The sequence below is a fragment of the Eulemur rufifrons genome, chromosome 7, assembly GCF_041146395.1.
Source record: "Eulemur rufifrons isolate Redbay chromosome 7, OSU_ERuf_1, whole genome shotgun sequence".
In the NCBI taxonomy this organism is placed as follows: domain Eukaryota; kingdom Metazoa; phylum Chordata; class Mammalia; order Primates; family Lemuridae; genus Eulemur; species Eulemur rufifrons.
The window spans coordinates 285,237,575-285,364,821 of NC_090989.1; the positions used below are offsets into that span (position 1 = coordinate 285,237,575).

The window sequence follows — 127,247 nt, forward strand, 5'->3', positions numbered from 1 at the left end:
TGTTTCCTGGGGACAGAGAGGCGGGCGGGAAGGTGGGCAAGCTGTGGGCGCACGGTGGCGATGGCTGCACTGTGTGAATGTCCTTCATGCCACGGAGCCTCGCGCTCAGGACTGGGCGCGCCGGGTGGTGCTCGGTTGTGGGTGTCGACTTGGCTTGGCCACGGGATGCCCAGATATTTGTTTAAACACTTCCGGGCGTGTCTGTGATGGAGTTTCTGGGAGACAGGGGCATCTGAGCTGGATGGGGGTGGTTTCCGGCCTCCACCCCCGCGGCCCCCCGAGGCTCTGAAGAGGAAGGAAGGGTTGCCACACATGCTGCCATCCCCACTGCTCAGGGGCTTGGACCCCGTGGGTGCCCGGGAGGAGCTGTGGGGCAGGTGCATGAGGGTCCTGCGTGCAAACGCCCAGAGCCGTCCTGGCATCGCCTTCCCGGGCTGGCAGGCCCCGCGCAGCCACTGCCCAGCGCCCTGCACTCTGAGGGGCTCAGGGGATGCTCGCAGTGTGGCAGGGTGGCAGCCGCCAGGCTCACCACTCGCCAGGCGCTGGCCTGAAGTACAGGGGGCTGCAGGGGTCAAACTTTCAGAAAATAACCCACAGATGGACCCCCCATGCCCCACCCTCTCCCCACCCAGAAGACCCCACGTCGGAGCATGTGTCACTCTTCCAGGACTCCCCCTCTCCACCCCCAGCCAGAGACACCAACAGAGAAGCTACTGTGCAGCAGGGCTCCTTTCCCGCTGGGGGACCCCCGTGGTTGAGGGCAGGAAGTTGGGGGGAGGGGGAGGGGCGGGAGAGGGGAGGCAGGGGCTGGGGGAGGGGAATATAGGGTTGGGGACAAGCCTCGCCCACCCTCACCCGTGGGAGGAAAAAGCTTTTCCTCTTTGGCTGTCTCCACCCCCCGGAATTCAGGAGCTCACGCGATAGAAGTGTTTGGCACTTGAATTCCGCAGAAAATTAAATCAATTACTGAGTCTAATAAAGAACTCCAGGTTTTTAATTAAACTAAGCTTAATTAAATGGCGAGCGCATGGCTCTGTCGATGCTCTGATCGGGCCCCGGGGGCTGGGAGCATCTGAGTGGCCCACACTGGCCGCCAGCCACTGGCAGGGGTGGAGGATCAATCGGCCGCTGTGGGGCCAGGCCGTGGGGGGGATGACAGGCCACCAGCGTCCCAGCTGGCACATGGCACCAGAATCTGCAGAGAATCAGTGATTCCCACTGGAGCCCCCGGAGACCCTCCAGGCCTTTGGCAGAGGGGCTGGCCCCAGGCCCCCAGCCGGGCCTCAGGCGGTGCATCCCCAGGGTCCCAGGGCCTCGTTCGGGGCTCTGCCCTGTGGCTCCCTGAAGGGCCCCGGGCCGGCTCCCCACCCAGCTCCTCGCCAGGTGCCCCCGACTCCACTCACCCTGCCCTGCCCTTCTGGGTTCCTCGTGCTTCCCTGGCCCCGAGCCCAGGGTCACCAGTGGACGGAGGAAGCAAAGGCCTGGCCCCGCCACAGGCTGCTGGCGTTTCCATAGACACCATCGGTGCCGGGACTGTGACCCTCGGGCAGGAGAGGCGTGGGGAGAAACGTCTTCTGGAACATCTGCTCCAAGCTAAGCTCGGCTATGGCCCCACAGAGCCTCACTGCCCACTGCCCAGCCGCAGGTGCTGACTGCCGTGGAGGGGACAGGTGGCCATGCAGGATGGGGCCACCGGCCCTGCCCGGTCTGCAGTGAGCAAGCGGGAACAGAGGTGGGGATGCTTTCCAGGGGTGCATGGGGGGCTTGGCCGCAGAGCTGGGCAGCAAGGGGGCCTGGGTTCCCATACTGGTGGCCGTGAATGGAGCCCGTGTGACCTCATGTCTGCACTCTGCAGCCGTGGGTGGGCACAGCCCTGCCTCACGGGGCCGAGGGGGATTCAGGGCCACCTGGGCATGTGAAGTGCTTAGCGAGTCCCCAAAAGATACAAAGTGAAGGCCAGGTTGACCGAAAGAGATAGCAGGTCCCCCTCCCCCACCTCCAGGCCCTCCCAGCCCAGCTGAACACCCTCGGACATCAGGGACCGTGACAGGGCTTGCTGCCTCTAATGAGGTGTCGCCTTCTGCTCAGGCAGCTCCAGGGCCAGCAGAGCAGCCCCCACCCAGGCACCCTGGGCTGGGCAGGGCCACATGGTCCCACCCACAGCTGGGGGCCATCCCAACCCTTGGGTGCCCTGCAATTCCAGCTAAACTGTCCCCAGGGAAATGGCCTCCCTCTTCCCTGGCGCTGCAGGAATTCCTCCAGGGGCTGCTGACACCCTGGGGCATTTAAGCCTCATCCTCCCCTCACCCCCACTCTCAGGCGGGGTGCACGAGCGCTTCCCTGCCGCCGGCCGTCCCACACCTGGAGGCTGATGATGTGTGGATGAGAAGCTGTGTGCTGGGAGCTTCCCTCCCCGGGCACCAAGAACCAAATGCATAATAAAAAAATAGAACCTTCACTGCGATTGTCTGATCTATATTTATTTCATAACGTGCAGAATTAATAAGATACCAGGTTTAAGGCTACCATGGCAACCGAATACAGAAAGGCTTGTCCCAGGAAATAGATGAATTCATAAATAACCCCAAAGTGCTGATATCAACAGTCACTGGTCCCTGCTGCCAAGCTAATCCCCCACCCGTGCCCCCTGCAGCCTGTGTCCAGGGCGTCCAAGGTGAGAGCCACTGAGGCTTGCCCCATGCCACGGGTGTCACTCCAGAGATACCAGCGAATGTCACCAGGAGCCTGACACTCGATGGGTGAGCCTTCTGAGGCTAGTCACACTGGAGCCCTGGCCTAGCCCTCTCCCCAGTGGCTGGATCTGCAGATAAATGGCCCCTGGGAGGTGGGAGGGTGGACACAGGTAGACCACCGTACCGCCCTACAGCCCTGACGGCCAGGCACTGGGCCTCCAGTGCTGCCTTTGTGGGCAGCAGGGCAGCTCCTGTGAGAAGGCATCTGCTCACCCCGAGATCGTGCACTCGTCTGACCAGCGTCTCGTGGCCACCAAGCCTGGGGCTCAGCAGCAGGCAGTGCTGGCTGGGCAGGGGAGCACTGGACACCCAGGCAGGGAACCCAACCTCGCCTGCCAGTGGTGTGAAGTGCTGGGGCCACCTCGGAGCTGCCCACGCAGGCCTGAGTGACAGTCCCCTGGGGCTGCTCCCTGAGCACTGGATGGAGCTGGCCAGATGCCATGCCAGCCCCGTGGCCTGCTGTATTTGCCGCCGTGGCTCTTCATGACCTGAGTGTTTGACAACAAAACAACTCAGTGTGGCAGGGATTCTGCCCACGGGTGTGAGCAGCCCACCCAGAGGCCACCACAGCTGCCTGCAGGACAAGGCTGAGCCAGGCCTCTCAGGTGCGTGTCCCCTGCATGGAGTCTGCAGTGCTGTTTGGCGGCTGTGTGTCAAGGCCACCGGTCAGTCCTTGTCCTGGCTGGCCTGTGCTGAGGCCCCTGCAGCCTGTGTCTCCTGCCTGAACAGTGTCAACCTTCGCCCCTGCCTGGCCAGAATCCCAGGAGAAAACCCAGCAAGTGAAAGCTGGGCGGGGGCGGGGAGAGGAGGTGCGCACAGGGGGTTTAGGGCAGTGAGACTGCTCTGTAGGACGCTGTGCTGGTGGCACTATGCATTGTCCAAACCCACAGAATGTACAACACCAAGAAGGACCCCAGTGCCAACTGTGGACTTCGGGTGATGACGACTTTGCTGTGAACCTAAAACTGCTCTAAAAAATACAGTCTCTCTATATGTTTAAAGGGTGTAACCCTATCGACATGACTCCAATGCTTGTACTGGACCGTCTCCTTTTAAGAGGCCTTCTGAACTCACCCTCTGGCTCCCAGACCGAATGGAACATCTTTCCAGAAACCCCACAACATCTGTGTCTGGAAGAGCCATTGCCTGGAGGATGTCTGCCTTCTACCAGAGTGCTGACTTGGACAGCAGGGGACACGGTGGACAGGGCGGGGGCTTCCTGGGGGAAGATGACCCAGGCTGTGTCCAAGACGCAGCCCAAATGCCCCGGGACGAGGACATGCACTGGTCCCTGGGGCCGTGGGACTCCTGCCCACAACTGCCCCAGCAGCCCCGACCACCCGGGGGGAGACGCTGGCACCGCAGAGACGTGGGGCTCCCCTAAGAAGCCGTGTCTGTTACGTGACCACGGACTGTCCCAGCAGGAAGGAGCCTGTTGACCCTCCTGGTGGAACTGTGACCCCACCCTGCTCCCATGGCAGGTGTCCGGATGCCGCCTTGCTAATTGGAGCCCTTGGGCACAGTGGGGTGCCCCTACATGTTCTTACTGGGAAGTGGGTCTCCATATCTCTGTCTCTGTCACCTGTCTCTGTCTCTCCATCTCTGTCTCTGTCCCTCTCTCGCTGCTGACTGAGGAGGGGCCCGCAGGAGTGGGGGCTGAGCGCACACTGGCCTTTGGCAGGGGTCTTCCCCGCTGTGCCCCTTCCGGAGAACCCGCAACTCAGGGAAGCGGCAGGACGGCCCTCCTGGCAGCCCCACCCCCGGGGGTCCTGCCCTCCCCGTCGTCCCCCACACTCCCTGTCATCCCCCGCTCCCCATCGTCCCTTCCCCTCCCCGTCGTCCCCCCTCTTCCCATCGTCCCTTCCCCACCCCGTCGTCCCCCCCCCAGTGCCGCCCTCCCCGCAGCCCCACCCCCCGGGGTCCCGCCCTCCCCCCCCCAGTGCCGCCCTCCCCCCCCAGTGCCGCCCTCCCCCCCCAGTGCCGCCCTCCACGCAGCCCCACCCCCCAGGGTCCCGCCCTCCCCCACCGTCCCCCCCCCAGTGCCGCCCTCCCCGCAGCCCCACCCCCCGGGGTCCCGCCCTCCCCCCCCAGTGCCGCCCTCCCCCCCTAGTGCCGCCCTCCACCCCCAGTGCCGCCCTCCCCGCAGCCCCACCCCCGGGGGTCCCGCCCACCCAGCTGCCGCGGACCTCCGGGAGCGGCAGGAAGAGCAAGGTCGCCCCCTGGCGCCCGCCGGGAGCTCGGCTCACCTAGGCCTGAGCCCGAGGGGTAGGGGGCCCCCACGTGGTGCCGCCCACGGCCCCCCACGTGCGTCCCACCCATCCCGCCAGGGACCCCGGGCGCAGGGTGCAGACCCCGGGGCGGGTGCCCCAGGGAAGCCCGGGCTGCGGCTCCGCCCGGGGCGCTGGCACCTACCAAGGGCGCTTTCCCGCCCAGCTGACCCCAGGAGTAAACTGAGGCACAAAGAGCCGGGGTGCGCCGGGGAGCAGGAGCTGCCCTAGTCTGCACAGTCTCGGGGGGACGCAGCCGTCCCCCAGTGGCGCTGCGGATGCGGACCTCAGTGTGGACAGGTGCTGTCGGGCCGGGGCGCCCCCTGCCGGCCGACGGCGCCCCAGCCTGCCCGGGCCTCGGGCCTTCCCGGGCAGGTGTCCCGGGGGCGGGTGTCCCCCGGGCGGGTGTCCTGGGCCAGTGCCGTGGGCGGTTCCCCCACCCCCTGCCGCGGGCCGCACACCTGCCTGTCCCCAGGCGGCCGCCGGACTGGCTGCAGTGGGAGTTTTCTCCACCAGGGCGGAATCTTCAGCTGGGAGGTGGGCGGCCCCTGCCGTGATGACCAGCTGCCCGGTGCTGCTGGTCGGGTTGTGTCCGCCAGTGCCACTCAGGGACACTGTGACCCAGTGGGAGGCGAGGCACCAGCAGCAGCCCCAGGACAGGGGATGCCCTGCTCTGACGGGTCCCTGCGTCGCGAGGTTGGTCGCCCAGGCCTCCCTCTGCCCTCCTGTGCCCAGCCTGGTTACTGCGCCCACCCCTGTCCACCCCATTCCCTGCACTCCCAGAGACGGGCCGGCCTCACTTTGGGTTCTAGGAGTCCTTCTAGGGCAGAGGACCGAAGGGTCAGTGAGCAGGGTCCTGATGCCTGGGACCCCGGAGACAGGTGCGGGGTGAAGAGCTATGTTTCACAGACTCCTGGGGACTGACTGTGGCTCCTTCCAACCAGGCAGTCCTGGGACAAATGTCCCCGCCAGACCCAGGCCTGCCCCGAAAGAGCCACCCTGCAGGTGGCAGGTGGGCAGTCCCCCCACCCGTAGGTTCTGGGACAGGTACCAGGCTGGGTCCAGTCCAGGGGTCAGGAAGGTCCTGAAAGAGGAGGCCTTGAGCTGCATTTTGCAGGGTAAGAAAGGAAGTTTGCCAGGGATGAAAGCGCAGGGCAGGAAGGGCCCAGGAAGAGGAGGGCCCAGTGGGCAGACGCTCGGAGGCATCTGGAGGTGCCCAGAGGCGTGGCACACACTGGCAGCCATAGGCAGCTGGGCTTCCTGGGGACAAGGTGGCCTGAGGGGTGACTGGGCCAACCTATAGGCTCAGAAAGGAGCTTGGACTCCCACGCGTGGGTCAGGTTTGTCTTTGAGAAGATCCCCCTCGTGGAAGTCGGATACAGGAGGACCCGTTGGAAGCACCTGGAAGGACGGGACCAGGGTGGGGGGCATGGTGGAGGGAGGGGACACATCACAATTGGAGGGGTGTTCACACTGCAGGCACCTGAGCACAGTGTACCGGGACAGCCGTACAAGGATGTGTACCCGTAGGAGCCGACAGTGTCCGTCAGCAGGGCCGCCCGGCCGCCCCCCATCTGCCCCCCAGGGAGGGCCCTGCCCTGTGCAGACGGGTGAGGGTGTCCCTGCTCTGACTAGGGCGGGGCAGGGTTCCGGCACGTGGGGCGCTTCCCGGCCTGAGTGTGGGGGCGGATGGATAAGGATGGATAAGAACGAACCCCACGGGACGCGCGGACAGGAGGTCCCAGAGCAGATCACAGGGCCGGCGAGTGAGTGCTTCGTGGGGACAGTGTCAGTTTGGGAAGATGGAGCAGCTCTGTGGGGTGTGGTGACGACAGCTGCACAACACTGTGACCGTGCCTAGTGCCACCGGGCTGTGCACGAGGAAACGTTAAGATGGTAAACTTTACGTTCTGTGTGTTTTACCACAATACAAGAAGAAAGTGGGGAATCAAAGCACACAGCCCTAATCTGGGCCAGGATGGCATTTGATCTGCAATCGTGGAAATGCCACGTCTGCTGAAAAATTAAATTTAAAAATGTCAATGACAGCAAGGGTGGCCGTCAGGAGTGAGGAGGGAGGCGAGTTTAGGACACCCCCCGCCCATGGCCTGGGGCGAGTAGACACAGGAACCCCCCAGGGGGCCTTGGGTGGCTGAGGGTTGGGGGACAGCAGAACAGGGGCCACAGGGAAGGGGCGTTTCCAAGCACTGTGGCGTCAGCAGCCCTGGGGACGGGGACGGCAGTGGGAACGCTGGCAGCTTAGCAGCCTGTCAGTGGTGGCTGTGCTTGGTCTGCTCTGAGTGGCCCAGCCTGGACCCAGACACCCTGGTGGCCCTGGGGGACTATGGGCAGGTGTGAGGACGCCCTTCGTGATGCTGCCCCAGGCCTCCCTGGGTCCCAGGGCTTGTCCCTTGCAGAACTGCTCTCCCAGCCAAGCTCTTACTCCATTTGCTTCGACAGAGCCGGCCCAGAGAGGCTGGAAACAGGGAGTCTGGACACCCCGCTGCTGGAGCGCCGGCTCTTGCTAGGACCCTCCCGCCCGCCTCCATCTGCCCGCCACGGCCCTCCCCACCCTCTGCCCGGGGCTCCCTGTCTGTCCTCTTCCATATCCTTTAGTTTTCTTTTCTTTTTACTGTGGCAAAATACACACAACATAGAATTTACTGTCCCAGCCATTTCCGAATGCACTTTCAAAACCGGCCTTGGAGACCTTCACATTGTGTGGCCATCACCGTCTACCACAGAACTTGTCCATCGTCAGATGGGGTCCTGACGCTCTGTCCCCAGGAAACACTGACTCCCCATCCCCAGCCCCGACACCCACCTTTCTACTTCCTGTCTCTATGGACTTGACGAGTCTGGGGACCTCGCCGGAGAGGGACCACACAGGATCTGTGTGTTGTGACGCTTCTTTCACTCTGCCTGATGTTCTCAAGCCTGGCCCATCTTTTATTTCATTTTCATGAACTCTGCGCCTCTATGGGCCGACACTCGAGGCAGCAGGCTGTGCTTCTGCCCGGTGGCTTCCCTGCCACTGCACCTGCTGCTGGGGCGACCCCGGCCCAGCTGAGGTGCTCCAAGCTAGCACCCCTGAAGCATGCCACTGTCTCCCTTCCGGGATGGCACCCTCCCGGCTTCCAGGAAGGTCAGGGCTCAGCAGCTCCCTGGGGGCTTCAGGCCCTCCCTCCTAGAGACGCTCCCCCAGTGGAAGTCCCCGCCCAGCGATGACATGGTGACTGCCCTCAGCATGGGTGCTCTCTGCTGCGTGCATTGGAAATGGCTGATGTGAGGTTCCCTTGGCAGGAAACAGCCTGGCTGGTTCTCAGGAGACGGCGTCTGTCCCCAGTGAGGGCGAGCGAGAGGGGGACTTCAGGCAGGGAGCCCCCAGCCCGGCCGGGCAGCGGCAGTGTGCTCGGACACGTGTCAGGAACTGAAGGGAGGTCAGCCCCAGCGGCAAACCCTTCCAGAGAGAGTCATTTGAAATGTGTCTGCACACAGATTTATGCACACGGATGTTCCTCACAGCATTATTTATAACAGCAACAAATTGGCACCGACTCACACGTCCAATCGGGGAATGATGAGGTGAACCACGGTACATCTGGGTGCCGGGTTCCCCGTGGCCTTGAGACATTGGATTTAGGAGGAGCATTCACAGACATGGAAACATGTTCTCATATACGGTCAAGTGGTGGTTGGCCGTGGGGGGTGGGGGGTGGCAAATGCAAGCCCAGGTGTGCCCTGTCAGCCCCGTTTTGATAATTGCAGAAAGCACTGGCCAGGTGGAGAGCATCGCAACCTTCTAGGGTGGGGTGGCCCCGTGGGACGAGGCGGACCCCCACGGCAGCTGATAAAACCTGCAGCCCAGCATCGGATGGCCGAGGGCATGCTGGCGTGTTTGGCTGTGTCCCGATGCAGGCACCACCTCCAGGCCATGGCCACCCTCCACAGGACACGATCCCGGCTTAATCGGGAATCTCAGGTAGGAACAGGCAGGCTCCGAAGGGGAGACATGTGTGAAACGGAGCCACTCTGAGTATATCTCGTTCTCACTGTTCTGAAAAAGACTGGGGTGGGGGCGGGGGAGATCCGGGCCGTGGCTGGAGGATCCGAGCAAAGCAGGTGGAGTTTGTTCCCGGAGGTCCGCCCAGGTCAGCAGCACACGTGGGGTTAAGTCCTGTGCCTCATGGCAGCAGAAACAGGTTGCAGGTGGAAAGAGAGCCTGTTCCCTGCCCCACCTCCCTGCCTCACCCCACAGGCCTGCTGCCCGGCTGGGGTGCCCTGCCCGCCCCCGGGGTGCAGTTCGCAGGAATTCATCAGTTCCTGGCCTTCAGGTTGCTCCGGGGTGATTAAATTAGCGAATGCAATCACAATCTGAAGCAAGTTAATTGAGAGAATTTATTTGGGCCTGACAGTTTTATGCATGTTTGATTAAGTATTATAAGGTTTGTTTTTGATTTTGCATAATTTAACTTTAAATCCTGCACTGGGGGGCCATCAACCATTAACGACCAAAATAAACCTCTTTTAAGATGCATCTATTTATGATTTATTTCTGAATGCAATATCTTCCAGATTTTTTTGGTGCTGTTGCCAAACTGACAAATATGTTTAAAGTAACATTTTGAGCCACCCCATTCACCCTATAAATCTTCCAGAATGTATACAATTCATTAAAAGTTTTGAAAGAAGTACAAGTTAGCATTTATACTGCAACAAGTGACATATAAATGTGTATGTTTGTCTTCTGAGCCTGCCATAAAATATATCTGCCTCGGAGCCGTGCAAATCGCCCACGCGCTGGGGTGATGATAAACTCGGTCACAAATCTTCAGTGATGTCAACACAAAACTGTTCAATCAACAGGAATATGAGTTGTGTCTTTCGTGAAATTAGCACAGCAGAAAACGCACCCCAGGTCTGGGTCGGGGGAGGTGGGCGGCCCCGGCCAGAGCGCTGACCTCGAACTGGAGCCTCTCCAGCCCCCTTTATGGTCTGGGTGTGAGGACACACCCATCGGGTGGCCAAGGGCCAGATGCCCCGGAGAAGACCACGCCCACCAAGAAGAAGGTGAGTGGCCCCTCCCTCCTGCGCTGAAATCCTGGGGTCCACGAGCTAAGCCCACGGCCTGCATTCAGTGGGCGTTCCCCACTTCCCAATGGCAGCATTTATCGAGCACCTACTTGCCCGGCTTTGGCTAAGGACCTTGCATCACGAAATCCTCATCCGCAGCCGCGAGGATGAGCTGCCCAGCTCACAGACGAAGACGTGTACTCAGGAAGGCTGAGGAGTTCACCCAACTGTGGACTCCCCCCTGCAGCTCGGGGAGGCGAGGAGCGGATGCTTCTGAAATCACGGCAAATCTGACAGTCTCCGACACCACCCACAAGGCCCACATCTGTGGGCCCGCGCCCCCTCCCGGGTGTCCAGCGCTGGGGCAGACAGCGGCACGAACAGACTGCCAGGTGCAGGGAGCCGGGGCTGCCCCTGGGCCATGCCAGGCTGAGGCCTGCGGCCCTCTGAAGCCCCCAGGCTCCACGTTCAATGCTCAGCACAAGCCGGCAACCAGCCAGCGAGCAAACACCCGACGCCTGCGGGCGCCGCAGGGCCCCACTGTGCGCTGTGCGCAGGAACAAGGCAGAACATAGATGCGGCCACTGCCCTACAGAGCTGAGGCAGGACGGACGGTAAGACAGCACGTAAAGCAACAAGGACGCCCTGACGGCAGAGGCGCTGCAGTGGGCTAGGAGAGACCTGGGCAGGGCCAGCCGGCACAGCGGGCGGCGAGGAGGCCAGGAGGAAGGACTCGGGGCCACACACCTCTCCCGGGCCTGGTCTTTGCTGGTGAGTGGAACTGGGCCCCCTCGTGTTCCTGCAGAGATAGCCGTGGGGACAGCTGTTGCTTTTGTTCAGGCCAGCAAGGCTGAGCCGTGGCCCCAGTCCCGGCCGCCCGCCTGAACACCCAAGTGACCCCGAGCAAGTGACTGCGCCCTGAGCCCCTGAGAATGGGGCCGTAGCACTACCCCTTTGCCAGGTCATGTGACTGACGCCCTCAGGAGGCTGCCTGCGCTCTCTGTGCCCATGTAACCGTTATCCCCAAACACGATGGCTTAAAGCAACGACAAACGCTTGCGAAGTGTTGCTACGGCGCCATAACCGAGCACCACACGCTGGGCGGCTTAGACAGCAGGAACTTTCCCTCATGGGGCTGGAGGCTCCAGGATCAAGGCGTGGGCCGGGCTCGTTGCTCCCTCGGCCTCTCGTTGGCTTGCAGATGGCTCCTCTCTGCGTCCTCCCACGGTCATCCCTGTGTGTGTGTGTCCTCATCTCTTCTTACAAGGACACCTGTCAGATGGCACTAGGGTCCACCTTCGTGACCTCATTTCACCCCAATGGCCTCTTTAAAGGCCCTGTCTCCAAACACAGTCACATTCTGAGGTCCCAGGGCTCAGAGCTTCAACATATGATTTTGAGGGAACACGATTCAACCCCTAAAACACTTTGTATCTCTCCCGGTTCTGTAGGCCGGGAGCTAAGGCAAGGCCATGTGGACGGGTCTGGCTGGGGGTGTCTCACGCGGCTGCAGAAAGGATGTGCCCGGTGAGGGCCAGGCGGGAGCTGCAGTCTGTTTCCGAGCTGGCACTGGCCGCTGGCGGGGCCTCCCCGGGCTGCTTGAGCACACGCATGACAGGGCGGCTTCTCCCGAGTGTCCGAGACGGGAAGACGGAGGCTGCGATGTCTTTTATGACCCAGCCTCAGGAGTCACACCAGCCACCCTGCCCAGGTAGGAGGGGGTCACTGTGGGCCACTCGGGGGTTGGCTGCACAGCAATGAGCAGTAGCTGAACGCTGTTCTGTGGGCTTCACCTGGGCCAGCAAAGCCGGTCCCACAACCCTGGGAGGTCTGTGTCATCGTCCCCACTGTACAGAAGAGGAAACCAAGGTCCCGAGAGGCTGCGACTTTGCCCGTTGCTAGGAAGAGGTGGAGCCAGGAGCCAAACTGGGCAGGCTGGGTCTGGAGTACCCACTCTCGGCCACTCCTCCGCTCAGCCCTCCATAAATACCATCTGTCATTTCTGTGACCACCTCTGGGCGCCACCTGACCGTCCCCAAGGAAAAGAGCATCCTGTCCAGGTTCACAGGGGTAGAGGAGCAATCAGGGCAGAGGGGGAGATGCTGTGGTCCTTTGGCAGGGCACACTGCCACCCACGTGGGCTGGGACCCTGTAGCCAGGGACCGGTGGAGAAGTGGCCCCCGTACGACAGCCAGGCACCGTGCCCCAGGTGTCAGAGCAGCAGGTGGTACCTGTGCAGAGTGCTGGGTGGTTTTAAGGATGTCAAACTGCACATTGTTCCACTCAAGCCATTTGGGCACATAACGGACCACCCCAAACTCGGTGGCATAAAACAGCAGCCATCTCGTTGTGCCCAGAGATGGGGAAGGCCAGACGGGGCTTCTCTGCCCCACGCTGTCTGGGGCTCAGCTGGGAGAGTGGGGTGTAGGGTGGCAGGCTGCAGGTCACACAGCTGGAGCTACTGTTGGGCCTGGGGTGACCAGACACTGGCTGGGGGGACGTCTGACCAAGGTTTGGGACCATCAGCTGTAGACAAGGTGCCAGGGCGGTAGAAGGACCTCCCCAGGCTGGACCGTGCAGGCAATTCAGGAAGCAGAACCCACAGGTCCTGTCCTACTACCACGTGACCTAAGGACTGGCCAGTGAGCGTCACAGCTTTCTTGGAGAGATTCTCTTCCATCCACTCCAGCTGACTTACACCTCTTTCTATTTTTCCAAAATAGCTTTTTTGTCATATTGAAAACAATATCGGACAATACAGAAATGTATTAAAAAGCAAGTGGGAATCAGCTGTAATCCCACCACACACAAATGGCCTCTGCAAACACTCATCTGCCTCCGGGACCCTGCCCAGAAGCCACCGCTTTAAGAACACATCTGTGCTGACAATGGGTCATACTGTACCTGATTTTGTGACCTGCTTCTGACTCAGCGAGGGGGGCCGTCTTCCTGGCGCAGGGGGTTCACCTGACTCTAAAGCAGTGTCAGCTTCAGGGCCTCTCCCAAATTTTGTATTTGTAATTTTGTTCTCTTTTCATAAGGATGGTCTCGCAAGCTGTAGAAGTTTGAGGCCCCGCAAAACCTGCATGACATTCTAGGGCCTGGATGCAACCAGCAGCCAGTGACAGCCACGGTCAGAACCTTTCCCATGACAGCCACACTCCCCAAATAATCTCCTCTGCTTTCGGCCTCGGGTTATGCTGATCCACCCGGGAGCATTCTCTGGCCAGCAGTCCTGGGACCTCAGCCTGTCTGAAGCCCACATGTATGGCATAGCACCTGCCACCCTATCCTGTCATTTGCTCCTCAGCTTGTCCCTGTCACAAGGTGGCAGGCACCTCGAGTGAGGACTCTGCTCTGTTTATCTGTGCCCTTGGTACCCAGACCAGAGTAGCGGTGCGGGTGGGTGCCTGATTCTCAAGTGAGTGCCTACGCAGCACACAGCAGGCTGCAGGCGGCATAAACTCCAGCTGAAGCCAAGGCTGGGGGCCCACAGGGACGGCTCGGAAACCCACAGTGAGGGGGGCTGCTGGCTCTGCTCCTCCAACGGCATCAGCCACCTGGGGGACCAGGTGTGAAGCCGTGACACGTGGACACGACAGCCCTCACCAGCATGCAAGAAGCCCTGAGTGACAGGCGACCACCTGGCTTACCCGCCGCCCTCATCCTGGCCATGGGTACCATCTCCAAGTGCTGGCACCTCGGCAGGTGCCGCACAAGAGGAAAGACCCCTCTTGGGTTGGTTTGGCTCTAGTGGCTCTGAGGACAGACAAAAGACAAAGCCAGCCAGCAAGATGCTTTTATTATCTCAATGTTCAAATGTGTGGATCTCACAGCTTGGGAGGTGGACAGGCGACCCACGCTGGATACCAAGGATGGAAGGACACTTGCTTTTCTCAGGAGACTTGCTGCTGGCCACCAAAAAAGAAAAAGGCTCTTGGTGCTGTACCACTTACTGATGGACTTTGCTGGTCCAGATTTTCTTTGGATTCTAGCTCAGGCCAGGACAGAGGCGGCTCTGGTCCTGTGGGTGGGGTCTCATCACCAATGCAACCAAGGCCGTCAGGTGTGCCAGCCCCCCACCCCATGATGCTGGGAGTGCCACACACCCACCAGCCCTGGTCCAACAGCCAGTGTGCGGAGTCCAGAGCAGCCTGTATCCAATGACTGGGCCTGGTGGGCAGGGGGTCCAGCCCCTTGGTTCCAGTTCCCGACAAGTCTGAATGGCCACCCACTTTCTGAACCCCCGGGTGCAGGGCGGCCTGATCCCACCTTCCCCTCCCACCCACCAGCCACCCCAGTAAACTCCGTGCTGGAAACCCCACCTGTTGCCTTTGCCAGCGGACAGGGACCAGGCAGGATCATATGCAGAGCGGGTTCCTCGACAGTGAGTGCCCAGCCCCACTCTTCCTTCGCTGGGGGCTTCCTGGGACCCCTCGGAGTTGCTGTCATGCCCTGCTCCGGGGCTGTCCCCTGTACTTCGGCCCACGGGTGACACCCCGATAAACCCATCACCTCCCCGCCCTGTCGGCACCGAGGCCTGGGGTCGGTGAGCCCCGCCCCGACTCCCCACGCCGGGGGACTGCCCCCACCTGCCGCGCTGCCCATCCCAGCTCTGCTAACGTCGGAGGTCGCCCCCATTTTCGCCACCGCCCTCTCCCCCCCGTCCCGGGCGCGGGGCGAGCAGAGCCTTCGCATGTGGCCTCGAGGGAACCAGACCTGCGCCCGGCGCCCGCCCGGAAGGCGGCTCGCCCTGCGCTCCCGCCGCAGCGCCCCTGCTCGCAGGCACCCGGCGTGGTAGGCAGCGGGGCGCGGGTCTAGGCTCGAGGCTCCACCTCCGGAGACACAGGAAGACTCCGCCCCGGGCCCCGCCCACGGGGCGCGCCTGGGCACTGCACACTGCCTGCCGCGCGTGCGCGGAGGAGACCCCGGGCGACAAGCGCGTACGACCACTATCTGCGCCTGCGCAGGGCCAGCTGCGACGCCGACGGCGTACACGGGGCGGAGGCGTTGCGGGCCGCTAGCAGCCCACGTACGCGCGCGCGCACGCACGCCCTCGGGAAGCGCCGATTCCGGGACGCTGGGCGAGAGCCCCCGGAGGAGGAGGAGGAGGAGGAGGGAGGCGCTCGCGGTGCCGGGCGCGGGCGGAGGGGGCGGGGAGCCCGTCCTACGGTGGCTGCCGAGGGACAGCGTACGGCGCCCACGCTGGGCCAAACCCCGTCGGCAGCCGCGCCCGCGCGCCCCTTCCCGGCCCGGGTGGCCCCAGCCGGGGGCGCGTGAGGCCGGGTCCGCAGCCGCGCCGCCGGCGCCCTGCCGGGGCCTCGGCACCATGCGGCCGCCCTGCGACCGGAGCGCCGACAGACAGAGGAGCCCGCGGGCCCGGCGCCCGGCTCTGCCGGGCTGCTCCACGGTGCGGGCAGCCCGCGCCGCCGCGGAGAGGGCAGCGGGTGAGTGGCGGGCGGGGCCGTCTCCACGGCGACGCGGGCGCGGGACCCGGAAGTGGCGCCCGGCGGGGCGGGGCGGGGCGGGCTCCAGGCGGCTGGGAGGCCCAGCCGCGCGGGTCTGCGGAGGGCCAGGGCGGACAGCGAGTCTGTCGCCGCCGAGTCTGCGGAGGCCGCTGGACCGGGCGCTGTCTGCGCCGGCGGGAACGGGCGGGGCCGGGAGGCGCAGGCCCCTGTCCTGTCACCAACTTTCCCGCGCCGGTTTTGTTAATATGCGCTGCGGACTTTGAGTTCATTCCCACCCACGGTTACCTGGGCCGGCTGTAAATCGCCTTAGTAGGTGAAACTAGGGGACCTCTTGCCGGTTCTCTCTTCGCTGCCGCCCGGTCTGTAGGGCTTGCCACCCCTGGGCGCCCCTGCGCAGCACGGTCTGCACGGCTCCCCGCTCGATGGAGGGAGCAGTCTTGGGGTTTGGTAGCCTACCCAAGGTCATTCCCGGCGAATGACAGCGCCAGAGTTCAGGGCCCGCATGTGAGGTCCAGAGACCCCCGCCCTGCCATCTGGTCCCTCTGGCACTTGGCTTGTCAAGTTGCGGAAGTCACCTGTTCCACCTGGCACCTTCTGAGTTCACCTGTGGGCACCCCAGTCCGGCATCCCGATCCTCTTGTGGCTCCTTGCTTGTGCCATTGAAGGGCTTTGATGATCCCTGGGTAAAGCGGCCACAGAGGCTGGGCAGTGATGCCTGCTGAAGGAGAGAGGGTCGGCCAGTGGGTGAGGGCTGTGGGAAGGAGCTGTCAGCCAGGTCTCTCGAGCTCTTCAGGGTGGGCTTGGACGTGGACCCCTCCAGGCAGGTCCCCCGCCCCACTGCTGTGGATAGAACTGGCACTTTGGGTTTTCACTGCTTGTGGGTCTCTTGGAAGTATCCTTGGGAGGGTTTGTAAAGCGCAAGCCCCAGGTGCCCACAGATCCCAGTTCTGGACTCTGTTCCTGTACCCCAGGGCTGGCGTTTGTGCCCATCGATGCTGGCTGATTTCCTGCGGAGGGACGCCTCCTCTGAGTGATCAGGATGACCCAGCCTTTGTCCTCTCTCTGCAGGCCGACAGCACCCACAGGGCTCAGCTCTGGGCTCCCAGGCCTAGGCGCCCATGACCCCTAAGCTGCCCACGCCTGGACACTGCCACCACAAGCTAGCGCCACCGCCGGGACCAATGCCGGTCATGCCCATCCCCCGGCGGGTGCGTTCTTTCCACGGCCCGCACACCACCTGCCTCCACGCCGCCTGCGGGCCCGTGCGCACCTCCCACCTGGCCCGCACCAAGTACAACAACTTCGACGTCTACGTTAAGACGCGCTGGCTGTACGGCTTCATCCGCTTCCTGCTCTACTTCAGCTGCAGCCTCTTCACGGCTGCCCTCTGGGGCGCGCTGGCCGCCCTCTTCTGCCTGCAGTACCTGGGCGTGCGTGTCCTGCTGCGCTTCCAGCTGAAGCTGTCGGTGCTGCTGCTGCTGCTGGGCCGCCGGCGGGTGGACTTCCGCCTGATGAACGAGCTGCTCATCTACGGCATCCACGTGACCATGCTGCTGGTCGGGGGCCTGGGCTGGTGCTTCATGGTCTTCGTGGACATGTGAGGGCGCCGCGTGGCCCTGCCCCCACGCTCTACTTACTGAGCCGGCCTGCGGCCCGTTCTGTCCTGGGTGGGGTGGTCAGGGCCCTTTTCCTCTCTGCCCTGCCAGGCCCCCAGGCGAGGTCTGCAGCACAGGAGTGAGGCCGTGCTGCCCCAGCTCCCATGCAGGGGAAAAGGGCTGAGACTCTTCTGTAATGGGGACATTGGCACCTTCCTCGGGCTGGCTTTTTGCGCTGACCCTCCCTGTGTGCACGTTTGGGGCGGTGTCCCCTGTGGCCGCCTGCCAGTGGCTGCTGCTTGCACTTTTTCAGGTTGCACTGGAGGGTGGCCAGTCTGTCCCGTCTGCCTCCATGTGGCCCCCCTGCCCCTGTCCTCCCTACGGGACCATGTCTGGTGGTGACTTCAGGCGTCACCAGCGGCTTGGGAGACCCATGGATACAGTGGGGTCTGCTGCTCAGAAACAAATCTGGAGGGGGACCCTCCTGGCCACACAGCCCCCTTCCTTCGCACCTCTGGTCCCGGCCTCAGCCTAAGGAACGCGGGGGCTTCACTAGCTGCTACACCACACTGCCACTAAGCTGTTCACTCTGCCCTGGGCTGCCTGAGTCCTGGCAGAGCCCAAAGACCACCCTCCTCTCTCACCCTGAGGTGGGTCCCGAGTCACCTTGTTTGCTTAGATGCAGTTTAGCAGGGAGCCACAGAGGGGCTCAGTCTCGAGGGGACCTCAGCAGGTCCCTAGCTTGGGGGCCGGCTCGAGAGCAGACAGCGGCAAACCTGTGTTCATCCTGGGCAGGGCTGTTGAGAACGTTTAGCGGATGCTGTAAATCCCTTCAAATGTGGATTTCTAGGCAGGCAATTCCATTCCTTTCTGGCTTCTGGGGGAGGGGTTGGCCTCTGTTCAAGAGAACACCCGGAATGGAGACGCTTGTCTCCAGCGTCTGGATCCGACGGCAGAGGCCTCCCCGAGGCTCAGCGCGGCCCTGGGTGAGCACCGTGGTTTCGGGGGGCAGATGCGCTGGGCTCCTGGCTGCGTGTCCAGTGCTGGTGAAGGGCACAGCTGCCCCTCTGCTCTCGTGGCGGTCAAGGCATCTGGGATGTAAAAAGCCAAAATGACCGTGTGGCAGGGGCTAGTGGGCCGGGGAGGGGCACAGGGACGGAGTTCAGGGTGGGCTTCGACCTTAAGAAGGACACACCTGGAACCCAGGGGCTCACCAGCCCCCTGGCTCTGACCCTGTCTGTCGGGGGCTGGCAGTCGCTGCAGGCAGAGACAGGCTGCAGGGGAGCCGGACACGTAGGCCGACACTTGATTTGCCCAAAATTGTTGCTCCCCCCCTCAGCATGGGTGGTGGCCCCTTTGACCCTGCCTTGCCAGGCAGACCAGTGGCCTGGGGGCGGTTAGGACAGTGTGTGCCACTGGAAGAGACACTTAGAAAAACCCAAATCAGGTAGAGAAAGCAAAAAATACTTGGCTGCAAATCATGCTGTGTAGTTTGTAGCCAGCTTGTGTTCGCTGATCTTCCAACTCGAGGTCAGCGGATGGCCCGGTGGGGCAGCTGCCTGGCTCCCCTCGCGCGGGCGAGGGGCTTACCCGAGTGGATCCCTTCTTGCTGCAGAGAATCGTTTGCACTAAATCACGCTGTTTCCTCAAAGAAGCTTTTCGTTGATTAACTCGTTTCTCAGAACCACCGCATCCCACGCTGAGGGTGCAGGTGGGCGCGTGTCTGCGGGGTGGGGTGACGGGGCTCTGGCTGTGCCGCCTGGACCGCGAGCGCACAGCGCAGGGAGTCGCGGCCCCTCGTTCCACGCTGCTTTGTGTCCCGGTGCCTGTGAAATTCTTACTGAGGTGAACCACCTGCATTAAACCTATTTTCTTAACGTGGTGATGGAGTGACTGTTTAAAGCTTAAAATTTTTATTCCTTTTTTTCAAGGCTATAATAACCAAAAGCACCATAGAAACCATATTCTCGTATAAAAGCGAGAGAGTTTGTGAAAGCATTCATTTCTGATGTTGGGAAGGAACCGCTGTTCTGCTGGGGAAGCTGTCCTGGGGAGGGGCCCTGCTGAAGTGAGAGTTTGTCAGTGGGGAGGGTCACCTGTCACCGCGGTGCAGGCTGCATTCAGCGGATCAGGTGGTGTAGAGTCATTAAATAAAGATGGGGACGTGTTTCTGACACACTGTGGGAGGAAAGTAGGATTTGGGACGGTAAACAGAGGTGCTCTCAGTTTCAGGGGAGAAAGCACAGCATAGAAAAAAGTCGGAAGAAAAAGGAAACCAAAGCTGCAGGTGTTTTGTTTTTGTTTGTTTTGTTTTGTTTTGAGACAGAGTCTCACTCTGTCACCGAGGCTAGAGTGCCAGGGCATCGTCATAGCTCACTGCAGCCTCCAACTCTTGGGCTCAAGTGGTTCTCCTGCCTCAGCCTCCCGAGTAGCTGGGACTACTGGTGCACACTACCACATTTGGATAATTTTTGTATTTTTTTGTAGAGTTGGGGTCTCGCTCTTGCTCAGGCTGGTCCCAAACTCCTGACCTCAAGTGATCCTCCCGCCTCGGCCTCCCAGGGTGTTGGGGTGACAGGTGTGAGCCACTGGGACCAGCCCCAAAGCTCCAGTTCTTGTTTAGCCAAAAAGCAGTTTGAAAAAGGAGTGACTGTATTATCTAGAATCTTTATTTTGTGAAGGCGTCCTTGGCCGGGCGCGGTGGCTCACGCCTGTAATCCTAGCACTCTGGGAGGCCGAGGCGGGTGGATTGCTCAAGGTCAGGAGTTCGAGACCAGCCTGAGCGAGACCCCGTCTCTACTAAAAATAGAAAGACATTATATGGACAACTAAAAATCTATATAGAAAAAAAAAATTAGCCGGGCATAGTGGCGCATGCCTGTAGTCCCAGCTACTCGGGAGGCTGAGGCAGGAGGATCGCTTAAGCCGAGGAGTCTGAGGTTGCTGTGAGCTAAGCTGACGCCACGGCACTCACTCTAGCCTGGGCAACAAAGTGAGACTCTGTCTCAACAACAACAACAAAAAAGGCGTCCTTAGCTTCTATGAAGCAAAAATTCGTGTTTCTCATTGTTTTACTTGCAAAGAATTCTTCCAACATGATGAGGATGGTGACGACTTGCCCCCAGGCAGCCGTTAATGGCCAGGAAAACTGTAGGTTCAGCCACACAGCAACCCATCCATTGTTTGTGGGATCTTGTGAAACTAGATGTTTCACAAAACTAAACTTGTGGCGTTTAGCTTTTGATGGCAGGGAGTTTGTGAAATCCTTCCAAAAGCCTTTGCCCCTGAGAGCAGCATGGGCGGTAGGTGGGTGAAGTTTGTCTCACCAAAGCTGAGGCTGAGGCTTGGTGTGGAGCGTTGCTTCCCAGCTGGGGCTTCCGAGCTGAGGGTCCGGGGTGGGCCTGGGGCTCTTCTCGTGGCACAAGTGATGCCAGCCCCGGCTGAGCACCGAGGTGGGCACAGGGCCTGGGAGGGCTGCGCCAGGTGTGCCGCACGGCATTGCCTGTGAACCCAAAGCTGGGCCAGTGAGCAAAGAGCACAGTGACAGCACTTCGCTTTGCCGGGTGGGGGTGGGGGTGGGGGTGGCTGTGCCTGTGACAGTGGCCACGGTAGGCCACTCACCATGCCACAGGGTGCAGGTGCCCGGGCTGCATGTGGGGCCACCTGCCTTCCCGGGGAGCCTCCCTGGGCCTCCTCACCCAGCTTCACCCCTGCTTTGGGGATTTGGGGTGTCTTCAGTTTTCACTTGTTCCTTGTCCACCAGACAGGACTCCCCGCAGTTGGTGGAAGCGCTCAACTTGTGCTGTCCAGCATGGGAGCCACCAGCCCTGTGTGGCCCCTGAGCACAGGGAGCGACGCTGCTGTGACTAAACTCCGGAATATTTAATCAGACCCAAGGTGACGGTTCCCACGTAGAGAGCCACACGTGGCTGGATCATATCAGTGGTGCATTGTGGGCTCCAGTAGCCAAGGGGCTTCCCAGGGGCTACAATGTGGCTTTGGGGGTTCCAGCTGAGCCAGTTCTTCCTGGGGATTTGAGGGGCTTCGCTCCCCAGTGGGCCTGCCGTTCTCAGCTGCATGAACCGGATGTTCTCCATGGGACAGGCACCATTTTCAAAGTTGTTCCCCGTGGAGGCCCCAGACGAGAGCTGCCTGGGGGTCGCCCAGCCCCGCCGTCCGCAGCGGTGAACACGCAGACCAGGCCGAGATGCGAATACTGGCTAGGACCCCACCCAGGGAGAGCTCTCTCGGACCCCTGATGGCTCTGCCTGCCAGGGGCTGTCTGTGGGGGCAGCTCAGGGACCCAGCAGCGGCTGTGCCTCCGCCGATGGGCAAATGCAAGGGCCACTCGCTGGGGATCGGGTGCTCTGCTGGGACGTGTCAGTGAGAGCAGATCTATCTGCTCATCACAGGCTGCACACGTCGTGACAAAATGGGAATGACCCGCGTGCCGGAGGCTTCCCAGCGGCGAGGAGCCAAGGACGGGAAGGTGCTGAGAAAACCGGGCCGAGCACGCGGCCGCTGGTAACTGCGCAGGGCCGGGAGCAGGTGTTGGAGACAGGATTAGTCCCCGCCAGGTCCCGTCCAGTCGCCTGCTCCCGTCCTGCCCCAAAGGTGGCCCAGGATGCTTGCCAGGTAGGAAAGGGGCAATTCCAGGGGCTCAGCCCGAGGCCAGACCTGAGGGGAGGGCAGGCACAGAGGGCCGGGGAGAGTGGGTGGTGAGGGTCCCTGAAGACCAGCCTGGAGCCAGGCACCTGCTGGGAAGGTTCTGGAATCAGAGCTGCCCAGCATGGGCAGATGAGAGGACCCCAGTGACGGCACCTGGGAGGTGGTGGCAGTGGGGCCACTGACGTGGGAGTCGAGCTGGGCACGGAAGCTCCGTCTTTGGCCTGGAGGAGGCTGGGCGGCCCTGGACCAAACCCTGAGCATTGACGCGGGGACACAGACCCGCTGCCGCAGGGGTGGGCGGAGCAGAGGCCCTGGCAGGGAGGGGGGCAGAGGTGAGAGGCGGCCCCTCTGGCCTCTGAGGACGAGCGGAAGAGCCAGGCCGGCAGAGCACAGCTGGGCGTGGGTGCAGAGCAAGCAGCCAGGATTGGTGTCCAGCCCGTCCCCGCGCCAGGGCATTGTGCCCAGTAGCTCCGAGAGCCCAGCTGTTCTCCACCGTCCTGGGACGTCAGCTTGGAGGATTTGGGGTCTCTGTTGGTGATGAGGGGAACCCAGAGCCAGGGAGGGGCTTGTGCCAGGGAGTCCCTAGAAAGACGGCGCTTGCTCGGGTGGGCTGGGTGCTGCCCCGTCCCGGCACAGGGTGCGTGCGGTGCCGTCTCGGGTGTCTCTCTTGGTCCCCCGTACCGTGCAGCTGCCTCTGGCGGCCCCCGGCAGAGACCCCACCCGCAGCTTCCACAGGCAAAGCACAAAACATGCACACACACTGAGATGGCTGTGGCCCCTGGAGGTGGCAGGACAGGACAGACAGCTGAGGCTGGGCCCAGACACAGCCCCAGTGGGAAGCCGGGCAGGTGGGTGCTCTGGACTAGGGCGCAGCCCCAGGGCTGGGCAGCTCTGTGCTCGTGCTGGTACTGATGTTCCGTGACCTTGGGAGCCGTCACTCCCCGCGCTGGAGAGGGAGGGAGCGTGGCAGTGCCTCCCAGTGCTGATTCAGCATTTCCGGGGCAGGGAACGTGCTCCAGGCTTGGTCTGCAGAGGCCCATGCGCTGCTCTCTTCCCTGGGCCCATTTGGAAAGGGTCCCCCTCAGCCCTCCTCCCCCAGGAGCTGAGGCCACCTTGGCCCCAGCTGCAGGAAGCAGCACCTCGCAGGCAGGGCTGCAGAGGCCACTTTGCGGGAAACCCCCAGCAGCCTGGCAGCCCCCTGCCAGTTGCCAGGAGGCAGCGCCACCGCCCAGCAGCATCCTTGCCCAGCGGACAGTCCCCAGCAGCTGATTCAGCGGCTACAGGGCAGGCGCCCCTCCCCCAGCCCAGCTGGGCAGGGTGCCCAGGCTTGCTGGCAGCTGTCACACGGGGCTCTGGCAGGCCTGCTGTGGCTCGAGGTGTGTGGCCCGCACTGCGCTTGGGGGCGGGGTGGCAGACTGCTGCGGCAGTGGCTGCCAGGCACCCCCCTTCCGGCGGCTCCCCCACGGAGCCTTGTGCAGCCTCCTGCAGAGGAGAGGCCTCTGGGAGGGTGCCGGGGGAGTGTCGGCCCCCGGGAAGTGACCGCCTCCTAATCCAACAGCTGGCGGGTGCACCGACCCCTCCATATCCAGTCTCCCAGAAGCCCAGGCCAGGGCAGGGGCAGGCGGGCAGGGCTGCTCCCAGACGCCTGTGGGAGCAACCTGGGCAGAGGGGAGGGCAGGGAGCCTCGCCTGGCCCACGGGTTTGGGTTTGCTTCTAGCCGTGGGTGCCGGTGGCAGGCCGAGGGACGGTGGGTGCCACTGTCCTGGCCCAGGGCATGGGGCAGCCCTGTGTGGGAAGAGGGCTCCGTGAATGGGCTGGCCACGGGTTTGGGGCAGACTCCGCAGTGTAGGGTGGGGAGAGGGGACGGGCCGAGCAGGAGCCCGGGGGCAGTGGGGGAGGGCCAGTGGGGACAGTGGGGTGAGAGGGCCCTGGCTGGGTCAGGACCAGAGCAGTCAGCAGGCCCCAGGACAGGCCGGGGTCTGTGGCCAGAGGACAGGTGCGGCCTGGAGACGGCCGTCTTCTCCCCACCTTCCCCAGCCGCGAAGAGTCGACAGCCACATCCGCCGTTCACTAACCGAGGACAGTGTCATTTTGCTTCCTCAGGACATGCGTGACTGGCCACGTGAACAGTCCACACAGAGATCAATCAAGTCCAGGCTGGCGGGCAGCACCAGCTGCGGTGGGCAGTGGCCAGCACTGAGTGGGCACACCTTGGCGGGTGGCTGTAAATCCAGCTGGTTCCAGCGGGTCCTGCGGGGCAGGCCTGGGCGGGCCGTGTGGCCAAGCTGGGCGAGGCTGGACGGTGACACCAGCACTCTGGGGCTGCCCCCAGCCTGGGATCCAGCAGCCGGTCAGCCCTGTGCCTGGCCAGTGCGTGAGGCGCCCGTGTATGTGTGTGCGGCGTCCGTGTGCTGGCGTGTTTTCTGCTGGCCCCAGTCTTGCATCCTGGCCCTGCCGCCCTGTGTCTGAGGTCCTCTGGGCTCCCTCAGGCCCCTTGAGGACCAGGAAAGGCCCCGGTGGCCACTGCAGCCTATTCCCTGTCCTGCTGAGAAGACCAAGTTGGCTTTTAAAGCTGGCAGGAATGCTCCCTCGGTGCTGCCCGCCCCACAGGACGTGCTGAATCCCTGGCTGCCTGCACGGGGCTCGGCAGCGCTGGCCCCCCAGGACCAGCCCTCCCTGCGAGATAAGCGGGTGGAAACCCATGGAGGCCGGAGCCACAGCCGGCATGGGCACGCCCGCTGGGCTGGCTCTTCCCTGACCAGGCCCAGCCCAGGCGCTGCCCAAGGCCAGTGTCTCCTCCCTGGCGGGAGCTGCAAAACACACATAGCATATGCAGGGGGACCGAAGCCGAGGCCTGAGCCCTCCAGGTCCCCTGAGCTACGTCCCACGGGGGCCTGGGCAGAGCTACAGGATCGCAGTAGCGCTAGACGCTGGTGCTCTGTGCCCTACGCCAAGACTCGGTGGCCCCCTTCTCAGGGGAAGGTGCCTGGGGCAGAGCTGGTGGCCCTGAGACAGGGCAGCCAGGCCCTCAGTGGCCCAAACCCTTTCCTGGGTCTTGTTCTCGGGAGGCGTCCTGGTGGCGGCATCCCCAGGGCCAGTCTGTGGGACGCCAGACCTTTTCCGGAGCACCGAGCCTGCAGTCAGCCGTCAGTTGTTGAGAGAATGAACGAGCGGCCGAGTGGGGCTATTGTCCCCTGTGGCCCCAGGGCCTGGCTCATGGCAGCCTTCGAGGCTCCTTTTCGGAACAACGGTGTCGAGGGTCTCCTGAGGCCTTCGCAAGCTGGTTGCACAGGCAGACGTCACACGGGAACAGGTGCTTGCCGTTTGCACTACGCTGTCTGGGACCCGAGCCCCGGAAGGCCTCCCCTTGTCTCACCGGGGGTCTCTAGACGGTGTGGACGTCTCTCCCGAGTCCTGTTTGGACTCCTCTCGGGGGGGTGTGTCCAGCTCTCACCTGCACCCTGCGAAGGGCAGGCTGTCCCCGAGCCTGCACCCCAGCACGACGCGGCGGAGGCTCTGCAGCCCCTCCCGGGAGCAGGGAACCTGCAGCCAGCCGACCCCCAGCCTTCTCCAGAGGAGGAGGCAGCAGCTGCTTAACAGCTGCACACAATGTTAGAGGGAAATTTAGGACAAAAGAGGAGAAGATTTGAGCATCCAATTTGAACCGAGGGGAGGCACACGAAACCAAAACGGCACTGCCCTAATTCGGGAGCAGAGGGAGTCACGGGTTCTGCAGCCACTGATGAGACACCAAAATACTCACCCAGTTTTCTTCTGCGAAAGAGATCCAAACGCGCCAGATGTCCCCCGCCCCTCGGGAGCCAGCCTCATCCCGCAGGGTGACGGGCGCCCATCAGCTGGCCCGGGGCACACAGGTCTCCTGGGTCCCCATCCTTCCAGGGACCTGGGCGGGGGCCTGGAACCTTCTGTTCGCCAGAGTTGAGGCCGAGGAGGTGTCAGGGAAGGAACCAGACCTGACCATGCAGGTGGCTCCCCCAGGCCAGCTCTGGCCCAGTCCAAGGCCAGGCAGGGCCTGCACGGGGGGTGGGGGGGGGCTGACCCCAGCCTTCCTGGGCCCGGGTCACAGAGCTCCTGCTCTCGGGCCAGCATCTGCAGCCGTGCCTTCCTGGGGGGTGCTGGGTGCGGCCCCCTTGGCTCTGCGGTGTTCCTGGGACTCTCGGTGGAGAAGATGCTCCCCACGGAGAAGGGTTTTCGGGAGGAGCCTGGGCCTGAGTGAGCAAGCCCAGTGTCCAGACCAGCCCTCAGCAACGTCCAGCTGCTAAGCTGGGACCGCCCCTGCCCCGTTTAACCATAGGATCACAGAGATGGGGGAGAAGCTGGACAAGGGAGGCCAGTGGCTTGGGGACCCGGACCCTCTGCTCTTGGGGAGTAGCCGGGCCCCGCAGGGGCTGGGCTGTGATCCCATGGGTGGGCGGTGGGTGGGCCTCTGGCTCCTGCTGCCCACCGCACACCCCACCCTGAGCTGCCAGGGTCCTTCAGGCTCCTGCAGCACAGGTGCTGGCCGGATCCATGGCCCCGGGCCCTGCTGAGCGAGCTGAGACCCCCTCAGGGGGGCGGAGCTGCAGGCCACCCAGCCGCCACCTTCTCAAGAGAGTTTCGGACTCTCCCGTTTGCCGAAGCAAATTTGTGCCTCAGTTATGGACCAGTGCTTGGTCCTTACAAGAGAATTAACGCCATCAAAATGAACATGCCCTGCACAGGGTTTGGAGGAGAGGTGGCTTATGTGCTCAGCACTATGGAAACCAGCTCATACGTACACAGCACCTGAAACACCCTCCCCACTGGAGACTGGAGGGGCGGTGCTGCCACGGGGCAGCCGTCTCCAGGTTGCCAGGCACCTGCACACCTGCTCCCACCTGCCGGAGCCAGGCCAGCCCCCTGCTCCCTGCAGCCCCAGGGCGGCGGGGGGAGCAAGGAGGGCAGGTTCCTTTACTCTGGGGGCCTCCCCTGCGTGCCTTTGTGGCATTGTCACTCTCCCCTGAGAACCCATTCCTGGGGGCCAGGCGCGTCTGCACTTGCTGGAGCTCTGGGGCTGTCCCGGCAGCCCCACCCTGGCACCCATGAAGGCGTTTAGTGGGGGTGTGTCCTGACCGCCGTCCCTGATGCACCGTCCCTCGTCCAGCCGTTGCACAAAGGCACCTCCTTTGCAAGATGCTCTGGGTTGTTCTGGGGGACACGGCCTGAAGCCCGCCGCCTCCTCTGCCCTTTCAGGTCCCTGAACCCCAGCACTGGCAGGAGGCCAGGAGTGCAGACGGAATGCCCGGGGGCACCTCCTCCTCTGGACTTTTTTTTTCTTGAGAGAGGGTCTCATGCTGTCACCCCAGCTAGAGTGCCATGGTGTCATCACAGCTCACTGCAACCTCCAACTCCTGCCCTCAAACAATCCTCCTGCCTCAGCCTCCCAAGTAGCTGGGTCTACGGGCACCACCACAATGTCCAGCTGGTTTTTCTATTTTTAGTAGAGACAGGGTCTCGCTCTTGCTCAGGCGGGTCTTGAACTCCTGACTTCAAGCGATCCTCCCGCCTCGGCCTCCCAGAGTGTTGGGATTACAGGCGTGAGCCACCGCGCCCGGCCACCTCCTCCTCTGGGCTGTCTCCAACATCTGGGGTGTGGAAGGTGGCGTGCAGCCTGCTGGGTACAGCAAGGTGAACAGGCAGAGTGTGGCCTGACTGTGGGCGCCTGCTGGGACCCCCGCACCAGGTCACTCCTCTCGCCATGTGGAGCCTCCCGGGGCCTCTGGCTGCTGCTCTCCCTCCTCCTCCTCACCCCACAGCACCTTCAAACAACCAAGGACCTTATTTTCCTCCTGGCACCTGATCTGGGTCCCAGGGGCACCAGCGGGTCTCAGGAAGGAGCCCATCGGCCTGCACCTGGCGGGAGCCCAGGCTGGGGTCAGGGCAGCCCCAACGGGTCCCAGCACGGACCAGCCTGTGTCCTGGACTTCGCTGTGCACCTGGTCACCCTGAGGTCCTGCCGAATGCAGGTTCTGACTCAGCTGGTCTGGGGGCCGGGCTCTCGTCACTGCCACTCTGTGCCCTGGGGGTCTCAAGGGTCGAGGGAGGGCAGGTGGGGGGCAGCCACCAGACAGTGACGTGCCTCAGGGCCACTGAAGGTTCTTGCAGGGGGAGGGTGGGGCAGCTGTGCGGCCAGATGCCAAGAAGTCGAGACAAGACCAGCGACTGGCCGGAGGAGCTGGGGCAGCCCTTAAAGACCATCCTGTGTCCTTGACCCTGGCCAGGTCTGGTGCTGACCCTCCGGACACTTGATGAGTGGGTGGCCACGGGCTGCTGGCTGTTCCTGCCTGGGGCTAACGTGGCCCCTCCATTGGAGGCCACTGGCAGCCACAGTCCGAGGCTCCCACCCCCTTCCCCTGGGCCCCCTGGGGTCCCTCTGGCTTCATCGTGAGGGGCTGCGGGACAGGGACGGACTGTTAGTGTTGCCAGAGGAGGTGGCAGCCTCAGTGTGAACCTCCAGCTGGAGGGGGGCAGGCAGAACCCCACTGGTGAGACAGGCTGGCTCTGCCAGTTTGGGGATCGGGCCTGGGGGACTGGGGAGGGCAGGGCCGCCCTGAGAGTCCGGGGCGAGGCGGGGGCCCAGCTCAAGCCCCCGACCTTGAGGGACAGACCAGGCTGCTTGCCGCCCCCCCACCATCTGGTGGGCACAGAGCAGGGTCCTAAGAAAGGGGAGGTTTGGGGACAGCCATGGTATATCTAGTGGGGGACAGGAACACATCCGGCACCCCAACATGTAACTGGATTATGATGAAGGAAAGGAATGTGTGCAAGTTTAGACAAAAAGGGGCGCCTGACTAAGGTTGGGGGGAGAAAGGGGAGCTGACGGCAACCTGTGAGTGCTGGGGGGCGGGGAGTTCCCAGCAAAGGAAGGGACCCTGCAGAGGCTGGGGGGGCGGGCGGACGGAAAAGCCCCGCCCGGGAGCCAGACAGAGCTGATGGGTGCACGGGGAGCACACGAAATGCTGCAGCCCCTTCACTCGAAAATGGTTCGTTACGTGAATCTCACCTCAATTATTAATAAAAAAAGAAAGCCCACCCAGGTCAGTCTCAGCCTTTCCGGTCCAGGGCCAACCCCCAGGGCCCCAGCACACTGTACAGCACATCGTCACCTGTCACCTCCGCGGCCTTGCACGGAGGTGTGGGTGGGGGCCCCAGTGGGTGGCTCCTGTCACAGCCCCGCCCCATGCGGCCCCTCATTTCCTCCTGGGCACCCCCCCCCCCCCGGAGCCGGAGCCGCTTCCTCAGCTTTCTCACTGAGCACAGGTGCTTCTCCCGGGCATTTACCATCCTCCGACATGCGCCCGACGCCAGCGGCCTGGCCACCCTTCTCCTGACAGGTCCCACCCCGGGGTTGGGGTCTCTGCTGGGAACTTGGAGACTCCCAAGGCGAGCAGGAAACCCCTCCCCAGGCCCTCCCCGTGGAGCGGGGGCTGGGACCCCTGGTGAGCGGCTCCTCTGCCGACGCTGGAGCGGAGCTGCCGAGAGACAGAAACACCAGCTTTCCACGAGGGGCTTTTCTGTGTCCTGTCTTCTGTCCTGCCAGTTGAGACGAAAGCAAGAGAAGGGCAGGGAAACCCTCTGCGCCTGGGTGAAGGGGCTCTGACCGGCAGGAGCTCTCCCGACAGGACTCGCCAGGGACGTGTGCGGGTGGTGGGGCAGCTGTGTGCCGTGGGTCCATCCTCGGCCCAGCAGCCCTGGCCACAGTCTGATCCTGGGGTCCCCGCCTGCCGCTTCCCTTTCTGCTGACCGAGCAGCCCTGGCCACTCTGAGGACAGGGAAGAGGGCGAGAACTTGGGCGGGTTGGGGGCTCGGCCCCTGCCAGAGAGGGCCAGCAGCCCCCAGCAGCCTCGGAACACGGGGCGGGAACGGACAGAGCCTTAGGCTCCGACACTGGGAGTCTGGGGGGGCCCTGCTCTGTGCCAGGAGCCCCATGGGGCCAGGGATAGGGCTGGGATCAGGAGTGCCGGCTGGCTTTTCTATAGGGGAAGGTTGGAGAAGGCCTCATGAGCCAGGGACATCTGGGCAGAGACCCCAAGGAAGTGACAGAGCAAGCCTTGAAAACTGTGGGGAAGAAGGCACAGCTTGCAGGATAGCAGGTGCAAAGGCCCTGGGACAGAAGGTACCGGTGTTGGAGACGGGCAGAGGGGGTGAGGTGTGGGGTGGGGGCCGGGCCCCGGCCACTCAAACACCTGGGCTTGTGTCTGAGTGACAAGTGGGATGGGGAGCCACTGAGGGCTCTGTGGGGCTCTGACAGGTTCAGGAGCGTCCCTGTGCTGCTGTGCCAGTGACAGACTGGGCGGGACAAGAGAGGAGGTGGGGACTAGTTAGGGGCAGTCGCCTGCAGGAAAATGGGTGTGGGCCAGGAGGTGACTTGAGATTTTAAGGCAGAGCTGTCAGCCTGGAGGACAGATTGGATGTGGGGTGTGAGACTAGGGTGGGTGTCATTACCTGCACAGCCATGGCAGCAGCACCTGGCAGGCCACCAGAGGCTTCTGCCGTCCAGGGAGGACAGCCAGGTGGCCAGGCCACCAGTTCGGTTCTCTTTGCCTAGCTCCTGAGTGCATCCCCGAGATGCCACCTCTGTGGCTCAACGATTTGTTTGCAGACGTCTCCTGTGACTTCCCCTTTCCCCCCAGCCTGATGCTGTTGCTTCCTGGATGGGAGCTCAGGACCAGCTGGGGGGGGGGGTCCCCTGAGCTGGAAGCCACTCAGAGGTGCTGCTGTGCTACTCAGATCCCTTAGGTGGGACTGTTGCTGCCAAGCCCACACGTCAGCCAACAGCAGGCCGACTATTTGCGACTTAGGAAACATAATGAGCAAAGGAAGGAAAGGAGCTGCAGAGGTTGACACCCCGACACTCCGGGTTCAAGTCTCCCTTCGAGAGCCCCACCTGGGAACCCTGAGAAAGTGAGCCCAAGCCAAGCTGTAAAACAGGAGGGAAAGGAGCTGACCTCACAGGAGGGGTGCGACAATTAAGTCTGGTAATGTGCGCACTCTTGGGACGCGTAGCACGGGCCTGGAATGCAGTAAGCGTTGGGTGTTTGCATTTAAAATGTGCAGGTGTATATTGGTGAACCCCCACACAGAAGGAGAATGCAGCGAGCTCGGCACCCTCGGGAAATAGGGTTCTGGGCATCTGCCGTCTTGTCTTCTAAACACTTTCCAATGTTTTCCATGCGTCCTTCATTAAAGAAATTCTTTAATATTTAGAAAGTGAAAGTGGCGAAAACAATCAGCCCTGGTCCCTGGAGGAGCAGGGGGCCTGCCGGTCTCAGGGACCCTCAGCCCCAGGCCCTGGGGGAGGTGTGCAGGCAGAGGGACCATCAGGAGCCCCCAGGAACCCTGCAGCTCCCCCGGGGGCTTCCGCTAGCTCAGAGCCCTCCTCCCCCCTTGAGCCCAGAGCCTTCTGCTTACACCTGTGCCGAGCAGGTGGCACTACCGCGTCACTGCTGGCTGTCCAGGTGTCCCTCTCGCCCTGCCCTCATGGCCCAGGGCCACATGTCCACATGACCACATGCCAAGCCACGTGTGACCTAGTGTCTCCAGCCTGTAGCGTCCTCCCTCCTTGCCTGAACACATCAGGCAGCCCCGCAGGCCTAGAGGAGGCAGTGGCTAGGGTGGGGGGTGTGGGACCTGGGGTGGGTTAGGTCTCAGTGGGGCTCTGGGGTGAGCCCAGAGTTCCTGTGGGGCTCCACACTCATCCCCACAGGGCAAGCCAGGGAGGGAGCTGGTGAGTGTGGGGTGGTGTTTTTTGGTAGCAGAGCTCAGCTGTACAGAACCTAAAGTTGGGGTCAAGGGTCAGTCTATGACCAAGGTCAAGGACCTACCTTGAGGTTGGGGTGATGTGTGCTTGGCCAAGTTCCTGGTCCTTTGTCCTGGGGATGACCTTGGCTTACCGTGCCAGGAGGGCTTCAGCCCCAGGCCTGCTCCCCAGGGGTGCTCTGGGAGGGTGGTGGGGCAGCTTGCTCTTCACTGAACCCCTCCTCCCGGTGACCCTGCTCAGGATCACTGCAGTGCTGACACCCCCATTTTACCGCAAGGAAGCTTGTGCAGGGGGGGAGTCAGGCTGGCTGTAGCCCGAGTACCCACTGTGCCTGTCTCCACCGCAGGCCCCAGGTGCGGTGGGCAGGGGATGCTGAGGAGTGTCTGGGTCCTTTGGGGTGTGCGGCTGGTTTTATTTCCATGCACTTGTTTTAAAACCGCACTTCTGTGCACGGGAGGGGCACTGGCGCGCCAGCGCGCTCCGATCGCACCAGGCCTGAATGCAGCCCCCGGGCGCGTCCAGGCAGATCGCGGCCACAGGCAAGAGGCGCCGGCACCCCGCGGTGGCCGGTCCAGGGCGCTCCCGCACCGCGTCTTTCACGGCGGCTGCGGGGATGCCGCGCCTGCCGGCCCGCAGTCGCGTCCCTCAGCTGCACGTGCGAGCGCGGCCGCCGCGGGAGGGGCGCTCGGGGCCGGTTGGGGGGCTCTCTCCGGCTGAGTGCGCCCAGCCCCTCCCCTGCCCGGGCGCCAGCCCGGCCCTCTGTGCGGCCGCGCCCGGTGCCGCCGGTGCCCGGCGCGGGGTCGGACGCCCGGGACTCCCGGAGGCCGACGCGGGGGCGAGGAACGGCCGCCTCCCCGTCCCGCCCGAGCCCCCGGCCCGGCCCCGGCGCCCACCTGCGGCGAGGGAGCGCGCGGCCGGCGCGCTGTCCCTTTAAACGGCCCGCGGGCGCCTCCCCCGCCGCCGCCCCGCCCCCGCCGCGGTGCGGCCGCCGGTGCTGGGCGAGGTCGGAGAAAGTCCATGGGCGCCGGAGCGCGGGGACGCCGGAGCACTTCCTGCCGCAGGCGGCGCGCCGCAGCTGCCAGGCCGGACCGGGCCGGGCGCCCGCAGGTACGGCCGATGGGCGCGCGCCTGTGCTCGGCGCCGGGCGGGGTCGTCCCGCGGCCCGGCCGCACTTCCCGCAAACTCCGCGGCCGCGGCCGCCCAACTTGGCGCGGGCCGCCCTGCCGCAGCGCTGCCGGCCGCCGCGGGGCGGGGTGCGGCCGAGTTCGGCGCGGGCCGTGGCGTGCGCGCAGCAGCGGGCGCGGCGCACGGAGGCGGCCGGGCGGCGCCGGGTGTCCTGGAGGGGCGACCCCGGGCCGGGACTCCGGGCCGGGACCCCGGGCGGCGCGTCCTGGGGAGACCCTGGCCCTCGTCCTGCGGGTCTTCCCCGCCCCGCTGGGCGTCTCGAGTCCCACGGCGTCCCCGGGACCGAGACCGGACCGACCGAACCCAGCCTTCCGGCCGGCGGGGCTGGCCCCGGGCCAGGCGGGGGGCGACCCAGCGCTCCCGGCGGGGTCGGAGCCGCCGCGCGTCTGCGCAGCAGCCTGGGCACGCCGGGCCTGCGCCCTCCTTCCCGGTCCAGCCGGGCCCCCTTTCTGGGTCGCCTCTGCCTCCTGTCGGACCCCAGCTCGGGGAGAAGCTGGGGTGCGGCGGCAGTGGGCGGGGTCCCGCCTCCGCCGTTACTGTCTGCGGCTCAGGTCTCTGCCAAGCCCCCTCTCCGGGAACTCAGGCGCTGCTCACCCAGCGGAGGGGACCTGAGGCCTCCCACTGAGTTTTCTCTCCTGCTGGGGCAGTGTGGGGGTCAGAGGTCAGAGGTCACCGCTGGCCCTGTGCCAGCCTCTGTGGGAAGTTTGGTCTTGGACTCTCGTTGCGGTGCAGTTTAAACCTGTGGGTTTGTCAGTTGTCAGGTCTTGTCCCCTGCAGCTGGCCTCCCAGGCCACTCCCACTGCCTCCGGCCGCCTCCTCCCTCTTGGGGCCTCGGATTGGAGATGTTTTGCCCACGTGGTGGTTGGGCCCCATCTTTCTAATGGCATTTCTTGGGACCCGTTGGGCACCCCGCAGTGCTCTCTGGCTGCGGTCTGGCTGAGCCTGTCCTGGGCAGCGGCGGTGCTGGGCTGGGGAAGGCCCCAGGCCGCAGTTCTTCCTGCCCTGGCTGCGCCCACCGCCCTGCAAAGCTGCCCTCGCTGGGGCCCCTGTGGGCACAGCAGGGTCCTCCCCTAAGTGTGGCTGCCATGGCCCTGCTCCTCTCCAGTCCCCCCCCCCCCACTCTCCAGTTTGGCCAGATGCCAGTGACGGAAGCCCCTTGTCAGTGTTTAACCCTCACAGTGTCCCCAGGAGGGGTAGCTGCCACCAACCAACTGTTTGCTCAGTTTCATAACCGAGGAGAAAAGGAGTTAGGTGCAGGGTCAGCCAGCTGCCACCCCTGACCCACCTCTCCAGTCTTCCCTCTTCCCACACTGTCCCCTTGGTCCTCTGTGGTGCCTTCACTGCCTGCCCCTTCCAGGAGGCCCTCTGGCATTTCCCTTGGGTCACTGTCGGGCAGCACCTCAGCTGGAGCCAAGCAGAGGAAATAAAAGGAGGCACGACCCAAGGTGGTGGCCCCGTCCTCTCGGCGAGCTGGCTGGGATGAACACGGGAGTAGAACAAGATATCACTTGTCACCTCTCTGCGGTCACACCCAGGCGGGATGGCACTGGCCATGGGCCTGCGCGAGGGCGGACCGTGGTGGTGGCCAGTGCTGATTCCGCCAGCCGTGCAGCCGCTTAGCATCTCCCGCAGAATGTTCGACGAGGTGCTGGTGCTGTGTTATGGGCGTGCCAGGCTGCCCCTGGGCCGTGGCGGGATCTCTGTTCCTGCCGCTGGCTGCTGGGAGCATGTGCAGGGATGCGCAGGGGCCTTCCAGGAGCTGGGGGTTGTGTGGGCTTCTTACAAAACTCTTCACACCTCCCCACGTGTCCCGACTAGACGGAGCCAGCCTCATTTCCATAAGGATATGGTGGTTTCACGGCTGAGCAGGCGTCTGGGGCTCATCTTGACTTTTGCCTGGTCTGCGTCCTGGGCTGGGGGTGGGCAGTGTGACCTTCAGGGCCTTCCCTGTCACACTGAGGGGGCTGGTACTTGTGGGACAGAACTTAAGACCCCTGGTGTTGTCCTTTCCAGGAGGTTCTGCTTCCAGGGCTCCCCCCACCCCCGTGACCCTTCCTCCGAGGTCTGTGCCTTTGACCTGCCTCCCTGGAACGCACCAGACACCCAGTGCCTGCCTGTTTCCTCCTCTGTCCTGTCCATGCGGCCTCTCTGCATCTCACAGCCCCTGGGGGTCACCCCATCCCCTCTCTTGCTCTGCACCCCCAGCCTGGTCCCTTCCTGGAAGTTCTCCAAGTTGGGCCCTGCAGTGGGTTCGGAGGGGTGGGCTGTAGGGTGGGACGAACCCGCCCAGGCTTCAGAAGCCCCGGGGGCGACAGATGGCTCCCCTCAGCCTGGGATACTCCAGCATGTTTGTCCGGAGAACCAGGGCCTCCTGTAGACCCCGGTGTAACAGGTACAGTCAGGAACTTGACCACGGCAGGGGCCCACTGAGTGCCTGTGCGGTGGCAGCTGATGTGTGCCCGTCTGGTGGTCCTGGCTTGCTGGCCGCCTGCTGTGCCTGGGGTCTCAGGACAAGATAGGCCACCTTCCAGTCCAGGGTGGTGTTAGCTGTCCAGTGTCCCCATGGGGCGTCCTAGGCTGGGGAAACCTGGTCTTTTGAAGGGGGAGGCAAAGCCCTGCGGTGTGACAACATGGGGGAGGGGCTCCCCAAGGCAAGGGAGAGGTGCCACCAGCCCCTGTCTGGAGGCTGCACCCTGAGCTGTGTCTGGTGAGTGTGGGCCGCCTGGAACCAGCCCCACTTTGGAAGTTTGTAGAGTGTGGTTGGGGCCGGGGGTGTCAGGACCTGTTTAGGGTTGGCTCACCGGGCCTCTCACCCTGCTCCTGCCAGGCTTGCCTCACTTGGGTGTCTGCAGAGACCACCCCGATAGCCCAGGGTCCAGCCCCCCCCCCCGCACTTCCCTCTGCTGCAGGCTTTGCTGGGCACCCCCTTGGTGCTCCCCGAGGTGGGCAGGTGGGGGAGCTTGGCCAGTCTTTCTCCACCTGTCCCTCCACTGTGCGCCGCCAGAGATGTGCGGCCCCCGCCCCAGGTGTGTGGCTGGGCGTGTGTGTCCTCTTGGGGCCTGGGCTCAGGCCCGGGTGCTGCTCCCGCCTTCCTCATGCTCTCCTAGGCCTGGGGAGATGAGATCATTTGCAAAATATGCTCCGGGCTGGCCAGGGCTTCCTCATTGTGTCACCTGCAGCTGCTTGTTTGCTGGGAGCCCAGGCGCTTCCTCAGCTGTGGCCTTCTTGCCTTTATTGTTTAAAGTCTGGGCTCTGGAAGCGCAAGCCCTGTGTGTAGGTTCTCGTCAGGCCGCAGGTGGGCGGACAGGGAACATCGGGTCCCTGTCGTCTGGGGGCACGAACACTGGAGCCAGCACTCGCCCGTGCCCAGACAGGGGTGGGCCTGGGAGCCAGTCTGAGCGGGGGAGGAATGGGCCTGGCTGGGCTGCTGGGCCTGGTGCCACACTGGAGCCCTGGGGTGGGCCTCCTGAGGTCACTCCCAGCGCGAAGCTTTGTGACCTTGAGGGAGTACCCCCCCTCCCTGAGTCCGGCCTGCTAGGGGCAGCTTCCTCGCGGTGCCAGCAGGCTGAATGGGAGCGGCCTGGCCTGGGGGCCGCTGGGCGATGGAGCTGCCCGTCCGGTGACGGCTCATGGCCCTTTAAGGGGAGCGGCGGCTCTGTCTCCAGGGGGTTGGGAGGCAGCCTTTTCTCGGAGGCCTTGTGTGCAGGTCCCAGGGGAGGAGAGGCTGGCTCTGGGTCTCTCCAAAGGAATCTCCCCTCCCCCTTGGTGCTGGGCCCTGGCACCCAGGAGGGCACATGGCACGCACAGGCTGCGAGCTCCTGGGCCCGCCTAGCGCCTGCCCCTGTGCCTAGGAAGCAGGCAGGGCTGGGGGCGGGGAACAGAGGGGCCTGAAAGTGCCCATATATAGTCACTGGGGTGAGCAGCGAGCTGGCGCTGCAGGGATGTCTCCCAGGCCCCAGTCTGGCTGGCCCCAGGCCCTGCCACTGGTCCCTGAGGGTGGTCTGGCCCTGGGGCCGGGTGGGGGTGGCAGTCAGTGAGGGGGGCTGGATTGGGGCAAGGGGTCGGGCACAGCAGAGCCAGCCTTCAAAGTGTTTGTTGATTGAAAATAAAAATCTCCTGGGTCCTCCATAGTCAGGGTCAAGTGTGCTTCAGGGACCACCATCTTTGAAAGGTGGAGGCTGTCTGTGGCCGTGCCGTCAGCCAGAGCCGCCTGGGGTCCCGCACTGAGGGCATCAGGGACTGGGAGGCTGCTGGGTGAGGCCGTCAGCACCCAGCCCTCGCCCCACAAGATGCTAGCGCCTCTCATGACAGCGACACCACATGGGGCTCTGCCTGCTGGCTGGTGTGTCCTAGAAGAGCACCTTCCCCTTCCGTCTAGGGGCCATTGCCCGCAGTCGTAGTTGGGGGACAGCAGGCCTTCCCCGAGCTGCGGGGGCCGCCTGTGGAGGAGCCTGCCTGGCCTTGCCTTTAGCTCAGAGCAGAAGGAAGTCCAACATTCTCTCCTCCTGCTGCCCCCACGCCCGGCACCCTCGCCAGGAGCCCCCCAGGGCCCTGGCATCTGCCCTGGGGGCCCTGACGTGGCCTCCCCTCCCCAGCTCCACCCAGTCCCTGTCTGTGCGGAGAAGGGAGAAGTGACCATCTTCGCTGCACTCCCGACTTTTGGGCTGTTAAAAAATCACAATGTTAACATAGTTTTGCTCCTTTAATTTAGTTTCCATTGCACTGCTAAGCGCCTTTGTTAAATTTTGTATATTGATACTTTTTGTTGTTGTCAGCAGTTTTTTCTTCCTTTTCTTTGAATATAGAGCCATTAGGGTGAGAGAAGATTAAAAAGATACATTACAATTAAAATGTTAATGAAATCCGCATCATACAACTTTTGAAACCCTTTAGGCATTAATCTCGCTTGTGTCATGTCCATTAACTCCGGCTGTTCTTATTCCACACTGACCCCTGCTGAGAGATTTGTGCTATAATTGGATTTTTTTTTAATAAAAAAGAAAAAAAGCTTTTAAGAAAATAGAGGTTGAGTGGTCGGCGTGGCTCCTAAATGAAGAGAAAGGAGAGTAGAGGAGTGTGACTTCCTCTGCAGGGCTTGGGCCACCGGAGTCCCCCTGCCCCCCCGTGCTGTGGATTAGCAGAGGCGGGTGTCCTGGGGGAGGTAGGAGAGGGGGTGCCAGGAGCCCCCCACCCAGGCTCGGAGACACATGGAGGCTCCTGGGGAGTTGATCCCCAAGGGTTCTGAGTTCTCAGAAGTCTGAGCCGCCTGGAAGTCGGGCAGGTACGGGGCGGTGGGGGGTGGGGGGGATTCCAGTGTGAGGGCTGGGGGGCGTGGGGAGGGGAGGCCCCTTCTCACCTTCCTAGGAGGTAACTCCGGGATGTCAGGCGGGAGTGGGCAGTAGGTGCTCCTCGAGGCCCCGACCCTGGCCGGAGTGATCTGTGTCCCTTGCTGGGCAGTGTCCTCGGGCAGGTGGGGGGAGCCTCTGGGCTGGGGGGCTTGGGGTCCCCCCGCTGGCCCTCTTGGGCCGCAGAGCTGCAGACATGACCATCGCGCTGGGGAGGCTGGTCAGGTGGTTGGCAGCAGGGCTGCGACAGACAGATTTCATGTCTCCGTGTTTTTGCAACACCTTTCTATAAAGGGAAACATAATTTAAAATATGATTACTTAGTGTTGTAACAGCCGCCTCAGCGCTCGGCGAGATGCAGATCATTATCAGAGGCTGATATTAACTTGCAAAGAATATTATGCAAATTGCCGGCTGTCTCCACCGGGAACCTTCTCCCAGGGCTCAGGCTGGCTGGCTCCCCTGGGGCTCTGCGGTCCCTCCGCGGTGACACTGGGCCTGGGTCTGCCTCCTCTTTGCCCACTCTCATCTGAGGCTGGGGAACCCCAGGAGCAGCAGGGCAAGGCCTGTCCCCAAGGCCCATCCACGATACTTCCAGGCAGGCTGGCGGGGACCCTGCCTGAGGTCTCGGTGCTGGTGGATGCCGGCTGTGGCAGTAACTGGACCTGGTTCCTCGTGAGCCCCAAGTGTTTGGTGGCCCCTGGGGAAGGGACCCGGTCACCTGGACCTGTCCCGGGCACAGCAGCTCGCCTTGCCTGCTGACCGTGTGGCTCTGCTGCTCCAGGGGCTCGGGCAGCTGTGGGGCTCGCTCGTGGCGTGACCACACACTCACACCGCACCTTTGGGGAGCAAGGCAGGGCGGGGCTGAGGATGGTGCCCCCCGCCCCCGTCAGCCCCTCCAGCCAGTCCTGATGTGGGGGTGTCACAGTCTTCCAGCTTGGAGATTCTTCCCGAATGCTCTGTCCTACTGTCACGAGGCCGACAGGGCAAGTTTAGAGCAGACGTGCCCCGACCCTGCAAAGCCAGAGAACCTGTGTGTGGTTCTCAGGAACAGCGTCTGCCTGGTGACCATAAAACCTCGCAGTTCTCCAAGGGCTGCTCTCCTCCAGTGTGGTGAAGCTGGTACCCCGGCCACAGGGCTCCTCCAGCTGTCGAGGCCAAGAGCAGAGACCTGCCCGGGGGTGCTGCCCGCCTGCCCCTGGGCTTGCTGTCCCTCGGGGCAGCTCGGACGAGGGAGGACAGGGTTTCGGGCCCCCAGAGGGATCTTGCGGTGCCATCCAGAGCGGTCCTCAACCGAGCAGCCACTGCCAGGTTTTGAGTAAGTGTCGTCTTGGGGTTTGAGCTGTTTTCCGCCATACTGCTGCGGGAACCTGGGGGCTGTCCCTGCCCTGTCCTGGAGGGTAGGTGGCCAGACACACACAGCTGCCGCCGGGACAGACACCGGACAGGGCGTGAAGGTCCGGCGCAGGCTGGGAAGTGGGGAAGGAGCTTGGTTTTCAGGAGCAAAGCTGGGTGGGGGGTCGTGGGACAGAAATGGGGCCATTGGTGGAGGAGGAGGAGGAGGAGGAGGAGGGTTTTCCTAGGAGTTGGTGTCGTCTGCGGTTATGTAAATTTGGGGACAGGAGAGGCAGGATTTGTGTTAATTATTGTAACCCAGTTTAGGCGGTGAGTCCATGTCACATGAAGTGGCCTGGAAAGACGGCGTGTGGGTCACAGTGGAGCCTGGGGGTGTGGCTGGTGCTGGGTCTGGCACGTTAGTGAAGACTCCAGCCGCAGCTGCCGGGCAGCTGGCTGTAGGGCACGCGGGGCAATGGGATGCCCCTGGGGGCCAAACCAACCCTGGAAGCCCAGCTGTAGCTGGGACCACAGGCACCAGGCCTGGGCGCCGTCGGGACTGGGCATGGGGGCACACGCCTGTAGTCCCAGCAGTCTGGGAGGCCGAGCCAGGAGGATCGCTTGAGCCCAGGAGTTTGAGGCTGCCGTGAGCTGTGATACCACTGCACTCCAGCCTGAGCAGCAGAGCGAGACTCTGTCTTTAAAAAAAAGACCAGCAGGCAGCCTTACCTGGCTGGAGAGTGCAGCGTCAGCGGGGTGGGCCCTTTCTCCACCCCTGGGGGGAAGTGGCAGGGGTTGGCCTCTCCTGGTGGGCGAGCAGGGTCCTGTGTTTCTCTTCCTCCTGCCCCATCCCAGCTGCCCAGGCCAAGTGGGCCAACACTGTGTAGATGGCCTGCCCAGCGGGAGGACGAAAGCCCGTGGCTGCCCAGGTGGTGGGGGCTGCCTGACTCCTAGTAATGAAGGAAAATGCAGAGCGCCCCCACCCCTCGGCACCCTGGGCATTGCCCAGCTGTCTGCACGGAGGCCTTGGGGTGTTTGGAGGGGCTGCTCATCTCGTCCCCGCTGCGTGGCCTGGGGTTTCTCTCGAGGGAGGCGGGCACCACGCTTGCTGCACAGAAGGCCCCTCGGGGGCTCCTGGCCACGTGCAGGGAACCATTTCCGCAGGTTTTTAGAAATCTGACCAGGGATTCCCCAGGAGTGGCCCCTTCTCCAGGAGTCAGACAGGGGGTCTTGGTTTTCTCCAGCCGAGGCGGACAGTCCCGGCTGGTGCCCTGTCTTCAGCAGGGCCGTGGCCTCGGCTTCTTGGCTCTGGTGACCCTTGTCCCAGGCCTTGTGCCCACAGCAAGTTCGGGGTTAAGGAGGCCCCGGCCCAGCCCACCCCACCTGGGTGCTCAGCATTGGCAGGTGGGGCCTTTGGTTCCGGTGGATAAGAAAAAAGTAAAAGATTAGAATCATTAAACTTACAGAGAAATAGCACATTCCATATGAGGAACATTTTCCCAAGCAATCCGAGAGTAAATTTTCTGTGTGGTTCAGCGTGTCTCATTCAAGTGAGGGCTGCCTGCCACGCCCGTCCCGTACCCGGCGGTCACTGACGGCCCCACCGAGCACACCTGGCCGCCGGCAGCTTCTCCCCGGGCCTTCATAGCGAGGTCGCCTTGTAGGGCCCATGGTCCAGTTACTTCCTGGCTCTCTATTTCAAATTTAAAACTTCAAAAACTTTCTGATTAATTGTACATAAAATTTACCGTTTTAAGTATTTTTGTGTCATTATGTACATTCACATTGTAGCCATCACCGCTATCCACCTCCATAGTTCTTTTCATCTTCCTAAACGGAAACTCTGTCCCCACTAAACACTAACTCCCCATCCCCCCCCCTCAGCCCCGGCAACCTCCCTTCTTGTGTCGGTCTCTGTGGATTTAATGACTCTAGGGACCTCGTGTTAGGCGGATCATGTAGGATCTGTCTTTTTGTGACTGGTTTATTTCATTCCATAGAATGTCCTTAGGGTTCATCCAGGTTGGTCTCGCTCTGTCCCCCAGGCTGGAGAGCAGTGGTGCAGTCACAGCCCACTGCCGCCTCCAACTCCTGGTCCCAGGCAGTCCTCCTGCCTCAGCCTCCCGAGTAGCTGGGACTACAGACACAAGCCAGACCAATTTTTAAATTTATCTAGAGATGGGGTCTTGCAGTGTTGCCCAGGCTGGTCTCAAACTCCTGGCCTCAAGCAATCCTCCTGCCTTAGCCCCCTAAAGTGTTGGGATTGCAGGTGCGAGCCACCGCGCCCAGCCCGTTACTTCTTAAGGCTGGATGACATTCCACTGTCCATATTAGTGTTTACACCCGTTTGTTTATCTGTTCGTCCATCGACAGACACTGGGCTGCCTCCAGCCCATGGCTGCTGTGCAGCTGCTGTGAACGTGTGTCTGTTGGAGTCTTGTGTCTTCAGACTCCTTCATCTGGAATGTTCTGTGGTCTTTCCTCGGCTTTCATGACCCTGACTCTGGGGTCCAGGCCAGTTTGACAGGATGCCCCCTGATTTGGGTGTGGCTGTGTGTATCACTTGTGATACACACAGTCTTGCATCTTGGGTGGGGACACCACAGATGGGTTGCTGCGTCCTTGGGCATTGTTCCCATCACCCGGAGATGGGACGTTGCAAATTTTGCTTCCAGTCACTTGGGGGAAATGTCTGTCTGATGCATGAGTTTCCAAGGCAACCCTCGAGTAATTGGGCTTTGGGTTAAGGCATGGGGCGTGTGCGGGGCAGGGCTGGACATGGGGGTGGGGGGGTGTGCATGAAGGACTTGGGTCTTGGGCGGGGAACAGGGTCATGGCAGAATCAGCTGCTCCTGGAAGGCAGGTCTTGTCCTGGCTGGAAGGGGCTGGGTCCCTCAGGTGTCCCTGGAGCCACAGTGAGTGAGTGACGCTCCCTCGGCGAGAAGCCATGAGCTGTGCCGGGCTGGTGGTGCTGCCTGTGCAGGTACAGGAGTTGGGGGTGCACCTAAGCCTGTGGCCCCCAACTCCCAGGGAGGAGGAAGGAGACTGCCTGGGGCAGTGTCCCTGAGACCCCTCAGAGCTGTGGTCAAGCTTGGTGTCGGCCAGGACAGGGCGGTGTGTCCTGGGCTGGAGGTTAACACAGCGGGAAGTTACTCTCGCACCTTTCTGGAGGCTGGAAATTCGAGGAAAAGTCACGAGGTTTCCATGGAAGTGCTGGGAAGACCCTCTGCTCTTGTGAAGTTCCCGTCTCGATGGGAGAATTTCCTGGCAGCTCGCGTGTCCGGGGAGGTGGGGGGAGGTGATTGCAGCCGCGAGACACAGCGGGTCCCTCTTGCTCTGGAATCTGACGGACTGAGACAGGTCCTGGTCACCAGGGACCCTCCAGGGCGGTGAAATGGACAAAGGTACCATCCGCAGCTCACGGACACCGGTGTCTGTCTGTCCCGTGGAGAGAGAGGCGGCCGACTCCCAGTGGGCGAAGTCGCCCAGGCGAGAGGGGAGGGCCGAGGTGCTGGTGGCCTGAAGGGGCCCCTGTGGGGGTCCGCAGGACGGGGTCAATGCCGGCAGGGGAGCCTAGTCAGTCGGTGGCCGTGGGGCAAAGGGTCTCCGCTGGCCCAGTGGCACCTGCTGCGATGCGCTGGCTCCTTTCGTGTTGCGGGGGGGGGGGGGGGGGGACCCTGTCCGGTGCGTTGCGGACGCCACCGCCACCCTCTGAGGCGAGTTCACAGTCGGCCGAGCCCTGTGCCTGCCTGCATGGGCCCCTCGCAGGCATGGGGTGGGGGAGGTGAACCGGGGCAGCCCACGGGCCAGGCCACCGAGCAGGTAGGGGCAGAGCTGGACTTGCACTTGGGTGGCCTGGCCCCTAGGCTGTGCTGGATCTGAGGCCTCCCCTCCACTGGGCCCCTGGTGCACGACCACACCCGCTGGCCCTGGGAGAGGCCAGAGGCAGGTGGAGCGGGGCCTCTCCTCCTCCTCGGGGTCCTGCTCCAGTGATGAGCTGGCCCAGAGCCTCTGGTGAGTCACGTCAGGGCCGAGGGTCTTTGGAGAGTGTCTCATACCCCCGGCCCCCCATATTGTGGAAGAGGAAACAAAGGCCGGGAGGGGTCAGTGGACCCCACGCTCAGAGCAGAGCGGTCTTTGTAGCAGAGCTGGGTGTCGCGACAGCTCCACCCGTGATGTCTTCCTGGTTCTGCCAGTGTCTGGAGTCCGAGGGAGCTGCCCTGGGGGGCCGTGCAAAGGCAGCGGGAGCCCGCAGCCAGTGGGGTGGGGCCGGCTACCAGCCTGCCCTCGCCCTGGTATCGCCCAGTTACCTGGGCCAGGTGCCGTCCAGGTGGGGGAGCTTGGCTGGGGCCAGGTGCTGCCACGGCGGGGTTGGGACGGCTCCTCCAGGGACCAGCAAGAGGAGGCCGTGTGTCCCTAGGGCCGGGGCCACCCCGCTCGGGCTCTCGGGTCTTCCTCGAGGCTGTGGTCTTCCTCACTGTCACTGCACTTTCGTCGTAATTACAGCCGGAGGAGCAGCTGAGAGGGCCTTTCAGAGCTTTGGCAGCTGTGATTACAGACACTGATTCCCCAGAAACGTCCGGGGGGAATTCTGTTGCAGCCCGAGGTGGAAGCAGACGCCGGGCACTGCCTCCCAGGCACCCTTGCGTGGAGGGCTGGCCTGCGTGCCCAGGGTCCTGGCGGGGTCGTGCACAGGAGCAGGAGCCCTGCCCGTGCGCAAGGCCAGGCCGGCTGGAGAACTCAGGTGGCCTGTCCCCTCGGCTGGGCTGCCCTCCCTGGGGTGGTGTGCGCACTTCGTTCCCTTAACTCTGAGGCCAGGCCCGCCTGCCACCTCCCCCTGCCCTGCGGAGCCCCTGGGTGCTGGTCAGGCTGTGTCCACCCGGCTCTTTCCCGGGTTTCTAGTGCCTGGGGGGCTGGAGAGTCCCCAGGTGTCCCCCCAGGTTCCCCGTTTGGCACGGCCTCTTTGGTTCCAGAATGTAGGGACACCTTTCCCCCATGGCTGTTTTCAGTCCTTGCCCTGGGCCAAGGTTTTCTCCCTGGTAAAAGCTTCCCCTCTGTCCCCACGTTAATCCTAGTGTGTCCGGGGAGGAGGGCGTGGAAGTGGCTCCCCCAGGGACGGGGCCCAGCTGGTCTGAGCTGGTGACTCTTGCAGGCTGACTCGGGCCACCTGCTGTTTCCTCTCCCCGTGTCCCCCGCGGGGACTATGCTGGGGTTTGAGCGTGAGCCGCAGCCCCCCTTCCCCACATGTCCGGAGAGAGGGATCCCCACACTGGTCCACAGCAAGGTCCACACCCCGCTGCCCCGGGTCAGCTGAGAGCACCTCAGAGCATCCTTTGTGGGCTAGTTCTGTGCGTCTGCAGGGCGGGGGCTGCTGCGCTGGGGGTAGAGTTGGCCACACTCTTAAGACCCCGCTGCAGTGGGCTGCACTGTGGGTTTCCTGGAACCCGGCTGGGTTTCCATGGCGGCGGCAGGGCACCCCGGGGGCAGCAAGGGGCCGGCTCAGGAGGCCGGAGCAAGAGGTGGGCGTGGTGTGGCTGCAGGGCCCTGCAGGAGGCCCCTGTGGGTGAGGTTTTGGCTTCTGCAGGGCACAGCGATGTGTGTGGGGGACGTGGTGGGAGGGGTCCCGCCCACCCGCCCCAGGCAGTGCCTGAATGTGGCTCTCCTGGCCCCCTTGCCCTGGCCCAGGACAGCGACCAGGCCCCGAAGCTCTCCCGGGGAAACCGGCAGGCGGGGCTGGGGTCTGTCCCCGGGGCCTTGGGGCCCTGGATTTTGGAGGGGCCACTCCGTGGGTGCCGAGCTTCGAGACTTCGGTGACTTCCCTGTCCTAGGAGAGGACGGGGACCCTCTTGCTCTGCAGCCTCACTCCAGGGCTCTGGTGACCCTGGCTGGCACCCAGGGGCTGCTGGTGACGACAGGTGCCCTGGAAAGAGCTCTGAGGGGCAAGGGAGGGTCTGGGGGCCTCAGGCCTTGCTCCCACCTCAGCCGAGGATCCCAGTGGCTCTTCTCCCCTGTGAGTCAGCCTGGACCTCATGTCGTCCTTGGCGGCCACGGGGGGCCCAGGACTGCAGGTGGGGTGCGGCTGGCCTCCCGCCGGGGTCTGCAGAGGACTGTCAGGGCTGTTGGCCCCCGCAGTGCCTGCAGGAAGTGTCCCTGCCTGGAAGCCAAAGGGTGGCGCCTGCTGTGCCAGGCCAGGCAGGTAGCCGGGTGCCAGCCAGACCTGGAGGGACTCCTGCCCCTCCCTGCCCACGTGTGGGACCCAGGCAAGTGGCCTACCTTGGGGGGATGCCCCCTGTGGCCCCCTCATTCTTCCCTGAGCCCCATCCCCCCAGCCCTCTTGGTGGGAGCTCGAGATTTTACCCGCCCAGGACGGGACGTGCAGAAGTAGCTTTCAGGTTCTGTGCCCGAAACTAATATAGTGGCACTTTTTTTCTAAAGCCATGATTGAAGTCAAATTAACATATTTACCTTCAGTGCTCCCACGGGAACTGTTAGGGAATCAGAGAGGTGCGCGGCTGCACGAGAGGTGCGCGGCTGCACGTACAGGTGACAGTGACAAGACTGCTCCCTGTGGGGATGAGCACTCGCTCCTGAGCCTCCCCTCGGTGTCCTCGCGACTCACAGGGTCACCTGGACGAGGGCAGGGAGGCCAGGGCCACGCCGTGGGTGCGGGGACCAGGGCATGGCAGTGGCTGTGCCACCCACCCACGATGGTAGCCCCTCCTGAGGCCTCAGCCCAGCGTGGCTGACCCCGGGCCTGTATCTGTCCCCGGCTGCTCCCACGCCGCCCTCTCTGTCCCTGTCGTCCACGTGCCCTCACGGGCCTGGGGAGCACCGTCCCTGGCGTCTGTCTGTGGCTCCAGGGGCCGGTGACCGAGTGACTTCCCAGCTCAGCCTCGGGGTCCTCGCCACACGGCAAGGTGATGGCGTTTCTCCTGAGCGTGTCTTAAGGATTAAGCAGAGAGACCCCTGCAGGAGCCTGGGCGGGGGTCCTGGGCCCCCTGGTTGGGGGAGTGCGACCCTGGGCCGTGGGGATGAAGGGTCTTTGAGCGATGTCTTGTCCACCCGCCACTGTTGTTTTTTTTAAACTTGTGCATGGACTGTTTAGAGACAGTGCTGAGAACTTTATGATTAAAAGACGAAGATTAGGTTGATACTATTTACCCAATCTTCCTCTTTAAAAGCCCACTTTCGTGCACTGAAGTGCTCGCCAGTATCCATCACTGATCCGTTACTCAGTTTCAAACTACTTTCACTTGCCTTTTATTACCTTGTAAGTGGGTATTTTAAGCACACTTTTTTTTTTTTAAGAAGCAGGGTCTCCCCCTGTCACCCAGGCAGGAGTGCAGTGGCGCAATCACAGGTCACTGCAGCCTCCGACTCCTGGGCTCCTCCTCCTGCCTCAGTCTCCCGAGTCCAAAGTGATCCTCCCACCTCGGCCTCCCAAAGTGCTGGGATCACAGGCGTGAGCCACCGCGCCCGGCCACCTCCTCCTCTTTGAGTTTCCCTGTTCTTGATTTGTAGAGTTTATAGAATCCGTCAACGCTGCGCACCTCGTGAACCCTCTGTCCCGGCCTGTCTTCTGAACCCCGTGTTTGGTGACGTAGGGGAGCAACAGCATCCTTGTGGTCAGCGCTGTTGGTGTGTTTCTCATGTGTCGCGAAGCTTTATTCTTTGAACTTTCGCATGCAGGTCTGATCAAAGCATGACTTTTAAGAACTTTTTTTATTGTAGTAAAATACACACAACAGAAAATTTACCATTTTAACCATTTTCAAGGGTGCAGTTCAGTGGCATTAAGTACATTCACATTGTTGTGCAACCATCACCTCTGTCTGTTTTCAGAAGTTTTCGTCACCCCAGGCCGACACTCTGTCCCCATTAAACAGTAGCTCCCCTCCCCCTCCGCCCCGCGCCCGTCCTACTTCCTGTCTGTGGGTTCCTGGTCGCAGGTCTCTCCTGCCGGGGAGTCCCAGTGTCTGGCTCCTGTCTGGCGTCCCTCACTCCGCATCACCCATGTTGTGGGATGTGTCACAACTTCATCCCTCTCTGTGCTGGGTAACGTCCCATGCCAGAGATGGGAAAACCGGCCAAAGGACATTGAGGAACTGAGTGTTTTCAGTCCTTGAGGGACGAGCGTTGGGCTGCGCGGTTGTTCAGTTAGTTACAAAATCGCTCAGCGTCCCGCAGGCCAGAGCGCCACGCCCTTTGGGGCTCTCTCTGCTCCTGGACTGAGATCATTTGTCCGTCCCGGGCCCACGTCCGAGAGTTACCACGTCACCCAGTCTGGGTGTGATTGAACTAGACGGCCAGTCAGACAGGAGCGCGTCCCCTGGCCAGCGAGCCAGCGCGGGTGACCTGCCCTGGCAGCCACCGGGCACGTGGGCGTCGCTTGCTCTAGTTCCAGGTTTTGATAACTGCTCTTAGCAGCCTCTTTGTGATCACAGTAACCCCACATGCAGCTCGGAGAAGCGGGTGCCACTGGGTCTGTCCGGCTGGTCTCGGGGCGGTGGGAGGAGCGGGGGCCGCGTGGCCCTGGGAGAGCGAGAGCCACTCCCCGCGTCTCACCAGGAGGCTCGGATCCCGGTCCCAACGGCCTGTCTTACTCCAGAGTGACGCTGTGGCTCTTCTCGCTCTTCTGTCCCAGGCTGAGGGTCCCCAACCCAGGGCATCCCTATCTGGGAACAGACGACTTACTCTGGGGGGCGGCAGTCAGGGTGTCCCCTGTGGTGACATAAAGGGCAGGTTCTTGCCGGACCACTGCACACAGCCACACTGCCTTGACAGGTAAGGAGGCCCTGAATCGTGTTGGTTTCTGAATTTCGAGGCCACTCGTCCCCATTCACAGGCGGGACACAGGTTTCTGTGATCGACTGGGGCCCCTGGATACGCCGAGATGCTTGGATATAAAATCCGACTTTCCCTGTTCACGCATTTCCCGCTCGGGGCAGCAGAACCGGCATCGTCAAAGAGCCGGGTCCGGGATTCAGGTGGCCTCACCAAGCCTGAGAACGGGCCTGGTTTCAGCCTGTCTGTTCCCTGAAGGGACAATCTGTTATTTTAAATCATCTTAGAAATCAGTAACTCCTTTACCAGGAACCTCAACTGCTTCAGGAATGAAGACCTTTTAATTTAAGTGGTCGGGCACCGTCGGTCCTCCAGGGAGGGTCGGCTTCCAGGGCAGACGGCAGAGGACAGGGCTTGCCGCCCACTCGGGTTCCAGCCGGCCACGTGCTCTGGGACCGGCTGTCGCTGTGGCAGCAGCAGGACAAATTCTACTCGTAGGTGAGTGTGATGGGGCCGAGAAGGGTTCATAAGCTCCTCTGAAACAGCCACAACCACACCCATCAAAATGGAGCAAATTTTGCCAAAACTTTAACTCGTGTGGCTTCTTGTCAGACTCCTTATTTACAGGTATTATAAACCATGGAAATAAAGGTCACTTTCTGCAAACTTTCTCTAATTTTCCACATATCCATTTGAATCTTTTTAAAAAAATTTTTTAAATTGAATTTTTTTAAAGACAGGGTCTTACCCTGTTGCCCAGGCTGGAGTGCAGTGGGAGCGTCACAGCTCACTGCAGCCTCCAACCCCTGGCCCAAGCGATCCTCCCGCCTTGGCCTCCCGAGTAGCTGGGACTACAGCTGCCACCAGGCCTGGCGACTCCTGTCTTCTGTTTTCTTGGTGTGCCAGACTGACCATGCATTTTGCTGTAAGTCGAAACACCTCTTTTCCCCTTGATGAGCAGAACTACATGTGGTAGACTTTGATCCACAGTCCACTGTGTTCCCCATGGGGTTAACTGTAACCTTTTAGCTGCTGTCACTCACAAGGGGACTAAAGGTTACAAGAGACAGAGACCTGCTTGTCTCAAGCAGGGTTTGAGCCCATCAGGCAAACCAAGAGCACACTTGACCTGAGCCCTCCAACACCGACGAGCACACGCACACGCACACGCACACATGTGCCTTTACACTTTGCAGAAGTGACCAGGAATGTGTTCATCTCATCTGTAGTGGATGACAATAAGCAAAAGTCCAGGTTCTAGGGCTCTGCCTACTGACCAATGTTTTGGTCCCATACTTACAAATTATCCAGATATTTAAATATTAATAATAATATAGGATGTTAAATTTAGGATTTTGGAAAGTTTGATTAAGCAACACACCGTAGAGCAACACAGTTATTTTGTTTCTTTTCAAACATTTGTTGGAGATAATTCTAGATTTGCATGCAGCTGTGAATAATAATGAATGTTTAAACAGAAATGGTATAGCCCTGTGATGGGTTGTTATTTAACCATGAAAAGGAATGAAGTACTCGTTGAGTGCGTGAATTTTATGGTGTATGGATTATATCTTAATAAAGCTGTTTTTGAGAGAGAGAGAAGCTGAGAGGCCGCTGTGCCGCCGCCCCGCCGCTGCCCCCGGTGGCTGCTCCCTGGTCCCCGTCCCTCCCGGCTGGGCCGCCTCCTCTCGCCAGTGTCTGGCGCTGGCCGCTTTGAGTCGTAGCCCTGCTGGCAGGCGTGCGGTGGTGCCGCACTGTGGCTTCAATTTGCGTCTCCCTCGTGGCTCACATGGCACCTGTAGGCCCTCTGTGCAAAGTGTATTTCATGTCTTTTGCCAACTTTCTAATAGAATTGTTTGTTTTTTATTAAGATTTGAGGATTGTTTCATCTCTAGGTTACTTAAAGAAAAAAAAATACGAGAAAGATTTGAGGATTCGGTACGTAGTCTGGGTACTGTGCTGTGTGGGACGTGCGCTTTGCATGTATAGTTGACCCCTGAGCAACACGGGTTTGAACTGTGCGGATCACTTATATGTGGATTTTCCTCCGCCTCTGCCACCCCTGACACAGCGTGACCGACCCCATCTCCTCCTTGTCCTCCTCCTCCTCCCCGCCCCCGCCGGGACGTGAAGACCTTTATCATGATCCACTTAATGAGTAGCAAATATATTCTCCCTTCCTTATGATTTTCTTAGTAACAGCTTCTTTTCTCTAGCTTACTTTATTGTAAAAATACAGCGTAAGTGAAATGACGTCATTTGTAGCAATATGGGTGGGAACTGGAGGTCATTATCTTAAGCGAAATAAGCCCGGCACAAAAAGACCAGTGTCGCGTGTTCTCCTTTGTGGGGCTGAAAACCCGGAACCCACAGCGGAGAGTGGGAAGCAGACGAGAGACCGGGAAGGGCTGGGGGAGGGGCAGGGCAGCGGGTAAAGGGCAGGACGCGCAGGTGGAGGGAACAGGTCAGCGTCTGAGAGCAGAGCAGGCGGCTGCACGCAGCAAAGTGTGCTGTGCTCCGGGGACGGATGCCCTGATGTGGTCGCTATGCCTTATATACATGTAAAGACAGTTCTTATGCGCAAAGAAAAAAAAATTTTTAATGCAAAAAAGTGGAAAAAGTTTTGGGGAGTCAGAAGTTACCTGCAGATTTCTGACTGCAGAGGGGTCAGCGCCCTTGACCCCTGCTTGGTTCAAGGGTCAGTGTATTTTCTCTCTGTGTCTTGTCTTTTCTTCCCAGGGTCTTTGCTGAGCAAAACTTTTTAATTTTGATAAAGTCAAATTTATCAGTTTTTCCTTTTATGGAAGAACTCTGCCTAGTCCTAAATTTTGAAGATGTTCTTTTTTTTTTTTTTTTTTTTGGAGACAGAGTCTCACTCTGTTGCCCAGGCTAGAGTGAGTGCCGTGGCGTCAGCCTAGCTCACAGCAACCTCAAACTCCTGGGCTCAAGCGATCCTACTGCCTCAGCCTCTCGAGTAGCTGGGACTACAGGCGTGCGCCACCATGCCCGGCTAATTTTTTCTATATATTTTTAGTTGTCCAGCTAATTTCTTTCTATTTTTTTTAGTGGAGACGGGGTCTCGCTCTTGCTCAGGCTGGTCTTGAACTCCTGAGCTCAAATGATCCGCCCGCCTCGGCCTCCCAAGTGCTAGGATCACAGGCGTGAGCCACCGCGCCCGGCCACTTTTCAGTTCTTGATCCACTTTGAATTAATTATTGTATACAGGTGGAGGTGGTTCAGGTCAAAGTTCGTGCATTATTCTTCCTCTGGATGCACAGTTACCTGTCCCAGGGCCACCTGCTCCGAAGGCCGTCTGCCCTCCCCTGAACTAACTGCTTTTGTACCTTTGTAAAAAAAATTAGCAGATTTTCTGTGGGTCTCTTTTGGAGTTTTCTATTCTGTCCCATTGATCTATATGTCTGTCCCTCTGTCCGTACCATACAGTATTTTTATACTTTTATTTTTAAAATTTTTTTCAGAGACAGGGTCTCGCTCTGTTGCCCAGGCTGGAGTGCAGTGTCATGATCACAGCTCACTGCAGCCTCCAGCTCCTGGGCTCAGTCCATCCTCCCGCCTCAGCAAGTAGCTGGGACTCCACGTGCCACGCCCGGCCGTGCCCCGTGGTCTTGATCACGGTCGTTACAGTAAGTCTTGACAAGGTTAGCCTGATTCCTCCCATTTAATTCTTTCTCAAAGTTGGCTTCGTTATTCTATCAATAGTTCCTTTGGCTTTTCGTACAAATTTTAGAATTATCCTGTCTATATCTACAAAAAGTCTTGCTGGAATTTTTATAAGGAGTTGCGTTAAACCCGTAAGTCAATTTGAGGAGAACTGACATCTCAGCTCTATCGAGCCTCCAGTCCACGAACACAGGACATTTCTCCATTCATTTAGATCTCAGCGTCTCTCCCCAGGGGTTTGTAGTTTTTGCCGAACAGGTCCTGTGCGTGCTTTGTTAGAGTTATGTGTAGATATCACTTTCTTCTTCTTTTTTTTTTTTTTTTGAGTGATTGTAAATGGTATTGTATTTTCAATTTCGGTTATTGCTAATATACAGAAATACAGTTGTTTTCTTGTGTCCTGTAACCTTGATTAGCTTCTTAGTTCTTGAGGTAGGTTTCCTGGGATTTCCTGCATCCACAAATGGGGACAGGTTTGTTTCTTCCTGTCCACTCTGTGCATTTTCTTGCCTGCTCGCTCGGCCTGGAGCTCCCAGCGTGGCAGAGTGGAGTGAACACCGCCCTGCCCTGCTCCGACCGGGCAGAAAGCATTAGCTGTCTTTTCTGTAGATACTTTGTATCAAGTTGATGAAGTTCTCGCCTGCTTTCATTTCTCCGAGAGTTTTATCATGAATGAATGTGATACCCCTCTTTCATCCCTGACACTGGTAATTAACTTGTGTCTTCTCTCTGTCTTTGTCAGTTTTATGGATCTTTTCAAAGAACCAGCTGTTTTACTGATTCACTCATCGCTTTTGTCGTCAATGCCATTGGTTGCTGCTGTTCCCGATTTTCTTTCCTCGGCTTGCTTTGAGTTTTGGGGGTTTTTCCTAGGTTTGTGAAGTGGGAGCTTAGATTATTGATATGAGACTTTTTTCTTTCTAATACGTGCACCGAATGCCATGAACTTTTCTCCTCGCTACGCAGCTGTGTCCCGCACGCGTTGTCATGCTGTACCTTCACTTCATGCCGTGTGACCTCCTGAGTCTTCCTCTTTGACACGTGGAGCGTGTTGTTTATTTCTGTGTCTGGAGATTTCCCCGTTGTTTTCCTGTTAGGATTTCTAGTTCGATTCCACTGTGGTTGGCAAACACGCTTGTATGATTCCAAGTCTTCCAAACTCCCTGAGGGTTGTGTTCCTCGCGAGGTTACTGTCCGTCCTGGCGTGTTGCACGAGCACTTGCAAAGAACGCGTGTTCTGCTGTCGAGTGCGGTGTTCTGTCGGTGTCTTTGCTGATTTTCTGTCAGTTGCTCTGTCATCTTTGAGAGGAGGTTGTTGAAGTCTCCAGTAGAATTGTGGGTTTGTCGTCTTCCTGTCCTATCAGTCTGTGTGTCGTCTGTTTCGCAGCTCTCGTGTGGTGTGTACACATCTAGGATTGCTGCGTCGTCCTGGCGGATTGACCCTTTGATCATTGTGTTATGTCCCGCTCTGTCTCCAATGATTTCCCCTGCTCTGAGATCTGCTTTATTTGATATAAATAAAACAACCCTTGTTCTCTTTTGATTGTTCGCATGATTTATCTTTTTCTATCCTTTCATTTCAAGCTACCTATTTCTTATATTTGGAATGACTTTCTTGCAGACAGCGTATAACTGGGTCATATTTTTTAATCTACTCTATTAATCTCTGTCTTTAATTAGTATATTTAAATCATTTATATTTAATGAAATTACTGATATACCCAGGGCTTAAGTCTGCTATTTTATATTTTGATTTTATTAATGCTATCTTTTGTTTCTTTTTCCTGCCTACCTGTGAGGCATTTGAATTTTTAAAATTTCATTTTGATTTATCTATAGTTTTTTTTCTTTTTGAAATAACATTTTTACCGAGACAATTCACATACCATTATAATTCACCCATACAGTGTACAATTCACTGGTTTTTAGCATACAGTTTTGCGCTGCACAGCAACGTTTTGGTCAGCAACAGACCATGTATATGACCATGGTCCCGTAAGATTATAATGGAGCTGAAAAATCTCTGTTGCCTAGTGATGTCATAGCCATAGCAACATTATAGCACAATTGCTTTTTAAAAATAAATTTACTGTAGCCCAAGTAAGGTCTACACTAGTGTACAGTAATGTCCAAAGCCTTCACATTCACTCACCACTCACTCCTGGCTTACCCAGAGCAACTTCCAGTCCTGCAAACTCAACTCACAGTAAGTGCCCTATATAGGTGTACCACTTTGTATCTTTTATATCATATTTTTACTGTCCCTTTTGTATGTGTAGATATGTTTAGATATATAAATAGTTTCCGTTGTGTTACAGTTGCCTACAGTATATAGTATGCAAACATACAGTAACATGCCGTATGTCTGTTACCTGTTAGTAGGAGCAGTAGGCTATACCACATGGCCTATTGGTGTGTTACACACGGCGTTAGCAGGCTGTGCCATCTAGGTTTGTGTGAATATACTCTGTGATGTTCATACAACAAGGACATTGTCTAATAGTGCATTTCTCAAACGTATTTCCATTGTTGATCTGCACATGACTGGTTCAGAGTTGTGGAGCCATCGCCAGGATGAACTTTGGAAGGTTTTCATCACTGCAGAGAAAACCCTGCACCCTTTAGTGGTCGATCCCTGCCCTCTGTCTCTCCCCAACCCCTGCCTCTCCCAGCTCTAGGCAACCATTGATCTTTTATGTCACTACAAATGACCTGTTCCGGACGTTTCCTATAAGTGGAATCGCGCAACCTGTGGCCTTCTGTGACTGGCTTTTTACTCTTAGCATAGCTTCATCCGTGTCGTGTTGGTACCTCGTCCCGCTTACTGCCAAGTGATGCCGTGTGGACATCCCACATTTCATGTATCCGTTCATCGCTTGGTGGACATTTGGGTTATTTCCACTTTTTGGCTATTGCAAATAATATTCTAGGAACACTTCCTGGACAGGTTTTCTTGTGGGCACGTGTTTCTACTCTCTCGGCCACGTACCCAGGAGTGGGATTGCTGGCCACGTGGTTCCTCTTTTTGAAGAACTTTCAGACTGTGTTTTCCAAAAGTGTCCGTAGCATTTTACACTCCCGCTGTGTCTTCTTTTTTTTTTTTAAGCCAGTCAAATTTAGTAGTGAGGGGTTGAATACCAACTTTGGTGACACTAATGTTAATAAGTTCTGATAATCCACTACCATCGGACGAGCCCCACTGTATCTTCTTACATTTTCCACCAGACTTTGTTGTCTGTCTTTGATTATAGCCATCCTCGTGGGTATAGGATAGTATCTCATGGTTTGGATTTGCATTTCCCTGATGGCTAATGCCCTTGAGTATTGTGCATGTGTAGGTTGGACATTTGTAGGTATTCTTTGGAGGAATGTCTCTTCAGGTGCTTTGCTCTTTTTAAAATTAGATTATTTGTCTTTTTATCATTGAGTTTTCAGAGTTCTTTATGTATTCTAGATGAAAATTTCTTGTCAGAAATGCGGTTGGTAAATATTCCCTTCCATTCTTTGATTTCTTTTTACTTTCTTGATCCTTTGAAGTACAAAAGTTTTTAATTTTGAAGAAGTCTAATTTATCTGTTTCTTTTTTCCTTTTGGGTTACTTATGCTTTTGGTGTCATATCTAAGAACCCAAGGCAGCAAAAATTTATCCTTATATTTTCTTGTAAGAATGTTATAGTTCTAGCTCTTACATTTAGGTCTTTGATTCAGTTTAAGTTAATTTTTGTATATGGTGTGAGGAAAGGGTGTCACTTGGTTCCCTTGCATGTGGGTGTCCAGTTGTCCCAGCACCACGTCTGGAAAAGGCTGTTCCTTCCCCCGCTGAGTGGTCTTGCATCCTTGTTAAATCTGCTGACCGTGGACATGTGAATTTGTTTCTAGACTGACTTTTATTCCATTGATCTGTCTGTCTGTCCTTGTATCGGTACCTCACTGTCTTGATCACTGTAGCTTTATAGTAGCAATAAGTTTTTCTTTTTCTTTCTTTTTTTTATTTCAGCTCATTATGGGGGTACAAAAGTTCAAGTTATATATATTGCCCATGCCTCCCCATCCCCCCGAGTCTGAGCTTCAAGTGTGTCCATTCCCTAGACAGTGCACATCGCACTCAATAAGTTTTAGAACTGAGAGTGTGAATGCTCTGACTTTGTTCTTGTTTTTCAGTGTTGTTTTGGCTATTTGTGCATTTCCATATCAATTTTTATATCAGCTCATCAACTTCTACAAAGAAGTCAGCTGGGATTTTGACAGGGCGTGCATTCAATCTGCAGATCATTTTGGGGAGTGTTCTCATCTTAAGAGTGTTAGGGCTTCCAGTCCCTGAACTGGGAATAGTAATATTTCCATGTATCTTGACCTTTCATTTCTTTCAACAAAGTTTCGCCGTTTTCAAAGAATAAGTTTCACACCACTTTTGTTAAATTTGTGCCTAAATATTTTATGCTTTTTGATATCACTATAAATGGAATTATTTACAATTTCAATTTTAGATTGCTCCTTGCAAGTGTGTAGAAATACATTTGATTTTTTGTATATTGATCATATATCCTGAAATCTTGCTGCACTTGTTCATTAGTTCTAATAGTTTTTTTTTTTAGTTCTAATAGTTTTTTTAGTCTATTCTTTAGGGTTTCCTGTATGCAAGATCACGTCATCCACAGATAGTGTTACTGTTTCCTTTCCGACTATACGCCTCATTTCATTTCCCTGCCTCATGCCCCCAGCAGAACTGCCAGTAAAATGCTGAACAGGATCGTCAAGGATTGTCAAGCAGACATTCTGGGTTGTGGTCTTGGGGAAGACGCAGTCTTGACCGAGATCCCGCGATCAGTTAAGGAAGTTCCTGCCTATTCCTGCTTTGAGTGTTTTCCATGTGCTGAGCATTTCACGTGTTGTTTGTGTATTATGTGTTCTGTGGTTTTAGATCGCAAGAATTTGGGTTATCATAGAGAAATGCTTTTTGAGCTAGTAGTTTCTCTGAAACTTTTCTTCCCTTCCCCCTTAAATCCTAGCTCATTTAAATATCAGAAGTTCCGTTTCTTTATATTCTGGGAATTCTGAAAATATGAGATTTATCAAATCGTATATTATCTACTGGCGAGTGAGGGCGCAGGTCGTGAGCAGGTTTTGTGATCGAGTTTGTGAACACCCTTCCAAGGGAGGGGAGCAAATTGCACACTTCACGGGAGGGAAAGGCTCCTCCCGGTCACAGACACAGAGAGGTTTTCAGCTTCAGCCACAGGTCGCAGGTGACTACAGAAAGTGGCCCACCTGTTGTCATCTCAGAGAGAGACGGTTTCCTCTGCAATGTGCATGAGCTACTTCCTGGATTCTGAGCGAACAAAGGTGACCTGTAGGGACAGGACTGGATCCTGCATTTGTCCTGCAAAGGTCCCCATGTGGCCGAACTACAAAGCCAGACCCAGCCACCGCTGCCCCACGCTGGCCTCAGGGTGCTGTGGTGGTGTCGCCCAGACCAGCCTCGCGGTCCTGGCCACTGCTTGTTCCTGCTCCTCGTCAAGAGACGGGGACGTAACACGAACCACAAGTCAGGTGGGATGCAGGTAGACTGACGGACGTGACCTGTCTCAGGGAAAAAGCAGAAATAAAAGGAGAAAGAGATGGTGGCGTCCGAGTGTGCTGCTGCCTGGGTCCCCCGGGGGGGTGCGGGCAGACGGGCTGGGGCGCAGAGCCGCCTGCGACCCGCCTCGCCCTGGCAGGGGTGTCCACCGGGTATCCTGTCAAAGTATAATTTTTAAAAAGCCATAAATGAGACCTGTACAAATACACAGTGAGTGTCACGGATTTGTTTGACTCGCTGGGGAAGGCGCCGGGGGACAGGAAGGCTGGCCGGAGAGCACCTGTGCCGGGGCCTCGAGGACGGAACTGAGTCCTGCCCTGCCGGGTCCTGCTGGCCCAGGCCCACAGCTCTCCGCTGTCCTGAGGGCCCAAACCGTCGTCTTCGGGTTATCTTTTCTACGGAGAGAAATCTTTGCATCTTTTCCTGGGCAAAAATGGACGTGTTTCCGCACATCTTGACAGAGCCTAGGTAGGTGCAAGCTGCAGGGGCGTCCTCGAGCAGGGAACGGTCGCTGGGGACCCTGGGCCTGGGTGCGAAGGGCCTGCTGCCACCAGTTGGCTTTATTTCCAGTTTTCGACAACTTTTCCTAACAGTCTGCCATCCCTCCGGACCCGAGCTGTTGTGTCTTGGGGCCCCAGCCTGCCCTCCTGCCGCGGAGCCTGGGTGCCCTCTCGGTCCGGCCTTTTTCTGACCAAGAGGCGTCACCACCTGGTGGTGGCGGCTTGTGGGTCAGGGGCCCACCTGCTGGGGCCAGGTGCTGCACAGGCCTCTCATCGCAGCCCCTGAGCACGGACGGCTCGTCCTCTGGGTGTGGTCGGTGCTCCCCGTCCCGTCTGCCCCAGCCCCTCCCTGCAGGCAGAATTCCCGGTGGACCCTCAGTGGCTGCGGCCCCTGCAGCCCGGCTTGGTGGGGTTCAGCTTCATGGTCTGCAGGGAGGGGACCTCATCAGAGGGAAGTGCTCCCTGCGGTAAGGGCCCAGGGGTGGGAACTGCCACCATTGCCCATGCCCATGGGGGGTCCCAGTGGTGGGAGGCCAGAGGCAGCAGGTGCTTGGTGACTGCACCACTGAGCCTGGTGAGCCAGGAGCCCTTGCCTGTCCACCCCAGCCAGGCAGCACGAGACACCTGGCAGGCTGTGGCTTTCCTGATCCCCATGGGATTTGGGGGTGTCAAGGGGAGGAGGTGGAGGTGGACCAGGCCTGGGGGGGAGGTGGCCCCCCGACATGGTTGCTTCTCCCCTAGACACGGAGGGGAAGGTCTGCTCGATCCTAGGATGTGGTGTCCCCCCCACCACAGTGCAGGATGCTGTATGGCCTCAGGCTGGGGACCAGGGTGAGTCTGCACCCTCCACCCGGCAGACCCATCTCCACCCAGCGTGTCTTGGGGCCTGGATGTCTGGGGCTGGCTGCGATGGGGGCTTCTGGGCCACAGAGGGAGGTTCTGGTGCAGGGCTGGCTGGTCCCTGGATATCAGGCAGGGGACAGTGAGCAGGGCAGGGCCAGGAGGCTCGCGAGGACGTCCCCGAGGACGTCCCCAGGGCTGCAAGGGCCGGTGCCCGCTGCTGCATCTTCCATGCCCCTCACTGGGTGTGTCCTGCTGCCCTACTGTGCACCTCTGAGACCCGGTGGGGCTGTGGGGGTGTGTAGTGGGGTCCCCGGCCTTGGAGCCCTGCAGGCCCGGGCCTGACTCTCAGGCGACCGTACACACCCCAGCTGGTCAGCATGCCTGGGACCGTCCCGGCTGGGTGGTCTCTTCCCTGTGCCTCAGTTTCTATAAAGCTTGAGCCTTGCAGCCCCACCTCGCGGGTCGTCAGAACTGGGTGGAATAGCGGCAGGTGCCTGGGCCACTCGCTTTCCAAGGCTGCCCGAGCTGCGACCGTCCTCCCACGTGGGGCCTGGCCTTCGGCCGAGGACGAGGACAGGCCCAGGTGAGTCCAGGCCGGGTGGTGCCGCCGCTGTCCCGCAGCTGGCGTTCCCAAGCCATAAAAGTTGGGTGTTCGTGTTTATGGTCTTTATTTTTCATATCAGCAATTACCTTTTATGGCCCGGCGCAAAGCAGCCCCAGCCGCTCCGAGCCTGCCTTGGCCCCGGAGCCCAGCGCGGGACCCCCGGCGCCACCTCCCTCCTTTGCACAAGGCGCGCATCGCGTTGCAGAAGCGCTTTGGGGAGCTGGGGTTTGTGGTTAAGATTCTCACACGGAGCACGAGGACGATTATGCGCGGCTTTTATTTGGCCCCCAGGATTCTCACTGCACTATCCGTATTTCCTTTAATTTGTGGGATTTCTAGTAAATGGGCTTAAAAATAGGTCTGGGCGTGCTGCCAGGGCAGATGCGGGCAGCAGGCATCTCTGCGTCCCCGCCTCACGGCAGGGCGGGTAACCCCGTCACTCGGGCGTGCCTCCTGCAGGTCCCCGGGGACAGGACAGGTCGGCCGGGTCTTGGCTGCAGCCGAGGGTCCAGGAGGGGTGGCTGGGGGCTTGAGGCCTGTCTGGGGGTGGGAGTGGGGACCCCTGCGGAGCTCAGGTAGAGGCTGGGCTGGCTGAGGGGCACTGTGGAGCCTGGTCACCTGCCTAGGGGCCACACACGCACCGAGCACACCGTCAGGGGCCCACAGTCCCCGTGTGGTCAACACTGTGTCAGTGCGGATCGTCCTGCCCAGGTGGAGAGCTAGACCAGCAGCACGGAGGCCGTCCCTGTGGCCTGGGTGGGTTTGTCGCGCGGCCTGCTGACCTGGACGCTCTGCGGAGGAAGAGACTTGTCTTTTGTGTAACATCCAACATCCTCCGGCAAACCCACGGCTCCCTGGGTGTCTCTGAGCCACAGCCCAGTGACAAGGCCGGGAGGGGCTGTGCACCCTGTGGCGGCCCACAGTGGCCCCGTCTCCCAGCTGCGGCCCGGCCGCTCTCCGCGCTCTTCGGAGGCTGCTGCACGGCCTGCCGCGCCCCTTGGCCTGCCATGTCCCTGTGCGGGGCTGCCCTGGGTGTCCTCAGCGCAGGGGCGTCTCTCTGAAGCCACCGGAGCTGCTCTGGCCCCTTGCTGGGCTCCGCAGGCCCCTGTGCTGCTCGGGGCCGGGGCCTTGGCCGTGGCCCTACGGTGTTCCCTGGTGCCGGGGGATGGGCTCCATCCTCACCGAGAGTTGCCCCTCGGCCTGGGCCCCTGTCCCGGCTCTGCTGGGTGGCAGTTTTGCCCAGGTGCCCCTGCTGTCCCAGCTAAAGCTTTGCCCACAGGGACCCTGCAGTCTGTTTCGGTGCCACCCGTGGGGTTGGGTGCCGTCTTGAGCTCTGATGTGTGATCTAGGCTGACTGTCCTTGGCCCAGAGCCTTCCGTCCTGCAGCCCCTGTGCCACCTCTCCCTGCAGACAGGGGCGGTGCTGTCCACTGGGGTGGGGGTACCCTCGGTCCTGTGACCCCTCGGGGGTCCCTCGGTGGCCTGGTGCTCTGCCTGGGACTTTTGCCCAATTCCGTACCCAGAGTGAGGCATTACCCCCGAGTGCGGAGCTGGGGGCCCGCCCTGAACCGACAGGGCCGTGTGAGTCACGTCCTTCTGCAGAGCCGCGGAAGCCCAAGGCCCGTCCAGACAGGGGGTGCAGAGGGCTAAAGTATGGGTGGCCAGGCCCAGGGACCCCCAAGAACCACACACCTGCGCAGGTGCCTGCTGCTTCTACGGGAGCCGCCCCTGTGTGGGACGGGAAGCGGCGACCCCTGGTTGGGAGCCCCCCGGGGAGTGGGCAGGACAGGGACGGGATGGCAGGTGGCTCAAGAGATGCCACAGTGTGTGTGCTGCCCCAAGACCCGGCTCATACTTCAGGGCAGACATGGGGGGTCAGTGTCCCCAAGGATATAGCCTGGGTCCCCCACTGCCCGGCTCCAGCCCAGGTGGCCAGGACCGGAGAGGAGGGGGCAGCTCGTGTGCTGGGGCCCCCAGCGCTGATTTAGGATTTCTGTGTGGGTCTGATTTACATGAGATTTTTAAGCATAATTAGAAATGCAGGGAGCTTTGTGTCTCACCTCCCCTCAACTATTTATGGCATGATATGCAGATGAGAGAGCTATGAATATTAACGAGGGGAGTGCTGCCCGCCGCTGTCTTTAACGAGTCGGGTGACCGACAGGCCCCCGCGCGCCAGGCGCCCCCAGAGCCCGCCTCTGCCCCCAGCTCCTGGGGTCTTCCCGCCTTCAGGGCCCCCTCCCCCAGGCCACTCTGGGCCCTCCCCTGCCCATCCGGGAGCTGCCCCACCTGTGGGCCGGGGGCAGGGGAGACCCTGCCGCGTGCTCCTCGCGTGACTAAGCTGTGCCTGGGGGACAGGCTCTCCTAGCTCATGTTATCTGAATGACAAATATGGGTGAGGGAGGTTGCTGGCTCCTCTCAAAACACTGCTCTATTCCTTGGAAACTTTCTAGAACCGTTTGTGGCTCGTGGGAGCATCACACAGTGCCGGGCACAGCGGAGGGGTCATTGGTCTCTGGGGGCTGCTCCTCACCCAGCCCCCCCCCGCCCGCCGCTACTGCTCTTCTGAGTGGTTGGCATGGCTGGTTTTGCTGTGTTTTGTGTGGCCCCCGATCCCCAACCCCCGACCCCTGAGAAGGTCAAAATGTTTTGAGAGTGAAGATCAGAGACACACGTTGGTGGCAGCTGTACCCCTGGCCTTGGTGGCCCTGCCGGGGCCTGGGTGGGGTTGGGGCAGCCACATACTGCTCGTACCTGAGGACTGACAGGCAGAACTTTGAGTTTGCAGATGGTGGCAGCCGCCCTTCTCCACCTGAAGAACAAAGCTTCCAGGCAAACGCTCGTCAGCGCAGTTAAAGCGGCTTCATGGTGGAGGTCCGGGGTGGCGGCTGCCCGGGGGTCTGGCTGAACGGAGGGGCTCGCCCGTGCCCGTGCCCACTGCAGCATGGCTCTTCCCCGCCTCCCTGCTGGGCAACCCACCCGCGACTCCCTTGACCCTGACGCTGGGGGCCCGTGTGGAACAGCCCAGCGGAACAGCCAGTGCAAAGGCCGATGGAATTCTCGTCCCTGCGGCTGCGTTCTGGGGGCCTCGGTGACTTGGGGTCTGCAGGGCGGGGGCCAGTCCTTGCCTTCTGGCTTTTCTTACTGGATGAGTGAAGACCACCTGGGAGGGTGGTGACCAGGTGCCTGGACGCAGCTGCCTTGGCAGGAGGCTCACTGTGTCTGTGCCTCAGTTTCCTCGTCTGGGGCGGCTGGGGAGCAAGCACACAGCGCGTGCAGTGGGGGGTGACGGGTGGTGTGGGGACTGCAGGGAGAGGGCTCCTGGCAGCTGAGACCTGGCCCCAGAGCGCCTGCGTCTGCCTGCCTGGGGGCTCATTAGTGGCCGGCCCTGCTGGGCAGCCTCCACCCTGGAGGGGTTGGCCTCCCGGGCCCCGTGGGCAGGGCTTTGCACCCTTAGGGACGAGGTGGAAGCAGACTGAGGCCACAGCGGGGCAACCCCTAGCTGTCCTCCTGGTCCCCGAGTCCTCACGGTGCCCCAGGCCTCCCGTCCTGGGGGCCAGAGCCTGGGATCCGCCTGCAGGAGGGGTCCTGGGCTGTTGCCGGGTCTCCTCCGGGAGGGGCGGGCTGCGCTGGGCTGGCCCTGTGGGGCTTCTGTGGGGGCAGGCCTCCCTGCGGGGCGCGGGGCAGCGGAGTGTCCTCCTTTCCCTGCAGAACGTCCCCACGTCCCGCCTGCCGTCCTCTCCTGTGTGTTTAACGGCTGTTTCCCGAGGTCCAGAACCTCTTATTAGATTGGTAAAATTAAATCCTGCAAAATAATTTTATTTAATTTAATCTCTCTCTCCGCCTTTCGCTCGCTGGTGATGATCCTGGGGAAACCAAGTGCCGTCCTTGCGGGCCGTGCTCGCGCCTGGGACTCAACCCAGGGACGTGGGGGTTCCCTGGGACTCCGGGCAGGACCTCCAGGCTGTGGGGGTGTGACTGGGGTGGGGTCCTGGAAAAGGGGGCCCCTCCTCGAGGGACAGCCACCCCGTCCCTGTCCTCTGGCCTGGTGGATGCCCTCAGTGTGGTCTCGTGCCTGCTGGACCCCAGTGGCCGCCCCAACCTGGGCACCATGGGGACAGCCCCTCCGCCAGCCACGGCCCCGCCCCGCGTGCCCGTCCAGAGGGCTCCTCCTTCCACCCACCTGCGGCGCCCGGCAGGGGATCCGCTGGACCCGCCACAGGCCCAAGACTTGTCGATCTGGACTTGAGCCATTCTCAGGAGAGGCCTGTGGGCTCGGAGCAGCCCCTCCTCCTCCTCTGTGTGTCTCCGTGTGGGGTGGGGGCACCCCGAGGCTGGCACAACTGCAGGAACTGAACTTGGGCTCTGGGTGGTCTGCAGAGGTTTCCCAAAGTGGGTTCCACTCAGAGGCCCATCACGAGGGGCTGTTCTTGGTGCGGCTGCTTTGCGGGTGGCTGGGGAACAGAGAGCTCTGGTTTCCTGGCTCCTCAGAACCTTCCACAAGCAGATGGGCATGGTGCTCTCACGATGCAGGCGAACCGGGACACAAGGGGATGGGGAAACTGAGTCACAGAAAGGAGGTGTGGTCGTAGAGCAGGGCTAGCCCCGCTGTGCTGGGAGGGGAGGAGGCCCTGCTGTCCCAGAGCCAGGCTTGGTCCGTCCCCTCCTCAGCAGACAGCCCTGCACGCAGCCGGGGGCCCACTGAGGCCCTGGCCCCCCTCTGGCTGCAGCCCGCGGGTCCGCCGTGGCCGCGTCTGCTTTCAGGGCCCTGGGAGCGTAGCCAAGCCTTCGTTTTATTCTCCCGTCTAAAGTTCAGCTTTGTTCTCGAGGCTTCGAAGAAAGCAACCTAAAACCCGCTCCTGTCCGGCTTTCGGCGGCTGGGTGTGGGGTGGCAGGCTCACGGCACAGGTGGCTTGAGGACAAGGTAGCAAAAGCACCAGTTGTCCTCGGTCCCTGGGGACCACGATGGCCCTGTCACCTTCCAGGGGAATAATGGTCCCTTCTCTGGGGCAGCAGGTCTGGCCCAGCCCTGGGGGGCAGGCTCCGAGGTGCAGAGGTGGGCTGGGCCGGGCCAGGCTTGGCGCGGATGGAGACACCCACCCGGGCACCCTGCGGAGGGCCACCCTCCTGCTCAGGTCACTGCAGGAAGGACGTCGCTGGCTTCCATGCACCAGGCTTGGGCTGCGGGCTTCACAGGTGTCCTCTCCTTCTGCCCCCGTGACCACCTGAGTGTAAACTGTGACCCGATTCACAGGTCCCGGTGCCCACGGGACCGAGGACTGCAAGCCAGCCAGTGGCTCCAAGAGCCCGCACTGTCCCTTGCTCTCGGTGTCACACCCAGCGCTGGCCTGCCCCACCCTGGGCAGTTGGGACCTGTGCATAGCACACCACTCTGGCCTCTGCGTGCCCCGGCCAGGCTGAGCCACTCCTGTAATGGCCCGAGAGCCCCCGCCCCGCTCAGGTGACCCCACCTCCCTTGGGGTGAGGTGGATGACCTGTGCCATGTGTCACCGGCCATGACAGCCCCTCTTGAGTGGCCCTGGCCGGCTGTGCCTAGCATTTAGTCAGTCACCCACCAGGTACTGGATAGACCCGGCCCTGCCCTTGCTGAGCTCACTAGGGGCTCCTGGCAGACTTCCTGGAGGAGGCAGCAACTAAGCAGGGAGCTGAAGGTGGAGGGTGTGGCTGGGGGGTGACAGCTGAGCCCGAGTCTCCTCAGCTCTTCAGCACTGCTGAGCACGGGCCATTTCATCATCAAAACACCAGGCGCAATGCCGTCTGGGGGGGGGGGGGCCTGTGCCGGCGGCTTCCCCACACCCGGCTTGCCTCCTGCTCCTGTTGGGGGCTGTCGGTCTGTCTGGTGTTCAGAAGCGGAGCCCGCGGTGCGGTGCGTGAATAGGCTCCGCAGATTGGGGGGAGGGGACCCTGGAGTGAGCAGCAGGGTGGTGTCACCTCCCCTGCACCAGGCCTGTGCTGGGGGCCACAGGTCCTCTGCTGGGGGGAGCAAGTCCACCTCTCAAGCCTGGACCCTGCTCCCCTTCTTTGGGGTAGTTATGCTCTTGCCGGGGTCACGGTTGGTGGCAGGTGGGGAAACTGAGGCTGGGCAGTCCAGTGGTTTGCCCCAGGGCCCATGCGGTTCGGCAGCGGGGGGTGAGCCTGTCCTCTGGAGCGGGCCTGGGGCCGGCCACCAACGCTGTCGTGCCTGCCCCTCCCAGAAAAAGGCTCAATAAGGGTCAGACGCTGCGCACCCCTCGGGCAGGCAGCACGGCCAGGTTCCAGCTGAGCGAGTGGGCCGCGAGACTGGCACAGCCGAGTGTGCCCGAGCAGTGGGCGCCTCTGCTGCCACCTCTGCTGGGACCCGCCAGGGCCCGGCGGTCCTTCCAGCTCCTGGTTGCCGGCCCACAAAGTTGCTCTTTTCTGAAAGTGCCAGGAGGGGCCTGGGGCGTGGGGTGGGGACGGGTTTGGGGCTGCGCCAGCCGGGCCAGCTGTTCTGGGACCCCAGCAGGGCAGGGGACATGGCCAGTCCCCCAGGAGGGGTGGTGGCAGCGTGGCGCAGGGTGCTGCCCCTCTTCCTGCCCCTTTCCCGGGCTCCCTGGCTGAGCTCCCTCCCCTCCCTCACCCGGCCCCCCTCGCCCTCCCACGGCCCTCGCCAGCCCTGCCCGCCCTGGAGGAGTTAAGCTCCTTGCCAGCCCTGCAGACTGTTTGGAATAGTTTAAATGCTTTGACACTGGGCTGTCCTGGAAGGCCAGGAGGCAGTTTACTGGGTAATTCATATGCAAAACTGCACCATAAATTTCCAGGCTGTCTCAGTTGCCGTGGCACCGCGAAGCATTTCTCCGCGTACAGTACAGTATTTCTGCCATCTTTGTTTGCATTGCAGTGAGTCATCAAAAGTCTGTCTTGTACCAACACCCGGAGCCGCGCATTCCTCTGGCACCGGCGCTCCACTGTTTTTAAAGCCGGGGCTGGGAGCTGGCATTTACTTCGGCTCCCGAATCAAAGGCGGCCATTCATTCCCGAGAGCTGCCTGAATGTTCGTCTGCATCCGGCCGCTTCATTGAGATGCGGTGCGCTGCCCGGGAGAGCCGGCCTGGGTGCAGCTGAGCTGCGGCGGCCCGCGCCCCGCGCTCTGCCCTCCTCCTCCTCCCCCTCCCGCTCCCCTCCCCGGCTCCTCGCGCCCTCCCCACCCTGGGGCTCCCGCTCCGTTTGCTGCATTCCCGGAGCAGCTGGGCAGGCGGGCTGGCGTGCGGGGAGCCTGCCCTGCCGGGCGGAGCGGGCAGTGTCGGGCCGCCGGCCGCAGCGGCCGAAGGTAGGTCTCCCTGCTGGCCGGTGCCCATGGCCGGCCGGGCCGGCAACTTCTCTGAGGCAGGGCCACTGCGGGCCACTCTGCGTGGCGCCCACCTGCCCAACTCCTGGCGCAGGATGGCTCCGCCCTCCTCCCGGCGCCCGGCGCCTCTGCGGCCGCCGCACTTTCCTCCCGCGGGACACAGCGGCCCTTTGTGCGGCCCTGCAGAGTTGGCCGGCGCCTTCGCTGGCGCCCCCGCCCCCCTGCGCAGAGACGGGCACAGATAAACAGCCGCGGCCGCCCTGCCTCCCCTGCCCGGGTGCCATGGCTCAGGGCTGGGACCCCTTGAGTCACCTGGGCTGGGATCGAGCCAGCGGGGATTGGCCGAGTCCAGAGCGGGTGAGGGGGGGCGCCCAACTCCAGCGGCCCTGGCTGGCGGCTGCAGCACCCGGGTTGGACCTGGGTTGGGGTCCCAGCCGGGAGGACAGAGTGCAGAGGGGCGCGCCCGGGAGGTCTCCCCGCACAGAGGACGCAGGAGCCTCTCAGAGTTCTCCGGCTTCGGCTCACTTCCCCGACCCCCTTCCCCACCCGCGGGGGGCCGGGCCCTGGGGGGAGGTGGCCGGACACTTGCCCTGGTTACCCCGAGGGGCCGGAAGGGAAACACACCAGAAACTGAGCGCCTGCGAGAGCCCCCACCCGCCCCTCCTGGGAAGGCAGTGCCGGGGGCTGCGTGGAGGGCTGCGAACTTTTTCCTGGGAGAGGAGCTGCTGCCGACCCTGTCGGGACGCGGCCCCGCACGCGCCCCTGTCCCGTCCCGTCCTGCCACGGCTTCAGGCCTCTGTCCTCGCCTTCTGCCGCGATGGGGTGTCCGAAGCCCCCTCCTAGGGGTCCAGCGGGGTAGTGCAGTTCGGGTCTATGCAGCCAAGCCCTTTGAGTCATCTTGTCCCTCCGCTGGGGTCCCCAGGGACCTTCTCTGGACTGTCCCAGCAGGGAGGGGCTGGGGGCAGGCGTGCGTGGGGAGGGCTCGCCCTTCCCAGGCCCCTCTCGGGGGAGGGGTGCGGAGACGGTGGCCGGATGGGAGCCCTTGTCCGGCCAGGGAACTGACCGCCGTGTCCCCCACCCCCGCAGATGTGCCCCGCTCGGGCCGCCCCGCGCTGAGAGTCTGAGGCCCGCCCCAGCCAGCGCCCGCCATGTCTCAGATGCTGCACATCGAGATCCCCAACTTCGGGAACACCGTGCTCGGCTGCCTCAACGAGCAGCGCCTGCTGGGCCTCTACTGCGATGTGTCCATCGTGGTCAAGGGCCAGGCCTTCAAGGCCCACCGGGCCGTCCTGGCCGCCAGCAGCCTCTACTTCCGCGACCTGTTCAGCGGCAACAGCAAGAGCGCGTTCGAGCTGCCGGGCTCGGTGCCGCCCGCCTGCTTCCAGCAGATCCTGTCCTTCTGCTACACGGGCCGGCTCACCATGACGGCCAGCGAGCAGCTCGTGGTCATGTACACGGCCGGCTTCCTGCAGATCCAGCACATCATCGAGCGCGGCACAGACCTCATGTTCAAGGTGAGCTCGCCCCACTGCGACTCGCAGACAGCCGTGATCGAGGACGCCAGCTCCGAGCCCCAGAGCCCCTGCAACCAGCTGCAGCCTGCCGCCGCCGGCCCCTACGCCGCGTCCCCCTCGGTGCCCATCCCGCTGCTGGCCCGTGTGAAGCATGAAGCCGTGGAGCTGCCGCCGGCCGCCGGCCCAGGCCTGGCCTCCAAGCGCCCGCTGGAGACGGGGCCCCGGGACAGCGTGGCGGGGGCCGCGGGGGCTGCGGTGGTGGCGGGCGCGGCCCCCCTCAAACTGCCCCGCGTCTCCTACTATGGGGTGCCCGGCCTGGCCACCCTTGTCCCTGGCATCCAGCAGGTGCCCTACCCCCAGGGGGAGCGCGCCAGCCCGGGGGCCAGCAGCCTGCCCACCACCGACAGCCCCACCTCGTACCACAACGAGGAGGACGAGGAGGACGACGAGGCCTACGACACCATGGTGGAGGAGCAGTACGGCCAGGTGTACATCAAGGCCTCGGGCAGCTACGCAGGTAACGCGGCCGGGCCAGGACGGCTGGGTACGGGTCGAGCCCCCTCTGTGAACCAAGGAGTTCAGACTTGAGCCCAGGGGACGGGCGGCCGCGGGAGACTGGTTAGACCTGCAGTGCGGGTGCGGGTGCGGGTGCGGGTGCGGGGAGGGCCCAGCGTCCTCTGGACAGGTGAGGAAACTGAGGGCTTCAGTGGCCCATGGACCTGCCTGAGGGCTCAAGGCCTCAGTTTCCTATCCGTGAAATGCCTGGTGCTGTGTACGCCCTGGAGGTCCCGCCTCCTTGCCCTCTGACCTCAGCTGCTTCCTCACCCGTGAGGTTCCACCTTCACTCTGACTTGGGGGCCAAGACCTGCCAGGGGCCGCCAGGAAGCGGCTGTGGTGCGGAATACGTGCCCCCAAGTTCTTCTGTTAGAGGGAGGGCTGCTCCCCCTTTGGGGACCTGTAACCTCAGGGGTCTGAGATGCCGGCGCCACAGACAGGGGTACAGTCCCCGGAGCGTGTTCAGGGTTTGCCAGGCAGAGCGTCCTGCAGTTGGGGCCCGGGATTGGGCGTCCCCGCAGCCCGGCCGTGTGCCTGGCCCGGCCGCCTGCGCTGATTTGCATGCGGGACCCGAGCGCAGCGGCCTGGACCTGGGCTCGGTGCCAGCAGTGGGCGGGCGGCCCCGGGCAGTGTGAGGACTCTTTCCTCCCCTCCGACCCCCACATCCTTGTGCCCTGGTGGGACACTCCCCCACTTCTGCCTCCCCTCGGTGGTCAGTGCCGTGGGGCAGAGGGAGCCAGGAGCACCGGCTCCTGGTTCAGCCGGGTCCCTCCGCAGCAGCGGTGGTGGCACCTGGACAGAGGTCCCTGCATGGCCAGCCTGGGAGGGGCCACTGTCCCCCGCAAGCGCCCAGCACCCTGGTTTCTCCCGAGACTCCTCACTCTGATTGAAAGGTGTATTGCTGTGTGTGCGTGAATTCTGGAGGACGCTAGCCCACAGGCCGTAGATCTTGAAGGCTTTGGTTTTCTTTCCGTGGCAGGCAGCAGGGCTTGGTTTTTCCTGAGACCAAGAACCGTGCCAGCCACTGAATTGGCCCTTCCAGAGCAGCGAGAACACGTGGCTCTGGCTCAGCCACGCAGCAAGTACAGGACGTAAACGCACGTCCCCAATACCGTGCCCGGGGGAGTCTGCCCGGTGTGCACTCTCCTGTCCCTGCCAACAGCCGCCCAGGACCCCCCACCGGGGGCCACGAGACTTCAGTCCTGGGCAGACCCCCTGGCGGGCTGGGCACCCCCTGTAGTCCCTGAGGACCCCCCCCACCCCCCCAGTGGCGGCGGCCAGACAGGGCACTACGGGTGGGTCAGTGCCCAGCACCACGGAGCGGGGAACAGACTCTAGTCTCTAAACGTCTCCCCAGGGTCCTCCCTGCACAAGCCCTGCCGGTCCAGTGTGACCTTGGCCCCGGCACGTTTGGGACACTGAGGAAAGGTCAGGGTGGCAGGACTGCGGGGATCGCGGTGAAGTCTGACAGCTCATCTCACACACCCGCCCCTTGGTGCTGGGTCGGCCAGGAGCCCTCGCCGCACCTGCACGGGGACAGCCCACCTGCCTCCGCGGGCTCTCAGGAGCAGGGGGACCGTGCGTGGAAAGGCCGCAGGGTGCCGGGTCCTGCCCGTGTCGTCAGGAGGCCTTCGTGCCAGCTCCCCGTGCCCAGACGGGGCGCAGGGCCCTCCTGGGGCCCAGGGGCGGGGACCCCCAGGGCTGTGTTCCCACAGGGGCGTGGCTGTGCCTTGGTGACATGACGGGGTCCCCCGCCTTTGCAGGCGTGTCAATAGTGGGACAGCATGGAGGAAACGGGGGGCCGGTGGGGCTGCCCTGCGTCCCCCCAGCCTGCCATACGGTTTGGCTCTGGGTGCTACAGTCTGGGTTTTCTTGTCGTGGTTTTTGTCTTTGGCAAACCCATAAGTGGGGCAGAGGAAGGGGGTGTGTGAATCTTGGTTGAAATCTAGGTTATTGGCAGTGACGTAGCCGGCGTCACTGGGTGTGCGGGGCAGCGGTGCCACGCGCTGAGCAGGAAGGCGGGGCCTGTCCCCCGGCACAGAGCTGCCCCTGGGTGCTGCTGGGGTGCCGGCCCCGGCTCCAGGTCCCCTCTGTGCACGGGGTCTGGGTTTGTCCCGGGAACGACCGCACACCCACCGGGGAGGCGGGTGGCCAGTGCAGGAGCTGGGCAGGTGCTGTCTGTGGACTGGTGGATTCCAGCGTGTTCTGAGGTGCCCCCATGACAAGCCCCTTCTCGTCTCTGGCCTCAGTTTCCCCACTTGTCAGGTGAGAGTTTGGCCTGAGTGATCTTTGGGGTCTTCAGTCTAGCGCCGGCCGTGGTGCAGGGGACACGTGAGCCCATTTCTGCCCTGTCTCGTTAGGACCGTTGACAGCATGTCCTGTGTAGTTACCTCTTATTGTTGAAATTAAAACCTCACAGGTCAGGTTAATCGCCCCAAAGCGCAGCAGCCCCTGCTGTGTGCTGTGCCGTCGTGGGCTGTCTGTTGCCGTCTCTGGGCCTTCCCTTCACCCCCTGCCTGTGGTTTTCCCACAGGGGAGGACGTGCAGGTCCTTGCTGTTGGGGAGACGCCACCGGGCAGGTTGTGCTGACGTGTGCTCAGCCCCCACCGGGGAGGCTCGTCCCACTCTCAGGTTCCCGCTGGGCGCTGCCCGGGGCGCTCTCTGCCGTCCTCCCGAGTCACTGTCCCCACGCACAGGGGGCTCGGGGCTCGGCCTGCAGGGGCCCGAGCTGTCACTTACAGCGGGCGACTTGCTCCCGGCCCTGTGGCCAGCGCTGATGGGCCACCCGGGGCAGAGGAGGTGCCGGGGCACAGCAGGGACACAGAGCATGCACCTGTCCCCAAAAGTGGGAGTGCCAGCGCAGTTCCTCCGAGGCCGGCGGTGAGATCTGCCGGGGGCGAGGCACACGCGTGCTGGGGCCCTGCGCCCTGCGCTGGGGACTGAGACCTGTGCCCCGGGCCCACCCTGATGTGGGGGCGTGTCAGGGCCAGGGACAGGGAGATGTCTGTGTGTCCCCTGTCCCTGTCAAGGCAGCGGCCTAGGCCGGGCGCGGTGGCTCACGCCTGTAATCCTAGCACTCTGGGAGGCCGAGGCGGGTGGATCGCTCGAGGTCAGGAGTTCGAGACCAGCCTGAGCAAGAGTGAGACCCCGTCTCTACTAAAAATAGAAAGAAATTATATGGACAACTAAAATATATATATACAAAAAATTAGCCGGGCATGGTGGTGCATGCCTGTAGTCCCAGCTACTCGGGAGGCTGAGGCAGGAGGATCACTTGAGCCCAGGAGTTTGAGGTTGCTGTGAGCTAGGCTGAAGCCACGGCACTCACTCTAGCCCGGGCAACAGAGTGAGACTCTGTCTCAAAAAAAAAAAAAAAAGGCAGCGGCCTGGTGGGGTCGGTGCTGGGACTGGACGGTGCCTCTGGGGCCGGCGGGGCAGAGGGCTCCCTGCGTGTCTGGGGCCGCTTCTGTGGTCTCCACTCATTCACGTGTCCCGTGGGCACATCTGGACCCACAGGTCCAGGCAGTGGTGGCCGACACGGGCATGGCCGCTGCCCTCCCCACTGGGGGGACATACGGCCCAGGACGCGAGACGCCTCCAGCGTCGGATGAGGCCCCCAGCCCGGCTGCCCTGTGGCACCCTCAGCAGTGACTTTGGGCGGCCAGATGTTTAATTGTCACTGGCAGATGCTGTTCTCCGTGGCTGTCGAAGACAACGCCGTGGCACTCACACCAGCCACACACTCCACTGTCACCCTTTCCCAGGAGGGACACGTCTGGCCTTGGGGGCTATGAGCCTGAGAGCTGGTGGCCTGGGCCTCTCGCTCCCCTTCCCTCTGGGGGCCACGCTGCTCCCCGGGCTCTGCCCACGGTGCCCTCCGTGCTGCTCCGGGGGGCAGGGGACTCGAGCGTTCGTCGCTGCGTGAGGGCTGCCTGAACTTAGAGAAAACCTGGAGAAAGTTGGGACTGCTCAGGGCCCTCGGGAGTCTCCCGTGCGGCCTCAGCCCAGCTGTCCTCAGGCCGGGACGCTGAGCAGGTGGCTCTGGGGGAGGGTCCTGCACACAGCACACATCTGCCCTGGCTCTGCCGCCCACCCAGCTCCTGAGAGTTCGGCGGGGGTGGAGGGGGCGTGGTAGAGGCCTGTGAGGTTAGTGCTGGCCGAGGCCTGTCCCCCAGGTGAGCTCCTGGGCTCCAGCGACCACAGGCCCAGTGTGGAAACGGGGCTCCCGGCTAGGGTGGTCTTGCTTGCAGCTGCCCACCCCTCACAGCTCAGTGCCATCTAGAAGGTTCTCCTGCCCCATCCGGGAGCAGGGATGCCTGTGGGGGTCACTCTGTTTTCATTTCTGCTGGGCACGTAACGAGGAGTGGGGCTGCTGGGTCCAACGGCACACGCGGGGTTAACTTCCAGTTGCCACCGGGGAGGCGGCGGGGGGTGGGGGGTGCTGAGCGAGGCCACCTCCACCGCAGCCTCTGGCATCCTTCCATGTCCTCAGTTCCTGGCGGGGCAGCGCCAGTGGTCGCCCGTGGTGGTCCCAGCTGCCTGTCCCTGATGGTCGCCGATGCCGAGTGTGTTTCACCTGCTCAGCAGCTCACCTTGAACTTCACTGTGCGTGTTTCTTCCCATCTGTCACCCGTTTGGAAAGGCGGGTTCAGGAGTTCCTCACAGCATTTGCAGACAAGTCCCTCGTCAAACGCGTGTTTTGCAGACATTCTCTGCTGGCCTGGCTACCTTTTTATTACCTTAATGGTATCTCTCAAAGACCAGAAGTTTTAAATTTTGATGAAGACCAATTTATTAATGTTTTATTTTATAGCTAGTGCTTCTTGTGGCCGTTCAGGAAATCTTTGCTCACCTAAATTCAGAGGTTTCTGTCTTTAATGTGTGTGTGTGTGTGTTCTTGCAGAGGTTTTGTAATTGTTGCTCGTGTGTTTGGTCGATGGTTCACTTTGGATTCATTCCTGCGTCAGAGGCGGGAAGGGGAAGGTTCGTTTCCTTCCACCTGGACGTGCGGCTGTTCCCGCTCTGCGTCCCCACTGGGTGACCTTCGCCAGGCCCGGGCGACTGTGCAGGTCTCTTCCTGGGTCCTGTCCCGCTGCTGTGCTGTCTGGGCTCGTGCCACCCCGCTGGGCTACTGGAGCCTTCCGGAGGTCTTGGAGCTGTAAGTGCCGCAGCTTTGCTCTTCTTAGGAAAGTGCTGAATCGTGGGTCAGCGTGAGAGGGACGTTCCTCGCGACGATACTGCGTCTGCTAATCCAGGAGCACAGGGTCTCCCAGGTCCCCCAACCGTGGTTTCTAGTGTGTAGTGGGCGGGCGTTAAGCATCTATGTGACAGCTCTACTGGCACGATCCGCACGCACACCACTCCCGCATCCAAAATGCAGAATTCGGGGGTTCAGTATATTCAGAGCTGTGCAGCCATCCCCACCGCGCACGGCACTCTGTCAGCCCCAAAGAAACCTCCTGCCGCTCGGCAGTTACTTCTGTTTCCCGCACGTTCCTCTCGGCCCCGGGCCGGCCCCAGTCTGCTTTCTCTATGGATTGTTCCGGGCGTCTCAGATAAACAGAATCGTACAACGTGAGGTCTTTTGCGGCTGTTTCTTTCGTTTGGCATCGGGGTTCATCCACACCGAACAACACATCGACACTTCATTTTTTTTTCTCGCTAAATAAAATTCCATCGTGTGGCTACACCACGTTGTATCTGTCACGTCGCCGGTGGGTAGACATTCAGGGCGTTTCCACTTTTTGGCTGCCACGAACATTGACGTACAAGCTTTGACAGACGTATGTTATCACGTTTGGCTACGTATCTGGGAGTGGAATTGCTGGCATTATATTTTTTCGCACATATATTTTCCTTCCCATATTTTGTTTAATCTGGTGCTTTTGTGAATTGTATTATTTATAATTTCGTTTTCCAGTTGTTTGTCACAAGTGTGTAGGAATAAATTGATTTTTTTGTATGTTGACCTTGTGTTCTACAACTGTGCTGCACTCGGTGATTCGTTCTAGTAGCTTTCTGGAAATTCCTTGGAATTTTCTGCCTAGACCACGTTGCTTCTGAATAAAGACAGTGTTGCTGCTTTCTGCCCAGTTTGTGCGGCTCGCCACCCGGCCTGGGGGGGAGACAGGCGAAAGCGGACAGAACTTTCTGCCATGTTCTCTGTGTCGGGGGAAACATTGAGTCGCTCATGGTAAGTGCGATGTCAGCCGTGGGTTTTGCGTAGACGCCCTTTATCAGTTTGTGGAAGTTTCCATCAAGTGACCATGTGGGTTTCTCCTTACTTTCATTAATAAGGTGAGTTGCGTCAGTGACAGTCCAAAGGTTGCACCAGCCTTGCCTTCCTGGGATAAACCTCGCTTGGTGATTTTGTTTTACAGGGTTTATATCGTACGTAAGTTGCTGGATTCAGTTTGCTGACATTTTCTCAAGGAGTTTCACATCTCTGCTCGTGAAGGTTCTCGGGCCGTACTTTTCCTGCAGTGCCGCCGTCTGGTTTTGGCATCGGGATAGCGCCTCGCGCTCCTTTTGTGGCTTTCCGAAAGAGTTTGTGTGAGTTTGATGGTGTTTCCTAAAGTGTTTGATAGAATTATTTTACCAATGAAGCCACTTGGGCCTGGAGTATGTTGCTGTTGTTAATTATGGGAAGGTTTTTAATTACCGATTTACTGTAATTGCTAGTGTTCTTACCAATTACAGTTGACTTTACACATAGAACTACTCAGACTTTCCCTTTCATCTTGTTCCAGTTGTGGTGGCTTTGTCTCTCGTGGCTTCGGTCCCTGGCGGAAGCCACTTTGATGCTGACGCCACCGCCGGCTCTTTTGTATTTAGCGTTTGCGTGTCTGGGCCCTTTCCATCCTCTCTCTCTTAACCCACCTGCGTGGTCAGGTGCGTTTCTTAGCGACGGGGCGCGTGGTTGGGATTTGCATTTTTACCTGGTCTGACAATCGCCTTTGATGTGGAGTCTTTAGACCGTTTACATTTGACGTGATTGTCAGTGGTTTTAGGTTTAGGTCTCCCATGTTGCCGTTTATTTTCTCTTTCTCTTCCTGACTGTGCGGGACCGTATCGAGTGCTTTCTAGCGCTGCCTCTCAGTCCCGCTGTGAACTCACCAGCGAGTCATTCCTCCCTCGCACCGTCGCCCGGCGGTCGCCCTGCGGCTCGTGACTTCCTCAACCGGCCAGCGCCCGCGTGTGCGACGTAGGGCTCTTGGAACGGCGTGTTTTCGCGTTCCTCCCGTGTGTTTTACGTCTCCACACGCTGTCGGCCTTGTAATGCGTTATTACTTCACCGTGAACGGTCAGTTTTCTTTTTTCCAGGTTTCGTCACTTAACGTTTCCCTGCAGCGACAGGTACTCAGCGTGGTTTTCTCAGCTCACACAAACGCGAGCAGGCGTGTGACCGGCTCCACCGTCAAGATGCGGAACTGTTCACCACCCGGAACCCGTCCTGCCCTGTGCAGTCACTTCTCGTCCCTGCCCGGTGCCTGGGGACGCTTGTCTGCTTCTGTCGCGTGGGCGGACGGTGCGCGGTGCCTGCCGGTGGGCTCAGAACGCGTCTGCGGCCCGTGCGTGCTGCTGTGCGTGGCAGCGTCTCATTCTTTCTCATCGCTGAGCACGCGGCATTCCTCCGTGCGGCCGCGCCACGGTTTGCGAGCTCACGCGCCGGCTAAAGGGCGTTAGGTTTTTAGTAGTCATACATCGAGCGCTGTAATATAAACATTTGCACACATGTTTTGCGTGCACGTAAGTTTTCGTTTCTACTGGGTAAGTTAACCCAGGAGTAGGGTCACAGGTCATGCGGTGAGCGTGTCTGCTTTACGGAAACCGCGCAAGCCTCTTCCGGAGTGTCAACCGTTCTGTCATTCCGTGTCGCGGCCAGCAGTGTCCGTGTTCTCGTCAGTTCCCGGGGTTTTTTTCTCGTGGCCATTCCAGTAGGTCTGAAGTGTTATTTCATTGTGATTTTAATTCATACTTTTCTAGGATCTAATGATGTTGAACATCTTTCGTGTATTTATCTGCCATCTGTGTATCTGCTTATTTATGGCTTTGGGTTTAATATTTAGGTCCATGGCCCATTTCGAGTTAATTTTTGTAGAAGGTGTGTCTCAGTCCGTTTTGTGGCTAGAGCAGAGTATGTGAGGCTGGGTAACATACGAAGAAGAGAGGTTCATTTAGCTCACGGTTGTGCGGGCTGGGAGTTCCCGGGGGCTGGTGCGGCCTCTGCTCAGCCGCCCGTGAGCACCTTGGGGCCGTGTCCGCGTGGCGGCGGCGATGAACGGGAAAGCGGACACTTGCAGGGAGGCAAACTCGGGGCATCCTGGCTTGGTAACAACCCACTGACGAGGACACATTCCCTAGAGAATCAGTCCGTTCTCCTTCCCAGAGAGGGACAAGGGCACCAAGCCAGGAATTAGAAATCCACCCCGTGACCCAACCTCCACGTTGGGGATCAAATTTCAGCATGAATTTTGGTGGGAAAAACTCAAACTATACCCAGGTGGGGTGTGTGGGTCAAGGTTTTTCATGTGGATGTCCAACTCAATTTTTGTTTAAAATGAAAAAATCAAAATACGTGTTGACCCACATACTGACCTTACCCAGCTCTTCATACTTTGTATAGATTGGAGTTTCTATCTGGGGTCAGTTTCCTTCTGCCTGAGAATTTCCTTTAACATTTCCTATAGTCCTGGCGTTACACTAGTGGTGAGTTCTGAAAAATTATAAAAATGTCTTTGTATCACCTTTAAAAAACATCTGGTGTACAGGCCAAGGGCAGTGGCTCACACCTGTAACCCTAACACTTTGGGAAGCTGAGTTGGGAGGATCACTTGTGGCCAGGAGTTCGAGACCAGCCTGGACAACATAGTGAGATCCCGCCTCTACAAGAAAATGGAAAAATTAGGCTGGATATGGTGGCTCACGCCTGTAATCCTAACACCCTGGTAGGTCAAGGAGGGAGGATCACTTGAGGCCAGAAGTTCAAGACCAGCCTGAGCAAGAGCAAGACCCTGTCTCTACTAAAAATAGAAAAATAAGCCAAGCGTGGTGGCTCATGCCTGTGATCGCAGCTACTCGGGAGGCTGAGGCAGGAGGATCAAGTAGCCCAGGAGTTGGAGGTTGCAGTGAGCTATGATGACACCACTGCACTCTAGCCTGGACAACAAAGTGAGACCGTGTCTCCAAAAAACAAAAACCAACAACCACCAAAAAAAACCCCACCAAAAACTGCCTTGTTGAGGTATACTTTTATTTATGATAGAAACCATCAGTTTTCCTTGAATAATTTTTCATCACCTTCATTTTTGAAGGGCATTTTTGCTGGGTATGGAATTCTAGGTTGGCAGCTGCTTTTTGCTTTCAGTACTTTAAAGATGCCGCACGCTCGTCTTCTGGGTTGCCTGGGAAACCACAGCCTTTCTCGTCTGTGTTTCTCCATGTCTGTTGTGTCTTCTTGGGGGCTCTTGTGTCTAGTTTTCGGCAACTGGATTATCACATGCTTTTGTTTTCCTTGTGTTTATTCTGCTTAGGGTTTGCTGAGCTTTCTGGACATGTGCATTTATACTTTTTTTTGAAAAACAAATTTGGGATTTTTTTTACCATTACTTCTTCAAATGTTTTTGTGCCCCGCTCCCAGAACCCCAATTAAACTATGTGTCGTTTTGCGGAGGCTCTGATTACTCATTGCTCAGCTGCCTGATTCCTCTCTGGGCTTCAGATTGAATAATTTCTATGGTGATTTCTTCACGTTCACGCGTTTTCTTCTCTGCAGTTCCTTTGTTTTTTGTATCTCCACGTCTGCCCTCCGCGAGTTCCTATTCTGTGCGTAACACACTCACCATATGTGTAGCACCCGGTGTAGAGCTGCTGGCATTGGGTCATTTCTTGGTTTGTTTCTACTGACTTTCTCCGCTGGACCCCCTTTTTATGCTCCTTCACGTGGCTATTAACTTTTTGATAGACATGAGACACTGTGACTCTTCCACCGTTGGGCAGTTCGCTGTCTTGAGTCTCAGTGGCATTGACTTGAGTCTCCGTCACGTGTGACACTGTCGTGCGCCCTACGTGAGCCGTGTGGGCGTCCTCCTTCGTGAAGTGCCTGTGGTCCCGCCTCACCCTACAGTGAGTTTTCTGTCCTTTTCTGGACACTTCGCACACTGTGCTGCGAATTGGCGTTGTCAGACGTGCGGTAAATGCCTTTTCCTGCGGTGCCACTTTTCATTTTTTTAATACAGTTTTGAGGTAGTGAAGTTTATTGTTTCATTAATAGCATTTTTTGTATCCTATGTAAAGAAGTTTTTTCTCACCTTGAGATCATTATGATGTTCCCCTCTGTGTTCATAAAAGATGCAAAAACTCACTTTATGTTGAAATCATTCCGAACTTGCAGAAAAGTGAGATGGGCACAAAGAGCCCCCGTACACCCTTCACGCAGAGTCACCGATTGGCGGAAATTTGCCACGTTGGCTTTTTCATTCTTGTTCTCTGTACACGTGCGGATTTTTTCCTAAACCGTTTGAGAGTGAGTTGCGGACATTATGCCCCTTTACACCAGAATACTGAGCTTTTCTTACAGACGAGGACATTCTCTTACATGGTCACAGCACAGAGTTTGGAATTCGAGAAATCACGTCTCCGTGCAGCATCGTGGTGTGGTCTGCAGTCTGCGTCCACGCGTCCCTGTCGTCCCGACACTGTTGTGTAGCAGGGCTGTTTCCCGACACCGTGTGCAGCCCGGAGCCACAGGCTCTGTGTCGTGCTTATTCTCCTTGGTCTCGTGTTCCGCAGAGCTTCTCGGCCTGTATCTGTCACGGCACGGACCTTGCGAAGCGCACGGTTGAGTCGCGTAGGGGCCCTGTGGGTTTGTCAGGCTCCATCACGGCAGGCGGGGGCCGCGTGTGCGTTGGCTGCGATCACGCAGAGGCAGCATCGTGTCCTTCCCGGCGCTTCCCGTCCGGAGTCGGCATCCTGCGGGCTCAGGGTCGCTGAGGTGCCTTCGATGATCCGGCTGAGGTGGGCTCTGCCGGATAAAGCCGCTGTTCTCCCCTGGTGACAAGAGGCCGTGTGAACGGCTCCTGCATCACCGACTTCTCACCCTGTAGTTTCGTGTCTGTCGGTGATTCTCGCCTGAACCGTTCACTCCCGGATCGTTACACGTAAGGTTGTGTCCGACCCTGCAGCTCTGCTGATCGGGCAGCCGTCTTCTGTAGGACGGCTCTCCGCATGTCCCCACTGGCTTAGTTTATTCCTTCATTTATTGCTATTATTTGTTTACTGTCACTGTAGAGTTTTTTGTTTTTGCTTTTTCTAAAAAAAAAAAAAAACAACAACAACAATTTCTTACCGTCTTGTTTAGCGACATATTCCAGGCTCATCTCCTGCTTTCTAGCCCCCACCCTGGAACCAGTTGTCTTTGTGGGGAGTGGGATTTAGAAGCCACAGTCCTGGTGCTGGGATTGTTCATTGCTACTGGGGTGTCTTTGTTTTTACTGTCTTGTAGCCGTCAGAGCTAGGAGTGTTTATATTTAAAACTCGTTGGCCAGGCACAGTGGCCCACGCCTGTAACCCCAGCATGTGGGGAGGCCGAGGTGGGAGGATCACTTGAGCCCAGGAGTCTGAGGCTGCAGTGAGCTGTGATCACTGCACTCCAGCCTGGGTGACGGAGTGAGCCCCTGTCTCTAAAAAAGAAAATAAATTTTAAAAAAATAAATAAAAATAGAAATGGTGAATTTATATGAATATCTACAAATATCTCCAAAACCAGTTACCCCAAAGGTTCTTCCTAGCTTCCTCTCTTCCTGGTGTGCACGTCTCTGCCGTCAGGATTCCGAGTATGTGATTTACGAAAGGCTTTGGAGCCGTAGTGCGTCTGGGACGGGCTTTGGGATGTGGTTTTCTAGGGCTTGGGAGTCACTTTCTCCCCACGTCACTTCCCGGCTGACTCTCCCGCCAGCTCTTACTGGAGACCGTCTTTGCCCCCTGCGCCGCGGGAACCTCTTCTGTGTGTCAGTGTCAGTAAAACATGTGACTTCACGTCTGGACTCTCTTCTGTTCCACGGGCCTCTCCGCCGTCCCTGCGCCAATGTGCATTTTCTTCTCTGCACAGTGTAAACCTTTCAGGTCTGGCTTCCTTAGGACGCCACACCTGGGCTATTGTCTCATTTTTATCTGCCTTTCAGAACTAGGCTGTTAAATGCCACACGATGCCACCTGCCGGAATTCGGCTGGGATCGCGTTGACCCCGTGCACGAGCGCCTGGCGCATGGGCACGGCGAGCTCGAGTTTGCCCACACCGTTTGCAGTCCATCTTGGGGACACTTCGCCGTCCTCCCCACAGCTTTTTTTAGATTTGTTCCTAGAAACTCATCTTTTTGTTTAAGTTACATAGTATTCACCTTTCTTGTTTTCATTGTTGCTCATATAGAGAAACAAATGGGATTATTTTAAAATTCCGTTCCCCTTGCTAAACTATTTAGCCACTTACCTGCAGAGTCTTTGGGATTTTTTATGTACCTCATCATGTCGTCTGGTCACAATGACAATTTCATTTCTTCATTTCTAATCTTAACCTTTTTATTTTCTTTGTTGCCTCGTGGAAGCAGCCAGAACTCTTCACACGCCCCTGGCCCGTTTCCAAGCTCAGGAAACGCTTCCGGTGTTTCATCCTAAGTGGGCTGTTTACTGGAGGCCTGACTGTGATACGCTTTATCAGACTAAGGAAATTTCTTTCATTTCCTAGGTTCAGAGGATTTTTTTCCGCATAAATAAGTGTTGACTTTTAACGAAAGCTTTTTCTCTAAACGTCTGGAGCGGCCGTGTGGTGTCCGTCTGCTCTGGTGACGTGCAGGGCCGCGCTGACCGCGCTTTCTACCGTGGCGCACCTGGGCGACCGTGCATCGGTGGAGCGCACTCCTCCTGGTTGTGAGTTGTGTCCTCCATTCCTCTGAATTCGCCTTCTGATATCTTTGTCCCTCCTCTGGAATGGCCTTCCTGCGGTGAGACGTCCTGGGGGTTAATCTCCCGGAAGGGGTGGGCGGGAAGGGCAAGTGAGGGCCAGGTGTGCAGTGGAGCCTGGCAGGGCCCGGCCTGGGGACCGGAGGTGCCGCAGAGGGCAGAACACGCCTCCGTGGGAGACCTGTCCCCCGGCCGCCCCGCAGGGACAGCACATGTGACGGGGGTGTCAGTACCGCGCCCCAGACCCCAGAAGCAGAGGGGGTGGGGTTCAGAGCCAGGGCCTCGGGGCAGGGACCAAGGCCGCGTGGGGTAGGCCAGCTCAGCGAGTGACGCCGGCTGTGTAGGGTGAGCTCGCGCTTCTCTTAGCTGCTGGAATTTTCGTTAGGATTTTCGCTGCCCTGTTCACGAGAGAGATTGTGTCTGCTTCCCCCTGAAGGTCTCGTGTTTTGATATTGAGGTCATCTGGCCTCACACAGTGGATCGAGAATTATAGCCTTCTTCAAAAAAAGATCTTTATTTTTTATTTATTTATTTATTTATTTTAATTTTTACTTCTTTTTTTTTTGAGACAGAGTCTCACTCTGTTGCCCAGGCTAGAGTGAGTGCCGTGGCGTCAGCCTAGCTCACAGCAACCTCAAACTCCTGAGCTCAAGCGATCCTCCTGTCTCAGCCTCCCGAGTAGCTGGGACTACAGGCATGCACCACCATGCCCGGCTAATTTTTTCTATATATATTTTTAGCTGTCCATATAATTTCTTTCTATTTTTAGTAGAGGTGGGGTCTCGCTCTTGCTCAGGCTGGTCTCGAACTCCTGAGCTCAAACGATCCGCCCACCTCGGCCTCCCAGAGTGCTAGGATTACAGGCGTGAGCCACCGCGCCCAGCCAAAAGATCTTTAAAAAATGGTCTGGAACACTTTGCTGGATCTTAAATGTTTGAAACAATTCACGGGCAAAGGCATTTGGGTCTGGAGTTCTTTGCAGGGAGATGTTTATTTAGATCCATTTTCTGTAAGAGCTGTAGGAGTTGAGATTTTCTAGTTCTTCTTGTGTCAGTTTTGGTGAGTTGTGTTTTTCTGTAAATTTGTCGGCTTGGTCTAATGTTCAGATTTATTGGCGTGACATGTCCCCACATCCTCTTACGAGCTTCCCGTCTGCAGCGGAGGGGCAGGCGGTGCCCACGGCAGGTCTGTCTCCACAGCCGGCAAGCGTGACGCGTGACGGCAGCCACGGGTGGTCAGACGGCCTGGAACGTGTGCCGTGCGGCCCTTTCCACGGCGGACGTTTGCCAGCCCTGCTGTGCGGGGGCCGCACGGGGCAGCGACCGTGGTGGGGTCTGTATGTCTTTTCTCCTTCGTTCAGGTCTGCCGCCCAGCCCCCGGCACGTTAGCTGGTCTTTTCAGAGAACCCATTTCTGGATTTTTTTCTCATGTGTATTTGTGTATGTTTCTATTTCAGTTTATTTCCACATTTTTTGAGTTGAATGTGCCGTCTTCCCGGTTTTGAGATTGAGCTGTAGATCATTGATTCCTTGGCCTTTTAGAACGAAGCGCTCGGGCCACGCGTCTCCTGATCAGCGTTGCCCATTGTGACATGTCGCGTTTCCTCGCCGTGCAGATAAACGCGTAGCGGTGTGTTGCCTAATTTCCAAACATTTGAGGATTTCTGGTCCCCTTTTGGGTTACGATTTCCGAACCAACTTCCCCGCGGTCAAGGAATGGACCCAGAGCAGTTCTCGGCCCGAGACGAGCTTGCTGGGACTCGCCTCACGCCGCCGCGTGTTCCAGGTGCGTGGAAAGCACCGGGTCGCGCAGCCTGACGGGCTGCGCCCGCGGGGAAGGCGGACCCGTGTTCTGTCTCCTGGCGTTGGCTCCGGAGACTCCGTGTTCGAGTCTCCACGTAGGAACGTCCATTGCTCTGTTCACCCTCCTCCTCACGGGGGCTGCGGATCAACTCCAGGTTTTCGTCTTCCCGTTCGCGATGCCGTTGCCGTCACGAGCAATTCTTCTTCCGTGCGGGACGCTGCCTGCGCCTGTCTGTGGTCCGGTGTCAGCAGAGCTGCCCGGCGGCCTTGGCCGCTGCCCACCTGCTACATCTGTTCCCATCTTCCGCTTTCAGCCTGTCTGTGTCCTCTTGTTTAAGGTTGTCTCTTGGGTTCCGTTGTTTTTATCCAGTCTTAACAAACATCAGTTTGTAGCTGGGGCATTTTGTCTACTTTCACTTCACGTGGTCCCCGACTTCGGGCTAAAGCCACCGTCTTGCTGGTCACTCCGCACCTGTCCCCCTGGGCTCGTGCTGCTCCTCTCCGTCCTTCGGGTTGACCCGGGTCCTGTCCTGGTCCCCCGTACGCGCTCATGACACATTGTCATGCTGCTCTTCTAGGGCCCGGAGATGTCAACATTCTTCTTGACTTAGGATTTTCCTGAAATGGGAGCTTTTGTCACTGCCTGCCCTGACAGGAGGGTGCCGGGCCTGCCTGTGGTGCTGCTGTGTCTTAGCTCTGGGGACACGTCAAGCGCCACCTACGCGCGGCTGTTTCAGACGGTCGGGTGTTTATCCGCACGTCTGTCTCTCCCGCGTCTCACGCGCCTCGTCCCTGAGCCCCGTCCGTCCCCACAACCCGAGTCCTCGGCCAGTCTGGGGAAATCCCAGCCCTCAAGTCTCCGCCCTCGGCTCCTCCCCGCTGGGGCCCCGGTGGCATGGTGGCACGTGTGTCTGGCTGTCCCCAATCCTGTCTGCTCCGTGTGTCTTTTCTGCCGCTTCTCTGTGCTGCTGCAGTCTGGATATTTTGTGTTGGATTATTTTCCAGCTCACAGATCTCACCTGCGTTCTTTAATGTCTCTCTACATCATCTTTTTGCCTACAATTCCCTTATTGCATTTTAGTAATTTCTAGGATTTGAGCCTTTTTATTGATTTTAGTTTTCTGGTGAAATTCTCTATGTACTTACCTAGGTTTCTTGCACATAATAAGAGTAGTTATTTAATTTATTTACTTACTTATGCACTTCTTTAGAGACAGGGTCTCACTGGGTTGCCCAGACTGGAGTGTGGTGGCGTCATCGTAGCTCCCTGCAGCCTCCAACTCCTGGGCTCCAGCGATCCTCCCGTCTCAGCCTCCCAAGTAGCTGGGACCACAGGCACCTCCACGCCAGGCTGCTTTTTAAATTTTTTGTAGAGATGGGGTCTCGCTATGTTTCTCAGGCTGGAAGAATAGGTATTTTAAAGTTGATATCTGTTAACTGTCTGATCTAACATCTCTTTGTAAATTGGTTTTTGTCATTTGGTGCTGGTTTTCTGGTATTCCTGGCACTTTCCTATTGATTGCTGGACATTGTTTGAAAACATTTTAGAAGCTCTAAGCAGCGCTACTCCAGGCAAGGTCTGGGGACTGTTGGTTGAAGACCTTCAACCCGAGGAAGCCGACTCTGCCCAGGGGTGCCGGGCACGGCCTCGGTCCAGGCCGGCTGTGTTTGGTCTGCCCACCTGAAGCCGTGGCCGTTCCTGGGTCTCAGCTGAAAGCCTGGTGTTCCCCGAACTCCTCCTCTTGGCAGGCCCTGACATCTAATTTTGTCTCCCCAATATGTGAGACACCAAATTCTAGACTGCACCGTTGTTAGTTTCCTGGCAGTTGTTTTTTCTGAGTCTCAGCCCACATACGTGGCTGCTTAGCAGGCAGCCGTACCCTGGGAGAGCTGTGAGGCTGCACCCAAGACTGTCCGGGTCTCGGCCCCTCCATCTCCCAGCTCCAGGCCCGGCCGCCTCTGGCCGCTCAACCCCGCGCCTGGGGCTCCCTCGCCTCAGGGTCTTGGCCGCTCACGTCCTGGCTACCTCGGCGTTTAAACGAAAACCCAGCTTTTATAGTGGTCTTTGATGGAGGGGTTGGTCTGATACTGGCTACCCCCTCGCGGCCGCGGGGTGAGTCTCTGGAGCGTTTGCAAGTGGAACGTACTTACTTTTGCTTGGCGAGTGTGCGCTCACTGCCCTAAAGACTTTTGGTCACGGAGTGAAAAGCCATGTGACCGTGAGGCACACACAGCTGGCACCGTGTCTGGGGTGCTTCGTCTGTGTCTGACCGGTGTGCACACATGTGCGTGTGTGTGGTGGCGGTGCAGTCCCGCACCTTGCTCTCGGTTTGTTCTGAAGTGTCCCGGTCATCGTTCTCAGACACACAGAGCCCTGCCGCTGCCGCTGCCGACTAGTGCCACCTGGCGTGGTGCCTGGCCGGGTCCAGGTGGAGGGGAGAAGCCCAGGGAGTCCCCGGCGTTCTGAGAGCCGAGCCGGGAGGGCAGGCGGAGCAGCACGGGGCCGTCAGCGGGTCCCGGTGGCCTGGCCGGCCGCAGGACTGGGTGGGCTGCGGGCGCTGGGTGCCAGCCCCCTGGGGTGCCATCAAGGGCTGACCTCTGGCTGGCCCCGGTGCCCCCCAGCAGCTGTGCCCATGTGCCCCTCTGTCCCCGCTCCGGGAGCCCAGAGGGCGGGAGGTGGGCACAGACCCTCCCTCAGTCCTGACTGGGAATTTCTGTGCCCACCCTGCTCTGTGTCCCCCTGGCTGCGTGGCCAGGCCTTCACTGCGTGTCCCACACACAGCCCTTCAGCGGATCCAAGATGTGTTATTTGCCCAGGTTTTAGCGCCACAAACTATGGTGTGTCTTGGCTAAACTGGTGGCATTTTGTCCTTTGGTGCATGAAGGAGTGATGTGTCGTCATCAGTGGCTCTTTGCTTCCACTGAGTACAGTGTGTTGAAGTCACTTTGGGTCTTTCTGGAACAAGGCAGGGCCCACATGGGTGGCAGAGGCACTGCCCCGCCCAGTGCTGCTGGTGACGGGGCCACGTCCCGGGGACACCGCCCAGCAGGCGGTCCCCTGCACAGCCAGGAGCACCGGGCCGGAACAGGCTCTCCAGCCAGCGGGCAGAGAGCTGGGCGCGTGGCCCCACCTGAGGCTGAGCTCGGGGACAGTGGCGCCAGCGAGGACAGGTTTCCGCAGTGGCGTTGCCCACACCAGATGCCACGTCCACACGCAGGGGCCCTGCTGCCACCCCGGGCTCTGGCTGTCGGGAGCGCAGGCGTGGCCCTGGCCTGGTAGGAGGCGGTGACGTGCACGGGCCGTGTTATAGGTGGCGGGATGTGGCCCTGTGAGGAGGGCAGGGGACTCTGCTCCTCCGGCTCCCGGGTGCATGTGGGGCTCCCCTTGTGCCTCCCACAGGGTCCCCGTCCTGGGAGTGCCCCCCGCCTGTCTGGGTCCCCATCTGCCACCTCCCCCGTGATGTCAACACCCCACATCTCCAGGCTCCCTCCCCCTGGTCATCCCTGTGCTCTGTGGGGTCCTTCTCGGGTGTGGCCCCGTCCAGGTTGCGCCAGGGGGGCAGCTGCAGAGGGGGGCAAGAGGCGCCTGCCAGACGGGCCACAAGCCGTGCGTCTGTGCTGGAGCCAAGCAGAGCAGCCGGGGAAGGGCCGGGCGGCCACCTGGGCACAGGTGTTGTGTGACCCAACCTTCCATGACACAGACAGCTTCATCCCCAAATTGCTCCAGTCGCCGTCCACACCCCAACCCTGGCAGCCCCGGGTCTGTCCCTGTCCCTCTGCTTTTGTCCTTTGGAGGATGTTGGACGGCATCGTAGGCCGGTGCGTCGCCTTGGAGACTAGCGTCATCTGTGTGGCAGGAAGAACGTGAGACTCATCCAAGTTGTGTGTCAATAGTTTGTTCCTTTTGTCGCTGAACAGTCACCGCTGTGTGGATGTTCACGGGGTTTACCCGCCTCTCCTGCGGCGGGCGCTTGGGCTGTCTCCGGTCTGGGGCGTTTGTGAACGTGAACATTCCCGTGCAGCTGCGGGTCCGGGACCGGGACTGGGTCTGTGGCCTGTTGGGAACCAGAGCGCAGCTCCGTCTCAATGTGGGCTGCCCCGTCTCGCTTCCCCGCGGAGCTCGATCCTCGCAGGAGCGTGGACCCCGCCGCAGACTGTCCTCGTGAGAATCCGACGCCTGACACGTGAGGCGGGGCCGAGGCTGCCCTGCGAGCGCTGGGGAGCGGCTGCGGGCACAGCTGTCAGCCACAGGCTGTCCTTAGCAGGGAGGTCTGACCGCGAAAACGCGATGCGCTTGAATCAGCCCCAAACCATCCCCCAGCCCGGTCTGTGGAAAAACCGTCTTCCATGAAACCCGTCCCTGGTACCAAAAAGGTTGGTGGCCGCTGTGACACAGGGTTCTCTTTGGAGATAACTGCTCATTTCTCGTTTCTCCCGGGTAAGTACCTGCAAGTGTAGTGGCTGGGTCACGTGCTGCACGGATGTTTACCTTGACAGGAAACCGCCGAGCTGTTTGCGGAGTGGCGGTGCCGTTTCGCCTCCTTACCGGCACACGGGGACGCGCCGTGTTCCGCGTCCTGCCAGCACTTGGCGTTGCCCGTGCTTGTCCATTTAGCCGCGAAGTGAGCTGGTGCTTCGCCGCGGCTCTCGGCTGCGCTGCGCTGCGCTGAGCATCCTTTCTCGTGCTGCTTTTCCACCTGCGGCCGCGGCGAAGGGTCTGCTCGAATCTTTGCCCGCACGGCAAAGCGGGATCGTCCGGTTTCCACAGCGGCTGGGAGGGTTCTTTGCATCCGTCAGACCCCGGTCCTCAATCAGAGATGTGGCTCGCGGATACTTCCTCGGCCCGACCGGCTTTCGTCCTCTCACAGGCCGCCGTGTTCCATTGCGGTGAATCCTGGCGTCACTTGTTCCTGTCAGGGACTGTGCTTCTGGGGTCACGTCCCAGCTTCTAGGTTAACCCAGCATCGCAAGGGTTTTCTGCTGTTTTCTCCTAGAAGTTGTTTGGCTTTTGTGTTTTGCATGTAGGTCCGTGGCCCATTTTTGTGCAAGCGTGAGTGGGATCGCGGTGGCTTGGTTCTGGCCCCTGCGGGCGGGTGGCCGGCCCGTGTGCACCCACTGTCGGACCCGGTGCACGGGCTCCTTGGGCTCCTGGCGGCCTGCTGTGCTGCGCCGTGGAGCTGCGTGTCCCCGGGTGCCTGTACCCCGAGGTCACGGTTACTGTAGCTCTACAGGAAGTTGAAACCAGCGTTGAGTCAGCATTCTCCCGTCAGCTGGGACTGAAGTTGTGCATTCCCACACACCTGGGGACTAGAGGTTCGCTTACTTACTCTGCATTTTAGCAGACGCAGGTACTTTCGTGGAGCCGCCCCGCCCCAGGGCTGCGGGGACTCACCAGGCCTCCCGGCCCCTGCAGGCGCGGCTGTGCGGCAGGGATCCCTTGTGGGGGCCCCAGCTGGGGCTGCCTGCGCTGATGCCGCCCTGGGTGAGTCCCCAGGGACACGCTCCGCGCCTGGGACTTCCCGCCAGGGCAGTGTCCCGTGGTGCAGGGTCTGGGCGTGTTCGCTGGGGGAGGGTCTGGAGCGGCCTTCACGGCCGGGCAGTGACCAGGGAGGTGGGGAAGTGTCGGGCCGAGGCCTGCGGACCCGGTTCCCCTCCAGACCTGCGTGACCTCCTCCAAACCCTCATTCTTTCTTCTTTCTAAAAACTTTATTGTGGTGAATACGCATAGCGTGAAACAGGCCGCTCAGATCGTTTCTAAGCCCACAGTCAGTGGCGTTGGGCACGTGCAGTGCTGTGCAGCCGTCACCCCCATCCATCTCCGGAACTTTCCGTCTTCCTGGCCTGACACTCTGTCCCATGAAATGCTGACGCCCCAGCCCTGGCACCCGCTGTCCCCCCATGTCTCTCTGGACCTGAGGGCCCCGCGTGTGGCATCTGTGGGCTCTGCCTGGGGGTCTGGCTCCTATGGGCCCCCGCCCGCTGGGCTCAGGGGCTCCTTCCGGATCCGGGTCGGGTCCCCTGACCGGGACGCCTTGTGTGCTTCGGCCGGTGTGACCGAGGGAGCTGCCTGCTTGTCCGCCGTGGGTGGCCCCATGTGCCTGGACCAGCTGCTGTTCCGGAACTTTCCGTGGTGACAGGGACTCACCCCTCTGCACTGAGAGCAGTTACTTGCAGCTCCACACAACAGCTAATTGCTGTTTCTCGAACTTTTCGCCCAACGTCACGTGCCGAGATGTGGAACGCAGGATCCTGGAGTCCAGGTCCGTCCACAGGGCAGGTGGCGGCAGAGGCGGCCGGTCCCCGGGTGACGGCTCCTGACACCGAGGCCTGGGAGGGAACTGGGTCCTGGGCAGGATCCTGTTCCCAGCTCACGGCCCAGAGGGGCCCCCGCCACCCTTGGGATCGCGTCTGTGGTCCCGGAGGCCTGTCCGCGGCCCTCCAGGGCTGGGCCGTCCCGCCGCGGCTGTGAACCCATCTCTGCCGAGTTCTCCAGAGCCCGGCTGTCACTGGGCCCCTGCAGCTCCGCTCCTGCCTGGGGACCGGGCCGGGAAGGGGCGGCGCGTGGAGAATTCGGAGCACCTTTGCGGATGAGCTACAACTCGGCCGGGTATTTTTAGCGCGGCACATTCAGCGCACGGCAGATCCAGCACACGCAGGGCAGAAATAGAAGACGTTTTTTTGGCTGTTCTGGTGCTGACAGTCTCTGGCTCCCGGGGAGCCAGGCTGGGGCTGGGGAGGGGCGCAGCGCAAACAACTTCTGCTGTTGAGAAAAACATCTCAAGACGGTGCTGGGGAGGATCATTCCTGTTGGTGGCTCTCTTTATGTAAATGCCACGCTCGCCTGGCTGCTCATTTGCATGTGTAATCACAGCGGGCTGTGCTGGGGGTGGGGCCCGTAATTATGTTTTAAAATATCACCCGGATTGTTTTTGCTGTGTTCCCTGCGCCCGGGAACTCTGGGCTCTAAAGGTTCTCGGAAATGCCCGGGGTGCGCCTGTGCGGCCTCTGTCCTGGCTGCTGCGCCTCCGCGAGGTATCTATTCACCTGGGACGCTGGGGGGGGGGGGGGCAGGGCGGGGGCAGGGCCACTCTGTCCTGCTTCCAGATACACGGTGGGGGCCAGAGCTGCAGGGGGTCCCAGCTCCCCCGCCCCACCCAGTCCTCAGGCCTGGAACCTACCCTGCCTCCTCCCGTGTGGCTCTCACCGTGGTTTTTAACACGTGAGGCCGCCGCGGTAGCCCGGACGGACGTGCACCCTCTGGGGCTTCCTCACGGGAGTGAAGACAACTTGGGTGAATTCCTGCCCCGACCCTTTCCTGCCACCCTCTGTCCTGAGCCCCCCGACACCCCGATGCCCCAGGCAGCTGCCCCCGCTGAGAAGTTTTCCTGTGACTCCCTGAGGTGGGGCCGCGACACAGCGGGACAGGGGTGCTGGCCCAGCGGGACAGGGGTGACAGATGCACCTGCCTCCGACTGTTTTGGGGCAGCTACAGGGCAGGGTCTGGTCTGAGCCACCCACCCTGAGCCTTGTGGATGGGTGTCCTGGCACCAGGACATCCTACGGGCCACCCCTCCGCCCAGGGGCTCCCAACCCCACTGGGGCTGTGAAAAGAACTGGCGCCGCCCTCGGGGAACAAGCCCCAATCTGGGTGGCCGACGAGTGGCCGGAGGACCCGTTCCAGCCTGCAGAGCTTCCTCGGGCCGGGCGGGGGCGGGACAGCGCTCAGTGGGTAGTGCGGGGCCTCCCCCAGAGCAGGCGTGACGTCTTAGGACAGCTGACCGGGAGAGGAGCCCCTCCCAGGCCCTTACCTCGTGTAGTGGGGACACAGGGACCAGGGAGACAGCCACATGGGCAGCCTGCCAGGCTCATGGTAAGCGTTAGGCTGGTGGCCACGTGGCACGTGGGAGCCGGGGGTCTGCTCCGGGGAGCTGGGCTTCACCCTGGAGCCCCACTGTCCTCGTGCAGCCCCCGAGCGAAGTCACGGCCTGTGAGGCTTCTTGGGACTCGGAGCAGGAGGGGCAGCGGGACATGGGAAGCCCACGCGGTGCTGGACGGGGCCTGGGGGCAGGGCCATGTCTCCTCACGGCGCCCAGTGCCAGCCGAGTATCCGGCAGACGGTCATGGCACGAGGGGTCTGGGCTCTGGGCCGCCCACCGAGCCCTAGAGTGGACCCCTGAGTCCGACTGCAGGGGGTCCTGCTGGAGGACCTGGCTGGGGGAGGGGACCGAGGGCGGGGCTGGCAGGTGGCCTGTGGAACTCTCGGAGTCACAGCAGCAGCGCCAGCTGGCCGCGCAGCGCGGGGACGGCCGAGGGGGCCTGTCTGGGAGCAGAGCTGCAGGCACACGCCGGCGCAGCTGCAGGTTCGGGACCCCGATTGTTATCCTTCCCCAGCAGTGGCTTGTTGGGACTGTTCCCGGGTGGCAGGAGGGCTGCCCCAGCGACACACTCCCGCCTGTTGTTGACAAACGTTTGGGGAGCTGCTCCTCCTGCCAGCCTGTCGAGGTCCGAGGGGCTGTGTCCTTGGACGTGCCAGGGCCCCCGCGTCCCCTCCCCTGACACAGCTGGTCATACCCGGCTGTCTCTGGCATGGCGCTGCTTCAGGGAGAGAGCCGGGGCGACGGTACCTGGGACCCTCTCTAGCTCCCAGCCTCCCCTCTGCCCAAAGTCTGCTGACAGCGTGGGGGCCTCTGCGCCCAGCCCCACCTCCAGCCTCGATGCCCCCACCAGGCCGTCCCCACCCTGTGCCCTGCACGTGCCCTCTCTTCCCTGCCACCCCCAGCCCGAGTCCAGGCCAGCTTGGATGGCCGCCGCCCTGGCTCAGCCGGGGCTCACCCCACACCGGGGCTTCCCTGCCAGGGCAGGGCCAGGCCAGGAGGCCCCGAGTGGGCACAGGGGTGGGTGGGGCGGGTCTGGCTGAGCTCAGCGTGCCCGCGGCCGCCCTCACCGAGTCACCTCTGGGCCCACAGTGCAAGAGAAGCCAGAGCCGGTGCCGCTGGAGAGCCGCTCCTGCGTCCTCATCCGCCGCGACCTGGTGGCGCTGCCCGCCAGCCTCATCAGCCAGATCGGATACCGCTGCCACCCCAAGCTCTACTCCGAGGGGGACCCTGGTGAGAAGCTGGAGCTGGTAGCAGGTGAGGCCAAGTCCCCCCGCCCATTGTATGCAAATGTCCTCGCTCCTTTACTTTTTTTCAGAGCTATGAACAATGTACTCATCACCAATTAGTCAAAAAAAAAGGATAGAACATCTTAAATTTCCTCTAATTTCCTTTTAGAAGAATGTGTCATTAAGAGGAGTTATTCAATTGAATTAATTTAGCATTTTAATTGAGTCCCCTGGGCTGGTGGCTCCTCGTCGGCAGGGGCTGCACCATGGTGTGTTTTAATTTAGGTCACAGATGAAGCCACATAGCGTACAGTTTACCAGCCACCCGCAAGCGTCCAGTTGCCACATGGGGGTCACAGCCGGGTTCCGAATGGCAGCCGCAGAAACGCGGTTCTGCGCAGATACCCGGGCCCGCCGGGCCTGTGCCCGCCCAAAGCTTTATCTTCCCGGGGTTGGGGCTGCACCTCCCTGTGGGTCTTGAAGGGCGTTCAACAGAAAGATGAAACTTAACAGTGTGGTCACCCTCCTTGCTGACTCTCGAGCCGTTTTCTGGTCATTCTTCCCCTCGGTTTGCCGAGAAGTCCCAACCCCAGCTGGGCAGGCCCCTCTAGCCCGTCCTTGGCCCGTCCTTGGCCCCAGCACCCAGCGTCCTCCTGAGCCGCCCTCCCCGCTCCTGCCCCGCACCCCAGCCGGCCAGGCCCTGGGCAGTGCCTCGGGCTCCACTCTCCCAGCGGAACCTGCGCCCTGGGTGCTGTCCCCTCCCCTGGGAGCCCCACCTGGGGCTGCCCTTGGCCTGTGGGGCCTCCTGTCCCACAGGAGGGCACCTTCCACCGGGCCAGTGGGGTGGGGCTGCGGTGGCTCGTCAGGCCAGGTGGGCTCCTGGGGCCGGGTCACCGTGTAGCTGCGGCCCCGGCAGGAGAGCCCTGGGGTGTCCCAGCCCCAGCCGCAGCAGCCTGTTTGGGTGGGGGCCGTGGGGCTGAGAGGTGCTCAGAGCACGAGCTCCCAGGAGAGCCCCAGACCCGAGCCTGACGGGGCAGCATCTGCGGAGGGCCCAGAGACCGGCCCTGACCGGAGGGGCATGTGGGCTCACGCCTCCGTCAGGGACGGGGTCCTCAGGGTCATGGAGACTGGCATCCCCAGAGCAGGCCCCTGGGGCCGGGGCAACAACCTCTGTGGGGACCCAACAACCTCTGTCGGCTCTGGGGCTGCCACACCGAGGGTCCCCTGACAAGAACAGGGTCCTCATATCTTCCCTTGGGCCAGCCCTCCGGAAAAAGCACGGCCGTGCCTCTGTTCCCGATGGAAGGTTCCGGGCGTGCTCTGTGAGAAATCCGAGGATAGAGGAGGAGCCAGAGAAGACAGAGTTCCCAGAGCCCCCGAGCGCCGGGCCGGTTTCCTGCCTGCCCTTCACGCGGCAGGCACACTGTGCCTTCCTTTACGAAGTCAGGCAGCCTTCCGGCTCTTTCCAAAGCTCTCTTTCCAGGCAGCAACGTCCCCTTTGTTCCTCACAGGGTCTGATGCTGCCCGGGCAGGGTACTCAGGTGTGTCCCCAGGGGAGCAGCAGGGCGTGGCCCCGGCCACACCGCCCTCGCTGGTTCCCTGCAAAGCACCCACGGAGGTCAGTGCTGGGCCCACTGAGGCCACAGCCGGACCCCAGCCCGGCCCCAGGCTCTTTGGATTGGGACAGGGACGGAGCGGCAAGGCCAGAGTGTTTCCCAGGCCGCGCCAGGGACGGCCCCTGGAAGTGTGTTCCCAGGAAGGTGGCCGAGGCCGGGGCAGCCACGTCCTGCCCACAGGGCCTCAGCGCAGCAAGGACAGCTGGGAGGTTGGGACTCCTTGGGGGCGGGGGGCCACTGTGGCTTTGTTTGTGGCTGGGGGGGGCTGCCGGGCTGTGGCCTTGGCCTTGGCACGTCCTGGTGACCAGCAGGCAGGAGAGGAGATGGCTTCTCTCAAAAACAGGCCCCAGAGGCCCCGGGCCCCGCCTCCCCCTCCCCCGACCTGCTGTGGCCCTAGCACACCTGTCCCTCCCCCGGGAAGGTCGTGAGCCCTGGGTTTCCATGGCGAACTCAAGGCCTCACCTTCTGGTGTTTGGCGCCCGCAGGCTCCGGAGTGTACATCACGCGCGGCCAGCTGATGAACTGCCACCTCTGCGCGGGCGTGAAGCACAAGGTGCTCCTGCGCAGGCTCCTGGCCACCTTCTTCGACAGGTGAGTGGGGGAGTGGACAGTAGAAGGTTCCGGTCTCCTCTGGCTGCGAGCTGCAGCGCTCAAGGCCCTCGCGCGCTCCTGACCCCCCCCAGCGCCCGGGACGTGGGGAGGCTCTTGGGAAGGGCGTAGACGAGGACTTGGGTCTCAGAGGCAGCTCCCCTGGTGGCCCCCCAAGGGCCTGTGCACCCCGAGGTGAAGAGCGGCAGTTACTCGGTTGCAGGAAGGGTCAGCAGAACCCGTCCCCAGGGCGGAGCAGCCTGCTCAGATGACCGGGGTCCTTGAGGACATGGCCCAAGACTGACCCTGTCATCTTCCCAACCCTCTCCCCCAAGTTACCTTCCGAGCCTGGGGGCTTTTCCTTCATCCCTGGGAGGGTGGCTGCACTTGCTTTCTACCCCGGGCCCACGACCCCTGGGACACACACCGGCGAGGTGCCCTCCCAGCGGGCGGACGCGCAGGCCGCGGGCAGGGAAGCTGTCCCCCGACCGTCTCACCCGCCCCTGTCCCATCTCTCCGCAGGAACACGCTCGCCAACAGCTGCGGCACTGGCATCCGATCGTCCACCAGCGACCCGAGCCGCAAGCCGCTGGACAGCCGTGTCCTGAACGCTGTGAAACGTGAGGGCCTGGGGTCTCCGGGGCAGCAGGGGGGTCTCCAGGACAGGGCGGGGGCTGGGGGTTGGGTGCTGGCGAGGAAGGCAGGACGGGCCCCAGGGGAGCTCTGGCCATGCAGGGTGCCCGGGGGCAGCCGCGGGATAGGGGGCGGGGAGAGGCGGCAAAGAGAGCAGCTCTGGGAGCTCTGGGAGCCAGGTCTCGAGGTGTTAACGTTCTTGGTAGGTTTCCAAGTGTGATGAATTCAGCTGCGAAACTATTTTAATATGTGAAATAGATCTAATTTTCCTTTTTGAACAAAACCCCTTATTTACATTTCGCAGTTATTTTGAGGCTGTGCCATCTGTTCGGCCGGCTTCTGCCTCCGGCTCCTGGGCACGCGGGCGGGGCCCAGCCCGTGGTGGGGAGACGCCCGCCCCGCGCCCCCGTGCTGGGAGAGGCCACCTGCCGCCCGCACTCTGGGCCGGCCAGGACCACGGCCTCCTAGGGCTGTCGGCTCTTATGTTCTTGCTTAAAAAACCCTCGCGAGGCTCATTCTGTTTTAAAGCAAAGTGGTGCCTTTGTAGCCAGTGAGCGCCGGGTGCGGGAGGGAGTGAGGCTGGCGCTGCCCCCAGGGACCTGCCTCTGCTTTGGTGCCATTTGGAGACTCAGGCCCAGCCTTGGTCTGGCTCCTGTGGAGAAGGGAGGAGAGTGCCTTTAGTTGATGAGGGTGGCAGCTGTCACTCACTTCCTCCAGGCTGGGGACGGGGACAGGGCAGGGTCTCCACAGGCTCAGTCCTAGCCCACTCCTGTGCGAGGACCCTCCGATCAGTCCCAATTTGCAGGAGGAGGTGGGGAGGCCAGGGCTGCTGGCCCCAACCAGGCCAGAGATGTCCCAAAGGACCGCGGGGGGCCTGCTGGCCTGGGTGTCCAGTGGCCTGGCCCCAGGAGTGGCCACTCCAGCACGCAGGCCTCGGCCCTGAGGCTGTCCAGGGCATCGTGGTTCCGTGGCCCCGTGGGAGGGGTGGGCTGAGCAGGGCAGGCGGCCCCCCTCACACCCTGCTCCCCGCTGCCTGTCCCTGCAGTGTACTGTCAGAACTTCGCCCCCAGCTTCAAGGAGAGCGAGATGAACGTGATCGCCGCGGACATGTGCACCAACGCCCGCCGGGTCCGCAAGCGCTGGCTGCCCAAGATCAAGTCCATGCTGCCTGAGGGCGTGGAGATGTACCGCACGGTCATGGGCGCCTCGGCCGCCGGCGTGCCCCTCGACCCCGAGTTCCCGCCTGCCGCAGCCCAGGTGTTCGAGCAGCGCATCTACGCCGAGCGGCGGAGCGACACGGCCACCATTGTGGCGCTGAGAACTGACGCTGTGAATGTCGACTTGAGTGCCGCCAACCCTGCCTTCGAGGCCGGCGAGGAGGTGGACGGGGCTGGCTCGGTCATCCAGGAGGTGGCCGCCCCTGAGCCGCTGCCCGCCGACGGCCAGAGCCCCCCACAGCCCTTCGAGCAGGGCAGCGCCAGCTCCAGCAGGCCCCAGACGCCGGCCGCCACGGCCAGAAGGCCAGAGGGTGCCTACGCGGGGACTCTGTAGGAGGAGCCGGCCGCTGCGCCAGGGACCGAGTACTAGAGCTGCTTGCATGCGTTACTAATACAAACCAATGTGATCAAGCCACTTACCTACTGAACTGCTACTGTTGCCTGAGAAAAATGTGATTTTTATTCTGCTTGTATTTAAAATTGATGAAGGAAACAAATGCATTCATTATACTGTAAACACTTAGGCCTCTGGGGACCTAGCTGCAGAGCCCCAGGGTTCCCTTTTGATATCCGCAAGGTTAGTCTCCAAGCTGTAGCTCCCCCCTCCTCGGGGAGGGGCCAAGAGGCTGCCAGGCCCCAGGTGCCCACCCTGCCCCCCTCGCCACCCTGGAGGCCCAGAGCAGGGGCCGGCGGTGGCCTGGGGCTGGGGTGTGCGTCCGGGACACTCTGCTCCTTCCCCGCGGGCCCCCTCTGGGCAGTGGGCAGGGCTGCGGCCCCAGGGGCCAAACTCCTTATTTTCCTTCTTCCTGAGATGGGGGGCCAAGCCCACCGGGTCCTCCACCTGCGTGGGGCGTGTGTGCGCTGGAGTGTGCAGGTGGCGTGCGTGCAGGGAACCGCGGTAAGTGCACGGCGGTGGCCGTGGCTGGTCACTCTGGGGTGGACACAGGGTGCTTGTCCAGCTCCCCACGCACCGTCCTTGCCATGCTGGACCCTCTTGGCTCTGTGGCCCCTTGGTCCACCGGCCCCGCCACGGACATGCACGCCAGTGTGGCCACACCACCCGCTGCCTCCTCTGCCACTTTGGGATTATGCTTGTCTGTCTTTTGTTGTTGTAACTTAGATCTGTTTCATATATTGTTTGGAAACTGTCAGACCCAACAGAGCAAAAAATTTGGGAGGGATGGGTGTCGCTGTGCCCAGCCCACCATGGCTTGGGGCAGGTCATCTCCGGTGGGCAGGTGCATGCCCACGGCCCCAGCCCGGGCCAGGGTCCACTCACCCCTCTGTGCGGGCAGAGGGGTCCCAGGGAAGTGCAACCAGGAGGTGTGGTGGCCGAGCTCAGGGGCCAGCCTGGGGGGAGGGACTCTGCAGGGCAGGGGGCCGCCACGCCTGGGGGTGTGGGCTCCTCTGAGGGTGCCCAGCCTGCACGTGGGCAGGCATAGGCCAAGCTGGTGTGATTTGCGGTGTGGACGCTGGAAGGGGACCAGGGGTGCAGGGGATGGGGGAGGGCCCAGGGAGGAGGGCTGGCCTGCTGGAGGCTGGAGTGCGCCACGAGTGTGATTATTGGTTCCTGAGTGGGGAGGGTCACAGGTGGTGTGAAGTGCGGGTGTGGCCCCTTGCCCAGGTGCCTTTGCCCTTGTCCGGGCTGCCTGCCTTTAGTGACATAGGCAGGTCCCCAGGTGTGGCCAGAGGACCCCCCTTATCCCAGGTCGTGAAGGGTCTGCTGCTCCCCTCTGCCCACGGTCCGCCCGGCACTCAGTGCGCCGACAGGGCACAGGCTGGGCGGGCCGGCTCAGCGCAGTGCACCGGCCCCAGCGCAGTGCACCGGCCCCAGCGCGGCCCCTGAGGCTGAGGCCCCGCAGTTGGGGGGGGGGGACCGTGTGCTTGTGCCCCGGGTGTGGGGACCACGTGTGCTGACACTGCCCTCCCTGTGTGGCGAGGCCTTGGGGACCCTCCCGTGGGGGCCTCCTTCCTGCTCTGCACCCAGCCTCCTGGGCCTCCTCCAGCCAGGCCACGCATGTGCCTGCCCTTCAGAAAGATGCGGTGCCTTCCAGAAAGGGGTGGGGGACCACGGGCGGGCACTGTGGAGGCAACCTCGGCCCCTACCTGCCCCTCGGGGCCCACGTCCAGGGAGACCCAAGGCCTGTGTTCCTGGGGTGAAGGTGGCCACAGAGACCCACCTGGCCCAGGGTGGCCTCTTCCTCCCCTGTTGTGGGCCCAGGTGGGGCTGGAGATCCGTGGGACCACTGGGGACCAGGACCAAGCCCTCCTCGGCCGGGAGGCGGCCATGGGTGTGGAGGAACGTGGGGAGGTGGAGCTGCACCCTTTTGTCCCCTGGCGCTTTCCTTCATCGCTGCCCCGCCCTAGTTTGCACTTTAATTTGGCACCTGGGGACCTGTGGGAGGCAGGCCTGGCGGAAGGGCTGTCTCCCCCTCGGCTGCGGCTGCGAAGGACGAAGGACGGGGAGGGGTGCGGCCGGCCGCTGCGGGTGGCAGTGGCTGCACAGAGGACACCGACCGCCACTCAGGCTAGCACAATGTCCCGTGACCTCTGCTCCTTAACTTTATAATCGCCGTCTGTTCTGTTGTTCTGGGTAAGGAAGGGAGGAGCTATAGGTGAGACTTAAATGATAATAATTTAATGTGAATGGGTTCTGAGCTCTCCCTGCGCCCCGGGCGGGCCAGGCCGAGCGTTTTGCACTAATGTGTCCCGCGGTGGTGGCTGTGGGTCAGAGCGAGCGTTTGCAGATGACGATTGTACCTGCCGGGGTGCTCCCTCCGCATCCTGGGTGCACCGCGGGGCGGCGGCGGCATGGGCCTGGGCTCGGAGGGGCCTTCCAGAGTGCCTTAGCATCCTTTGATCATTTTTCCCAAGGAAAACCAATCAAGACAACCGGCCCCACCCTTCTTTGTTTACAAGATGACTAATTCCAGAGTCCGGGGCTGTCCCGTCCTGCGAGCGTGACCCTGACTCCTCCGACCCCGTAGGCGAGAGAGCCACTCAGTATTCGTGCGATGCACGTCTATCCCTAAGCCTGACTATTAGCAATACGCGTATACTATATAGAGTCTATTATAGAGCTAAGTTATAGCCGCGCCTTTTCGGGGAGGACAGAAGGGACTGGGCCACGTTGGAGCTTGCTGGGGTGGCGGGTGGCCGGCCTGGGGTCCAGCCTCCACCCCACCCTCTCCTGCCCTGCCCTCGGCTCCCCTCCCGGGGCCGGCCGTGGAGCAGCCGTGCGGAGGGCAGAGGTCCAGGAGAAGCACCGGGAGGTGGGACAGATACTGTGAGCCGGCGGCCCCGCCTGGCCGGCGCCTCGGTACTTGAATTCTGTCTGTGTCCTGCGCTGTGTCTGCTTGCCCGCGTCCTCTGTCGTTGCTTAACTCTGCATTGATTTGGGTGTCTTACTTTGCCCCTGAATGTGGACGGAGCTGTGAGTGACAGGCCAGCAGGACCCCGCCCGGGTGCCGGGGGGCTGGGGACTGCGGTGGGGGCTCCGCGAAGGTCAAACTGGCTGTCTGGTTTCGTTTCTCCTCCATGAAAACGCGTTCTTTGGTGTTTGTGTTTAGAGCTGGGAGGAAGGCAAAGGAAGGTGGACACTGAGGGGTGGCCTGTCCACGCCGAGGGGACGAGGGGACGCTGGCGTGCCTGGCCCCGACCTGTCCTCATTCAATAGCTGGGACTTTGAGCACAGGCCCAGCGCCGACCCCTCCCCCAGTCATTTACTGCTTGGGTCCCCTCAGATGAGTTATTTTTGTGGAAACGTCTTTGCTGCAAGTGGAAGAGGCCTGTGGCCCGTTAACCGCCTAAAAACGCGGAGAAAACCCGTTTGCCTCTGCCGGCAGCAGACCCTGAACTCAGAACGGAGAGTTCACAGCTGTCCTCAGCTTTAGCTACTGTTTCAGAATGTTGCTGCTGCATGAATTGTCATTGTGTCAGCCGGCCGGCTCCGCGCGTGTGTGTGTGTGTGTGTGTGTGTGTGCGCACGTGCACGTGTGTGCGTGTGTGTGTGTGTGTTCACATGCACGTGTGTGCATGTGTGTATGTGTGCGTGCATGTATGTGTGCTCGCGAGAGCACGTGTGACTGTATGAGAGAGTGAGGGACACACACGCACCCCCCGCCCCCCCCCCGCACACCGGAGCATTTAGGGCTTGATACAAGATGTTTCTAAAATGGCAAAGGTTGTTTGTGTTTGTTTGTTTGTTTGTTTGTTTTGTTTCTTTGGGGATAAAAAGGAAAATTATGCAGAATCTAAAGCATTTGGCTTGGACAACCTGCTTGCATTCTGATCAGTCGCTTCCATTGTTAGCATTTTGCACATGATTGTGATTTTTATGTCAAAAGAAGCCAAAACTTGCAATACTATTTTTAGCAGACAAAAAAAAAAAACTAAGTATAAAATGTATAAATATTTTTGACTTGAACACTTGGACGGCAGTGGGCGCAAATAGAACATTCATCCTTTGGACGGAATGTTTGGAGAAAAGAGACTTTCAAAAAGGCGACGGTTGTTTCGGGGAGTCTGCTTAGGGGTAAAGTAGTACTGTAACTCACGACTGTTAAAATAAAGTAAATTGTTCCTGTGCCGTCAAGGAAGGTCTCACGGCGCCACCGCTAGAGCTCGGCCACAGAAGTCGCAGCTTTTTGTTTCTTTTAGGGCGGAAGCCTCTGTTGTGTTCTGCACCTCACTCCCTCCGGCTGTTCCTCGTAGAGTCGAGACTGTTACTTTTAGCCATGGCTGACATTGTACCAATAACTCACCAGAAACATCCGCGAGTGACCAGGGAAACCGAGGGCTTCAAGGGCACTCGGAGCTGTTTCACGAAGTGGAACTCCTACAAACAGAAGGATGTGATGTTAATTGTAAAGCGCTTTGTAAAATTCACATTTACAAAATAATAAAGTCAGTTCCAACCGAAGTTTCCTGGACTCTTGCTTGGCAGTGGGGCTGGTGGGGAGACAGGGAGGAGCCAGAGAAGGGGGCTGGGATGTTGGGGACAGGGTGTCCCACCGTCCCAGGGACACCCTCAGGACCCCCAGCCGCTGGAGCCAGCCCCAGGCTTGCTGCCCACAGAGGAGCAGGGATCTGGCTGTGGGGTTCAGGGGTTCATCTCCCCTCCCCCACTGTCTTACAAGGGGAGGAGGCAGGTGGTCCCAGGGGTGTTTGTGCCTGTGGGGGGGGGGCCCTGCCCTGAGCCCTGGTGACCTGGCTGGGGTTGGGGAGGGAGGATCTCCTTTGCTGGGCCCTGGCTTTATTGTCTTCCAGGTGGGGCGGCTGCTCACCTGGCCACCTGCCACCTGCCACCCCCACGGTGCGCAGCTCCCTCCCTCCCTTCTGCCCCCTCCCCGCCTCCTGGTCCAGACCTGCCTCCAGGTGGGGGGGGGGCAGCTGCAAGTGGGCCGGGCAGGTCCTAGACCGGAGAGAGTCCCTGGGGCTGGGCCTTCTCCCCATCCCTGGCTGCATCCCCTCAGGGCTGTCCCCACCCCTTTGCTCCTTGGCCATGTGCACAAGGACCTTTTGAGCTGCCATGGGCCTGCCGCAGGGCATTGCATTAATGTCTCCCCCAGCCAGGGGTCCTGGGGCCAGCCTCAGGGGTCCTGCCTGGGGCCCTCAAACGGTGCCTCAGGCCTGGCGAGATCTCCCTCTGCCCTGCGTGGTGGGCGCCTCCCTGCCCGCAGCCTTGCAAGGGTCTCCTGAGGGCCCCTCTGACCCCCTGAAAGGCTCTCCCGCTTTCCCGGGCTTCGTGGCACCTGCTCCGTGGAGCGAGGTGGGTTTATCCGGGTGCTCGCTCACTGCGCCACCCCCCCAGGGCAGGGGTCTGTGCCTGCTGCGTGTCGGTGTGCGAGGGGTGGCAGCCTGCGCGGAGCCGTCCCTGAGTCTCAGCTGGACGCATGTGGTTTCCTCCTGCGCCCTCTGCACTGAAGAGCCCCTGTGGCAGCGGGTTCGCGGTTTGGGGTCACCCTGAGCCATCCCGTCTGGCAGGTGCCACATCACACTGTCCTTCCGGGAACTCCCCAGGGGCCTGGTCCCAGGCTGGCGCCAGGGAGCACTGAGCCTGCCTGTCCGCATCCCACCGCCAAGCCCAGCTCCAGGCGCCGGTGTGGCCGGTGTGTGACCCCACGGGGCAGGGCACTGCTGTCAGGGTGGCTCCTGCCACCCAGCCCCGCTCCAGCAGGTGGACTCCGTCCTGGGCTCAGCCCTCCCACCTGGACTGTTCACTAGGATGGGGTGGACACACAGATGCTGAGTCTGACCACCCGCCTGGCTGGTGGGAGCGTGGTGAGGACACGCTCCCCACCTCTGGGCCATTGGGTGCAACCGCAAGGCCCAAAAGCTCCACCCAGGCGGGGCCCGAGCCCCTCAGCATCCAGGACCCCAGGGCTGGTGGCTGGCAGGGGCTGGGAGGATTGTCCTGAGCCCAGGTCCTGCCGACCCAGGGCGGCCACCCAGCCCGGCTGCTCTGGGTGCTGAGTCTCCCTAGTTTTCCGAGAAGGGGGAGCTGGGCCCCTGCCCTCGCGCTGCGTCCCACTGCCCTCCGTCCGTCCTTGGGTCCGGCTGCCTTGCAGACAGAGAGTGGCTGAGGCATCGGACCCTTTGGGTTCCTGAATCCCAGCCCGCCTCTGCGAGTCTCTTTGTCAGCCTCCCAGGAGGAAGCTGCTGCGTCAGCAGGACCCAGGGGCTTTGTCCTGGCGCTTTGTGCTCCAGGCCCAGAGGGACAGGAGCGCTGTGTGGGGGAGGGGACCTCGGGGCCGGGAGCTAAGCCTGGGGGGAAGGGTGGGGATGGGGGATGGGCCGGTGGCCACCTTCACGCCAAGGCTTGGTGCTGGCTGCCACTGACCTGCTGGAGTCCCGTGTGCCTTGTGCCACCCACAGGAAGGGCAAATCCCACCCTGGGGGGGAAACTGAGGCTGGGGCACTATCAGTGAGAGAATGGCCGTTTCCCGGCCCGCTGCGCCCCTGCAGCTCGAGGGGTCCCAGCCCACTGTGCTGTCACCAAACCAAGGGTGCTGGAGGCGTCACTGGGGGGGCAGGGAGTGGTGGGCACGGGCGGCCAGGGCTCTGTGTGGGCCTGGATTCCCAGAGCCCTCGGGGACTCCAGGGCCCAGGTGGGGCAGCGGGAGGGGCCCCCTCTGCCCACATGGGGGAACCCTGCTCCGTGAGGTGGGCAGTGCTCACTGGGGCCCACGTGGTCTGGGCACACGGAGGTTCAGTGGTGGGTTGGGAGGTAGCGAGGCCTGGAGGGGCTCGAAAATCCCTGCCCCCACTGGGGAGGCTTCTCAGGCCCCCGGGGCTGTCTGTGGCCAGTGGCAAGGGCTGGAGCTGGGAGGGGGTACAGGGGGGGCGTACTCCAGGGGGCTGCCAGAGGGGAAGGAAGCAAAGGTGTTGGGGCTCTGTCTCTCCACACAGGCTGGGGGACCCGGGCCCTGGGCAGTCACTCAGCCTCAGGACCACTGCCCCTGTCCCCTCCTCCGTGAGCAGACCCAGAAGTAGCCTGGGGGGGACAGACCCAGACCGTGGTCAGCAGGGGGTGGCAGCTCCGTGCAGGCCCCCAGCCATGCGGGAGGGGAAGGCAGTGGCCGAGTGGCCCCAGCAGGGTGGGCACAGGGCAGCCTGGGGAAGGAAGTCTGACCGCTGCGACCCACTCCACGGAGCCCCCCGCTCGGACAGCAGGCGCCCCCGGGACCCCCCAGTGGGCCAGCTCAGGCATTTAGCTGTCACTGGATTGGCAGGGAGGCCACAGCACCCTCTGCGTCCTGCCGTTTGATTATACTTCTGCAGCGAGCTCCGTCTGCTCAAAATACCATTCCTGGAACGGAGGCGGACGGCAGGACTCGTTGGAATGGAAATCAATTTGATTAGAAAGCAGTCAATTACCGCCAGGACCACGGCTGTGATCCGGGCAGGAAACCAGCCCACAACAATATGCAGAACCTTCTGAGGAAATGCCTGCTGCAGGGGCGGGGGAAGCGCAGGCGGCCGGCAGGGCAGAGGCTGAGGGTGGCGGAGCGCCCTGGGCCACAGGCTGGGAGCATGGGGGAGTCCCCGCGTCTGCTGCCAGCTTAGCCTTGGCATCTCTCGGCCTCAGTTTTCCACTCTGTAAAATGGGGTGATGCTGATGCCGGCCTCGTGGGATCGGGGGCTCAAAGTGGCAATTTCTACAAAGTGCACGGGTGCCGGGCCCGATGGGGCTCAAGCTCAGCTCCCCCAGCACAGACCCCCTCAGACCCCTGAAGGGCTTCAGTGGGTGGGTCTGTACCAGGAACCGAGGCAGAGCTGGGTGCACAGTTACCCAAGGGGGAGGGAGGTGGGGTGGAGACCAGCCCTCGAGGGGAAGGGCCCTGGGCCGTGTCCCACACACCTGGGCCTGGCCGTCCCGCACCTCCGCCTTCTCCTCGTGGACGCAGCAGTAGCAGCGCCTTGCAGGGTGTCGAGGGCGACTGGCACCACAGACAGGCGTCCCGGGCCCCCCACCCCCACCCGCGCTGCTCCTTCTCTGAGAGCCACACGGAGGCTGGCACCTGTCATGCTTCCTCCTGGCGGCCCTGCCCGGGGACACAGGCCTCTCTCCAGCCCACACTGCTGTCCCGCACCAGAGGGGAGTCCTGCCATGGGCCTGGGCCCGGCCCTGTGGGGCCACCAGCCCTGCCCGCCATCTGTGGGGGCCACAGCAAGGTGCCCCCGGCAGGGGCAGTGCTGGCAGGTCAGGTGGTCGGGTGGGCAAAGAGTGGGCACTGGGGATTCGCCCCCTTCGCCTGTCTAGCCAGGTGCCCTCGTGCGATGAGCAGCCCGCACGCGTGTGCTCCGCGGCCCTGCACTCGCGAGCCGGCCCCATCTTCTCTCCGGGGACTTCTGCAGTTGCTTCCCCTGCCTGAGATTCTGTAAAATACGGGTACAGCTGCTGCTTTATAGGGATGTCACAGAAGTTAGAAATCACGTGTCCACTCAGTACTTATTGAGCACCAGACACAGCGCTGGTTCGTATCAGACGCCCCGGACAGGAGCTCCGGTTTTCATGGTTTTCAGTGGCGACCCGGGAACCCAGCGTCTACCTGGAGCGTCAGACCAGACCCGCTGGCGACCGCCGAGCACGGGCCAGCCCTTCTCCTGCCGGCACCTGCAGAACCTCTGGGGTGTCTGGAAAGCACCTCAGCCAGCCGTTTAATCAGAGTCCCTTAACCCTTCGCAGCCCGGTGCCACGGCTGCCACTTCACCTGTGCCCACGTGCTCAGACAGTGCAGCAGGCACGGAGTGGGCTCTCTCTGCCAGCGTCACGGGTCGCCACGCCCACAGAGCCTTGTGCTGAGCACCCTCTGCAAAGGGGACACCATCCAGCCCTCCTGCTCCCTCCCCTGCTGGAGAGAGAAGTTATTTCCGTCTAACAGGAGAATGGCTGCTTCCGAGGCTGGGCGGGGAGAAGGTGACACGGTGCAGCTCTTTGGAAAACAGCCCGGCAGCCCCTCGCAAGGCTGCACGTGGCGTCACTGTGTGACCCGCAATTCCACTGCCGGCTGCACACCTGCGGGAACTGAAGACAGGTGTTTAAACGGACACGTGTGATGCGTGTTCTCGGCAGCACTAGTCACAGGGGCCAAATGTCCGTCAGCGGGTGCATCAATGAACACTGGCCCATCAATGTGATGGAGTATTGATCACCCGTAAGAGGAACGAAGCCCTGATCCAGGGCACGGTGTGGGTGAACCGTGGAACCGTCACGCCGAGTGAGAGAAGCCAGGCACAAAGGCACACATCGCATGACAACATTTCCATGAAAAGTCCAGAGCACGCAAATCCACAGAGACAGAAATTCATGATGGGGACAGGCCTCCCTTTTGAGTGGAAGTGTCTGGAACTAGATAGTGGTGTTAGTTGCACAACACCACTATGAATGTACTTAATGCCACTGAATTATTAACATGCAGTTGACAATGGTTAAAATGGTAAATTTGTTTTGTGTATTTTAGAATTAAAAAGAAGGAAAAGTCCAGGTACGGTGGCTCACGCCTGTCATCCTAGCACTCTGGGAGGCCGAGGCGGGAGAATGGCTTGAGGTCAGGAGTTCGAGACCAGCCTGAGCAAGAGCGAGACCCCGTCTCTACTAAAAATAGAAAAACTAGCCAGGTATGGTGGTGGCACCTGTAGTCCCGGCTACTCGGGAGGCTGAGGCAGGAGGATGGCTTGAGCCCAGGAGTTCGAGGTCGCAGTGAACAGTGATGACACCACAGCTCTCTATCCAGACAACAGAGTAAGACTCTGTCTCAAAAAAAAAAATAAATTAAATAAAGCAAAAAAAGAAAAAAAAAAAACCGCCTCACAGCTGTGAGTGTTGGAGCCAAAATGGGAAACTGAGTCTGGCGGCTGCAGCCGTTACTCCCACCAAACTGTCCCGAGTGGGGGCTTGGTGCCGCTCGGCCCAGCTGCAGGCCGGATACTCTCCCCAGGGCTGGTTTGGGGGGTCCTCTGCCCTCGGGAGCCGTCTCTGTGGAGGACACCAGGTTATACCGTCGGCCCCGCCAGGGCTCTGGCAATGGCGCTGGCCTGGAGTGCGAGTCCAGCCCAGGCGGGGACATTGTGTGTGGGGGGGGCAGCCGGGTTGACAGGGCTCTGGCTGGAGGCCCAGGGCTCTCTGGTGGAGGAGGGGCTGCCTGGGCAAGCTGGTCCCAGGCAGGGGTGACCTTGGCCAGGAGGGGCTCCCAGGGCACAGGTTATGGGAGTGGGCTATGCAGGGTGGGACCACCCGGGGCACAGGCTGTGGGGGGCTGGGCAGGGTGGGACCCCCCAGGACACAGGCTGTGGGGCTGGGCTGGGTGTGGTGGGCCCCCCAGGGTACAGGCTGTGGGGGGCTGGGCAGGGTGGGACCCCCCAGGGTACAGGCTGTGGGGGCTGGGCTGGGCATGGTGGCCAGGCCCAGCGTCTGGGGCGGTGCTGCCCACAGAGCCGGCCAGGCCAGCTCAGCCCAGTCGTGTGCTGATCCCGGTTCCGTGTTTTGATGACGCCGCTGAGTTATGTGCTCACCGCTTTTGTGTTTAGAGAGCAGAGCAGATGGTGGGCGCAGTAACACTTTAAATTAAGGATTTCAAATACACGTTAAATTTAGATTTAATAAGACAGTTATTGTATGGAAATTAAAGGCCCACCGATCACTTTCTCAGTGTTGGGTCTGGCAGTGCGGAGTCCGGTCACCTAGTTCGCCAACGATGGGGACCCCAGGACGGAGCGCAGGGGTAGGTCAAGGCTGCTCCCTCAGCACCCCAATCCCCCGCCCCTGCACCCCTCACTCAGGGCACCAGGAAGCCGCTGAGGAGCCCATGGTTGCAGCAGCCCTGCTGGGGAAGGTCACGGGCGGGCGCTGTCCTGGGCGGCCCGGTGGGCATCGTGGAGTCTTCCAGAAGCAGCTCCCACTGGTCCTCTTTGCAGGACGGGAAACAGAGGCTCAGAGAGGAGCTGGGAGGTGCCCGTCTGGCTGCTCAGGCTGGGGGGGATCCGGCGCCCTCAGGGGAAGACCCCCCCTGCAGGGAGGAGGCCAGGCCTGGGAGGGACAGCAGGGTCAGGGACAGCCTGGAGGTCTGGTCCCTCCCAGGGGAAAGCTTGCTGAGCCGGGATGGGGCACTGGTCTCCCAGGCTGCCTCCTCCTCCTCTTGGCCCTGCCTCCAGGGCTGGCGGGGAGGAGCTGTGGGGAGGGGGAGATTCCGGGAGCAGGTCGGGCCTCCTCGGCCGCCGCCACTTCCCCTCAAAACAGGGGCTGGAAGCTGCTAAGTGCATCTGCGACCTCTTATGGCCACAGTAAATCTGATCCTTTGGCCTCCAGAAAACGAAGGGCAGGGCCGCAGTCTCCAGTCTGGACGGGCACAAGCTCCCCGGGCATGAGCGGCCGCCCACGGCAGTTCCCGTAAGTGGCGGCCCCGCGGTTACCGATCGGTCTGCTTGGCCGACACGTATCACCCGCTTTGGGCCATCGGCCGTGTGGCCTCTCTGTGCAGGGCCCATGGCCCAGCAGGCGGCCCCAGGGCAGCTGCGCCCCACCCTGGGTGGGAGCCGGGAGGGGCCTGGGAGCCAGACGACCAGGTGAGGCCCTGGTTTCCCCTGAGTGCAGGGCTGGCCGACACTGTCCTCTGTTCCTCTCCCCTAAGCACTGTTTATTTGAAACCCAAGCTTAACTGAGTGTTCTGTATTCGTCTGGCGACTGTCCCTCCCCACGTGGGCTCCCCCTGCACACGACCCCCAGCCTGTCCCACCCCAGCCCCTCACCCCACCCCGGTCCCTGCCACTCGGCCTGTGCCCACGCCAAGCCCGCTGCTGAGAGCACCCTTCCCTTTTGCCTGGCGCCCCCCTCAGCCTGCAGGGCTGGGCCCAGGCTTCCCCGTGGGGCAGGCTGGTGTCCCTTGTTCACGTGACAATGTGTGGCACATGTCCCTCGTTCACGGTCCTCATCACAGTTTCAACAGAACTTGAATTTGTAGGTCAGGTCTTCCCACTTGCCTTGAGCTCAGGAAGGCAGGGCCTCACCACCCTGCTGTCCCCAGGGTGGGCCCAGGGCTGCTCCGAGGTCCCCTGCCCATCGTGGCGAGGGCGAGATGACACTGACCTCTCTGAGCCTTGGTCTCCCCATTGTGAGGGTCCCTGTGTTGGCCGGGAAGGTGGCCCCTGGTGACAGCAGCAGAAGCCACCCCTGCAGGCTGCTCTGGGGCACGGTGGGACACCGCGGAGTCACGTGGGGGACGGGAGCAGGCCCGGGAGCACCCAGAGCAGAGACTGCACTAGAAGCGCCTGGCTGAGAGTCCCCAACATCCAGGGCCCCTGAAACTGTCAGCCCGGAGGGGGAGGCAGGGATGAGCGCTGGCCTGCCTGGGTTCTGGGGACCTCCGGCAGGACAGGGCTGCGCTGTGGCTCTCTGGACCCCACTACACCTCTCTCCCAGGCAGGACCAACGTGCCCTGGGAGTGCTGTCTGCTCTGCAAAGCGGCCTCACAGCCTTGTGTTTTCCCAAATTAGAAAATAATAGTAATTGTAAATGGTAATGACCCGGCCACAGCGGACCTGCCCGTCATTGCTGCAGGTGCACACAGCTCCTAGGGCAGGAGCTTGCCCTGGACCGACTGGGGGAGGCCATTGGGCGCCCCCCCCCCGCCCTGCAGCCCACCCAGGATGGCGGGTAGAGGAGGGGCCGCCGTCAGAACTCTCCTGGGTCCCCATCGTGATTGCCCCCAAGACAGGAATCCAGCGGAGCCCAAGCCAGGCCCAGAGTGGAGCCCGGCGGGGCCTGTGCCAGCGAGCAGCCCCCCTGCCTTCGCTCCTCTGGGACCCGCCCACGGGCGCTGCTCACTTCTGCGCGGAGCCGGGAGGTCTCAGCTGGGAAACTGTCGGCGGCAGTCTGCAAACATCCCCTTCTTGCCGCAGCCTGCCAAGCGCGCCAGCACCGACAGCTTGCCTCGCAGCCGGTCCCTCGCAGCCGGTCGCGCAAGCTGCCTGGCCTGGCACCGGGCTGCCCGCCTCCCTTGGGAGGCTGTCCCCGCTGCGCACAGCCTCTCCAGGGCTCCAGTCCCTGCGCGTCCCCGTCCGTCGGGGGCTGTGTCCCCCCAGCCTCCCCGCCAGCCGTCCCTGCAGCCCCCAAGTCCCCGCAGACCCAGGAGGAAGCCCAGAATCCCATGGCTGGGGAAACCTCAGGGGCGGGGGGAATTAATGAACTTTGGGAGGTGGTAGATTTGGGCAGATTTGAGGAGCCCTAGGAGGGAACACGACATGTCACCGAGCCTGGGGGGCAGGCCACCCTGTCACCTTGCAAGGTCAGCCCTGTGCCATGCCCAAGTGCGTCCACAGCGCCCTGACGGTGGACTTCCCACTTTGATCCGGTCTCCTCGTGGGAGCTGATGCCCTGTGTGTCTGGTCTGTGAGCTCCAGGGACCTGGGAACTGCCCTGCCCTTGGGGTCCCTCCAGGGCAGGTCAGGGTCACAAGTCCCCGTGGTCTCTAGATGTCCCGTCCTTGCCCAGCAGACACTGACTGCCAACAGCTGCTCTGGCTGAAGAGTGGACGCCGGCCCAGGCCTCCCCACCAGCAGGTGAAGGGCCCTCCCCCACCCCTTTGGGGAAGGTCAGGACACCCATGTGTGGGCCCAGATTGTCCCCCTGTGGATGTGAGGGGCTGGCACGGTCACACCCCCAGGCAGCCTGGAGCGTGCCGGCAGCACAGCCTCTGTGGGGGACGCTGGCGGTGGCAGGCCGCCCGCACCACGCTGGGCTCTGCAGACCCTGCTCCCTGGACCCTCCGCTGGCGGGGGTGGGGCTGCCCAGGGGTCTCCAGCCTCAGGCCCCCGAACCCCGACCCTACCCGGCCAGCCCCGTGTTCCGCCCAGTTCTCTGTGCCGACGCTGCGGCTCCCAGGCCCCTGCAGCTCTGGGACAGCTCCAGGCCCAGCCTTGAGGACCAGGTTGCACAATTGAAAATTAATGATCGCGCTGCCTCTCGGCCTGTAATTAAGTGTCTGTTCATCCCCGTTATTGCCGGAGAGTGATTTGTTGTTCTCCGGGCAATGAAATCAACCTGCCTCAGGGAAGGGCCTGCGAGCTGGGCCAGAACTGCCCGGGCAGAGGCCTCCCCCAGCCTGGAGGAAGGGGCCAGGCCCACCTCGGGCCGGGAACCCTGTGCCTCGCAAACACCGCGGCTCCAGGGAACCCTGCGGAGTGGGCCCCTCAGCATTCCCGCCACCCCGAAGCTGTGTCCACGCTTGGTCACTGTGGGCCTGAGGGCGGCGCCTTCCGGGACGCCTGCCTTGTGAGCTGGTCCCAGAAGCAGCCCCTGAGGCCCCGCGGCTGCGCCTGGGGTTTGTCCCGTGGCGGCAACTGCAAAGCCCCCACGCGTCCCCCAGGGAGGGGCACCAGCCGCTCAGGCCCAGCAGATGCAGGACCCCCACCCGGCTCGGAGTCCCTGGGCTGGCCCGCACCTGGAGGGGGAGCGCAGCTGCTGCCCCCAGTACAAGGGCCATGGGGGGGCTGCTTATCACAGAGGTCACCTAGGGGTCACACCTCACCATTCCCACAGGCTGGGGGTGACCCAACTGGAGATCTGCTGGGGCTGGAGGGGGCACCCACCTTCCGCCCCACCCTGGCCCGCCCTTCTCGACTGCGGCCCATGGGACAGAGCTCTCGGGGCCAGCGCTGGGCTCGGGGCCAGGACACCCCTGTGGCCCAGGGCCCTGCCCGTGACCACTTCTGGCACCTGCAGACATGGTACGGGGTGGGGGTGGGGGCAAAAGACTGTCTTTTTTTCCTTTGGGCATTTTTAAAATTAGGGGTAAAACATACAAAAAGGAGATTTTTTTTTTCTTTTTTGAAGGATGAGAAAATGTGAAATCATGAACTAACAGATTTTGTCAAACGTAAACTTCTAATAAGAACTGGCGTCAGGGTCACGGCTCTGGGCCACGTCTCCTTCCAGGAGCAGGTGGAGGCGCTTCGGACGGGGAGGCGGCTGGTGCCGAGTTCACATCTCGCGGGAGGACGCAGGGCGACGGCAGCGCCACGTCAGCCTTCGTGCGCTGGGCAGAGGCAGCCGCGGACGCCCCCGGACCGGGTTACAGGCTGCGCTGGCCCTGGTCGCCTGGACACAGAGGCTGCACCCGGCATCCCCAGCCAGCGCTGGGTGAGTGGAGGATGAGGCGGGGTGGGCTGTGCAGACCCCTCTGCCTACACAGCCAGCGGCTTCACAGACATGGGCGGCAGTCCAGGGGGAGGTGGGGCTTGGCCTGGGTTAGGGTCAGAGGTCAGGGGTGAGGCTGGGCCCGTGTCCAACCTGGGTCTGGGATGGGGTTGGGGGGCTCTGAGAGTTGCAGCTGCCCCAGGGCTGGCGCCTCTGCCGCGGCTCAGGCGGGTCAGAGCCGAGGGCAACTTGCGTACGGACCCCCCACCATGGGCTCCGGGTGCTTCTACCCAGGAGCCCCCCAAGGCAGGTGCAGTGGACACCCCCATTTTCTAGGAAGGCTCAGGGCTGGTGTGCTCTGCCTGCCTGTCCACCTGCCCCCACGCCAGCACTCCGCCCCTCCTGAGGCCACATTCCTGCTCCGGGGAGGGGCGGGCTGGGCAGGGCGTCTCCTGGGCCCTCCGCAGCCTCACCTGCTGCTGCACCCACAGCTCAGGGTCCCACCCCCGGGACGGTCCCCAGCCCTCGCCCCCTGCGCCCCAGCACTGCTGCTGCAGGCTCTGCACTTGGCCTTGCTGGCGAAACGTCCTTGGCGGGGTCTGCGCAGGGCGGGGACAGGGCATAAGTGAGTGAGCCTGTGGGCAAGTTTACTTTATTTCTTAAAATATTAAAAAAATTTTTTTAAATAGACAGGGTCTCACACTGTCACTGGGCTGCAGTACGGCAGTGTCATCACCGCTCACTGCAGCCTCGAACCCCTGGGCTCAAGGGAGCCTCCTGCCTCAGCCTCCCAGGAGCTGGGACCACAGGTGCCACCACCACGCCCAGCTAATTTACTTTTTATTTATTTATTTTTATGGGAAGAGGTTCACGATGTGGTGCCCAGGCTGGTCTTGAAATGCTGGGCTCAAGTGACCCTCTGCCCTGGCCTCCCAAAGTGCTGGGATTGCAGGTGTGAGCCACCGCGCCCGGCCTCTTGGTCACCTTTAAGAGAAGGTCCCGCAGGACATGTGAGTTCCGGAGCTGAAGCACCGTCTGTGGCATTTGGGACCCGAGTGGGGGACAGGGTCAGGCCCTTTGGGTCGCGTGTCCAGCTGTGCACCTGGGGACACAAGGACACCCCGCCCGGCTCTCTTTGTCCTTGTAGGGTCTGGGGCGGGGGCAGGCCTGGTCCTGTCCAGGCCTCACGGGCTTTTGGACCTGCTCCCTGGACCTGGGGCAGAGCCTGCCCAGCGCCAGCTTTTGGGAGCAGCGCCCGCCCCGCCCCTCCGGCCTTCAGGTTGGGTTGGGGTCCAGCGCTGAGGACGACTCGGCCCCTCCCCCTCCCCGTGAAGGCAGGGGGGCCGGGGCTGGGGCCCCATATCTTGCCACGGCCTCCACCAACGAGCCGCAGACGGATCTGAGACCAGCCTGCGAAGTCTCATACCTATAACTTTAAATTAAAAAAAGCATGTGGTGTTATGGGCTCTCGGCAGCCCCATAAAGACCGTATTATAGTGCAGCCGTTATGCGCCGGGTTTGCTATATATACATTTCTAAATGGTTCGGCAAACAGCAGCCTACTTATGGGCAGGGAAGGAGAACGGCTTCATTTGGGGTAACAAATGATCCTTGATTTGATTTTAAATGCAATGACAGCCAGATTTATTTCTTATTTAATCACTTGCCTGCGCTGCTGAGAACCGGGTGATGCTAAGCCGCGTGGTGCGGAGCGGGCTCTGGAAGGAGCCGAAGGAGGCGCGTGAATGGATTATGTTTATGGGCAGAGCGCGGCGGAGAGCGGAGCCGCAGCCGGAGCGGGAGCGTCTGTCGTCAGGGCAGGAGCGAACGTCATTATTTCTTCCTGCTTCCAATTTTCCAGTAATAAAAATATAGGCAATGTGATTCTCTTTGCATTACAGATAAACCATCTTGATTCTCTATTAAATATTGTTATTAATCTGAAGTACTACAGCGCGTGCGAGCAGATAAATCCGGCTCGGAGCGGCCGTTCCCTCTGCCGGCGCTCCGTGGAGCGGCTCCTTCACGCCTGCGCTACCAGAACGCGGGTTCCACGTGCATCACCGGCTCCCGCCCGCCCTGCTCTGCCGCCACGCGCCCTCGGCAGACGTGGTGCTAACGGGGTGTTTGCTCTTCAAACTCCAGTCGATTTGCGTCATCGCCCTGTGGTCCCGTTTTGTGTTCTGTTTAATTAGGAATCACCGCCGGGGTAGGGCTCGGGTGCCAGCTGGAAACGTGGCCCCTCGGCCGCCGGCAGGGAGGGGCCTCCCAAGCTCCCTGCCTGGGTCTGGCTGGTGGAGGCAGCGGGAGATGTGGGGGCCCTGGCCCTGCCCCTCACCAGCCCACCTGCCGTCACGGGGGGAGGGGGCTGAGTCAGGTCCTCAGCGCTGGACCCCAACCCCACCGTGAAGGGCGGGAGGGGCCGCGCGGCGTGGGTGGAGGGCAGGAAGGCCGGCCTGGCGGGGCCCTGGCCTGGGGCTCAGCTGGGGCTGGGCGATGTCTGGGCACCAGCTCCGGCTGGGTGCCATGTTTCCAGGTGGCCTGGAGTCCACCCGCCTGTCCTCCTCGCCATGGTGGGGGACACGTGGGGTGTTGCTTCCTGCTGGAACATTCTCTCTCCAGCCCGTGCTGCAGACCCTCCTCAGCAGGTGGTGGCAGCCGCCCCCCACAGTGCTCAACCCCCACTGAGAGCCCCCTCCGACCCGAGCGGGTGTCTGTGAGGGGTGGGGGGCTGGCCCTCAGCAGCTGGGGGTGGCTGGCTTGGGGCTATGGGGGCCTTGAGAGTCTCTCGGCTTCCAAGGAGGCTTCAAATGGTTCTGGGACATCCCGAGGTGGCAATAGTGGGGACGGTGTGCGCTGGTGGTCTGGGACTGTGAGGACCTGGGAAAGCCGGCCACCCCCTGCCTGCAGCGCCCAGGCCCTCCCACCCCCGTCCAGGCCACCCTGCCCGTCCCCCAAATCAAAAGTCCCCATGGCCCCTTCAGGTCCAGGGCTCTCCTTTCCTGGCTCCTGAATCCTCATGGAGGGTGGGGCCACCGACCCCACGGTCAGATCCCGGCCCTGCCACCCTCGGTCCGGTGACCCTGGACGAGCCCTACTCCTCGCCCAACTCTGAGACATCCTCCTCCAAGAGTGGGGTCTCCAGGCCGCCTTGCTGGCCTTGGGAGGGGCCCTCCTTCCAGGCCGAGGGCTACCTGGCGGGGACCCAGCCCTGGAAGGACATCCTGGGCCCGCCCTGCACAGGCAACACTTCATGCAGAGAGCTCTGGAGAAGGCGCGTGCCCGTGGGGACCTGGAGAGCCAGGGCCGGGAGGGCCAGTGGGGAGGAGCGCGGAGCCTGCAGCGGAGCATGGCCTGGGCTAGGCCACCCGCCCGCACTCAGCGCTGGGCATGCCAAGTGCCGCGAGTCCCGTGACAACCTGCGGGGTGGGGAGGGGGCCGTGTCCCAGTTCTCCACCGCTGACCGCTGTGGGCTCCTGGCCCCTTGTGGGCGGGGGGCGGGGCCTCCCCGTCTCTGGCTTCATGGGCGTTGCTGCCCCACGGTCCAGCCGGGGCGTCCAGCGGGCCTGGGCTGCGGACAGCGTGTGCCTGGGGTGGGCAGCGCCTGAGACTCCACCGCCACAGGGCCGAGTGGGGCAGGGAGGGGGACGGGCGGTCTGGCAGGGCACCAGGAGAACGCCGTGTTCCCGCCACCTCCTCGCAGGGACCAGATCTGAATGCGGCTCGAGTGCCCAGGCCTGGCCATGGCACCAAGTCCGGTGGTGCCAGCCTGGCCACCGGGCAGGGGAGCCTGGGGGAGGAGAGGGAGGAAGGCACCAGTCCTAAGGGCCACCCCCAACCTGAACCCAAGACAGTCCCTGGTGCCCTGTCCATGGCAGAGACGGTGGACTGAGGCAGGGCCTCTCGGACCCCGCACTGCTGGACGTTCTGGTCTTGCTGGAGAGACGGGGCTGGGGCTGCGGTGAGAGGGGAGCCAATTCACTTCCTGGGGTACCCAGTGCAGCCAGTCCCCACCCCTCTCTGTGCCTCAGTTTCCCCATCTCATTGGTGGGAGTTGTGGCCGCTTGGAGCTTCTGCCCCTGGGCCAAAGGTGGACTTGCAGGGGCCGGCACAGTCCGGCGGCACTGTGGGAGCAAGGCCACCGTCCCCGTGTCTGCAGCCCGCTCCTCACCACAGCCCGGGATGGCCCCTCCCAGCCTGGTCAGCGGCCCCTACGCTGTCCAAGGGTGCCCAGGGTGCAGAAGGGCCGGGGGACCCGTCCAGGGATGGGCATGGAAACGCCCCGCCCTCCCGGGCTGGGGGCTCCTGGTAAGCCAGACCTGCGTGCCCTCAGCACCAGGCGGTGGAGGTGGAGCCGGGGTGACCCTAGTCCTAGAGGGACTTTGGGGCCAGGAGGAGGCAGCTGGGCAGCGTGAGGGGGCAGGTCCTTCGTCACCCACGTGGAGGCTCTGCTGGCCAGCTCAGCAGGGGGTCTTCCCTGGGGGGCAGGACTCCCTAGCGTCCCTGGAGGAAGGACTGCCCTCCACATGGCACCCAGGTTGGGACAGCTCACGTCCCTGCAGCTGGGTCCCCAGCACCGGCGTCCAAGGCCCTGGTTCTCCAGGCCCAGGCCACAGATGGGGACCCAGCTCCCGCGCTGCACCTGCTGGGTTCCTGAAGCTGAATCAAAACCCAGCGTCCCCTGCATTTAATAACTCATGCTCTTGTGTCCAACAGGTAAACGGTGGGTGTCCTTGTGCCAGCCTTCTGGCGGGAGAGGATGGGGGCACGGGCGGGGTCTGGCCACCCCCCAGCAGCTGTAGCTTCCCCTCGGGCTGCCCGGAGCTGCCCCCTCCTGCCCTGTGTGCAGGGCCCGGCTCCCAGGTGCCCCCTGGCCACGGTGCTGCTGTGGGGACCGCACCCGGCTCTGTCCCCCACCCTCCCCCTCTGCCTTCCGGGCCCTGGGACTCACTGTCCTCCCTGCCAGCCCTGCCTCACAGGGGCTGTGGGTGAGGCCAGGCGGCAGAGGGAGGCCTCACCGGGCTCTCGTGCGTAGGCGCCCTGGGCCTCCTGCCTGGCGGAGCCCAGTGACGTGTGACAAGGCCCGCGCTCTCCCTGGGTGCGGAAGCCCCTGCTGCCGTGTGCAAGGCCAACGGCCCACCGGGGGCCTCCGGGAAGAACCAGAGGTCAGTGTGGGGCAGCTTTGGTGGAGGTCCTGGGTGGAGGTCCTTGGTGCTGCGCCAGGACCCTGTGGCCGGCGTGAGCAGGAGGCCCCTGTCCCCTGGGGCCCCTCGGGTGGGATGAGGCTGCGGCTGTGTTGGTGCCGTTGCCTCCAGGCTGGGTCCTCTGGTGCCTGAGGACATGCCCGGGGAGTGGCCACCACTCTGCACACTGGGGCCTTGCGAGCCGCGCTTGCCCACCCAGAGACCTGAGGACCCCGGAAGTCACAGGCTGCCTGATAGACGCAGGGAGGAGTTTGTGAGGTCTCCAGGAGCACCCCTAGGAGCAGCCCCCGCAGGGCCGAGAACCGTGTGCCCCTGCTGAGGTGGGTTCTGGGAGGCGGGGAGGGCCAGGGCCTGCCCAGACTCATTGGAGAGGATCTCTGCCACGAGCTTGGGACGGTGGGGTGGGGACTGGGGCGCCGGAAAGGCAGCTTCTCAGACTTATTCTGGCATTTCCTGGACACTTAGGGGCCACTGAGTCAGAAACACAGGGCTAAACTGCGCCGGTGACTCTCCCCCTCCCGGGGCCGCCTGCGGCAGGGCAGGGGGTTGAGCAGTGGGCGGCCTCCCAAATGCTGTTCCTGCACCCAACCGCCGGCTTCCCGGGCCTCGGCCCTCTCGGGAAACAGTGGACAAGCCCCTGTTGGCCACCCCTACGGCCTGTCCTCAGGCTCGGACTCGGGGGTCTTGTGTTTCTCCCCAGTGTTGGTAGAGATGGTGCCTGCACACCCAGGCCAGGGACCCCGAGGCCACGGCTGCTGAGGGTGGGGCCTGGGGGGAGGGGTGTCCCAGGGCTGAGGGTGGGGGACTTGAGGGGCTGTCCCAGGGCTGTTCTCCGGCAGCAAATACTTCCAAGAAGAGCCAGCCAGCCCTGTGGGTGAGACCCCCGGAAGAGAGCAGACATTACTTGAAAGAGGTTAACTTGGGCTATGCATTTGCACAGCACCTCTGAGAGACTCCGGGCAGTTCTGGTTTCTATGATTTTATGACTTGACTCATGGAATATTCTGGACACTCTGAGGCACTGTGGGCGCTGGGAGCCCCCCTGTGGAGTGAGAGGCACTGGAGGCTGGGGGGCCTGCGCTGGGGCTGGCCGGGCAGTGTCCTCGCCCTGAGCAGGGGTGCCTCTGTGGCCCTCGTCACCTGGGCCCAGGTGCCCACTCAGCACACCGAGGGGGACCTGCCCTCGGCCAGGACAGCCCAGGCTATGCTGCAGGCTGGCCGCTGGGCCGGTCCCAGGGCCTGGCCCTCCGTCATGGCGTGGAGCGGTCACAAATGCCTCCCACCCCGCGCCTGAGCCCTGCGGGAGGGGCAGGTGCTTGTTCCCCGAGGGGAAGAGCCCAGCAGGGGGTCTGCAGGCTGGTGCTGGCGGGTGTCTCAGGGTAAGGGTGGACGGAATAACCATGTTTTAACCCATCATAATGTGGACAGTTTTGTTATGAAAAACACCAGAAACCCATTAATGTAAATCATGAAATATTCAGCAAGGAAGTTGCTTAAATGTCTCATGTTCCCAGAAACGGTGCCGGATGCTTCCTGCATCAGGCGCCCAAACATCGCTCTTTCGTGCGTCTTCAGAAGCTATTAGCACAGAGCTGGGAAGCATGAGGTCATCGCCGCAACGGCGGCCCCTGTGGCTTCGCTGATGGAACCAGGGCAGAGGCGCTCTGGGGGCAGCAGCCACCACCTCCCCTCGAGGGCCAGCAGGAGGGCCTGTCACCGAGTGGCAGTTCCTGCGTCAGAGCCCACCTGCCAATGACGATGACAGTAGCTGCCACGTCTTTCCTTTCGCACTTTGCTGTGCTCCTTCCAGGGGTTCCTCCTGCCACCCCAACAGCCTGAGGTCTGGGGAGCAACCAGGCAAGGCCCGGTCCGGATCTGGTTGGCCAAAGCTGTGCTCTCAGCCGCCGTCCGTCAGCCCTGCACAGCTCCTGCTGCAAAAACACAACGTGAAACAGAACAGGAAAACACAGGCGGACGGTATGAAGACGCACCCACTAGAACGGCCACAAAACACCCAGCAAATAGCAGGGTGGGCGGGGCTGTGGAGAGGTGGGGACCTTGCGCTGCGTCGGTGGGCACGGAAAACGGCACAGCCGCTGTGGGACACGGGGTGGCCGCTCCTCACGACGTGCCGCGTGATCCAGCAGGTCCACTCTGGGGCCTGCGCCACAGAGAACTGCAAGCAGGGACACGGGGCAACGTTGCCGCCCTGTTCCCAGCAGCGTCGTGGCAACAGCCAAGGGGAGCGCCCCGAGAGTCCGTCGCCAGGTGATGGATAAACTCAGGTGTCAGCCCACACAAGGGGCGTCGCTCAGCCTTGGGAGGGAAGGAGATCCCGGCACAGGGACGAACCTACGGCAGGGAAGTGAGCCAGTCGCAGAAGAACAAATGCGTGAGGCTCCACTCACACGAGCACCAGAGTCCTCACGTTCAGAAGACAGAGAGTGGAGTGAGGGTGCAGGGGCCGGTGGGGGGAGTCAGTGGCTCGTGGGGACAGAGTGGCAGGTTGGGAAGACGGAAGAGTTCTGTGGACGGAGGGTGCTGATGGCTGCAGCACAATGTAAATGTACTTAATGCCACTGAACTGGACACTCAAAAATGGCTGAAATGGTACATTTCACGTCAGGTGTATCTTACCAGAATCTTTAAAAATTAAAAAGAAGATGAGGATTGTGAAGAGTGTGGGCGAGGGGCCTCGCATGTCCAGGGAGTGTTGGTGAGACAGGAATTCTCACGGGCCTGTGGTCGGAAGGACACCTCCAGCCCGGCGGGGAGGGGTTTCAGCACCTTGGAGAGAGACCCGGCCACACCTGGATTGCGCCGCAGGAACCAGGAACCAGGAACCAGGAGGACCTCAGAGCCTCTCTGGGCTCTGCCTGCTCTTTTCCTGTGGCCAAAGCAGGGCCGATGCTTGGGGAGACCTCCCAGGACTTTGCCCCTCTGGCCAGGTGCCCGCAGGGTCCCCTGGCAAGGGGCACGTTCCTCCAGAGGCTGTGCACCTGAGGGATGGCCCAGCCAGGCAGAGAGGGAGGGACGCGGCAAGGGGCCCTGGCAATAGGCAGCGCCGGTGCAGCTAGGAGGCCTGGGGCCTTCCTGCCCTCCCCAGGACCTGAGAAGGCTCCCGCCCCTCTGGGCCCCACAGAGAATCGGAGTGGCCGGGACCTCCTGACGCCTGGTTTCCAGAAGGCCAGACGCTCTTGGCCAAGATGGCACTTGTGGAACTTGCAGCCATTTGCCGCAGGGTCCCCAGGACCTGGGACTTCCCAGCCGGGCCCGCACAGGGAGGAGGGATGCTCTGGCACCCACATTCTCGCCGGGGGTGGCATTGCCCCCAAACCCCTAGGAGAGCTGCTTGTCATTCTTGTCACCGGGAGGCAGGGGCTGTGCGATTGGTGTCTAGTGCCCGGGAACCAGGACACTAAATATCACTCCTGTGAGACACAGCCCTGCCCCCAACGGACCTTCCACCCACAACGCCCTGTGACAAATTGCTGCAAGTTCCACAAATGCCATTTCAGCGAAGAGCACACAGCCTTCCGGAAACCAGGCCACTCAGATTCCCTGTGACATTGTTCCCAGGGAGGTTTAAAGACATCCGGTTACAGTAAAACTCTGTCCAGACTCAGTAATTTTCACCCAGGGTTACTGGGGTGCCATGAGCACAGCACCACCGCCCCAGCGGCACCCCGAGGCCGGCGGGCACCCTGAGCCCCAGGGCCCTGCGTGACGGTGCTCTGGTTGCCGGCAGGGGAACCTGGGGACAAATCGCATTTCTTTATACATCATCGATACTATTGTTCTGAAAACGAGTTGTGACAGTGTCCCACGAGAATGAAAATATAACTCACAGCCCTTCCCTTAGTGCTTCAGTCCCCAAGCCCCCGGCCTCGGACCGGTGCCGGTCTGTGTCCTGTTAGGGACTGGCCGCCGGAGCTCCACCTCCTCCAACACCCCACTCCCCGTCCGTGGGAAAATCGTCTTCCGTGAAACCGGTCCCTGGTGCCACAAAGGTTGGGGTCCGCTGCCTTAGTGGATCTCGCTTTGTAAATACATGTCATCTCCAGGGTGAACCCACGTCACAGGCCCCCCAACACGAGTTCATTCATTCATTCATCCAAAACAATCAAACGAAGCACATCTGACGACCTGCCCTCGCTGCACCGGGGCTGGGGGGCAGGAACGATAAGGCCCGGCTGTCCTCGAGGAGGAGGGGACAGAAGTAGACACAAGGGGAATGGGGTGCTCCACGCTCTGGCCCCAGGGACACTGAGCACGGGGCCGCGAGGGGCCCCTGACTGGAGCCAGCAGGGGCAGCACCACAGAGGGAGCTGGGTGGCATCGGGGGGGCAGGGCAGAGGTGAGCAAGCCCAGGGTGGCGGGAGCTGGTCTCCCCCGAGGCTGATGGGGCCCAGGCTGGGGGCCAGGAGGCCAGGGGTGGAGGTGGCGCCGGGTCCCAGGAGAAAGGACGGGGCCTGGGGAGGGCCCCCCACTCGCCACCACCCTGTCTCTGAAAGGGAGGCGTCGGAGGAGGAGGAGGGGGAGGCGGGGGAGGGGCCGCTTCCCACATGAGCGACTGTGGAAGGGAGTCAGGAAATCTGATTTTCCAGTTTAATATGTATTAGTGAATTGCTGCGGCTCCTCGGGCACTCGAGTGGCCTGTAATTGCGTTAAGGGAGAGGAGCCGCAGGGAAGCCGCCGGGGGCTCCGCTCCTCTGTCCAGCCCTGGTGCCCTCATCTCTGCTCCGTCCAAACAGAAGCTCCAAACGTCAGGCCTGTGGGTCCTGCTGCTTCGTCCTTCCAGATCCGAAGTGGCAGAGGTGGTGTAGGAACCCCAGCTCTGGGCTGGGCCAGCCTGGGCTCCAGTCCGGATTTGCTCCTTCCATTTTACAGATGAGGAAATTGAGGCCCAGAGAGGTTGAGTAATTTGCCCAAGATCAAACAGCAAGCAAACAGAGTTGAAATTGGTGTCTGCCTGACTCCACGGCTGTGCTTCCCACCTCGGCACCTCGATCGCAGGGGACAAGACTCTCGTGGCCCAACCCACAGGGGCTGCCAGGACACGGGAACTGCAGACGGGTGGCTTGTAAACTGTTAGGTGCCGAGAGGAGGGGAAGGGCAGCCCACCAACTGCTCATTCAGCTGTGGTTTCTATGGGCCGACTGCAGGGCAGGACCCGGTGGCCGGGCGACCTGGCATCCCCTATGCCCTGCATGGTGGTGGGGACTGGCCCTGCCGTGTCACCGAGTCCCCAGCCCCTGGCCGACAAGAACAGTCACCACCATTTCATTATTTCGGGGGCTGCAAAATTACTATTCATAACAGCAACTTAAAAATGAAATAATAAGTCTGTCCTTTCGAAAAGCAAATTGTGGTGCCGGAATATTCATGAGCTGTGACTTCATGGGAAGTGGCAGCCAGGAGATTATCATTTGGTTAAGTCAGCACTGAAGGAATTTAGGGAAACACACTTGTCAGTCTGAGGAAGCGGGTGATTAATACTTTCCTGTTTGCGGGGCCCCTTAAGAGGCGCATTTTTAATGTAATAACTAATCAACCTTGGGATCACTCACACTCCGCAGGCTCCGACACCTTGGCTTCTAGAGGGCGGGAGTGTGGCCACCCCCTGTCCCCCGGGTCCCATTCCCATTCTGCACACAGGGACACTCCAAACTGACCTCCCTTCGGGAGCCGAGAGCAGGAGGCCAAACCTCGTGGGAGGCTTATCTGGTGAGGATGGGGTGGGCCCGCCCTGGCACGGACAGGGCAGGGGTGACGAAGAGCTGCCCTTGTGCGTGCCCGTGACCCCTCGTTTGGTGCGCTGAGTTGGGTAGGGTCCCCCAAAACTCATGTCCACCTGCAACCTTATTTGCAGGTGTACTTAGTTAAGGATCTGGAGCCAGGTCATCCTGGACTCAGGGCGGCCCTGTGTCCAATGACCGGTGTCCTTGTCACAGAAAGGCAGAGGGAGGTGTGGGGCAGAGGAGAGGCTGCGTGAAGACGGAGGCAGAGGCTGGAGCGCTGTGGCCGCAGCGAGGGACACCGAGGACTGAGGACTGCGGCAGAAGCCGGCCGATTCCTGGGAGGACCCTCCCGCAGAGCCCCCGGCGGGGACCAGGCCTCCGGCTCTGCACGTCCGGCCTCCAACGGTGAGTGAGTGCCAGTGCGTTTCTGTGGTTTTGAGGCCCTGGTTTGGGCACCCTGTTGTGGCAGCCGCAGCCCCTCCCACCGCGGGCGGCCTTTGCAGGGGAGCTGCAGAGCAGAGGAGGGGCCTGGGGAAGGGCGGGGCCGTGTCCTGAGAACCCTGGGACCCCCAGGACTGGCAGGGCGGGGCCTGGTGCTGGCCCTTGCAGTGAGCAGGACAAGTGACCAGATGCTGGTCACAGCCCCCAACCCCGGATCTCCCGCTGCAGGGGGTGGGACCAGAGCTGCGCTTTCAAACTAAGTTCCCCAGCACACCCCCTTCCTCCCTCTCGCTGCCTAGAGAACCCTTAGCCGTCCTTTAGGGCCCATTCCCAGGGCCCCTCCTCGGGGGTGCTGCCCCAGCAGTCTGTGTCCTCAGAGCTCCACACACCCCCGACGGGGCAGGTCAGCGCCTGCCCCCAGCCCGGGCTCCAGTGTGGAGCCCTGCGGTGTTTGTGGAGGCAGTGACGCCAGGCCCCGGAGGTCCTGGGTCTCATACACGCATATGCACATGTACACACATGTACACCCCCCACACATGAACACACACGCACATACACAGGCATGTGCACATACAGGCGCGCACACACAGGTGCACACACAGGCATGCAAACACAGAGGTGCACAAACAGGCATGTACACACACACAGGTGCACACACAGGTGCACACTCACCCCCCACTTGCCCTCTCTGAGCAGGACAATGGCTCATCTCTGCCCTCTCGTGGCCACCTCTAGGCACTGCGACCAGGCGGCTGCTCTCTTGGAGGGTCTCTGGCTGGGTCAGGGAAGCCTGCCCCATCTGGCTGCAGGTAAGACACAGGGGACCTGGCCAGGCAGGGGTTGCAGGGTGGGGGGTCCTTAGCAGCCACCACCCAGGGCAGCCCGGGATCTTCTGGGGAACTCTTGGTGCCGGGCAGGAGCCGGGGCCGGGCTGGGGCGGCCAGCTCACTCCGGGGTGCCGGGATGGGGGTGTAGCCAGCAGACGGGAAGAGGACCCCCTGAGAACAACAGGGACAGAGACTGTCCCAGAGGGCTGACAGCATGGCGCAACATGAACTGCGAGCCCTGCTCCTGGGGCTGCGTGGTCGGGGGTGAGCAGGGTGTCCAGCGTGGAGGGCAGTGGGCTCTCCTGGAGACGCCCCCGCATTGTGGCCCTGCGGCCCCAGCCTGGTCCTCATGGCCCCAGGAAGTCTCAGAGCACCCGGAAGCCCTCTGAGCTCCTTTTCTGCCTGAACTGGCCGAGCTGGTTTCTGTTGCGGCAATGAGGAGCCCCCTGGAGCGCTGGCCGGGAGTCCCCCTCCCAACCCCCCACAGGGAGCTCGGGGCTCCCTCTCCAGCAGGCTGGGGGCTCCTCAGCTGCCTGCTTCCTGCTGCACCTCAGGCCTGCGTGGCACCCGGCGCACCGGAGGTGCTGGACAGGCACAAGCTGGAGCAATGGACCAGTGCCCCAGAAGCAGAGCCGAGCGGAAGCTGGGGCACACAGTGTGTCCTGGAGACCAGGGGGAGGCAGCATCGGGCGGGGGGAAGCCGAGCCCAGAGAGCCTGTGCCAGCTGGTGGGGGCGGGCTCTGGGGCGTGTCCCCACCGCAGGACCTGGGAGGGGGCTGGGTCTGTACGCCCCGCTCGGCTCAGCCACTCAGGAGTAGCTTCCAAGGTGGCGTCTGCTGCTGGGGCAGCAGGAACTCCCTTGGAGGGGACCTCGGGTGGCGTCTCTGTGTGCACACCAAAGCCATAGAAGAGGAAACCGAGGCCTCTTGACCGGGAAGGGACAGGGCGCGGGTTCGAAGCTTGTTGATTTGACTCTGGAACCCCATCTAGGACACTCGCTCGGAGAGTCAGCGCCTGGTCCCCAGGGAAGGGACTGGCTCCCGGCATCTCCGGGCACCTGCTGCTCTTCTCCGGTGTTCTGGGGGCCAGAGAATCACCACCGACTGGCCGCTGGCCTGGGCAGCAGCCGCCACCGACGCGGGGACCACTTACACTGACCTCCAGCCTCCTGGGAAATATTTTGCCAACGTGCTCACTGTGCTGAGTGGGGGGTGGGGGCTTTGCTGAGACTCAGGACTGCAGATGCCGGGCCCACGAGGCAAGGCTGGGCCTGGCTGATGTGGCTGGTGGGGACATAGCAAGCTGCTTTTGCCACACACAGCGCGAGGACCAGGCCCCTACACGGAAGGGGACAGCATTAGAACAGAAAAGGCCGACAGTCCTGACAGCAGCGGCCGGTGCCGAGGGGCCTCCGGGCTGCACCTGAGGGTCCTGTCGTCAGCAGCCGCACCTCCAGGGCAGGGCAGGTAGCCTCTGCGGTGGGCCGGGTGGTACCCCCAGGAGATGCGTCTGTGTCCTGACCCTGGAACTGTGCATGGGACCTTATGTGGGAAAAAGGCCTTTGTAGGCAGAATTCAGGATCTTGAGAGAAGGTCGTCCTGGCTCAGGGTCGGCCCCAATCCAGGGGCGAGTGTCCCAGGGGATACACGGAGGAGACATGGGGAGAAGTGAGAAAGACGGAGGCAGGGGCTGGAGTGACAGGGGCTGGAGTGGCGAGGCCACAAGCTAAGGATGCTGGGGGGGGGCAGAGGCTGAAGGCGCAGGGAGAGCCCTCCCCTGGAGCACCTTGATTTCAGACTTCTGGCCTCCAGAACCGAGAGAGATTACTATTGTTTCAGGACACCCCGTTGTGGCCATTTGTTACAGGAAGCGAATACAGCCTCACACCTCATCAGAACGGAGGGGCACAGCAGGAGGCCTGGGAGTTCTTCCTCACAAACCTCCACTCTCCCCAGGGGATTGCAAGGCCATCTGCCAACACTGCCTGCAGGGCCTGTGTGGAGGTCCCTGTGGCAGGGCCACCCCCACGCTATGCAGCACATGCAGGGAGGCTGGGAAAGGATTTCATGCCAAGAGGGGGAATTCAGATTTTTCCTGTTGGAAGTTGGGGTGCCATTGGGGTCACAGCCTTGGCCCCTTCTCAGCTGACCCTCTGCCCTGCTGCCTCCCTCCAGCCTCAGCCTCTGCCTCTGCCCACCCTGTGCCCAGCCCGGAATGCGCCCATCTCCCCCTAAACAAACCGCAGAGCCCTCCCCACACAGGTGCACCCTCACTCTCTGTTCTCAGCCAGCCTTCTGGGAGGTGGAGAGGGCATGTCCATGGCACCACTGGTGGCCTCCATGTCCCCACTCTTTGCCCTGTCATCTTGGCCCAGCCTCTTTGACTTTGGACTTGGACTCAGGACTTGCTCTGTCCTGGAGATGCCAGCGCTGTGGCACAAGAAGAGGCTGGAAATGCCCCCATGTGGGTCCTACACACGCCCGTGGGCACGAGCCCAGGGCAACCTTCAGGGCAGTGGGAGGCCACACAGATGAGGGGACCATGGGTTGGCCCAGGCCACCCGAGAGCAGCCCGTCTGCCAGTTGATGGCGAACACCTGATGGGTGCAGCT

The 127,247-nt window shown here is 61.2% G+C and overlaps 2 protein-coding genes across 3 annotated transcripts; both read left to right on the forward strand.

The window, feature by feature from the left end:
- Positions 1 to 15,300: 15,300 nt before the first annotated feature.
- TMEM250 (transmembrane protein 250) lies at positions 15,301 to 19,015 on the forward strand. 2 transcript variants are annotated; one of them, XM_069474818.1, is made up of 2 exons: positions 15,301 to 15,540; positions 16,630 to 19,015. In XM_069474818.1, the coding sequence occupies exon 2, from the start codon at positions 16,680 to 16,682 to the stop codon at positions 17,160 to 17,162; it is 483 nt and encodes a 160-aa protein (XP_069330919.1). In that variant the 5' UTR covers positions 15,301 to 15,540; positions 16,630 to 16,679; the 3' UTR covers positions 17,163 to 19,015. The 2 variants fall into 2 exon arrangements, with proteins under 2 accessions (XP_069330919.1, XP_069330918.1); XM_069474817.1 differs by lacking the exon at positions 15,301 to 15,540 and adding an exon at positions 15,654 to 15,870.
- A 13,652-nt stretch (positions 19,016 to 32,667) lies between these two features.
- NACC2 (NACC family member 2) lies at positions 32,668 to 98,599 on the forward strand. Its single transcript, XM_069477104.1, has 6 exons — positions 32,668 to 32,730; positions 67,891 to 68,835; positions 92,599 to 92,763; positions 94,837 to 94,942; positions 95,462 to 95,559; positions 96,618 to 98,599. The coding sequence occupies exons 2-6, from the start codon at positions 67,953 to 67,955 to the stop codon at positions 97,121 to 97,123; spliced, it is 1,758 nt and encodes a 585-aa protein (XP_069333205.1). The 5' UTR covers positions 32,668 to 32,730; positions 67,891 to 67,952; the 3' UTR covers positions 97,124 to 98,599.
- The last annotated feature ends 28,648 nt before the right edge of the window (positions 98,600 to 127,247 follow it).

Coding starts and splice junctions, on each gene's coding strand:
- TMEM250 (XM_069474818.1), top strand. CDS start 16,680: ATGACCCCTAAGCTGCCCACGCCTGGACACTGCCACCACAAGCTAGCG.
- NACC2 (XM_069477104.1), top strand. CDS start 67,953: ATGTCTCAGATGCTGCACATCGAGATCCCCAACTTCGGGAACACCGTG. Junction 68,836..92,598: donor GGCCTCGGGCAGCTACGCAG/GTAACGCGGCCG, acceptor CTGGGCCCACAG/TGCAAGAGAAGCCAGAGCCG. Junction 95,560..96,617: donor TGTCCTGAACGCTGTGAAAC/GTGAGGGCCTGG, acceptor CTGTCCCTGCAG/TGTACTGTCAGAACTTCGCC.